A 144,179-nucleotide genomic window follows, 5' to 3' on the forward strand; every position below is an offset into this window, starting at 1 on the left:
TTCTCTCTTTGTCTTTAAACTTTGCCATTTTAATTACAATGTCTCTTGATGTGGATCTCTTTGGATTTCTCTTGATTGGGACTCACTGTACTTCCTGAACTTGTGTTACATTTTCCTTCACAGGCTCAAGAATTTTTCTGTTGTTATTTCTTTAAACAGATTTTCTGTCCTTTGCTTACTTCTTTCTCTTTCAGAAGGTATCCCTATAATACAGATATTATTACATTACATATTGTCCCAAAGTTCCCTCAAACCATCCTCATTCTTTTTGTCTTTTTTATTTTTGTCACTCTGATTGTGTGTTTTTTCCTACCTTTCCTTCAAAGTCACTTTTTTGATCCTCTGCTTCATCTAGACTGTTTTTTAATTCCTTCTAGTGTATTCTTCATTTCGGACATTGCATTCTTCAGTTCCACCTAGTTCTTATTCAATGTTTTTATGTCCTTTTTCATGCAGATGTAGTTCCTGCTAAGTTCCTTGTAGTTGTCAGAGTTCCTTGAGCATCCTTAAAACCATTGCATTGAACTCTGTGACTGATAATTTTTGCCTCAATTTCAAATCGTTCCTTTTCTGTGGAATCATCCTTTTCTTTCATTTGGGTGTTCTTTGTCTCCCCATTTTAGCAGATTCTTTTCATTTGTTCATAAGTATTAAATAGATCTGGTATGACTCCCTGTGTCTGTGGGGTGGCCTTATACAGTAGGAATCCTGCGAGATCAGTGGTGTAGCCTTCTTGATCTCCCAAGATGGATGTTCTAGGAATGTTACTTGTACAGTTTATGTGAGCTCTCCAGTTGTATTTTAGTCTTGATTGTTGTTGGCCTGTTCATTGGTGGGTTCTCCCCTCTGACTGGCTGACTGAGATGCTCAGCCATCAGCATGTCTTGTACATTGTTGTACCAGTGCTGACAAAACAAATCAAAACCACACAGAAAACAAAACCCACACAAGCAAAAAAAGAAAAACAGCAAAACCAGCAAAATCAATGATAAAAGAGCAAAGAATAATAAAAGTGGAAAGAGAAATAGGATTTTATAAGAAAAACAAGAACACGATAAGACCATCCAAAAGAAAAATGATTATGAGGTGACAGAGGGAGGAAAAACAATAAGAGTAAGGAATAGAAAGGAATTGCCACAGAGAAATGAAGAAAGGAAAAAAATAAAATTTAAAAAAGAAGGAACAAACTGGAGTAAGAAAAGGGAAGAGAATACAAGATTTAAAAAAAAAATAAGAAAAAATTGAAGAAAAAAAATGCCATAAAGCTATGTAAAGGAAAATATACAGAGATCATGAAAAAGAACAAAGTGGAATTTATTTCAGCAGAGCTTAGTGCTTGCCTGCTGGGTTTTCCCTCTGGATATAACTCTGATGTTTTCTGCAGCAGGTGCAAGCCAGTGCCAGATGCTGTCTGGTCTAGCTCTAGGCAGCCTGTTTGAAACTGAAAGAGATCCAGTTTGTGGATGTCTCCTTGTCTTGGCTGTGTCCAGGATGAGCCTTGCTGCTTTGTAAGTCTGGCTTTTTATCTACACAGGGCTCAGGGGTGGGTCAACTAATGACAAAAGATACTGCCAGAACCACCTCCACCTGCTTCTGCCTGTGGTCCTGCCATTAGTTTTCTAGCTGCTGACCTGTTTCTGAGAGGGCTTCTAGTGGGATTTGGAGGATGGGATCCCTAGATCTCCTATGACAGGTGCTGTTCAGACTTCAAGGAAGATGGTGGGTGTGTTCACATGTCTGAGCCTGTCCCAGATTATTTCCCTGAATTTTGCAGGAAGAAGCAGCTAGTAGGATAGCAGTTGGGGCCTCCAGAGCCCAGACTTTGGATGTGCCTGAAACTGGGATGATCATATTCATAGGCTCTCCAGTGAGGGAGGGAAGTGCCAGTCTGGATCCTTAGAAACTATATGGAATGGCCATGCCCTAAATCCAGTTTCTAACACCCGTGAATCCGCCTATGTTGCTGTCTTCTCAGCAGGGGATAAGATGAAGATTGGGGGAAATTAAGAAAGAAAAAAAATTTTAAAGGATGCAGGGTGGTGTGAGCAGGATTCCGAAGGATATGGCAAGTAGGATTCCAAAGGATGGGGCTAGGAGGCTTCGAGTCTGGGGTGAGTGGTTTCCTATAGGGCAAGGTAATTGTTTTTTCCCTGGGAGGGACTTGCTTTTCCTCAAGACAAATGACTGCTGTGGTATGGGGTTATATATCCTAGCACCAGGAACCCAGCAGCTGTTCTCCCACACCTCTCCCCCAAGCCTCCCACTCCAGACTCTCCTCACCTGACTCTTGACCATGCCCTTCACCTGAGTCAAAAGTGAGTGGCTGGGAGCACAAAACCTATACATTGACCTTTTAGAGCAAAAGAAGGAAAGAAAAAAGATAAACGTGTTTTTGACGAACAGTCTCTAACTTTCCCCATCAGGCAAAAAACCCGTGGCCTTTCACTACTCATACTACATGGGCAGGTGATCCCAACACTGGTGCCCTCTTCTTGGAAGACCAGTCCGAGGTCTAGGCTTTACTCCTTTTTGGGGGAAGCTCGCATAGCTGTGTGGCTGCCTCAGCCCAACACGCACAAAAGTGCTGCCAGCCCCTTTTACACCCCTACCCCTTCTACATGTCTCAAGGTGTTTTCCATAATCTTGGTTAGGTATCTCCTGTTCAGGTGGTCTTCAGTTGTTTATTTTGGATGGATGTTCCCCTCTTTAATTTTTAGCTCGATTTGGGGAAGTCATGCAAGATAAATTCCCCTACTCCACCACCATCTTGCCGCTCCTCCACATTGTATTAGTTTTAAATGTGCAACATAATGATTTGTTATATGTATGTACTGTGAGAGGATTACTAGAAAAAGTTAATACCCATCACCACACATCAATTTTTTTATAATAACATTTAAGATCTACTCTCTAAGCAACTTTAAAATATACAAGACAGATTGTTAACTTAGTCACCATGCATCTTACAGGATTACATCTGCAGGACTTATTTATTAAAATATAAAACACAGTATTGTTAACTTACTCACCATGCGTCTGACAGGATTACATCTGCAGCATTTATTTATTTCATAACTGGAAGTTTGGACCTTTGAACCACCTTCACCCATTTCAACCCTCCCCACTCCACCCTCATCCCCATCTGCCCACTGCCACTGGCAACCATCAATCACTCCTTAGTAGCTATGAGTGCCATTTTTTATTTTGGTATTCAAATTGCCCCAGATTGGGCGAGGGAACCAAATATCGTAGATTCATTTTCTATTTCCTTGCACTATCCTCAGAGTCAACCCTTTCTGAAAAAAAGTCCTAGATCCTTTTAGTGGGAAATGATATGAAGAAACTAAGGTCTGAGCTCTAAATTTTTTCCTGCTGCCTCAGTATCATTACCTCTAGGATTTTTCAATGGACAGAGCTAAAAAATGTTGAATGTTTCTATTTTTAATAAATAAAAGTTTTAATGTCATATATGATCCAAATCCACCTATATTTATACATTTCAAAATTGAGTTCATACTGATTTCTCTAATTTCTTTTTTTAAATTTTTATTAAATTTCTTAGAGTGACATTGGTTAATAAAATTATATAGGCCTCAAGTGTACAATTTTTGGGTTTTTTTTATTTATTTACTTTTTAAATACATTTGTCTCTGCCTCCCCCCCCCCCACTTCTTTCCCTTGCCCCCTCCCTTCTTCCCTCCCTCAGCTCTTCCCCTTTGGTTATGTCCATGAGTCATTGCTATATGTTCCTTGACTTTCCCCTTCCCTTCCCTTTCCCTGCCCCCCCTTCCCTCTTGTCTCTGTTGATTTCTATTCCTTTCAGTGTTGCTGGTCATATTTTCCTTGCATCTTTGCATTGTTGGTTAGGTTCAGCTTATAGGTGAGATCATATGGTATTTGTCTTCCGCCCCCTGGCTTATTTCGCTTAGCATGATGCTGTCCAGTTCCATCCATGCTGTCGCAAAGTTTAGTAGTTCATTTTCTCTTTCTGCTGCGTAGTATTCCATTGTGTATATGTACCATTATTTTTAATCCAATCATCTACTGATGGGCATTTAGATTGCTTCCAACACTTGGCTATTGTAAATTGTGCTGCTATGAACATTGGGGTGCATAGGATCTTTTGTATTGCCGTTTTGGTGTTCTCAGGGTATAGTTCCAGCAGGGGAATCACTGGATCAAAAGGCAGTTCCATTTTCAGCTTTCTGAGGAAATTCCACACTGCTTTCCATAGTTGCTGCACCAGTCTGCATTCCCACCAACAGTGGACTAGGGTTCCCTTTTCTCCACAGCCTCACCAGCACCTGTTTTTTGTGGATTTGTTTATGATGGCCCTTCTGACTGGTGTGAGGTGGTACCTCACGGTGGTTTTGATCTGCATTTCTCTGATGGCTAGTGATGCTGAGCATCCTTTCAAATGCCTCTGAGCCCTCTGTCTCTCCTCCTTAGAAAAGCATCTGCCCAGGTCCTTTGCCCATTTTTTGATTGGATCGTTTGTCTTATTGGAGTAAAGGCGAGTGAGTTCATTGTATATCTTGGAGATCAAACCTCTATCTGATGTATGATTAGCGAATATATTTTCCCATACGGTTGGCTCCCTTTTCATTTTGCTGACGTTTTCTTTCACCATGCAGAAGCTTCTTATTTTGATGAGGTCCCACTTGTTTATTCTTTCCTTTATGTCCCTTGCTTTAGGAGACATATCAGTGAAAAAACTGCTGCGAGGGATATCTGAGAGTTTCCTGCCAATGTTCTCCTCGAGGACTTTGATGGTGTTGCGACTTATATTTAAGTCTTTTATCCATGTTGAGTTTATTTTTGTGTATGGTGTCAGCTGATGATCCAATTTCAATTTTTTGCATGTAGCCGTCCAGCTCTCCCAACACCATTAGTTGAAGAGGCTGTTATGGCTCCATGCTATGCTTCTGCCCCCTTTGTCAAATATTAGATGTCCATAGAGACCTGGGCTTATTTCTGGGCTTTCTATTCTGTTCCACTGGTCTATGGGTCTGTTCTTGTGCCAGTACCAGATTGCTTTGAGTATAGTGGCTTTGTAGTAGAGTTTGATGTCCGGTATTGTGATCCCTCCTACTTTGTGTTTCTTTTTCAAAATTGTTGCGGCTATTCAGGGTCGTTTATAGTTCCATATAAATTTTTGAAAGGTCTGTTCTATTTCTGTGAAATACGTCATTGGTATCTTAATAGGGATTGCGTTGAATCTATAAATTGCTTTGGGTAGTATGGACATTTTGAGGACATTAATTCTTCCAATCCATGAGCACGGTATATGCTTCCATTTATTTGTGTCTTCCTTAATTTCTTTTTTCAATGTTATATAGTTTTCTGCATACAGGTCTTTTACGTCTTTGGTTAAATTTATCCCTAGGTACTTTATCTTTTTTCTTGCTATATCGAATGGTATTTTTTTTCTGATTTCTTATTCTTCTATTGCATTGCTGGTGTACAAAAACGCCTTTGATTTCTGAATGTTGACTTTGTATCCTGCTGTTTGCCAAATTCACTTATTAGGTTGAGAGGTTTTTTGGTAGAGTCTACAGGGTTCTCTATGTACACTATCATGTCATCTGCAAACAATGATAGTTTTACTTCCTCCTTTCCTATTTGGATGCCTTTTATCTCTTTCTCTTGTCTGACCGCTGTGGCTAGGACTTCCAATACGATGTTGAAAAGAAGCGGTGAGAGCGGACATCCTTGTCATGTTCCCGATCTTAGTGGGAAAGCTTTCAGTTTTTGCCCGTTGAGTATGATATTAGAGTAGGTTTTTCATATATGGCTTTTATTATATTGAGGAATGCCCCATTTAATCCCATTTTGCTGAGTGTTTTCATCATAAATAGGTGCTGTACCTTCTCAAATGCTTTTTCTGCATCTATCGAGATGATCATGTGGTTTTTGTCTTTTCTTTTATTTATGTGATGTATCACGTTTACTGATTTGCGTATATTGAACCATCCCTGCATCCCTGGGATGAATCCCACTTGATTGTGGTGGATAATCTTTTGAATGTATTGCTGGATGCGGTTTGCCAATATTTTGTTGAGGATTTTAGCATCGATGTTCATCAGCGAAATTGGCCTGTAGTTTTCTTTCTTTGTAGGGTCTTTATCTGGTTTTGGGATCAGGGTGATGCTGGCCTCATAGAAGGAGTCTGGGAGTCTTCCGTCCCCCTGGGTTTTTTGGAATAGTCTGAGAAGGACAGGGGTTAGCTCTTCCTTAAATGTTTTGTAAAATTCTCCTGGGAAACCGTCCAGCATGGGCTTTTGTGTGCTGGGAGTTTCTTGATGACTGCTTCAATTTCCCCAGCTGTTATCGGTCTGTTCAAGCTTTCTGTTTCTTCCTCCTTCAGTGTTGGAAGAGTATACTTTTCTAAAAATGTGTCCATTTCATCAAGATTTTCAAATTTCTTGGCATATGATTGTTCATAATAGTTTCTGATGATCCTTTGTATTTCTGTGGTATCAGTTGTTATTTCTCCTCTTTCATTTCTGATATTATTAATTTGGGTCCTCTCCCTTTTTTTCTTGAGGAGTCTGCTTAAAGGCTTGTCAATTTTATTTATCTTTTCAGAGAACCAGCTTCTGGATTGGTTGATCCTCTTAATTGTTCTTTTTGTCTCTATGTCATTCAGTTCTGCTCTAATCTTGACTATTTCCTTCCTTCTACTTGCTCTGGGATTTATTTGTTCTTGCTTCTCCAGTTCTTGAAGTTGTAGTGTTAGGTCTTTTATATGAAATGTTTCTATCTTTTTCAGGTAAGCCTGTATTGCTATGAACTTCCCTCTCAGGACCGCCTTTGCTGTGTCCCATAGGTTTTGGACAGTTGTCTGTTCATTTTCATTTGTTTCCAGAAATTTCTTGATTTCTTCTCTTATCTCATTATTGACCCATTCATTGTTTAATAGTGTACTGTTCAGTCTCCATGAGTTTGCAAGTTTTTGAAGTTTCTCTTTGAGGTTGATTTCGAGTTTCAAGGCCTTGTGGTCTGAGAAAAAGTTTGGTATTATTTCAATATTCCTGAATTTGCTGAGGCTTGCTTTGTGTCCTATCATGTGGTCTATCTTTGAAAAACTGCCATGAGCATTTGAAAAGAATGTGTATTTTTCTTCTTTGGGATGTAAGGTTCTATATATGTCAGTTAAGTCTCTTTGATTCAGTGTTTCATTCAGCACCACGATATGTTTATTAATGTTTTGTTTGGAAGATCTGTCCATTTTTGACAGTGGGGTGTTGAAATCCCCTACTATCAGTGTGTTGCTGTCTATATCTTTTTTGAAGTCATCCAGCAATTTCCTTATAAACTTGGGGGCTCCTATATTGGGAGCATATAAGTTTACAATGTTGATGTCTTCTTGATAGATTCTTCCTTTAAGTATGATAAAGTGCCCCTCTGGGTCTCTCTTTATGGCCTTTGTTTTGAAATCTACTTTGTCTGATACAAGTATGGCAACGCCAGCCTTTTTCTCATGCCCATTTGCTTGGAATATTATTTGCCAATCCTTTAGTTTCAATCTGTGTACGTCTCTTGCTCTGAGATGGGTCTCTTGTAGGCAGCATGTGTGTGTGTCATGTTTTCTTATCCATTCAGCTACTGTGTGTTTTGATTGGGGCATTTAGTCCATTTACATTGAGAGATATTTCTGATAGAAACTTACTCATCTTTTCTCTTTGTACTTGTGTTCCTCTCTGTCTCATTCTTTTCCTTCATCTGCTTAAACCAGTCCCCTTAGCATATCTTGGAGTGCTGGTTTGGTAGAGATGTATTCTTTTAGCTTTCTTTTGTCTGGGAAACTCCGTATTTCCCCTTCTATTTTAATGGAGAGCCTAGCTGGGTAGAGCAGCCTTGGCTGTAGGCCCTTGCTTTTCATGGCTTGGAATATTTGTTGCCATTCCCTTCTGGCTTGTAGTGTTTCTGTTGGGAAGTCAGCTCCTAGGCGTATCGGGGCCCCCTTGTATGTTACCTTCTCCCTTGCTGCCTTGAGGATTCTCTCTTTGTCTTTGACATTTGCCATTTTAATGATGATGTGCCTTGGAGTGGACCTCCTTGGGTCCCTCTTGAGTGGGGTCCTCTGTGCCTCCTGGATCCATGAGAGCCTTTCTCTCCTCAAATTAGGGATATTTTCCATCATTACTTTTTCGAGGAGGTTCTCTATTCCTTGCTCCTCTTCTTCTCCTTCTGGGGTCCCTATTATATGGATATTATTGCGTTTCAGGTTGTCCTGCATTTCCCTAAATGCCTCTTCATTCTTTTTGAGCCATTTTTCCATTTCTTGTTCTTTCTGGGAGCTTTTTTCTACCTTGTCCTCCATCTCACTGATTCAGTCCTCGGCTTCATCCAGCCTGCTTTGGATTCCTTCTACTGTGTTCTTCAATTCAGAAATGGTATTCTTCATATCCTCTTGTGTCTTCTTGATAGTTTCTATGTCCTTTTCCAGGCTGATATAGTTTGCTGTAAGATCCTGATAGTTTCTCTGCAGTTTCTCATAGTTCTCTTTGAGCTGGCTGAGCTCATTGAGCTTCCTTAGAGCCATTGTTTTGAATTCAGTATCTGATAGTTCCCTTGCCTCTATTTCATTGAGCTCTCTCTGTGGGGAGTCCCCTTTTCCACTCATTTGAGGGGAACTTCTTTTTCTTCCCATTTTTGTGAGAGTCTGTTAAGGATTTTTGTCCTTTACTTTTTCATTCTGCACTTGCCTCTGATGATGTCAGTTGTTGACCCTATAGGGCCTTGGGTTGCTTGTTTGAGCCTTTCAGGAGTCTAATGCCTGTGTCTGACTCCTGCCTGGAGCAGCTCTGTGACCCCTTCTGTCAGGGATGGGCTATTTTCTGGGATCTCTCTGCGCTCACGCAGGCTGCTTGAGCGTGTTCCCAGCGCCGCAGGGTCCCCCACCTGCCTGAGCTCGCATGTGCTTGCCCCAGATCAGGGGGCTTATTCGCGACCTCGCGTACTCATCTGGCCCCCTTGGCACGCGAGCTTCGCGGCACTGGTCAGTTTAGGGTCTTCTATTGTGTGTTTTCCCCGCTTTTGGCTCTTTGGGTGTGTTGCTTGCCCTCACCAAATGGGGACTACGGAAATGGGAGGAAATCAGCTCTAGGACTCTCCGGTTAATCCTGTTTCTGGTCTCTCCTCCAGGGACTCTGGGCAGCTCTACTTATTTTGTGGGCCGCTCCGCAATCATGGCGGGCAGGTCAATTTACGCCTGCCCTTGCTGCTCTGTGCACTTCCTCGCAGGCCATATGGGTGCCAGTCTGTGTGAGGCCTTGCCGGCAGGTGCAAGCGTTCACCAGCCCACGCGGGTTACACACAGGCTCGCCAACCCTCGCCGGTCACTCGGCCCAAGTGCTTGTGCCTGCTCTGGGTGTTTTGGGGGTGTCTATGTTTGCTTTTCAGGTTTTGGCTCCTTGGGGGTGTGGCCTCTTCCCGCGCAATGGAGACTACGGCAAGGAGAAGGAGTCGGGACTCCCCGGTTCCTCCTCCCGTTCTTTCCCCAATGCCTCCGTTTCTAGTCTCCCCTTATGGGCTTCTGGGCAGTTCTGTGACCCCTTCGGCCAAGGATCCAACCCCTGTGCAGACTGCGTTTCAATCGCAGGCCGTCTGGTTAATGCGCGCCCCGCTTCTGTCTCTTTGGGGTTGCGCCTTTCCAGCCCACAATGAGAGTACAGGACGGGGAGGGAGTTGGGACTCCCCTGTTCCTCCTCGCGTTCTTTCCCCAACGCCTCCATCTCCAGTCTCTCTTCAAGGCTCTGCCAGCCAGTCTGCACTCAGCCCCGTAGCTCACACACGTACAAGCTGTGTGTGGAGCGCACAAAAGGCAGGTTAATTGATTCCCTTATGCCTGAGCGAGATGGTAGCTGCAGAGTGGGAAGTGCGTTATCACCCAGGCTCCACTGGCTGCCCTGTCAGTTCTCTTCACAAAGTTTTCCTCACCAATCTTTTCCCAGGCACCAGCCCACCTTGCTGCCGCCTCTACCCAGCGATCAAGGAGGGTGGCTGCCGCTGCAACTTTTGCGTTTGCCCTTTAAATGTCTCTTTGCATCCCCAGCCACCTGTCTCTGGCAGAGAGCGCCCCTAAGCTTTTTGGGGTTGCGTTTTGTCTGTATTTTGTCGGCCTTAGCTGCTGTAGTTTAGGGGTTCCTGTTTATGATTCAGACCCCGTTCTTCTCAGGGGGAGCTAACTGGCCGTTTCAATGTCCCTCTGGTGCCAGTGCCTGTGGGCACCCAGCCCACCCTCTCGAGCCTCCACCACAATTCTCACCCGTTGGGATGTGTGAGAGTAGAATCTTCTGTCCGCAGCACCAAGGTTCCTCTCCCACTATCGCTCCACTGCTTTCCAGGTGATTACTCCATTATTTAGTTGCAATTCGTTTGGTTTTGGGAGGAGATCAGCGTGACTCCCATTCACTCCTCCGCCATCTTTCCAACTCCTCAAGTGTACACTTTTATAATACATCATCCGTATACTGTATTCTGTGCTCACTACCCTAAGTCAAGTTTTATTCCATCACCATTTATCCCCCTTTTACCATTTTCTACCTCTTCTCACCCCCCCCCTTCCCTCTGGTAATCATCACTATACTCCTGTTTGTGTCTCTGGGTTGGTTGGTTTGTTTCTTGCTTAATCCCCTCACATTTTTCACCTAGGACCCCCAAACTCCGTCCCTTCTAACAGCTGTCAGTGTCTTTTGCATATTAATGAGTCAGTTTCCATTGTTTGGTAGTTTATTTTGTTCATTAGTTTCCACATTAAGTAAAATCATTTGGTACTTATTATACTTGCCTTTCTCTGACTGGCTTATTTCACTTAGCATAATGCTCTTTAGGTCCACCCATGTTGTCACAAAAAGTTAAGATTTCCTTTGTTTTATGGCCGGATAGTATTCTATTGTGTAAAGGTAATGTAGCTGTTTTATCCACTCATCTATTGATGGGCACTTTGGGCTGCTTTCAAATCTTGGCTATTGTGAATAATTCTGAAGGGGACATGAGGATACATACAGGGTCCAGCAAAAGTAACACCTGCTTGGGTATGGTTGGTGTGGTAATAACATGGGTGTAATAATTCATAGTTTTAATTTGAACATTTCACCTAAAATGTCACATGGTATTCTTGAGTGTTATATTATTATGTTACAAAATTACATGTTTATGATTATGTAATAAAAAGGCACATTACTTGTGCCAGACCCTGTATATTCTTTTGAATTAGTGTTGTTGGTTTCTTTGGATACATACCCAGAACTAGAATCACTGGGACATAGGCAGTTCCATTTTTAATTTTTTTAGGTAACTCCATAATGTTTTTACAGTGGCTGCACAAATCTGCATTCCCAACAGTGCTTGGGAGTTCCCTTTTCTCTGAATCCTCTCCAACACTTGTTGTTTGTTGATTTATTGATGATAGACATTTGACAGGTATAAGGTTTTAATTTGCTTTTCTCTGATGATAAGTAACATTGAGTATCTTTTTATATGTTTGTTGACCATCTGTGTGTTCTCTTTGGAAAAGTGCCTATTTAGGTCCTTTGCCTATTTTTAATTGGACTGTTGGGTTTTTTGGTGTTAAATTGTATAAATTCTTTATAAATTTTAGGTATTACTCCCTTATCAGATATATCATTGGAGAATATGTTCTCTTATTTAGTGGGTTGCCTTTTTATTTTATTGATGGTTTCCTTTGTTGTATAAATCTTTTTAGTTTGATATAGTCCCATTTGTTTATTTTTCTTTTTTTTCCTTTGCTCAAGGAGACATATCAGGAAAAAAAATGCTGCTATGAGAAATGTCTGAGATTTTACTACCTATATTTTCTTCCAGGATTATTACAGTTTTGAGTCTAATATTTAAGTCTTTAATCCATTTTGAGTTTATTCTTGTGTGTGGTATAAGAGGATGGTCTAATTTTATTTTTTGCCCATATCTATCCAATTTTCCCAGCACCATTTACTGAACAGAGTATCTTTACCCATTGTGTATTCTTCCCTTCTTTGTAAAATATTAAGTGACCATAAAAGCATGGATTTATTTCTGGGCTCTCTATTCCGCTCCATTGATCTATATGCCTGTTCTTACACCAGTACCATGCAGTTTTGATTACTATGGCCTTGTAGTTTGATATCAGGTATCTGTGAATCCTCCAACTTTGTTCTTCTTTTTCAAGATTACTGTGGCTATTCAGGGTCTTTTGTGGTTTCATATACCTTTTTAGAATATTTGTTCTAGTACTGCAAATTACACCATTGGTATCTTGATAGGCATTGCTTTAAATCTATAGCTCACTTTGGGTAATACAGATATTTTAGTGATGTTAATTCTTCCTAACCATGAACACAGTGTATACTTCCAGTTATTTGTATTTCACTTTTTTCCTCAGTGTTATAGTTTTCTGATTACAAGTATTTTACATTGATACCTCTAATTCAATCCAACTCTACAGGGTCCTTTGTTGCCTTCTTCTCATCCATAATTGTATCTTCATTCTCCCAGTGGGAGCCCTGCTTCCCAACAATATAAAATACCTCTTATTTGCTCAACATGATAATATACACCAAAATGTTTTGGAATTGCTGGACTCCTAGCACTGTAATAAGCAAATATACCAAGTAGAATTCAAATTAATTTACTTATTTGTATTTTAGACTAAGCTGTATTCAAAAGTTACTTCAATTGATCATTTTCCTCCTTCAGAATAGTTATGTCATTTTATTTTTATTTTTATTTTTTGTTGTTGTTGCTTTTCCTTTCTATATACAGGGTGGGCAAAAGTAGGTTTTCAGTTTTTATTTATTTATTTATTTTGATTTATTTTTTCAAATACATTTGTCTCTGCCTACCCCCCACCACTTTCCCTTGCCCCCTCCCTCCTTCCCTCCCTCAGCTCTTCCCCTTTGGTTTTGTCCATGAGTCCTTGCTATATGTTCCTTGGCTTTCCCTTTCCCTTCCTTTTCCCCACCCACCCTCCTTCTTTCCCTCTTGTCTCTGTTGGTTTCTTTTCCTTTCAGTGTTGCTGGTCTTATTTTCCTTGCATCTATGTATTGTTGGTTAGGTTCCACTTATAGGTGAGATCAGCAAGGGGGCAAAAGACAAGTTATGTCATTTTAAATACAGTTGGATTCATTTATTTCCTTTTGCATTAAACTTTAGGATTTTTTCCCATTCTTTTTGATTTTTTGAATATGTAATACACTAACATGGTAAAGTAAAACCTACATTAAATGATATATTTGGAGATGTGTCTCTCCTTCCAATCCCTTTTACTCTGCTCTCACTCATTTCATGTGGATAACCATTTTCATTAGTTCCTAGTTTATTTTCAATTTGTTTCTTTATGCAAAATTAGTAGACCTATGTATATTTTATCTTTCCTCCCCACTCACACAAAAGGTAGCATATCATCCTATTCTTTTACACTTTCTTTTCACTTAACAATACATGCAAGCAAACAGTACATGCAAAATTATGAACAGCTGCATAATACTCCATTTTATGTTGTACCACAGTTTTTCAACCAATATCATACATATGTGTATTTAAATAGCTTCAATATTTTGCAATTAAAAGTAATGCTAAAATAAATAATCTGACGTATTTAGAGATATACATTTTCAGGGTAAATTTTTAGAAGTGGGATTAATGGATCAAAGTGAAAGGAATACAGTTGTGTTAGGCCTTTCCCTATTGGTGAATTTATATTCACACCAACAATATAATAAGAATGTCTTTTTACTTGTATATTTCTAAAAAGTTTATCATCAAACTTGAATTTTTGCCAACCTAGTATGTTAGAAATGGTTTCTAATGGGAGTTTTGAGTTTTACTAGTCATAAATGAAGTTAAGTATCTTTTATATTTGAAGTGTATATCGTTTAAAAATACGATATTTAAATAACATTTTGGTGAACTCCCTGCTCATGTCTTTTGTCTATTATTTCTATCTTATGTTTGGTCTTTTTTTTTTTTTTTTTTGCAATTTTTAAGAGTTCTTTGTGTATTAATATCAGTCCTTTATTTAAGATATATTTTCTGCCACTTTATCACTTGTTTCAAAATTTTGCTTTTAGTGTTTTTTATCATAAGGGTTTTTAAAAAAGTACTTGTGTTTATCAATATTTGACCTTATTTTACTGGATTTTGAATTATAGTTAGTAAGCTTTTCTCAAAACCCAACTTATAGAGAAATTCTGACACTTTTCTAATATTTATTTATTTTTACATATAGATGATTCATTTGTTACTTATTCTTGTGTGTGGTAGGAAATATACTTACAATTTCATATTTTCCCAAATGGTTATCCAACTCTATTTATTATAAAGTCCATCACTTTCAGTAAGTTGAGATTTCATTGTAATAATGTACTATTTTTTCTTTATTTTTATTGTTGTCACTATCACAGATGTCTTCATGCTGCCTCCACCCAGCCCCCTGCAACTCTCTTCCCTCTGGCCATCACCACACTGTTGTCTGTGTCTGCGGGTTATGCATATACATTCTTTGGCTAATCCTTTCATCTTCTTTACTAATTTTCATTACATTTGTCTTTCAATTCTCATCCAAGTGTCTGTCAATTAATGTAACAGGACACATTTATTTATAAAGAGTTAATCAAATATTTTAAAATCTATTCTCTTATTTAGACTTTTCATCGCCACATACTAAATACTGTGAAATTTAGTATAAAACTACAGAGAAAAAAAACAATATTTCTATTTGGATTGCAGTTAATTTAGGGAAAACTAACATCATTGTAATATTGACTCATCGTATTCATGTACAAGGAATGCGTTTCCATTGTTCAAATATACTTCTGTATCTTTCAGGGATATTTTAAGTTTTCTATTTGTTTTGCTCATTTAATGTTGATTTTATTTTTGACGATTTTATCCTTTTATTAGACTTATTGGCAAAACATTGGTTAATATTATATAAATTTCATATATACAATTTTATGGTATGACATTTGTATACTCAATTGCATACTCACCAGCTGAAGTCTAGTTGCCTTTGATTACCATATATTTGACCCCCTTTATCCTATTCATCCTTTCCCAATCCCTGTCCCCACTGGTAACTCTCATTCTATTGTCTGTGTCTTTGGGAGGTTTTGTTTGTTTGTTTGCTGTTGCTTTCTGTTTTATATTCCATAGATGTGTGAAATCATACAGTTCTTGTACTTTATTTATTTCATTTAGTTATCACATCCAAGTTATCACAAATGGCAATATTTCATATATGCCACATCTTCTTATCCAATCATTTGTCAAAGAACATTTAGGTTGTTTACAAATCTTGGCTACCGTAAATGATGCTGCAATGAACATAGAGGTACCTATAACTTTATAAATGAGTGTTTTCAAATTTTGGGGGTAGATACCCAGAAGTATTGCTGGCTCTATTCTTAATTTTTTGAGGAACTTCCATATTGTTTTCCATGGTGGCTATGCTGATTCACATTCCCACCGGCAGTGCACAAGTGTTCCCCTTTCTCCACATCCTCTCAATACTTATTTCTTGTCTTATTCATGGTTTTAATTTGCATTTTTCTAATAACTAGTTATATTGAACATCTCTTTATATATCTATTGGATGCCTGTATGTCTTCTTTGGAAAGCTGTCTTCTCAGGTCTTCTCCCATTTTTTAGTCAGATTTTTTTTGTTGTTGAGTGTGCGAGTTCTATATATATATTGTGCATATTAGCTCTTTATTGGAGACATTGCTTGCAAATATATTCTCCCATTCAATTGTTTCCCTTTTTGTTTTGTCGATGGCTTCTTTTGATGTGCAGATTTTTAGTTTGATGTAGTCCCATTCATTTATTTTTTGCTTTTGTTTCCCTTGTCTTTGGGGTGAAGTTCACAAGGTCTGTAAGTTTAGTGTCTATGTTTTCCTCTATGTATTTTATTGTTTCAGGTCTTACATTTCTCTTTAATCTATTTTGAGTTAATTTTTGTATATGATGTAAGATAGTAATCTAGTTTCATTCTTTTACATGTGGCTGTCCAGTTTTTCCAACACCATTTATTAGAGAGAGACCCATTTCTCCATTGCATGTTCTTGGTTCATCAAAAATTAGTTGTTCATATATATGTAGGTTTATTTCTGGGCTCTGAATTCTGTTCCTTTTTTCTGTGTGTTTTTCTGCCAATACCTGTACTGTTTGGATTATTATAGCTTTGTAATGTAGTTTGAAGTCCAGGGTGTAAGATCTCTGGGTTTATTCTTTTTTTCTCAGAATTGCTTTAACTTTTCAGGGTCTTTGGGGGCTCTACATAAAGTTGAGTATTTTTGTACTATTTCTGTGAAATATTCCAGTGGAATTTTTATTAAGGGTTACATTAAATCTGTATATTGCTTTAGCTAATATTGACATTTTAACAATGTTAATTCTTCCTCATGTAGGGTATTTACCCATTCCTCATCTCTGCCCCTCCTGCCAGTCCCGAAATGTCTTCTGTATACTTTTACTTATAGGACTTCTGTCCAGCTAGACTTCAGGAAGTTTTCAATGATGATTGTTCTTTAGTTGTAATTCTGATATGGTTGTGGGAGAATACAAGTACTGTGTTTATCTATGCTGCCATATTGAAGGGGTGCTTCAAGGACTCCTTTGATTTCTTCTTTGGTCCCACTCATTGCTTTAGTAACATGTTGCTTAGCTTTTATGTGTTTGTGTTTTTCAGTTTTTTTCTTGTAATTGATTTCTAGTTTTATACCAGTGTGGTCAGAGAAGATGCTTGATATGATTTCAATCTTCTTAAATTTTTTGAGACTTCTTTAGTATCCTAACATGTGGTCTATCCTGGAAAATGTTCCATGTGTGCTTGGAAACAATGTATATTCTGCTGCTTTGGCATGAAATACTCTGAAGATATAACTTAATTCACTTTTTCTAATGTGTCATTTAAGACCAATGTTCCATTGTTGATTTTCTGTCTGGAAGATCTATCCATTGATATCAGTGCATGTTAAAATCTCCTGCTATGTATTACTGTCAATCTCTCCCTTTATGTTCATCAATATTTTCTTTGTACATTTAGGCACTCCTATGTTTGGTGCATATTTACAGGGTTATATCTTCTAGTTGGATTAATCTCTTCATCATTATGTAATATCCTTGTCTCATATTATAGCCTTTGTTTTAAAGTCTGTTTTGTCTGATATAAGTATTGCTACTCCCCTGGGGATGTTTGACTATTCCATCTGTTAATGTGTATTTTATAAAAGGGTGAATATCCGTATCTTCGTCCAGATGTTCAGATTCTTAACGCTGGGTGAGAGCCTTAGACACCACAGATCCACTGACTTTATTAGTTTTATTTTTTTACCCACCTAGAAATTCCTAAGACCTGAACTTTACCTTTGAATTCTCAAATGGAAAAGCAGTGTGGGGAGGGTCACTTCCTAAATTATATACCAGCTCTGTGCATGTGAAGGGTAGGAGTTTAGATGTTTGAGGCCACCTATTCCCAGTCCTTGGACACAAGAGGTTGGTCCTATCCTGATTTTACCTCTGTGAGTATCTGGTCTTGAGTTTGTACAGGAAAGTGGCAGATAATAATGAATCCAAGGGAAAGCTAGAGTAGGAGGTTTAGGAGGGTGGGAAGTGTGGCATGGTTGGAACAGCTCTTCTTGAACAGCCTACCAAAAGCTGTATCAGCCACAAACTCCCCATACACACCACTTCAAAAAACTTTGTCTTCCCAGAGATTTTTCATGCTTGTGTTATTTCCAAAATGCCATACTCCCATTTTTAGTTCTCCAGGGTTGATTTTGGAGGAAGAATGCATGTTAACTTGACATGTTGGCCCAAAATATTTTAAACATGGAGTTGATGGATGCAGAGCAGTCATATTAAAGATTTTGGGTTTTGCCCTAAAAGCAATGAGAAGCCATTGAGGATTTGAAGATGGGTAATGACTGAAGATTTTATTTTGAGAAGACTGTTCTGGCTATAAAATGGGAACCAGATTAAAGGAAAGCTAGAGTCAATACAAAGATGTTAAGAAGGCTCTTACAGTTTTCCAGGTGAAATATAATGGTGGTCTACACTAAGGTGATGGTGGAGATAAAGTGGATGAATTCAAGAGATACTTATGAAGCTAAATTCCTGGATCTTAATGATAGATTGAATTCATGGGGGGATGAGAAAAATATCAAAGACAACTTTTAAACTGTAGGCTTGCATAATAACTAAGTGAATATATTTATTTCACCTTAGAGAATGGGGAGTGATGTTAACTCGGTTTTGGGTTTGTAAACTTGTGGTTTGAAATGTTCAGAAGCAATGTCTATGAGGCAGCTTATTATATAGGCTAGGAGTTCAGAGAAGACAGGTGAGATAGAGATATGAGGAAAAAATGACTTACACATTTATAAATTAATGCAGTAACCTTGAGAGAAGAGTTTAGAATGGAAGAAGGGGACACCTGGGCATGAGCCTTGATGAATAGCAGTATTTTTTTTTATATTTTATTTATTTTTAGAGAGAGGGGAAGAGAGGGAGAAACATCGATGTGAGGAACATTGATTGGTTGCCTACTACACATGCTCCACTCAGGGACCAAACCCACAACCCAGGCATGTGCCCTGACTAGGAATCAAACCAGTGACCTTACACTTTGCACAATGACACTCAATCAATTGAGCCACAGTGGTCAGGGGAGGAACAGCAATGTTTAGTGGTTTGGTATTATGGGCAGAATTGTGATCTCCAAAATTCATGTTGAAGCTTTGATGCCCAGTACCCCAGAGTGTGACCACATTTATAGATACTGCCTTTAAAGAGTTAAATAAAGTGACGCTGTTCAGGTGGGGTCTAATCCAATCTGAGAGGAAATTTGGAGACAGAGATACCAGGGATATGTGTGCACAGAGGAAAGACCATGTGAGGATATAGGGAAAAGGTAGCCATCTACAAGCCAAGGACAGAGGCCTCAGGAAAAAAAAAAATAAATCAAACTTGTTATCTTGACTGTGAACTTCAAGTCTCCAGAACTGTGAGAAAATACATTTGTGTTTTTGAAGCTGCTCATTCTGCAATATTTTGTTATGGCAGCCCTACCAAACTAATATACTGCATAAGAATTATGGGAAAAATTGTGTAAAGTAGAAGATAGAAGATAAACTCCTGGAGATTATGCTGTAGGAGTGTCTTGTCACAAAAGCTAAGACAAGAGTTTCAAGAGACAGGTAGTCAACAGTGTTGAACTCTGCAGAGGGTAAAATGAAAACTGAAAAATGTTCACTGGACTTAGTGACTTGAAGGTCATTGGTAGTCTTAACACAGATTCTTGGTGGGGCAATAGTGCATAAAGTCAGAATGGTGTGCGTTTAAGAGTGAGTAAGAGGTGAAAAAGTGGAAACAGTGATTATGGACAACTCTTCTGATCTTTGGCTGTCACGAGAGAGAATCGGGAATTAAGGGACTTTTTTTAATGGGAGAGACTTGACTTTGCTTATAAATCAATGGAAATGTTCTAATTTAAAGGAAGAAATTGAACACATAAGAGGAGGAGTAATTGGTAGAATAGCATTTTATTGTTCCAATACATTTGTCTTCATTTACCCACCACCACTCTCCCCTGTCCCACACTCCCTCTTCTCCCCCTCCCCAATCCTTCCCTACCTTGGCTTTGTCCATGTGTCATTCACACCTGTTCCTTGATCTGACCTTTCCCCTTCCCGCTACCCACCTCCCTCCTTCCCTCCTGTCCCTGTCGGTTTCTTCTTTCTTTCAATGTTGCTAGTCATATTTTCCTTGCCTGCTTGCTTTGGATTAGGTTCCACTTATAGGTGAGATCACATGGTATTTGTCTTTCACCCCCTGGATTATTTCACTTAGCCTAATGCTCTCCAGTTCCATCCATGGCATCGTGAAGGGTAGTAACTCTTTCTTTCTTTCTGCTGCATAGTATTCCATTGTGTAAATGTACCATAGTTTTTGATCCACTCATTTACCAATGGGCACTTAAGTTGCTTCCAGCACTTGGCTATTGTAAACTGTGCTATGAACATTGGAGTGCATAGGTTCTTTTGAACTGGTGTTTCGGGATTCTTAGGGTATAATCCCAGCAGTGGAATTGCTGGGTCAAAAGGCAGTTACATTTTTCGCTCTTTGAGGAAATTCCACAGTTTTCCACAGCTGCTGCACTAGTCTGCACTCCCACCAACAGCGTACTAGGGTTCCCTTTTCTCCACAACCTCCCCAGCACCCACTGTTTGTTGATTTATGATGGCCATCCTGATTGGTGTGAAGTGGTATCTCATTGTGGTTTTAATGTGCATTTCTCTGATGGCTAGTGATGATGAACATCCTTTCATATGTCTGGACCAGAGTAACATTCTTGAGAAGGCTAGAGGGGATGGAGTTCACAGTAGTGGTTGAGGGGTGGAGTTTGACATTTTTGCTAACATAGGGAAAGTATAGACAAATGGTTGCTCATTTTCTGGCTGATTAATGTCCAAAGTTTTAAAGCAATCTTTGCTTCCTAAAGTGAAATCTCAGTCCAACTCTGCCTTGTAACATTTCCTCTCATATTCTGATGGTTGGTTGTCTATTTCCAGTGTGGTTGTGAGTTTTCATCTTAATGCCAACTGAGTATGTTAGTAAGCGGCTTCAAAGGGCAGTTGCTAGTCAGACCATAAAAATGACAAGTTTCTTTCTGTACTCTCAAGTTTTACATTTAAATACTTAAGCCATCTGCAATTTATGATATAAACAGGAAGTCAAACACTTTCCCCAAATTGCTAGCCAGTTATTCTCATACCATTTCAATATTTGAGTACATACTAATTGCTTTGTGTTATATATGAAAATTAAAAAAGAAATCATCTTTCTCAAACACCTTAGTATTTACGCAAGGGTTAATATACCAATGAGTATAATAGGAAATGTAAAAATTTTTTTAAAATTTTTATTATTCTATTACAGTTGCCCCATTCCCCCCCCCCCCCCGGCCCTTTGCCCTCCTCAACCCAGCTCACACCCTGCTCCCACAATCCCCAGACTTTTGTCCATGTCCACGGGTCATTCACACATGTTCTTTGACTAGACCCCTACTCTTCTTTCCACCATTGTCCCCCTCCCCTGCACCTCTGGTCTCTGTCAGTCTGTTCCATGCCAGATATCCAATTACCATTAATAGTCCAAACACAGAGAGATTACATTTTTCTGGATTCTTAAAGAAACACCAGATTTGATGGAGGAATTAGGGTGTTGGAGATAGGTGAAGGTGTTGAGAGGAGTAAGGCAGTTCAGAGAGAGGCACCAGCAGGAGCATAGGCCCGAGTGAAAAGCTACAGGATGTCTTTGGGAAATAAGGTAGGCATGGATGGTAACTAATGTTGGAGTGAGTTTATACTTCAGTTAGTAGAGAGGAAAACAGAACACATTGCTCTAGAGATGGTTTGGGGCTCAAAAACAGCTGATTCAAGCACCACTTGGAGTTAATGAACAATGTAGTTTATGTTGATGGAACAAAAAATTAAACAAGTTATGGGCATGTTTCAAAGTAAGTTTATGAAAAATCAAGAAAATGTAGTATTTCACATGTGGAAAAATTTCCATATAGTTTAAGTTCCTCACTATCTCAACAAGCAGAGTTTTTATATTGATGTTTAGGGCACAAACTTCTCTACAGAAGCTCATTAGTGAATAAACTCTTGTACTCCTCTTAGCCTTGACTTAGCATCCTCAGAAGGGAGGGTAAGATGGCATCAAAGATATATGTGGAAAAAAATTACAAAACCCTTGGGATAAATAGAATAGGTAGTTTCTCTCATTCTTCCTTCCCAGAGAATGACACCATTTTGACAGGAAGAGTACAGAGATTATAGAAGATAGCAAAGACAGCGATATAGTAGGGCAGTGTTTTTGACTCTGAAGAGCTCAGCAAGGCAGACAAGAAAAGCAGGTGGCTGCCCCTGAAGGGTAACCCCACACCTAAGAGGAAATGTGCTACATATTTTCTGACCTCCTTCTGTGTTGTTTTGCTCAGCTTACCAGGAAACAGTGGTTCAGGGCCTAGGGCCTCCATCCAGAGACAAAGACTCTATGGCTGAAGCATGGGGGACAGAGTGTAGGGTGAAAAAGAAGCCACTCTCTCAACAAACAAACAAAAAAAACCCTGAAAGGGTCAGCTAAGCTCCCTTTGGAAGTGAGTTCCCTGCTCTGATGCGTCTCTCAAATGTTCAGAACCTATTACAGCCATCCCTACATACTATGCCCTCATAAGCAAGTGCAGCTTTTCAGGAAGATAAACAGCTTTTGGAAAACCAAGTCGTTTTTTTTATCTAATACCCCCACCAATTTGGACTTTGGCTACTCTTGAAGGCATGGCAACTTACCTGTTCATGAGGTTAGGTTTCACTACAGTCTCCCTTTTTAGATTAAGTCCAATACTGCCTCTAGTTGTAGGAGAGACTTAAGATGCTAGTCAAGAGGTTAAAGTCCTTATAATAACCTATGTGTCAGGGGCTAGTAGTAGAGTAGTAGGCAGGAGGCAGTAAAAATGAAAGAACTTTCAGGAGTAAATAAATAAAGGAATCATAGATTTAGAGTCTAACAGGTCTTCAACACAGATGCTAGATTGTTGAAGGGTGAAAAGTGCCAACGAAAGAGTCAAACCGAACAGCATAACCCAGGTACTAAAGGCACCACTTTCTTTTAAAACATCATGGTCCTGGCTCTGAGTCATCCATAGGCAGAGTTCCCTGAATCAAGGGCCCAAGGGAGAGGCTTCTGAAGAAGGCTTTGCAGCACTCTAGGTGTTTATGGCCTCAGGGGAGTAGAAATCAGGCTGGTTGAGGATAGTCAACCAAGACTGAGACTTCATTTACAAAAGAGTGAAAAGCCACAGCTTAAACTTAAAACTTAAAAAGAAAAAGGAAACAGAGGAAAAATGTATATAATGCCACCAAACAAAAACAGACAGAAACACAAAGAAGAATCAATTAAGGCACAAAGCTACCAGAAAACAAAGGATAAAAATGGCTATAGAAAATCCTCATACATCAATAATTACCCTAAATGTAAATAGACTGAATTCACCAATAAAGAGGGAGGGAGTAGCAGACTGGATCAAAAAGATCCCAACCATATGCTGCCTTTAAGAGGCACATCGCAGCTGCAAAGACAAAGATAGATTCAAAGTGAAAGGGTGAAAAATAACTCTCCAAGCAAACATCACCCATAGAAAAGCAGGTGTAGCCATACTTATATCTTACCAAATAGATTTCAAGATTAAAAAAGGTAGTAAGAGAGAAAGATGGACATTTTATGATTAAGTGAACCCTGTCAAGGAGACTTCCCTCTATATATACACCCAATCAGAGAGTACCAAAGTATATAAAGCAACTAGAAACTAAGAGAAACTAAAGGGAGAAACTGACAAAAACACAATCATAGTTAGGGACCTAAATACCCCATAGACAGCTATAGATAGATCAAACAGAAAATCAATAGAGAAATATCAGACATAATTGACATTTACAGAGCCTTTCATCCCAGAACACCAAATTACACATTCTTCTCCAGTGCACACAGAATATTCTCAAAAGTAGACCATATGTTGGGAAACAAAACTATCCCCCCAAAATTTAAGAAGACCGAAATCATACCAAGTATATTCTCTGGCCATGATGCTTTGAAATTAAAAATCAACTGCAAAAAAGGAATTTAAACTCCCCAAAAATATGTGAAGATTAAACAACATGGCAATGAAAAAATGACTGGCTAAAAGAAATAAATGGTGAGATCAAATAATATATAGAAATAAAAAAATGACATATCAAAACTTCTCAGCGAAAGCAGTAATAAGAGGTAAGTTTTTATCATTACAGGCCTATCTCAAGAAACAAGAAAAATCTCAAGTAAACAACCTAACATTATACTTTAAAGAACTAGAAATATAACAACAAAAGTAACCCAAAGTTGGCAGAAGAAAGGAAATAATAAAAAAGGAGAATTAAATGAAATAGAGAACAAAAAGACTATACAAAAAACTTTAATGTACTAAAAAGCTGGATCTTTTAAAAGATTAATGAGGAAAGATGGCGGAGTAGTGAATGGGAGTCACGCTAACCTCCTCCTCCCAAGACCAAACAGGAATTGCGTCTAAATAGTGGAGTAATCACCTGGAAAACAATGGAAGGATAGTGGGAGAGGAGCCTTGGAGCCACGGACAGTGGATTCAACTCTCACACACCCCAAAGGGTGAGAAGTGTGATGGAGGCTCGAGAGGGTGGGCTGGGAGCCCAGAGGCACTAGCAAGAAAGGGACATTGACATGGCCAGTTAGCTCCCCCCAAGAAGAACGGGGTCTGAATCATAAACAGGGAACTCTGAGCTACAGCAGCTAAAACCAGGAAAATACAGACAAAACGCAACCTGAAAAGCTTAGGGGCGCTCTCTGCCAGAGACAGGTTGCTGAGGATGCAAAGAGACATTTTAAAGGGCCAACGCAAAAATTGCAGTGGCAGCCACCCTCCTTGATCTCTGGGCAGAGGCGGCAGCAGGGTGGGCTGGTGCCTGGGAAAAGATTGGTGAGGAAAACTTTGTGAAGAGAACTGACACCACGGCCGGTGGAGCCCCGGTGATAACGCACCTCCCACTCTGCAGCTACCATCTCGCTCAGGCATAAGGGAATCAATTAACCTGCCTTTTGTGCGCTCCACACACAACTGGTGCGCATGTGAGCTGGGGGGGCTAAGTGCAGACTGGTTGGGAGACGCTTGAGGAGAGACTGGGGATAGAGGCGTTGGGGGAAAGAACGGGAAGAGGAACCGGGGAGTCCCGACTCCCTCCCTGTTACGTAGTCTCCATTCTGGGCAGGCAAAGCGCACCCCCAAAGAGGCAGAAGTGGAGCGCGCACGAATCAGACTGCCCGTGATTGAAACGCAGTCTGCACAGGTGGTGGATCCTTGGCCGATGGGTCACAGAACTGCCCAGAGACTCCTGAGGAGAGACTGAAAACGGGGGTGTTGGGGAAAGAACGGGAGGAGGAACTGGGGAGTTCCGACTCGTTCTTCTTTCCCTAGTCTCCATTGTGTGGGAAAAGGACACACCCACAAAGAGCCAAAAGCGAAAAAGCACACAATAGAGAACCCAAAACCACCCAGTGGAGGCACGCACACTTGCGCCGAATGGCCGGCGAGGTTTGGCGAGTGTGTGTGTGGACCTGCGCAGGCTGGCAAGGCCTCCCTCAGGTTGGCGCTGATGGGGCTGGCGAGGGAGTGCACAGATCGGTGAGGGCAGTTGTAAATGGACCCGAGCAGGCCCGCTAGTGCAGAGCAGTCCGCAGAAAGAGTGGATCCCGGGCCGAAGGGGTCACAGAGCTGCCCAGAGTCCCTGGAGGAGAGACTGGAGACAGGATTAACCAGAGAGTCCTGGAGCTGACTTCCTCCCATTTCTGTAGTCTCCACTTGGCGAGGGCAAGCAATGCACCCAAAGAGCCAAAAGCAGGGAAAACACACAATAGAAGACGCTAAACTGACCAGTGCCGGGGGTGCCCGCCAGCCTGGGGGGCCAGACAAGTATGCGAGGTCGGAAGAAGCCCCCTGGTCCGGGGAAAGCACGCGCGAGCCCAGGCGGGTGGGGGGTCCTGCCACACTGGGAAGTGCAATCAAAGAGCCCGCGTGAGAGTGCAGAGCTATCAACAGAATTAGTAGATCCCTGGCTGAAGGGGTCACAGAGCTGCCCAAAGCAGGAGTCAGACACAGACAGTAGACTCCTGGAAGGCTCAAACAACCCAAGGCCATGTATGGTCAACACTTGCATCATCAGAGGCAGGTCCAGAAAGAAACGTAAAGGAAAAATAAATAAATAAATAAAAGACCCGCCTACTACCATAGAAGTTTAATCCACAAAGTCAGGAAATCTAGACGGCCCAGTTGAAGCAGAAGCCTAAATAAATAAATAAATAAATAAATAAATAACTTAACAGACTATCACAAAAATGGGAAGAAAAAGAAGTCCCCCCCCCAAATGAGTGCAAAAGGGGACTCCCCACACAGAGAGCTAAATGAAATAGAGGCATGGGAACTATCAGATACTGAATTCAAAACAATGGTTCTAAGGAAGCTCAATGAGCTCAGCCAGCTCAAAGAGAACTATGAGAAACTGCAGGGAAACTATCAGGATCTTACAGCAAACTATAGCAACCTGGAAAAGGACACAGAAACGATCAAGAAGACACAAGAGGATATGAAGAATACCATTTCTGAATTGAAGAACACAGTAGAAGGAATCCAAAGCAGGTTGGATGAAGCTGAGGATCGAATCAGTGAGATGGAGGATAAGATAGAAAAAAGCTCCCAGAAAGAAGAAGAAATGGAAACGATCCAATCAAAAAATGGGCCAAGGACTTGGGCAGACGCTTTTCCAAGGAGGAGATACAAGGGGCCCAGAGACATCTGAAAGGATGCTCAGCATCACTAGCCATCAGAGAAATGCAGATCAAAACCACCATGAGGTGCCACCTCACACCGGTCAGAATGGCCATCAGAAACAGATCAACAAACAACAGGTGCTGGCAAGGCTGTGGAGAAAAGGGAACCCTAGTACACTGTTGGTGGGAATGCAGACTGGTGCAGCCATTGTGGAAAGCAGTGTCGTATTTCCTCAAAAAGCTGAAAATGGAACTGCCTTTTGATCCAGTGATTCCCCTTCTGGGACTATACCCTAAGAATCCCAAAACGCCAATACAAAAGAACCTATGCACCCCAATGTTCATAACAGCACAATTTACAATAGCCAAGTGTTGGAAACAACCTAAATGCCCATCAGTAGATGACTGGATCAAAAAATTATGGTACATTTACACAATGGAATACTACACAGCAGAAAGAAAAAAAGAACTACTAAACTTCGCGACAGCATGGATGGAACTCGAGAGCATTATATTATGCGAAATAAGCCAGGGGGCGAAAAACAAATACCATATGATCTCACCTATAAGTGGATCCTAACCAACAATAAAAAGATGCAAGGAAAATAAGACCAGCAACACTGAAAGGAAAAGAAACCAACAGAGACAAGAGGGAAGGCAGGGGGGCGGGAGAAAAGGAAGGGAAGGGAAAGTCAAGGAACATATAGCAAGGACTCATGGACAAAACCAAAGGGGAAGAGTTGAGGGAGGGAGGGAGGGAGGAAGGGAGGGGGCAAGGGAAAGTGGTGAGGGTTAGGCAGAGACAAATGTATTTGAAAAAATAAATTAATTAAAAAAAGATTAATGAATCTGACAAAACTCTGACTAGACTCACTAAAAAAAAAGACTCAAACAAAATAAGAAATGAAAGTGAAGTTACCACAGAAACACAACAGTTCATAAAAGAATACTATGAAAGACATGCCACCAAATTCAATAACCTAAAAGAACCACTTCTAGGTTCCTAGAAATATATAATTTTCCTAGACTAAATCATGAAGACATAGAAAATCTAAATAGACCTATAAGCAGTGAAGAAATTGAAACAACCATCAAACCCGACCCCCAAAAAAAACCAAAGTTCAGGACCAGATGGCTTTAGTAGTGAGTTCTACCAAACATTCAAGGAACATCTGAAACCTATCCTTCTCAAACTCTGAACAAGAGGCAGTATTTCCTAACACATTTCAAAGGACTAACATAATCCTGACACCAAAGTCTGGCAAGAATCACACACACACAGCAGAACAAAATCTGTGATGGGTACGGATGCAAAATCCTAAACAAAATGCTATCTAGTCAAATACAACAATACATTAAAAAAAAAAAATACATCACAGTCAAATGGGTTTCATTCCAGGGGCACAAGGATGGTTCAACACATATATAGCGATCAATGTAATACATTACATTAACAAAACAAACGATAAAAAATCATATGGTCATATCAATAGATGCAGAAAAAGCATTTAAGATACAACATACATGTATGATTAAAACAATCAATGGGTATAGAAAGTACTTCAACATAATAAACACCATATGGCAAACCCTCAGCCAATATCGTGCTCAATGGCAAAAAAACTGAAAGCTTTTCCTTTAAGATCAGAAACAAGAGAAGGATGTACACTCTCACCACTCTTATTCAACCTAATACTGGAAATCCTTGAAATCAGGCAAAAGAAAGAAATAAAAGGCCTCTAAATTTGGAATGAAGAAGTAAAAGTGTAACTTTTGGCAGATGATACAATTCTTTATACAGAAAACCCTAAAGACTCCACCAAAAAACTATTAGAAACCATAAACAAATACAGTAAAGTTGTAGGATACAAAATCAATATACTAAAATCCACTACATTCTTATATAGTAACAATGAAATTACAGGGAAAAAAATGAAAAAAAATTCCTTTTGCAATTGCACCAAAAAGAATAAAATACCTAGAAATAAGCTTAACAAAGCATGTGAAAGACCTATACACTGAAAATTACAAAGCATTATTTAAAGAGATTGAAAAAGAATCAACATAGTTAAATGTCCATATTATCCAAAGCAATATACAGATTTAACGCAATCCCTATGTCATTTTTAGAGAAATAGAACAAAAAACCATCAGATTTCTATGGAACCACAAAAAGACCCCAAATAGTCAAAGCAATCCCGAGAAGGAAGAAAGAAGCTGAAGGTGTCACACTCCGATGTCAAATTATACTACAGGGCTATGATAATCAAAGCAGCATGGTACTGGCAGAAAAACAGATACACAGACCCATGGAACAGAATTGAGAGCCCAGAAATAAACTGACATGTATATGAGCAAATCGTTTTTTAAGAAAGGAACCAAAAATATGCAATGGAGAAAAGAAAGCATCTTCAGTAAGTGATGCTGGGAAAATAGAAAATCACATGCAAAGAACTAGACTACTGTGCTTCCCCATATAGAAAAATTAACTAAAAGTGCATAAAAAACCTAAATATAAGAACTGAAACAGTATATTACATGGAAGAAAACTTATGGACCTTGGTTTTAAAGAGAATTTTATGAATTTGACCGCAAAGACAAAGGAAATAAAGGCACACACAAAAAAAATCAATGGGACTGTATCAAACTAAAAAGCCTCTGCACAGCAGAAGTAACCACCACCAAGAAAGCAACCAACCAAATGGGAGAAGATATTTGCAAACAACTGTTCTGACAAAGGGATGATATCCAAAATATATAAAGAACTCATACAAGTTAACACCAAACAATCAAATTAAAAAATGGGCAAAGGACTTGAAGAGACACCTCTCCAAAGAAGACATCCAAAGGGCCAAAAGATACATGAATAGATGTTCAACTTGATTAGCTTTAAGGGAAATGCAAATCAAAACTACAATGAGATACCACCTCACAAGTGTTACAATGGCTTTTATCAACAAGATAGGTAGTAAGGTTGGAGAGATTATGGAGTAAAAGAAACCCTCATTCACTGCTGGTGGGACTATAAACCGGTATATACACTATGGTAAACACTATAGAGGCACCTCAAAAAATTAAGAGTAGTTACTGTATGACTCAGCAGCCCCCCTTCTGGGTATTTACCCCCAAAATTTGAAAACATTTAATCGCAAAGATATATATGCACCACTATGTTCACTGCAGCATCATACATGGTGGTCAAGACATGGAAACAACCCAAATGTCTTTTGATGGATGACTGTATAAAGATGTGGCACATATATACAATAGAATACAGACTACTACTCAGCCCTAAGAAAAGATGCAATACCATTTGTGACAACATGAATGGGTGTTTTTATAAAAAAATTCATTAGGTATTGGTTTTGGGTGTACAGCTTAGTGGTTAGACAATTATATAGTCTATGTAGCATTACCCTGATATTTCCAGTACCCCAACAGGAACCGTGCACTTACCACAATATTGTTGGAATCTTAAAAATATTGTGCTAATCAAAATAAGTCAGACTGAAAAAGTTAGGAACCATGTGATTTCACTCATTTGTGGAATATAAAAACCGAATGCAACAAATGAACAATCAAGAAAAACAAAAAAACCAAAAACACACACAGACAACAGTGTGGTAGTTACCAAAGGAAATGGGGGTCAGGGGTAGTAAAAGGGTAAAGAGGGTCAAACATACAGTGACAGAGAATATTTTGCTTTAGGTGGTGGGCATACAATGTAATATACAGATGATGCATTACAAAATTGTACACTTGAAACCTGTATAAAATCTTACTAATGTAGATTCAAGATGGGGGAGTGAGTGGAAGTCACACTGACTTCCTCCCAGGACCAATCAGGAATTACAACTGAATTGTGGTGAAATCACCTGGAAAACAACTGACAATAGTGAGAGAGGAGCCTTAAAACTTTGGACAGAGGAATCAGCTTTAGCACAACCTAACTGGTAAGCAGTGTGGTTGAGGCTCGGGAAGGTCGGCTAGGCGCCCATGGGCAGCAGTGCCAGAGGGATATTGAAATGGCCACTTAGAACCCCCTGAGAAGAGCACTGTCTAAACAATAGGCAGAGATCTCCAGCCTACAGCACCAGAGCCCAGGCAGCACACAAAGAGCCAGCTGCGAAAAGCAGCAGGGTGCTCTCTGCCAGAGACGCATGGCTGGGGACACAGGAGCCCTTTAAAGAGCCAGTGCAAAAAATTTGTAGTGGCAGCCACTTACCCTGGGCTCCGGCAGGGGCGGGAGCAGAGTGGGCTGTAGCAGCCTGAGGAGAGACTAGGGTAAGAGGCTTTGGGGAGAGGACTGAGAAAATGGCTGACCGGGACCTGATGCTGACTCACCCCATCATTATGCAGCTGACATCTTGCTTGGGCAGACCACTTCCCTAAGCGGCAAGAGCATGAAGGACACAGTAACCCTACCCCAGCATTGCACAGGCCTGGGTGCCGAGTACAGAGTGGCAATTACAGATAGTAGATCCTAGGCTAAAGGGGACAGAGTGGTCTGGAGTCGCTTGAGGAGAGTCTGGATACGGAGGCAATGGGGAGAGAACTGAGAGAGTAGCCAGGGAGGTCCTAGTGCTCACTCCTCCCCCATACAGCAGCAGCCATCTTGCTCAGGCAGAACATTCCCAAGCATCAACAGCATGAAAGGACATAATAGCCAAGCCCCTAGGAGGCTCGACTCTGGCCCAGTATTGTGCAGGCCCGTGTACTGAGTACAGAGCAGCAGTTACAGATAGTAGATACCTGGCTAATGGGTACATGGAGTAGTCTAGAGATGCTTGAGGAAAGTCTGGAGATGGAGGCGTTGAGAAGAGAAGTGAGGGGTACGTGTGGGGATCCTGGTGCTCACTGCTAACCCACACAGCTGTAGCCGTCTTGCTCAGTCAGACCACTGTCCTGAGTGGCAACAGTGTGTAGGGACACAATAACCTCCCCCGGGCCCAGTGTTGGGCAAGCCTGACTGCTGAGTACAGCAAGCAGTTACAGATGGTAGATACATTGCTAAAGAGGATGCAGAGTGGGCTAGAGATGTTTGAGGAAAGCCTGCAGATGGAGATACTGGGGAGAGAACTGACGGAGTAGCCAGGCAATCCAGGTGCTGACTCCTCCCCCATACAACAGCAGCAATCTTGCTCAAGCAGACAGCTCCCCGGAGTGGGGGCAGCATCAAAAGACACAACAGCCCCACCCCCAGGAGGGACTCTGCCTAGCCCTGACTGCTGAGGGCAGAGAGATGACACTAACAACTGGAGGAGACATACACAGACAGCAGATTCCTGGAAGTCTCTTAAAAACTGCTTAAGGCCAGATGGGGCCAGCGGTTGACATGGTCAGAGGCTGATCCAGAAAGAAATAAAATGAAAATACTCGGTCCCCTACCATAAAATTTCATACCACAAAGTGAACAACTCAAGACAGGTCAATTTAAGAAGCAGAAGCAAAAAAAATAAGTTTCACAACTAATGGGAAGAAAAAGAAACACCCCACAATATAAGGGAAAGGAGGAATCCCCACAAAGAGAACTAAATGACATAGAGCCAAGAAAACTATCAGATATTGAGTTCAAAACAACGGTTCTAAGGAAGCTCAACGAGCTCAGTAAGCTCAAAGAGAATTACCAATAACTAAAGGGAAACTACGAGGAACTTATTATAAATTATATCAGCATGAAAAAGGACATAGAAACTAGCAATAATAGGCAGGAGGAAATGAAGAATACAATATCTAAATTGAAGAACACAGTAGAAGGAATAAAGAGCAGGCTTGATGAAGCACAGGATCAAATGAGTGAGCTGGAGGATAAGGTAGAAAAAATCCCCTAAAGAGCAAGAAAATGAAAAAAGACTCAATAAGAAGGAAGAGGCATTGAGAGAAATGCAGGACAACCTGAAACGTAATAATATCTGTATAATAGAGATACCAGAAGGAGAAGAGGCACAAGGGAGAGAGGACCTGTTTGAAAAAGTAATGATGGAAAACTTCCCTAACTGGAGGAGAGAAAAAGCCATACAATTCCAGAAGCACAAGGGTCCCATTCAAGAAGAACCCAATGAGGCACACTCCAAGACCCATCATTAAAATGGCAAGTATCAAACACAATAAGAGAATTCTAAAGGCAACAAGGGAGAAACTGGTAATAATATACAAGACAGCCCCATTATGGCTAGCAGCTGACTTCTCAACAGAAACACTGCAAGCCAGAAGGGAATGGCAAGAAATATTTCAAGTCATGAAAAGCAAGGGCCTGCAGCCAACACTACTCTATCCAGCAAGACTCTCAATTAAAATGGAAGGCGAAGTAAGGAGTTTCACAGACAAAAACAGAAGTCTAAAAGAATTCACCTCCACCAAACCAGCACTATAAGATATGCTAAAGGGACTGGTTTAAGAAGATGAAGAAAAAGGGTGAGAAAGAGAAGAACAGAGGTACAAAGGGAAAAAAATGAATAAGTACCTATCAATAATAACTTTAAATATCAATGGATTAAATGTCCCAATCATAAGACATATGATAGCTGAATGGGTAAGAAAAAATAACCCTCACATATGCTGCCTATAAGAGACCCACCTCAGAACAAAAGACCTACACAGATTGAAAGTAAAGGGATGGGAAAAAATATTCCAAGCAAATAGACAGGGGAAAAACAGCAGGGGAGGCAATACTTATATCAGACAAAACAATTTTCAAAAGAAAGGCCAAAAAAAGAGACCCAGAAGGACACTTTATAATACTCAAAGGAAGAATCCATGTAGAAGACATAAACATTGTAAACATATATAAACCCAACAGAGGAGCACCCAAATATATAAGGAAAATCTTGGGGACTTCAAGAAAGATAAAGACAGGAACACCTTGAGAGTAGGGGATTTTAACACCCCACCGTCAAAAATGGACAGATCTTCCAAACAAAACATAAACAAGGATATGGTGGAACCGAAAGACGCATTAGATCAAATGCATTTAACTGACATACATAGAACCTTTCATCCCCAAAAAGCAAAATATGCATTCTTTCCAAATGCACACAGAATATTTTCAAAGAGAAACCACATGATAGGACACAAAACAAGCCTCAACAAACTCAGGAAAATCGAAATAATAACAAGCAGTTTTTTGGACTACAAGGGCTTGAAACTAGCACCCAATCTCAAGTAAAAACTCAAAAACATTCAAACTCATAGAGACTGAATGGCATGCTATTAAACAATGAGTGGGTCAATAATGAGATCAAAGAAGAAATCAAAAAGTTTCTAGAAACAAATGAAAATGAACACAAAACACTCCAAAACCTATGGGACACAGCAAAGGCAGTCCTGAGAGGGGAGTTCATAGCAATACAGGCTTACCTAAAAAAGACAGAAACATTTCAAAAAATGACCTGACCCTCCAGCTTCAAGAACTGGAGAAACAGCAACAAATAAAGCCCAGAACAAATAGAAAAGGAAATAATCAACATCAGAGCAGAACTGAATGACACAGAGATGAAAAGAACAACTCAAAGGATCAACAAATCCAGGAGCTGGTTCTTTGAAAAGATAAAATAAATAAACCTTTAAGCAGACTCATCAAGAAAAAAAGGGACAGGACACAAATAAATAATATCGAAATGAAAGAGGAGAAATAACAGCTGATATCACAGAAATACAAAAAATTGTAAGAAATTACTATGAACAATTATATGCCAAGAAATGTGAAAACCTCCATGAAATGGACAAATTTCTTGAAAAATATAACCTTCCAACACTGAATGAAGAAGAAGCAGAAAGCCTGAACAGACTGGTAACAGCTGGTGAAATTGAAGTAGTCATCAAAAAACTCCCGGCACACAAAAGCCCTGGACGGGACCATTTCACAGGAGAATGTTACAAAACTTTAAGGAAGAACTAACCCCTGTCCTTCTCAGACTATTCCAAAAAACCCAAGGAAGAGGGAAAACTCCTAAACTCTTTTTATGAGGCCACGATCATCCTAATCCCAAAACCAGATAAAGACACAACAAAGAAAGCAAGCTACAGGCCAATATCGCTGATAAGCATAGACACTAAAATCCTCAAAAAATATTGGCAAACCTCACCCAACAATACATTAAAAAGATTTTCCACCACGATCAAGTGGGATTCATCCCAGGGATGCAAGGATGGTTCAATATTCGCAAATCAATAAATGGGATACATCACAGAAACAAAAGGAAAGATAAAAATCAGATGATCATACCAATAGATGAGGAAAAGGCATTTGATAAAGTACAGCACCCATTTATGATAAAAACACTCAAAAGAGTGGGAATAAAGGGAGCATACCTCAACATAAGATAGGCTATATATGAAAAACCTACACCCAACATCATACTCAATGGGCAAAAACTAAAAGCTTTCCCACTAAGATCAGGACAAAGACAAGGATGTCCGCTTTCACCACTTCTAGTCAACATAGTATTGGAAGTTCCGCCACAGTGATCAGAGAATAAAAAGAAATAAAAGGCATCCAAATTGGAAAGGAGGAAGTAAAACTCTCGCTGTTTGCAGATGACATGATAGTGCACACAGAAAACCCCATAGACGCCACCAAAACACTACTCAATCTATTAAGTGAATTGGCAAAACAGCAGGATATAAAATCAATATTCAGAAATTGAAGGCAGTTTTGTACATCAACAGTGAAGTATCAGAAGCAGAAATCAGGGAAAAAATCCCCTTTGCTATAGCAACAAGAAAAATAAAGTACCTAGGAAGAAACTTAACCAAGGAGGTAAAAGACCTGTAGACAGAAAACTACACAACACTGAAGAAAGAAACTAAGAAAGACACAAATTAATGGAAGCATATACCCTGTACATGGACTGCAAGAATTATCATTATCAAAATGTCCATACTACCCCAAGCAATTTAGAGATTCAACACAATCCCTATTAAAACAATGACTTATAACACAGATATAGAACAAACATTTCAAAAATTTATATGGAACCATAAATGACTCCAAGTGGCTGCAGCATTTTTGAGAAAGAAAACAAAGCAGGAGGGATCACAATACCTGACATTAAACTATATTACAAGACCACTGTAATCAAAACAGCCTGGCACTGGCTTAAGAACAAACACATAGATCCATGGAACAGAACAGAGAGCCCAGAAATAAACCAACATCTCTCTGGTCAATTTATATTTGACAAAGGGTGCAGAAGCATAAAATGGAGTAAAAGTGGCCTCTTCAACAAATGGTGCTGGGAGAGCTGGACAACTACATGCAAAAACCTGAAATTCGACCACCATCTTACAACATATAAAAAAATAAACTCAAGATGGATAAAAGACTTAAATATAAGTCGCAACATCATAAAAGTCCTAGAGGAGAACATAGGCAGGAAATGTTCAGATATCCCACACAGCAATATTTTCACTGATATGTCTCGTGTAGCAAGGGACATAAAGAAAAGAATAAACTGGGACTTCACCATAACAAGAAGCCTCTGCATGGCTAAAGAAAACATCAGCAAAATGAAAAGGGAGCCAACCATATTGGAAAATACATTTGCCAATGATACCTCAGACGGAGGTTTGATCTCCATAATATATAAAGAACTCACATGCCTCTACTCCAGGAAGACAAACAATCCAATTAACAAATAGGCAAAGGACCTGAACAGACACTTCAAGGAGGACATACACAGGGCCCAGAGACATATGAAAGGATGCTCTTCATCACTAGCCATCAGAGAAATTCAAATTAAAACCACTTCACACCAATCAGAATGGCCATCATAAATAAATCAACAAACAACAGGTGTCAGTGAGGTTGTGGAGAAAAGGGAACCCTAATACAGTGTTGGTGGGAATACAGACTGATGCAGCCACAAAACTGAAGAATTTCCTCAAAAAGCTAAAAATGCAACTGCCTTTTGACCCAGCAATTCCACTGCTGGGATTATACCCTAAGAATCCCAAAACATCAATTCAAAGGAATCTATGCACCCCAATGTTCGTAGCAGCACAATTTACAATAGTCAAGTGCTGGAAGCAACTTAAGTGCCTGTCAGTAAATGAGTGGATCAAAAACTATGGTACATCTACACAATGGAATACTATGCAGCAGAAAAAAAGAAAGAGCTACTACCCTTCGCAATGGCATGGATGGAACTGAAGAGCATTATGCTAAGTGAAGTAATCCAGGGGGGTGAAAGACAAATACCATATGATCTCATCTGGAAGTGGAACCTAATCAGCAAAGCAAGCTGGTAAGGAAAATATGACCAGCAACATTGAAAGAAAGAAGAAACCAACAGAGACAGGAGGGAAGGAAGGAGGGGGATAGCAGGGAGGGGAAGGGGAAGGGTCATATCAAGGAACAGGTGTGAAGGACACATGGACGAAGCCAAGTTGGGGAAGGATTGGTGGGGGGGAAGTATGGGTGGGTGTGGCAGGGGAGGGTAAAGTGGTGGCGGGTAAATGGAAATAAATGTATTGGAACAATAAAAAAGTTCAAAAAAATATTACTAATGTCACCTTAATAAATTGTTGATAATAAATTATCAACAGGAACAAAAAAGCTACAGTTTATATGGTGTCTCCCCCATGATTCCCACTCTAGTGGTCTCACCCCTTGCCCCTCCCCATTCAGACATTCTGTGTCAACTTTTGGCACTTACACGATTCCCCTTTTTTCTTGAAGCTGAGGTAAATTTGAAGGAAAGGGGGATGGAGATCCTCTTGGTTTTTTTTTTAGTCACATGTGAAGTGTCCCTAGGCCAATGTGTATTCTTAATTTATTCATTTTTTAATCCTCATCCAAGGACATTGTTTTCATTGCTTCGAGAGAGAGAGAGAGGGATAGAGGAACATCAATGTGAAAGAACAAATATCGACTAGTTGCCTCCTGCACGCACCCCAACTAGAGCACAAACCCAGAACCTAGGTATGTACTCTGACCAGGGATTGAACCCGCAACTTTTGGTTTACAGGATGATGCTCCAACCAACTAAGCCACACTGGCCAGGGCCAATGTGTATTCTTTTAGCTCTGCAGGATGAGGAGAGTGAAAAGAAGGGCAGGAGAGTCTCCCCTTGTCTGGATCAGGAACTTCATTTCTCAGACTCTGCCCCTCAATCCAATCTTTCCAAGGTATGAATTGGCTGAGGGTGTTTGCTTCTCTCAATGCAACCCTGCTCTATTACCTTTCATTAATCCCTAATTCATATGGCCTTTCCCTCAATAAAGAAATCAGTCTGATGGAATAAAGGAAAACTAGATAGGGAGAAAGAAAGCAATAAAGCCATTAGAAATAGAAAATTTATTGTAATTCATATAGCTATGCAAACTGGGGCCCCAAGAAGCTGACAAAGGACTTTGGCAACAAAGTTGTATATGCCTATGTTATTGGTACCAAACCAGAAGAACAAAATTAGAATTCAGAAAAAGGAGTATCTCAGAGGCCCACCAGATCCCAATTCCTTTTTGAAATACTCAATTACAGTAGTTCTGGCAAAAATCTTATCTGGTTGCTGCAGCCTGGATCTGAGGTGGGGCCAACTGAATGTTAAGGCACCAGCTGCCCTGAGGAGGAAGACAAGTACTATGAATGAGGGATGGCAGCCTTGTTTCTAGGAAAGTAATATCTGATAAGGATAGTCAAGGAAACTACATTTCATCACTTTAAAATCAACTTTACTAAAACTACTAGTTACCTAGTTTAGTAATTGTCGTAGTAACCACTTCAGAAATAGTATGCCTTTAATTCCCTTTCACCGCATCATAAATCCTTCAGAGGCTGTTAGTAATTGTTGCTATTGTTGATGTGCTAAAACATTTTTGATACTGGATGAATTGTGCACAGGTGTAAGACATAATTTCTCTGCTGAGTTTTTATAATGATTTAAATACCTTGAAAACCACCACTGAGTAAATTAATTCCAGTTAAGTAAAAATATAGAGTTTTCTATATAACATTTATGTGTCACTTCTGCTCCTTCTAGTGATTTTGGACTGAGTGTAATAATTCACACAATTCTCACTTACACAGTAAAGAGGTCATTATAAGAAAATACTAGCCTAGCAAAACTAGATTACATCCTAATGGTCAAAATGAATTTCACAGTGCTCCTCAAGAATACATTTAATACAGAATAAAGTAGTTTATGTGTCTGTTCTAGTGAACTGAGTGAAGTTTCCAGTTGTCTCAAAGTGTTCCAGAGAAGCAATGTGAAAAAGAGTCAATGTTACCAAATGGCAATTGTTCAAATGACACCCTTTCATGTATCTTTTAATCTAGCTGTTGGCATCCAGGAAGGCTTGGATGTATTGGTTTCCTTCCATAGATACAAGTTAGAAAGTGCTTCCTAGAATTTCTCTCACTGAAGACTGGAAGAATGGAAAGTGTGGCTAGGAAGACTTGGTATGGATTAAATAGTGATACCAGAATATGTAAGACATTTCCCTTTTGAGCTGGGAGGGGACACTATAAGAGCAACAGAAGGATACATGTAAGTTGGGATGCCTTTTGCAGCCAAGTACTTCCGTATAAGTCGCTCAGTGCCATACCAGTTAAAACCTTTCGTGGCATGTCCAATGCGTGGAAGATGGACACTTGCTGTTGAAAAGAAAAAGGATAGATTATGATGTTTTCCTTCATCAAAAAATGATTGATGGATAGAATATATACGTAGGAGAAAATAATCTTTACTCTTACTTTGTGGTTTCCAATGAACCAAATGTATATAATCATGGAGTGTCCCACTCAAAGCATACAATTATAATGTCATAAATAATCTGGGAAAGGACTGTAATAGGGAAAAATAATTCTACTCAACATAAGGACCTACAGGCCTACAACGTGCAGTGGAAACAGAACATGATTGATGGTTGAGATGTAATTAAAATAAGCAAAGATTCTTTAAAAAGTCAATCAGTTCAACAAACTCTGAGATACACCAGGTTTGGAAACAACACTAAACTATGGTTTTTGAAAGATAATTGTCTGCTTCTGTGGACTGTAATAGACAAGCATTTTCCAACTGCATATGACCAGTTCACCTCTGGTGCTCTGCCTCCTAATCCATAAAATCATGATATAAATACCCCAGTGACCTGGAAAGGAAAAAGGGCTTTACAAATATAAGATGACAAGTTGGTTACTTCTGTTGCCTCTCATATTGGGACTTACTTTTACACTTCAACTACTGTCACTTCCATGATTCCCCTTTTTTATTGAAGCTGAAGTAAATTTGAAGGAAAGGGGGCTAGAAATACTCTTGTTTTTTTGTAGTCACATGTGAAGTGTCCCTAGGCCAATGTGTATTGTTAACTTATTCATTTGTTTATCCTCATCCAAGGACAATGTAGATTGAACAGGTTCTTGACTCTTAACCTCCCCTTAAAAAATCACACCACATGCTTGTAACCAGAAATCCATCTGTTCCTGAGTACAAATTGAAGAGCTTACCTTTCTTTTTCTTTGCTGCTAAAAGTATCTTCTTCAGACCCTTTTCCAGGGCTGCCATCTTGATGCCAGACAGGACATTGGAGGAATCACGGTGCTGAGCCACAATCAAGGCCAACTAGAAGAAACCATCATTAATAGCTGACATGGCATGAGATGGCTACACAGCCAACTAAGTGACCTGCCCTTGGAGGGGGTGTGAGCAGTCCCCAAATAGGTATAGCCCTTTATGAATCGCCTGGGTTTTAGCTCAATCTCTTTTGAATGCTCTGCCTGAACAGCCCTGCATTACCAAATCTATGATTTCAAACCCCATCATAATTGTTTTATATCTTATTTTGTGGCAACTTTATATAAGCTTCTTTCAACCACTGTCCTCTTTCCCCCTCCCTTCTGGTTACTTTCAGTCAGCTCCATGTTTCTATGTCTGTGGTTTATTTTGTTTGTTAGTTTATTCTGTTGAACAGAGTCCACTTATAGGTGAGATCATATGGTAACTGTCTTTCATCAACTGGCTTATTTCACTTAGCTTAATATTCTCCAGTTCCATCCATGTTGTCACAAAAGGTAGGAGTTCCATCTCTCTCTCTCTCTCCTTCTTTCTTTTCTTCTTTCTTTCTTTCATGCAGATTGAGTTTATTTACTTTTTTAAATGTCAAAGTTAATCATAAAATATTAAAAAATTTAAAACCATTATAAAGTGTCAGCAATTAAACCATCGTGACACTAAAACAGAAATAATCAAGTAGATCAATGAAATATAATGAGCATTCTAGAGACAAACATATGTATCTGTCTAACAATGTAATATATGATTAAGTTGATATTTCAAATCAGTAGGTAAAATAAGGCTTATTCCACCAATAAGGTGCATGGACCACTGTTACTTGAAATAAAACAAATATAGAACCCTATTTCACATATTATACAAGAAATATCCAGGTGAGTTAAAAATCAATATGTAGAATCTAAAGAGTTTTAGGAAAAAATACAAACTAGTATTTTTCTTACCCTGAAATAAAATATTCAAACCCAGAAGCTGTAAAATATTGACAATATACCTGTATTAACATTTAAGACTGTACAGTAATATACATATAAAAAAAGTTACAGGACAAGTAATAGGAAAGTATTTGCAACACATTTAAAAAAGGGTTAATGGTTTGTGTTTTGTATTTTTTTAGGGAAAAAATTCTATAAACATTTAATCAAAAAAATGGGTAAAGAATACCAAAAAGTCCTTTAAAGCTTTTTAAAATAGAGATAAGCAAGAAAGTTACAAAAACGGGTTTAGTTTCAACAAATAATAAAGGAACAATTAAAATAACACATTATTGTCACAATCAGATTAATACGTATTAAAAACATTGGTAATATCAAGTATTGGTGACTGTGAAAGGAAATGGGTGTTCATAGACTCTTTTTTTTCATACTAAAGCAGTCCCTTTAGCATATTTTGCAGTGCTGGGTTGGTGGAGGTATACTCTTTTAGCCGTCTTTTGTCTGGGAAACTCCTTATTTTGCCTTCCATTTTAATGGAGAGCCTTACTGGGTAAAGCAGTCTTGGTTGCAGGCCTTTGCTTTTCATGACTTGGAATATTTCTGGCCACTCCTTTCTGGCTTGCAGTGTCTGTTAAGAAGTCAGATGCTAGCCATATTGGAGCTCCCTTATATGTTACCACCTCTTTCTCCCTTAATGCCTCTAGGATTCTGTTTGTCTTTTGATATTTACCATTTTAATGATGATGTGTCTTGGAGTGGGCCTCTTTGAGTTTCTCTTGAATGGGACCCTCTGTGCTTCCTGGATTTGTGTGACTTTTTCTCTCCTCAAGTTAGGGAAGCTTTCCATCATTACTTTTTCAAACAGGTTCTCTATCCCTTCCTCATCTTCTCCTCCTTCTGGTATCCCTATCACACAGACATTATTTCGCTTCAGATTGTCCTGCATTTCCCTAAATGCTTTTTCATTCTTTTTGAGTCTTTTTTTATTTCCTTGCTCTTTCTGGGAGCTTTTCTCTACCTTGTCGTCCAGCTCACTGATTCGATCCTCAACTTCATCTAGCCAGCTTTTGATTCCTTCTACTGTGTTCTCCAATTCAGAAATTGTATGCTTCATTTCCTCTTGTCTCATTGCTAATTTCTATGTCCTTTTTCATGCTGATTTAGTTTGCAGCAAGTTCCTTGTAGTTTCCTTGTAGGTTTTGGTAATTCTCTCTGAGCTCACTGAGCTCATTAAGCTTCCTTAGAACCTACATTTGGAACTTAATATCTGATAGTTGACTTGCCTCTCTTTCATTTAGTTCTCTTTCTGGGGATTCTTCCTTTCCCTTCGAGTGGGGGGTATTTCTTTTTCTTCCTGTTATTTGTGAGACTCTTCTTTTTTGCTTCTGCTTCTTAAATTGATCTGTCTTGATTTCCTGAATTTGTGGTGTGAACTTTTATGGTAGGAGACCAGTTTTTTATTTTCTGGATCTGCCTCTGAGGAGTCTGACATTAGGCAATCTGTTCGAGGCTTCCAGGAGTCTACAGTCTGTAGCTGTCTCTTTCAGCTGTTAATCTAGTCACTCTGCACTCAGCAGGCCGCCTTAGCTCGGGGCTGTGCAGAGTCCCTCCTGGAGCAGGGTTATATAGTCCTCTCAGGCTGCTGCTGCTGTATGGGGGAGGAGTCAGCACTGGGATCCTGCCAGCTACCTTCTCTGTTCTCTCCCCAAAGTCTCTGTTCCCAGAAAAGCGTTTTGAGATCATTGTACTCTTAACCACTAACTGATGCTCAAGTAAGCTCTGCAAACACCAAGATAAAACAATTATTCTCTGTCAAAATGCCAAATATCCCCCACCCTCCTAACCTAAGTGGAGCAGAGTTGGAGAGAATGTCAGGAGCATCTGGGGCTGACATCACTAGTCACATCATAGTCTTGGTGTTCTACCCATTGTAGTTTTCTTGAGTCACTGGGTTCTGAATTGTTTATGCACAGCCACTGTTTCATTCTCTCTTTTTTTTTTAGAATTTTTAAATGAGTAAATGTATGACTGAAAAAGCAGAAACCATGTCAAGAAAACATGCCTCTCAGTTTCTAAATGTCTGTTCTAAGTCAGTAAAGTTTGTTTAGAAATTTGGATATGAATTCAGGCACTGGAGAAAGTAGGTAGGGGAGGGAAATAAAACATCTTACAAGAATTCCAAATGACAGACAAGTGAGAGTCACTTAAGATGCAAAAGAAGAATTTTAATGCAGACAGTGGAAATACAGATTGGTTCTTCTTTGCTAGAAAACAAGAATTTTTATAGAACTTGTGATGTAACCAATGATGTAACCCTAAGAGTTTTTAGTTATGTTTTCTTATTCATTCAGAAAATGTTTATTAAGCATTTCCTATGAGCCATACCTCATGAGGTATTGAGGCTACAAAGACAAAATTAAACTCTCTGCATTTAGGAGGGGCTTGCCCTCTAGGTAAGTGGAGGGTACAAGGAAGTAGGGGACAGTGTTCCAGAAGCTGTGATGAACAGAAGCATGGGAAATGGGGGAGAGAAATGGAAGGCAAGGCTCCACCTGTTTATTATGGGCTGAATTATGTCCCCCAGATTTCATGTGTTGAAGCCCTAACCCCTCAGTATTTCAGAAAGTGATTATATATGGAGATAAGACCTTTAAAAAGGCAATTAAATTAAGAAGGCCTTCAGGGTGGGTCCTAATTCAATCTGACTGGTGTCCTCATAGGAAGAAGAAATTTCCCATGGACAGAGGAAAGATCATGTAAGGACACAGCCTGAAGCCAGCTACCTGCAAGGAAAGAGGCCTCAGAGAAAACTAATCTTGCCAGCACCTTAATCTTGGACTTGTGGCCTCCAGAACTGTGAGAAGTATATTTCAGTTTTTTAAGCCACCCATTCTGTGGTAGTTTATGGCAGCCTTAGTGAACTGATATACAGCTAGAGGTCAGTGCAAGCAGGAACAGTTTCAAGGGGAGGTGACAGGAGCCATATTCAGTTCTTGTAAGAGAAGTGGGTTTTTTTTCACTTACCAAATCTTGCCCTTTGTTTCTTGACTCTTTATCATCAATAGGAAATAAGAGGACACCTCCCAAATTCAAGTCTGAGGTAAAATAAAAAGGGGCAACAGAAAGAACGTTAAGTTCACTACAGACTGAATCCAGCCAGGTTTCAAACCTGCCTTTTCTCTCTCTCCTGGAATCATGCACTGTCTTAGCCAGGTACTAAATTTTTTTTCTACTTCATTTTATAACAGTTTACTATTTACATTATTGACCACCCTACAATTCCAGGCATTGTGCTCTAACCCCGGGGATCCAATGATGAATATGACAACATTCTCTGTTAAGTACCCCAGCTTCTGTGTCTTTAAAGAGCTCAGTCCTTGGAGTAGCTTCCTGCAGTCAATTCAGTATCACCTGGGCCACGTGCAAGCTGCGTCACTTTTGCCTGATATTTATATTTACCAGTGTCATGAAGGTAGGTCGTACTTCCCCAAAAAGCTCAATTTTGACAAAAATATGCCTCCAGAGCCTGGCACAGTACTTTATATACAGAAAATAATATTTTTTGAATATAAATTACTTGGCTAAGGTAGATTAACATATATCTTTCCTGCCTGATGTACAAGGTTTAATAGTATAAAAATGTTCCTCTATATTCAGAAATAAAAATGGAATCACTAAAGACTGAAAGAAAAACGTCTGTTAAATCTGTTCAAATGATATCTGATAAGTTTAAGTTCTCAAGGTAAAGTCCACAATTGTAATAATTCACCTAAACAAACTGGCAATTCAATTTTTTGTTTGTCTATAGGAAAATAAAACCAAGGAGATGAGAGTGTTACCATTTAAAATTCTCTGCAAGCAATTAAAATGGTGCTTTTAAATAAGGAAGATTCAGAACAAGTCATCTGTTTCTTGGGCCAGGACTAACACTCTTGTTTGGCTGCAGAGGGCCGGACCATATTCTGGAACTCACATTAAGCATTAGGTTATAAAGGTATTTTTACATGTCTGTTTTTGTTTTTGTTTTTGTTTTCCCTACTCTGTGGCCAGAATGTTGAAGTGAGGAATACTGTTAGAAGCATTTTAAATTTTTTTTTTTTTATTCCCATCCTCTTACCTCCCTCTACCCCTTTGGCAACCATCAACTTATTCTCTATATCTATGGTAGTGTTTCTATTTTGTTTGTTTATTCATTTGTTTTGCATTGCTTTTAGATTCCATATATGAGTGTAATCATAGAGTATTTGCCTTTCTTTGACTTATTTCACTTAGCATAATACCCTCTAGGTCCATCCATGCTGTCACAAATGGAAAAATTTCATTCTTTTTTTATTACTGAGTAATACATATACACGTACACCATCTTTATCCATTCATCTACTAGTGGACATCTGGGTTGTTTCCATATCTTGGCTATTGCTAGTAATTCTTCAATAAACATAGGAGTGCATATCTCTTTTTGAATTAGTGTTTTTGTTTTCTTCGGATAAATGCCCAGAGGTGGAACTGCTGGACCATGTGGTAGCTCTATTTTTACTTTTTGAGGACTTTCCATACTGTTCTCCATAATGGCTACACTAATTTACAATTCCACCAACAATGCACAAGAGTTCCTTTTCCTCTATATCTTCACCACCACTTGTTATTTGTTTATTTACTGCTAGCTATTCTGACAGGTGTGAGGTGATATCTTATTGTGGTTTAATTTACATTTCCCTGATGATTAGTGATAGTGAGCATCTATTCATGTTTGCCAGCCCTCTGTATGTCCTCTTTGGAGAAATGTATATTGAGGTCCTCTGCCCATTTTTTAATTGGATTGTCTAGAATTTTTCTGGTGCTAAGGTGTGTGAGTTCCTTATATATTTTGCATATTAACTGTTTATCTGGAGTATCATCTGCAAATTTATTCTTCCAGTCAGTTTTCTTTTGTTTTATTAATGGTCTCCTTTGCTGTGCAAAAACTTTTTAGTTTGCTATAATCTCATTTATTTTTCCTTTTGTTTCCCTTGCCAAGAAAACATATCCGAAAAGATATTACTAAGAGCAATATCAAAGAGTTTACTGCCTGTTTTCTTCTAGGAGTTTTATGGTTTCAGGTCTTATATTTAAGTCATTATTTAATCCATTTTGAGTTTCTTTTTATATGTAGTGTAGGAAAGTGGTCCAATTTCCAATGTCATTCTTTTGCCCATATATTTCCAGTTTTCCCACCACCACTTATTGAAGAGATTCTACAAACGTATCCCTTATAACCCTAAGTATTTTTGTAGGTTCAGTTATAATTTCTCCTCTTTTATTTCTGATTTGAGTTTATTTCTTTGTCTCATTAAAGGTTTGTCAATTTTATTTATCTTTCTGAAAAGAGCAGCTCTTAATTTTGTTGATTTTTTTCTCTTTTTTTCTGGTATCTAATTTCCTTCCATCCTAATTTTCGCTATTTTCTTCCTTCTGCTAATTTTGGGCTTAAATTTGTTTTTCTTTTCTACATCCTTGAGTTATATGTAACATTAAGTTGATCATCTGCAATCTTTCTAATTTTTCAATATGTTCATTTTTCACTACAAACTTCCCTCTCAGACTGCTTTGGCAGCATCCCATAGGTTTTGGTATGCTGTGTTTCACTTTTTCAAGATATCCTTTGGTTTTCCTTTTGATTTCTTCTTTGACCCCACTGGTTGTTCAGGAGTGTAATTGTTTAGTTTTCACGTAATTTTCCAGCTTTCCTCATGCTGTTGATCTCTACTTTCATACCTTGAGGTCAGAAAAGACACTGAATATGATTTCAATTTTATTTTGCTAAGACTTGTATTCTCTCATATGATCTATCCTGGAAAATGCTCCATATGCACTTGAGAGAATATTCTGCTGCTATTGGAGAGAATGTTCGATAGGTATCTGTTAAGTCTATTTGGTCTAATGTTTGGTTCAAGCCATTATTTCCCTGTTGACTTTTTTCATGTGGATGCTCTATCCATGGCTAAAAGAGGGATGCTGAAGTCCCCTACTATTCTGAATTGCTGTCTATTTCTCCCTTCATATCTGTTAATATTTGCTTAACATAAGTATGCCAATGTTGGATACTTATATATTTATGACCCTTGTATTTTCTTGATGAAACGATCCCTTTATCATTATATTATGACATTTCTCGTCTTATTACCATTCTTGGCTTAAAGTCTATTTTGTCGGATATAAGTATACCTAACTCCTCTTTCTTTTGGTTTCTACTTACATGGAATCTTTTCCCATCACTTTACTTCAAGTCTGTCTTGAAGTGTTTTTAAGGCTCAAGTGGGTCTCTTGCAAGAAGCACACAGTTGGGTCTTGTTTCTTTTTTAATCCATAGCCATTCTGTGCCTTTTGATTAATGAATTCAATATATTTACATTTAGAGTAATTACTGATATGTAAAAAGAACTTATTAATGCCATTTTGTTAACTGCTTTCTAGTTATCTTCCATTTCCATTGTTTCTTCTTTCCCCTGTCTCTGCCTACCTTGCTAAATTGATTATTGTTTATGGTGATATGCTCTTTCCCCTTTATTTGTCTTTTCTGCATATGCTCTAAGTTTCTCCTATATGGTTACAATGGGGTTTACATAAAACTTCTTCTAAATAGAACAGTGAATTTTAGGCTGTTAAGATACGCATTCTGTCCTATCTCCATTGTGTCTCCCTCATGGTTTCAAACAAGGATCCAAACAGGGTCCCCAGTCTACCCTCTGGCTCTGACCTCTCCTGGATTCTCTATTTTTTCAAACTGCCCAATCATATCTAGACCTGGGTTAATTATTTCATCACATGTTAAAAGCCTTCTTCCAGTAACTTGTTTTAGTAGAAAGAGTACTCTATTCATTCTAAGTCTTTAATGACTTTCCACCCTGGAGAACTGAGCAGAAGACTTAGGAAAAACCAATCTCTGAGAAATGTAAAGGGCCCTTCTCTATTAGACAAGGTCCTTTTGCATCTCAAGTTCCCTGGGAAATAATCACAATAATAATTTTACTCCTTTCGCCACTTTGTGATTTCTGCTCACAAAAGAAGGTGCATTTACCCCTTCTCTGTGCCAAGGGAGAATACTGTTGAGACTTCCAAGTGCCCTTAGTGCCAAACAGCTTTATCCCAGCCTGTGTTACCTTTATAATACAGCCTCCTGCCCTCAGCACCCAGCTCTTGTTAACACTTCAATGGTATGTCTGATTTTTCTCTCACAGGCTCTCCCATTTTCATGAGAGAGTCCCTCAAAAAGATGGGGACAGTTGAATAAGTGATGAAATGCTAACCTTCAACATGCATGCAGGGATCACCATTTATCAAAATACTTGCATATTTATTATCCTCACTATAGGTCCATGAGGTAGGTGGAATAAGTATTATTCACAAATTACAAATAAGAAAAGAGGCACAGGGAGGGTAAAGGACTGCCTCAAAGTCACATTACAATGAGCTAATTGGTGACAGAATTTCACTCTAAACAGCATTTTTGACGCCTTATCTACTGCTTTTTAAACCCATATGACACCTATCCTAAGCGTCCTCTCTTACTCCACCCCTAAGTGTTCTTTCTTTGTGCTCCTTACCTTTCATTTTTCCAGCCAGCTCATATATTCTTCTTGGCTCAGTGGATCGTTTTTCCAGAGCTGTGAATAAGCCACCTCTGCCCCAGTGGCCAGAGTCATCTGAGAAAAGAAAGAGAAAATTTTCTTCTGTAGGAGACAAAGTCCAGTCCATAATTTAAAAAACAACAAAAAATAAAGGTACACCAAATAACTTGTAGAAGACAGTTTTTTTCTTCCCTTTGAAAAATCAACCTAATTTCCTAGAAATATCATAGGTTGGACTTCTCAAACAGGTTTAGGTTTTCTATAATAAAGCTGGCCATCATAACAAGAAAGTAATGAAAGCAATGAAAAAATTAATGTACTGAAAGAGCAAAATCTCTGTGGTACTTCTGTAATTCCTAAGAGATGACTGAGGAAGGATGGAGAGTAATTATAATGTAACAAAAGAGCATCGAAGCACTGGTACTACAATACATGACTCCCATTTTACAGGTAAGAAGAGGAAAGGTTAAATGACTTATTCAAGCTGGTGCTAACACAGCTGGTTAGTATCTTGCATTCAGAGTCATTCATTCATACTACTGAAAGTAGTTAGCATGTACTGCATGTAAAGCATTGTTCTAAGCACTAGGGTGATAGCAGTGGACAACAGAAAACCCTGCTCCCATGAAGCTTACTTTCTAGTGCCACGAAACAGTCAAATAAGCAAATACATATGTAATATGTCAGATGGTTATATGTGTCAGCAAGTTAAATAAGGTAGAAAAGGGGACAGAGAAAAATGGAGGGAGGAGGATGGGGTCTGTTCTATACGAGGCAGTCAGAGAGGTCTCTCTGAAACACAGACATTTAAACACCACTTCTTGGGTTCCAGGCAGAGAAAGTAAAAAATAAAAAGTGCAAAGACTGTAAGGAGGATATGTGCTTGGAATTTTGCTTTGTCTGAAAGAATTCGTTTGTCTTACACATGTTGCCTCCTTTTACCCTCTTAAAAACCTTGTGAAGAGAATAATGTAGATATTATCCCAATATATGGATAAGGAAGTTGAGGCCCAGGAATATTGGGTTACTCAAGGAGGGAAACAAGAAATAAGAGTCAAATCCAAGTCTCTTGATTTTAAAATTCATACTTTTTTTGACCACACAAGACTATACTGGGGCCATCAATCACCACTAGGTGAGTATTCTGCTTCATCCTCCCCAGATCTTGGCACCATAAAGATTGAGGCCCCACCATGGGCCCATATTTCTTCTTACCGACGCACTGCACAATCACAGCATCCTCTGCCCCAGCCTGTGGGTGGGTGACATCACCACTGACATACATGATGGAGGTCGAGTTTGAATCTTCGTAATCCAGTTGAGCTGAGCTCTCATCTTCCCCACCCTCTAGGTCCTCTGGTTCACTCTCCTCCGAAGGCAGGCAGAAGGACTGATAATTGTTAGACTCCCACCAGGCCATTCTTTAACCGGCCAGAGAGAAAAGGAAATTAACTGGGAAAATCACACTTTCTCTTGGAGCATGGTTTGTATTGCTATTCACAAACAGTAAGTGCCAAGTGGAAATGCAATTAGAAACTCACCCCAATTGAGTTTTCTGCCTATTTACAAACAAACAAAAAGGCTTACCAATTAGCCTAATGCTTCCTGACTATACTTCAATAGTGAGCAGCCAGCAGATATCCCTGTTTTTAAGAACATGACTAAAAGAGACTGCGAGTCAACTACTTTTTGTTAGCTACATTAAAATCTTAAATTTTCTTGCCTCAACTGCATACATCGTCTCTGCCTTAGGCACTCGGACTTTTCACTTAAGTAAATTGTTTAGGTTAAAGTTTAGTCTTTAAAAAAATATTCTATTACCAACAGGAGTTACCAGCTTTACAGAAGTTTTCTGCAATTTTAAAGTGATGTTCAAGCCCTGGCTGGGTAGCTCAGCTGGTCAGAGCATCATCCCGACATGCCGAGGCTGCAGCATGTGCCAGTCAAGACACATACAAGAATCAATCAATGAATGCATAAATAAGTGGAATACAAATTGATGGTTTTTTTCTATCTTTCTAAAACCAATAAATAATTTTTAAAAAGCAATGTTCAACTGTGGACTCACTATACAGTAGTGATTCCTTTACCAACTGTACTCTCAGCTTTATTAATAATAAAGTCAAATAACAGACACATACTTTTTTTTATGTTCCACTTCTTCCTTTTTCCTCTTCTTCTCCTCCATTAGTCTCTTTCTCTTCACTAATGCTTCTTCTCTTTTCTGCCTTCTGTCCTCCAGCTCTTCTGGACTTAGAATCCTCTTCCTCTTGGTAGACCCTTCCACAAGCCCTGGGATGAGAACCTGTAGAAGAACAAGATCACAAGCAAGAAGTTTGGGGGCTGTCTCTTCCTTCATGAGCTTCACTCATCCCTAGAACACACTGTATGGAGGCAACATGCTTAAAATTTCACAGAACACTGCATCTCCATGCCACCTGGTATGGTAGGAAGGCACTTCAATTTACACTTCCATCACCTATCTCCACACAGGCATGGCAACCAGGACATGGTGCTCTAAACTCAACCAAAGCACTGGCATGGTTGGTACAGCAATATATCATTTTGGTTAATGTCATTAGGAATAAGGGAATTCAAAAACAGTAACTTTTAAAACATTGAAAGTTTACTTTGCAGGACGCCATTTCAGGTTTAACCCCTTTTAATGGGAATTTTCCTACAATGTATATTTCTTAAACAGAATATTTCAGTATCATGATTATCTTAATGATAGCTAGTATTCAATGACCACACACTAAGTGCCAAATAATGTGGACATCAGAGATACTGATTGCTTCCATCTCTTAATAACATGGGGTCATGATTATGAAGAGCAGGGTATGTAATAAAGTTATCCCAGGGCTGGCTTAGATGGACAGAGGTGCTTTTACCTGCATTAAATGGCAAAATACTTTCGCCTGGATAATGTTTTTTATGCCAATTTTCTAAATAGTTTTTAAACTGCAGTAAAGTTAATTATACTTATATTTCTTGTTTTTAGTGATTATATCTATTATTGCTACCTTAGAAATTAAAATAAACTGCGAGAAGCTTCAAAAGCAAGTCACTTCATGAAGATTATGAAGCAATGACAACTAGCTTACGCATAAGGGCTGTAAGGACTACACACACAAAGGTCATCAACAGTGAGGCTGGCGGCAGCATCTGCCAGTGCAATTTATGCACAAATGGAGTTTAAAAAATGTATGTAAAGGAACACTGTTCATCCCTGATCTGTCAGCCAGGGAGTATGGGTAAGAAGACATCAGAAAAGGCCTAAAATCTCTACAACACAAAGGTTTATGAAAAACTAGCTCAAACACATATTTGTTCTTGGGAGAAGTTCTTCATTTTATGATGTTTGAACACGCTCTTTCTCCTGCTGGATAGTTTCCTTTGTGGGGAGAACAGTTTTTCCTTCAGTATGAGTTTTATTCAGTTTTGATTTGTCAAACTTGACTTCAAGTGACAAGTCTGGCTTATCACTCCTCTTGACAAAAGAAAGGCAGAAGGCTGGAAGACTGGAGAAAGGCAGAGAGCTGGGGGAAGACTGCTCCACACACTAGCTGAGGTAATTATATTTCAACAAATACAAGTTCTTTCTTAATAAATCACAACCAGCATCATTTTTTATTCTCTTAGAATGAGAATTTGGAAGAATTTATTATTTTACATAAATTAATAGTTCTTACACTGCCTTTATTTCGGAGTAACCGGCCCTCTTGACTAGTTTTCTCCAAAAGGGTTTTCTGAAGATTCACCAGTTGCTCAAATGATTTTCTGTCTTCTTTACTGGGCTCCCTAGAATAGTCTTTCCCTTCAAATAAGTACATATGATGTTCTAAGAATATAAAACACAGAAAAAGAAATGTTAGATACTAAAGAAAAACGAATTAGTTGTATTCAAAGCAATACCCAGGGTGAACAAAAGAACAGCCTGGGCCTGACCAGGTGGCTCAGTTGGTTGGAGCATCATCCCCTGCACCAAGCGGTTGCAGATTCAATCCCCAGTCAATGTACACACCTAGGCTGCTGGTTGATTTTTAGTTGGGGTGTGCATGGGAGGCAACCAATCAATGTTTCTCTCTCACACTGACATTTCTCTCTCTCTCTATTCCCCCTCTCTCCCTCTCTCCCTTCCTCTCTAAAATTAATAAACATGTCCTCAGGTGAGTATTACCCCCCACAAATAACCCCAAAACAGTCTATAGTTCTAAACGGGCTAAGACTAGCCTGTGATGAAGGTATTGCATTTCCAATGCCATTGGCATGATGGATTTGGGATCCGCACAGAGGTCTCACACATTTGCTTTTCAAAGGAGGGCATGGCTAAAGCCCTTTTTGTCATCTCTAGATGGTCCGTGATACCTCCACCCTATTGAGTCTTGTATCACTCATCACTTATCATGCCACACTATTCCTCAGCATAAATCTCCTGACATTAAGGTAACTAACTTAGAACATATTCTAAACACACATTTAATACTCAACTCTTTCCTCCCTCTTTTCTAAAATATTTTTTTAAAAAGTGACAAATTGATAGGAAAAATGAAGAATCAAAAATACAATCCCTTAGATTTACAATAGTTTTTCCAGATCTCATTAAACATTTTCATGAGCCTTACCACGATCCTGGCATAACCAATCCCACTTAAGAAAGGGAAACCTGAGACTGAGATAGGGATTAAGGGACTCCCCAATTCTTACTGCTAATACATAAAGAATCCAGAATTTTCTGACTCTAAGGCCCATGTGCTCTTTTCAGTATACTGTTGTCCACAGAAAGAGGGAGAGATAACAGGCCAGCAAATAATTACTACAGCAATAACAATAACAAGAATGTAATCTGGAATAGGACTGTATGCTATCAGGGCAGTATCACATTAGAATCCTGCAACTGTTTAAAACAGAGATGCAGACATTAACAGCACCATTTTAGAGATTGGGACACAAAGGTTCAAACAGGTTGCATGATCTGCCAATGTCATGAATCACTGACAAAAGAAACTCATGACAAAACAAAACTAACAACCACAGAGATGTGAGATAATGATTCTAAGTGAAATGTATTTAACAGCATGTTACCAAAGAATGTATTTTCACAGCATTATGAAATCAGCTATAACTATGTTTTCTCTAGAGAGTACAAGAGCAAGATATTTTCATTCTCCAGAGATAAAGTGCTTCACACCTGTACTCAAATACAACCAGCTTTAATTCTAATAGCATTTGCTAATTAATCAGCAGTGGGCTTTCAACAAGGTACTCTATCAACATGTGGAGAAAATAAAGAGCTGAAAAGTGCCAAATAAGATCAACATATGTAGCTACCTATTGCGTGAATTCTCAACTCACAAACATGCTGCACTGCCTGAAAAAATCATTGTTTTTTGGCAGGTGGACTGTGTGAGAAATATAATTATTTTTCTGAAAAACAATGAAGTGTTATTTTGTTCTAGTAAACATTAGAAAAAAAAGCTGAAATTAATCTAGATTGAGTGCAGAAATGGGTCAAAGCTTCAGTATCTAATGTAATCAAAATGCAACCTAAAAATAGTACCACACGCATCTATTTCTTCTCCCATCTAAAACCACTAAGTGCAGTAAAGGGATTTTTAAAAGATATATGTGGCAACAATAAATGTAAACTTCAATAACTCATCGGAAAATGGAAGTTGACTCAAGGGCAATAACAGGTTAAGGACAGTGGAAGCAAAACACAGATGCCTAGTCAAGGTGTGATTATGAGAACAGAAACACTTTGAATCCTCTAAAAGCTAAAGACATTACAAGGACAAGGTAACCCAGGGCAGGGGAACAGAGAGAAATTCTGCACACCAAAAATGGGAGTACCATGAACCTCTGACTCATACTGTCTCTTCAACTTGAGAAAACAGATTTAGTTCAACCCCTATCCCACATCTTCCAAGAAAGAAAACAAGTTGTCCAGTGAAAACACTTCACATGCAGACATGTGGGAAGGACTCCTCAATGCAAAAGCCTACCTCACCAGCCAGTAATGCTGGAATAAGGACCAAGGGCCCATATACCTGTTCAGGCCAGAGCTGCCTGTCAGCTATAGCATTTCACCGGTACATGTGATCAGATGGCCAGAGTATACCAGATATTTCAAGAAAACTAACAATAAGAACATGATTCCCAAACAAATTTTGAAAAAAATAGTAGCAGCAATAACTGGAGGAAAGAGAGACAATGCAGGGGGCAGAGGTATACTTTTTTAAAAAGATAAAGCTTTTAAAAAGTATTCCAGGGAGAATATTATAATAAATGTCCTCGGATTACATCTCTGAAACAAAACAGGGTACAATTATGATAAGCAGAGAACAAAAATCCTTGAAGAATAAAAATAGGATTCTAATATTAAAAAATGTAAAAGACAGCTTGTTCGATCACGTTGGGGCCTGTGGAGGCTGCTGGGAACAGAACTTCAAAATGACAAATAAATGTGGAAGGCTGTGGTCCAAGGTCATTTCTATTGGCTGTTAATGTGGTCTCTGGAACAGGAGGGACCACAAAGCTCTTCTTAAAATTGAAGGTGTTTATGCTGGAGATGAAACTGAGTTCTATCTATGCAAGAGACGTGCTTATGTGTACAAAGCAAAGAACAACACAGCGACTCTTCTCATGGCAAACTGAACAAAACCAGAGTCATCTGGGGAAAGGTAACTTCTGCTCATGGCATGGTTCATACTAAATTTTGAAACAAACTTCCTGCAAAGGCCATTGAACACAGAGTCCATGTAATGCTGTACCCCTCAAGGATTTAAACTTATTGAAAGGTAAACTAAAAATGTAAAAAAGAACCACAAGAAAAGTCCGAGTGGCGCCCTATAGAAGAGTGCCGGCTGCTCGCATGCCGATCTCCCCACATCCTGTCACAACCATCCAGATCAAAAAAAGATAAAACCACCCGAATCCATGCTGACTACAAAATTAAGAGTCAGAGAGCACTACAAACTTCAATCTGCAGGTACAGAAATGAATATTCAAAACCAGCTGGACCAGCTCCCACACCCACACTAGAGTGGAGAGTCAGGAGAAGCTGCACAGAAAGAGGAGAGGGTTGCACCGCAAATCCCAAAATGATGAGAATAGGTCTGAGACCTGGTAGATCACAGCAGTGGCTACCAAGAAATTGAAAGGAAGAAACTAGAAAGTACATGCAGCCAGCAATTTGGGAAAACACTCCTTCTGAGGAAGAGGGAAAGACAACTTAGAAGGGGGAGACATGCCCTGGCAGCTTTATGACAAAGGATAAGAAGGAAGCAAGAGATGGAAATTCTGAGTCCTACAAAAACAAAAGAGAACACAAAACCAGAAGTCAAACCAACGCTACTCCTCACCAAAAAAAGGGAAGCACTATCTAGTAAAGACTCAGTACTTCTCTGTACACACGGAATAAGGTTCTCTTGAATTAAGACACCTAGTAAGACTCTCAAACCACACACCTGAGTCCATATGGAATCCTTGCTGCCACTAGTATAGAAAAATAAAGTCATTTCAAAACAACCATATATATCAGGGAACAGCCTTACAAAGCTATCATTTGAAAAAAAAAAAAAACTCTTCAAACAAGAAATTCAAATATTCAAAACAGAAATAGACAAATGTTAACTAAACTCAGAAAAATTAAGAGAAAGACAAAATCATCTCATGATTTACATGTATTGCTCCACTAAAAAATTAAAATTAATGGAACCTAAACCTCACGGGGTATTGTGAAGATTAAGTGAAAAAATAGATATACAGCATGTGTCAGTACACACTTTTGATTGAGCAGAGAATAATCAGTGTTAACTATAATTTAAAAAACAAATCACTACATGGAAAGCACCATACTAAGGACAGTAGGATTTACTAAAAAAGGAGATGTTTGTAAGCAAGGGAGGAAAAGTACAAATTAAAATCTTTGAGATTGATACTGCTATAGCATCAATATCATCAATTTGGTTGAAAGTTCAGCTGTAAGGGAACAGCCAGACAACATCCTGTCAATCTATAAAGAGTTCTTGGATTAAGTAAATCTTAAACAGCATACAAAATGAGAACAGGGCTGGGTAGGAAAAAATGTCCCAGGGAGCAGCACTGAGGACTTTCCATGGGAACTCATTTCATGTTCTAGCTTAGGGTGCCTGTGCCCTTTGTGCTGCTCTCCCCGGCTACTTACTTCCTTCCTCTCTGCTTCCTTCTTCTCCTGGAGGCAAGGCACGAGAGACCCACTGGCTATCTTCGGTTTCTCCTAGGATAGACTCCAGGTCTATTTCATCAATGGTGCTCCCCTCAGAGGACAACAGTTTATCCAAACCAAATTTGAGTATCTCGCCCAACTTGAATGGAGAAAACAAATTCCAGTCAGTTCCCATGAAAACAAACACTGGGTATCAGAGATTTGCTACATGGCTTAAGGACACCAGGCACATTCTTTCCCTGATGCTGGTTTTTCTTCTCTTCCCGTAAGAAATAAACAGGCCATTTAGTAGTTGGATGATGGGTAAACAGAAAGGTGATAAATGATGATCAGAGATGTTGACCGACAATTCTCATTAACAAAAAAACAATTTGAGCCTCCAATCTTTTTTTGTTTAAGAATAACAGTAATTTCTTGCATTACCTTAGCACTTCTGACTGAGTCTTTTTCATAAGCATTCCCAAGAGCCACATGAGAAATCAGAGATGCTATTAGCTACTCTCCCACCTCTCCTACTACCAAACTTCTTGGAAAGAGAAGGCAACACAAGGTACTTAACATCTGCCATTAACTGGGTTTTTTCCTTTGGTAATTTGGTTTCCTACCACAGTGCTCTATGGAAATCACCTTCGCAAAGACCCGTTACAACTCCTGATTGCTGGACCTGAGGGCCATTTCTCATTTTCCTGGTTGTTCCTCTGGTGCTGCGCTATCCTCTTCCCTCTTGCTAGTACCCTCAGCATGTTCCCTTGGGCTGTAGAAACCACCCCAAGAGTTCAGATCATTTTTCCCGACTTAAGCATCCTACTTCCAAACATGCACTAACTCTGAGATCCTAAGTCAAGCTGGAATCACATCTTGGCTCCTCATTCACATACTGTCCTTTTAGACTGGGTCAATTATTTCTAGATGATCTATTTTGTGAGTTAACTTGGAAATCTTAAGGCTTTCTGTAATATCTTGGAAAAAACTATGCTCTAAGCATGAACACACCCGGCTATACAGACATTGAGCCTTGGTCCCTACAACATAGAGACTGGCTTTGTCAACTGGCATCAAAAACAGAAGAACACCCACTATTTATGATAAGGATCGGTGCACCTTGTATTTACACTTTCACTTGTGAGGTGTCTCGGTCATTAAGGGGGCTCCATCTATTTTCAGAAAAGCAACATATTGCAGTAATTAAGGGCATTTGTTTAGAGGTTAGAGAATGCTTGCAATGGAGTCCTAAGTGTGAATGTCCTTGGGCAAATTACTTAATACGGGAATAAAGATAGTGCCTATCTCATTCTGCTGTTGTTCATATTCGGAAAAAACAACTGGGAAGAAGCATTTCATGTAATACGTAGCACACAATAAGTATTCAATAAGTGTTCACTATATTCTTCATCTGTCTCTTAGTTTCTACTGTGTTCTCCTTGTAGGACAATGAACCTCTTTTGAGGAGTTCAGAATCCTAAACAGCTTAGAATTATTAAACCACTCACTTTGTATACTATTGGATTATTTTTGTTTTACAAACAAAACAAAACAAACAAAAAAACCACAAAAACAAAACTGCTTTCTTCTGAGACAAGGACGATGGTTGTCACCTTTGTTTTTAGCAACCAGAGATAACTAGTACAGCCTTCAGAGAGGAAGAGATCAATCAGACATTAGAGCCAAAACGTAGCCTTCCAGTAACCATGAGCTGGGCAAGATTCTGACAGAGCCCCTCTCAAATGGCCAGTGGCCTATGATCCCACTGGTGTTCAGCTGTCACACGGAGGAATATCTGCACAATTTACACTGATGTGCCCAGCAGCCTGCTTCACAGGGACACCCTGACGGAATCCCCTAAGCTCTGCCCCCACTGGGAGAGAGCTCAAAAATCTTACTGACGACTCTTCCTCCTCCAACACTTGGAACAGGAGGCACTCTTGAGGCTGTCATTTACCCCCTCACCACACCAATGCTAAACTTGTCACTGTCAAGCTCCTGTGGAGAACTGGTATATGGAGAACTGTATCTAAGAGTTTCTACATTTTACCTAGTCAAGTTTTCATGCTACATTTGTAATTACCTCTTAAACAATGTGAAAACAAAGTGTACAGCTTGCCCTGACACGACCATGGTTAAACATGTACATACTAGCTGGGAACAAAAGGAAATATAGAAAAAGAGAAAAACACACTTTACTCTTTAAGATAAACAAAAGCCAAATGAGTGAACACATAAAATCCAGGGTAACTCTTTCTAGGGCTACTCCCAAAATAAATGAAACCTTGAGCCCTTCCTGTGAGTAAACTGACTCTTTAATAAAACCACAGTGAACCCTGTCCTTTGCAGAGCTAATGTGTAAAGATATGTACTAGCTTTTCTCATATAACCATGCTCAGTCTAATTCTAAACCTGGTAACTCTGCTTATAATATTGTGTAATTTTTTTTCTTATAAATACTTGTAATTTGTTTGATAAATTAGTCCTTTTAAAGCTGTTCTCACGAACTTCTGCAAATAAAACCCATTTCTTGAGCTTTCCTCTAACAAGTGTGTTCATATTTTATCTTTTACAGAAAACTGCTGACTAAAGTCTAAATGATCTCCATCTTCCTCAAACTTTGCCCTACCTTCTCTCTCCCTCATTCCTATCCTCATCATCCATGCTTAAACCCTAGAGCCAGCTTTGAGTTCCCATCTCCCGTTATCCACCTCTCAACAGTGATGCCTGTCACTTCTTCTTTTGCAATGTTTCTCACTCAGACCCTCCCACTGCTACTGCCCCTGTCAGAGATTCACAGCTCACTTCATGCCTGGATCTTTCAGGTATCCTAGGAGCTGGTCATCTGCTTCCAGGTCCTCATCCCTGGGTCATAATACAGATTCTGATTTTAACCCAAGGGCTGCAACAGAGTAGTGTGAAGCCCTCTTCCAGAAGAGAGTTTTCTCTAGAGTCTTCCAAGCTTGCAGTTGTTTCCAATCCAGCATCCCCTTCAGGCAATTAACTCTAGTTCTTTCATCCATTTTCCTATGGCATAATTTTGAATTCCCAACCTCACTCATCATCCTCTGAATATAAATAAAGTAATGTAAATCTCTGATCAAAGGGTGTGGGGTTAGGATGGAGGCATGAGATTAATCATTATTTAGTATGTGCAATTCTTTATTTTACCTAATTCTCTTAACATCCCACTGAGGTAACTTGCAGTACCCTAATTTTCAAAAAAAAGTCAACAGATTAGATCTGGGAAGTTAAGACATCTGTTCAAAGCCACAGTCAGTAAGTGACAAGGCTTCAATTTAAATCCAAGTCAGATGGATCCAAAGTGCATTGCTGTTCTATATTCTGCTGCCTTTTAACATCTTACTCATGTCTATCTCATACAGCAGCCTGCATGCAGTAGGTATTTTTGGAGAGAGAGTCTGGCCAGGGAACAAATGTGTAGTTGAGGAGAGTAGGTGGTTAGTGCTAGTTCTTTTCGTTTACTTTCTCAACCACAGAGAGCACTGACTATAAATCCTAACATATTCTGAAGTGAGGAACAATCTCTTATACCTGGAGGTCAGCATCAGCTGCAGGCTTCTGGGCTCCCAAAGTAAAATGGCCCCCCTCTATTATCGTGCTGGTGAGCTGCAGCTTGGAGGCGGCCTTCCTACAGATTATTTCTTCCACAGTGTCTCTGCCAATCAGCCGAATAACTTTAACAGACCTACACAGAAGTCAAAGGAGAGGAGGTAGTATCAGAGTCTGCAAAGATGGGTGGAAGCACACAAGGCTGATGCACCTAAAAGGAAATAAACCCAAAATGCCATGTTTGGTGCACCGCCAAAGAAACTGTAATCTGTAGACTGAGCATTTGTTAGAGAGATCTGGCCTCACAAAGGTTCTCACCGAACCTTCCCAAAAGAGTTAAGGAAGGGATGATGAGGTATCCAAAGTTGGGATTATCTGTGGCAGAAGAAAAAACCTCTGTTATATCTAAATTATCCTCAGGTCAAAAGGTAAGACCTATCTTTTTAGCTAGTTCCATAATACCGTAATTTCATATTTTAACTGAATTAGACATTAACTCAGGAAGGATGAGTTAAATAACTTCTGAAGGTTCCTCCTAGTCCTTTCACAATTTGTTTTACTCTTTTGAACAAAGTAAGTCTGGAGTGAGAATGTGCCCTGCCCAGTGAGTAGCAAACCTGGGCTCACACCAACCTAGTGGTCTCTCGGCCTGCAGTCCGGGGCTGTCACCAGGACTGTGCTCTTCACCTTCCTCCCCAACCCAGACCTGCTAAGGAGCCAAGAGGTGGAGAAGTGCTGAGGCTTAAGTCTCTTACTTGTTCTGGCCAATTCGGTGAGCCCTGGAGGCTGCTTGCAAGTCATTCTGAGGATTGAAATCACTATCAACAAAAATAACAGTATCGGCTGCTGTTAAGTTCATGCCAACTCCACCTGAAAACAAAGCACAAAGGAATGAGATCAACAGTACATGAACTGGAGACTAGAAAAGAAAGACACAGGCTACAGAGGTCAGACTGATAACCTGGAATTGTCAAAATAACCGGCTCTGTCCTTCAAACTCACCCCCATCTCCAACTCCAGAAGTTTTAGTGGTTAAAAGTGCTCCCTGACCTCATATTGCCTGACCTGGAAAATTCAACTATTGAAAATAACAGAATGAGGGGAACAGGGATAAACAGAAAAAGTGGATACTTAAGTTAATGCCATGAAGCCATTTTAAATCTCTTCCGTCTAAAATCTTGATTGATTCACTTAGAACAGTCTGCGGAAAAGGAAACATGCCCTTTCAGAAAAGTTTAAACATGAGAGAGCTCTTCCGCTGTGGGTGCTGTTAAGAGAAGAGTTCTTAACATTCATTGCAAATTTCAACTAAGTACGAAGATCCCTGATACAAGCTAATGAGAAGAAGAGAGGACATTTATTACAATCCTAAGCAGAGTAAGAAATACCTCCTTCTGTACTTGCTTCCACACTAATCAAAGAGAAAAAAACAAAACTAACCTCTGGACAAGAATATTCCATGGGATAGCTTTCTGGTCTGCCTTCAGAGCTGCTGGAAAGGGCTGAAGAGGCTACTTATGAAAATTAATTAAGAAGACAAATTACAGCTTTCTCTTTGACTAATATGAAAACTAGTACAAAAGGGACTCTGCTGGCCAGGGCTGTTATAGCCAGCTCACTGCTGTAATAAGCAAGCCTAAGGAGGCTTGTTCCAAGAGACTGAACTGACGACTAACTTTTGAGACAAGCTATGAACTCCATGCTGGATCTCAAAACAAGTCAGGCAGGAACATTCTAATTAAAGCCTTCACATAAAATTAAAGTTGGAATAAAGAGATAATAAAAACTGATTACTGAGAAATGTTAAATTATACCTTATCACTTTACATATATTAACTCCTTTAATCCTTACAAACACCCTATGGGTAGTTATTATTATTATCCTCATTATATAGATGTTGAAATGGAAGCACAGAAAAGTTAAGGGACTTATCAGAGGTTGGAGAGCAAGAAAGAGCGAGCCAGGATTCAATCCCGCATCATCTGGCTCCAGAATCTATGCTTTTACCCACTATACCATATTTCCCTGGCTCTTACTTCATTAAAGTGTTCATCATAAAAATAACCTTATTCTAGGGTTAATGTTGTCTAAGTTCAGCTCTTCTTCAATAAAAGGTCTTACATATTTGATAAATAAGCTTATTTCCATATTTGTTAGGGATATGTTCGTGAGCTATCTGTCATCTGGTGGCAAAATGATGCAATCACAGAAATATTTGAAAGTTGAAGGAAAACCTGCTAAATAAATGACAGTACTGCAAATCTACAATTAGAAAGTGATAGCAACCATGACAGTATTTGGAAATGGCACATACCCGGGGAATGTTTGTAAGCTCCTGAGTACTCTGTTTTGACTGATTATGAGTACTTTAAGATTAATTGAAAAAAAGAGGTCTCCAGCAACACTGAAAGGAAAAGAAACCAACAGAGACAAGAGGGAATGAGGGGGGTGGGGCAGGGGAAAAGGAAGGGAAGGCGAAAGTCAAGGAATATATAGCAAGGACTCATGGACAAAACCAAAGGGGAAGAGTTGAGGGAGGGAGCAAGGCAAAGTGGTGGGGGGAAGGCAGAGACAAATGTATTTGAATAAATAAATAAAGAAAGAAAGAAAGAAGAAAAAGTAATTCAAAGTTAATATTTTCCTTCATTAGTAAAATGAAATAATTTCGCATGCTTCCTATCATTTTAAATCTATGTTTGATAATTGTTTTATGTTTTAATTGAGAAGGTACTTGGAGACAAAGGAAGAGAAAAAAGAAAAGCTATGACATTCTTATATGTGTTTCACTGTAGATATATGGAATAAATAGACTGCCTATACTAATTATGGAGCATGTATGGGGGGGGTAGTTTCCTCCTACTGTTTCTATGTAGGAATTACTCTGCATTTTTAAGGTTAGGAAAATTCTAAATGTCACTATTTTCAAAATCCATTAAATGTCCTATTCCTAGGATATTATAAGAAAGTATATTTTAATACTGTCTTTGTCTTAATTTTGATACTTAATTTATCATGCCAGTGTTTCAGGTATTGGAAGGAAGACTGAGATTACAGGTGAAAATAGTAACCAAAAACCTCTATTTTTAATATTTTACTAAATAATAAAAAGTGTTTATAGTATATGGGACCAAACCATTCTGAGAAAGAGGGAATTTTAATACAGATTACTGAATATTAGAATTGTTTTAAAATAAATTATTTAAACTATAAAAAGCTTCTGTATATGAAGTACATTTCATATACACTGCATTTTCATATGTATAGTATTTAATTTATCTATTAATTGACTATAATATTAAATATTAAGGCTTCTCTAGGTAATATTTAATTTCTTGGACAAGTAATAGATTTTACAAACTATTTGTTATTTATTAAACAAATATTTACTGATTCAATACTACATTCTAGGCAAGATGTTAAGTCCAGCATATGCAATAGTAATATTTTCCAGTTTTATTGAAATGTACAAATATAAACTGCATATATATATTAAGATGTGCATGTGATAATTGATATATGTATATACTGTAAAATAATTATCACAATCTAGCTAATAAAGACATTCATTATCTCAAAAAAAGAGGTCTCTTTAATTTTACACATTTCAAACATAATGCTCCTCATAAAGATAAATAAAACTGGTAAGGCATAAATAGAGCTGTTTTTCCAACAATGAAGATGTTTTCTCCATGACTGATCCTTACAGTTTTGTCTAAGACTATGCCTGAGACAACTGATGACATGAATAAGCAGTTAAGACTTAAAACACAATCTATTATTTTGGTAGAGTGAGACAAAATAAATCTGATTATATCTTTTGAAATACAGAGAAAAGACTTAAACAGGTGAAACAATCTCCTTATAGTCAAGGATTATATCTAACACTTCTTTTATACACCCGTAAAATACTAGACGCTTGATAAATGCTTTCTAATTAAGACCAAACTCCCTTTTTATAAAGATAGACATTGATTTCTTTCTATAATAGAAGATACATGTTGCTTTAATTTTTCCTGCATCTACTGCATCAAGATTTAGGCCTACAAAAAATAAGAGATAATGAAACTAAGATTCTATCAGTTCAAAAATGATTTAAGGTCTATTTGCTCCATGTTGTAAGAATAATTTCCAGGAACAAATTTCAAATGATTTAACAGTATAATGAAAGCACTCTGTAATTGGTGAAGTACTACGTATGCCATATGTAACCTCAATGACTTTGGTTATAAAAATACTTTTATTAATAATTCTAAAGAGCTGGCAATTTCATTATAAACATTTAAATTTTTTAAAATTTTATTTCATTAAAATATTCTGTTTATGCTATTAAGAGTTGTCACAGTTTTTCCTCCTTTGCCCCCCTCCACACAACACCCCCTCAACCCCCACAACCTTATCCCTGTCCATGGGTCCTTAATACATGAACTTTGACTAATCCCTTCACATTGTTTCAATCAGTCGCCACCTTCCCTCTCTCCGCTGACAGCTGTCAGTTACATAATTCTATGCCTCTGATTTTATTTTGCTTATTAGTTTATTTTGTTTGTTATATTCCTCTTATAAGTGAGATCATATGGTATATGTCTTTCACCGACTGGCTTATTTCACTTAGCATAATAGTCACCAGTTCCATCCACATGGTTGGAAAAGGTAGGAATTCCTTCTCTCTTTCTGCTGCGTAGTATTCCACTGTGTAGATTTACCACAGTTTTAGTCTACTGAAGAGCACTTACGCTGTTTCCAAATTCTGGTTATTGCAAATAGCACTGCTATGAACATGGGGATTCATAAATTCTTCTGAGTTGGTGTTTCGGGATTCTTTAAGTATATTCCTAGCAATGGAATTGCTGGATCAAAAGGCAGTTCCGTTTTCAGTTTTTTGAGAAAATTCATACTGTTTTTCCACAGTGGCTATACTGGTCTGCATTCCCATCTTCTCTCCACATCTTCACCAGCATTTGTTTGTTAATTTATTAATGACAGCCATTTTGACAGGTGTGAGGTATATCACTGTAGTTTTAATTTGCACTTCTCTGATGGCTAGTGATGTTGAGCATTTTTTCATGTCTATGAGCCATCTGTAGGTCCTCCTTGGAGGTGTGTCTATTCAGGTTCTTTGCACATTTGTTAATTGGATTGTTCATATTTCTGGTGTTGAGTTGTATAAGCTCTTCATATATTTTGGAGATTAAATCCTTGTCTGATGCATCACTGGCAAGTTCCCTATTCATTTTGATGTTGGTCTCTTTAGCTATACAGATGGTTTTTAATTTAATGTAGTCCCATTTGTTTACTTTTCTTTTATTTCCCTTGGCCTAGGGAATACATTGGCAAAAATACTGCTACTCAAGATATCTGAAATTTTGCTGCCTGTGTTTTCCTCTAGGACTTTAATGGTATCACAACTTATATTTAAGTCTTTTATCCATTTTGAGTTTATTCTTGTATATGATATAAGATGGTGGTCTAGTTTTGCATGTATCAGTCCAATTCTCCCAACACCATTTATTGAAGAGGCTATCTTTACTCCACTCTATGCTCTTGCCTCTTTTGTCAAATATTAGTTGACCATAAAGACATGGGTTTATTTCTGGGCTCTCTCTTCTGTTCCACTGATTTATTTTTCTGTTCTTATGCCAGCACCACACTGTTTTGATTACAGTGGTCTTGTAGTATAGTTTGGTACTAGGTACTGTGATCTTTCCTACTTTGTTCTTCTGTATCAATATTGTTAAGGCTGTTAGGGGCCTTTTTGATTCTGTATAAATTCTTGGAATATTTGTTCTAGTTCTGTGAAATTTAACATTGATATCTTAATAGAAATTGCATTGAATCTACAGATTGTTCTTTGTAATATGGGTATTTTAATGATGTTAATTCTTCCAACCCATGAACACGGTGTATTTTTCTACTTTTATGTGTCTCCCTCATTTCTTTCTTCAGTGTCCTAAAGTTTTATGAGTACAGGTCTTTTACCTCCTTGGTTAAATTTATTCCTAGGTACTTTATTATCTTTGTTGCAGTAGTAAATGGGATTGCTTTCTTAATTTCTCTGTTAGATCATTATTGGTGTATAAAAATGCCACCAATTTCTGAATATTGACTTTGTATCCCGCTACTTTACCAAATTCATTTATCTGGTGGAGTAGTTTTTTGGTGGAGCCTATATGGTTTTCTAAGTACAATATCATGTTGACTGCAAATAATGAGTTTTAATTCCTCCTTTCAAATTTGGATGTTTTTTATTTCTTCTTATCTGATTGCTTTGGCTAGGACTTCCAGTACTATGCTGAAAAAGAGTGATATAAGTGGACATCCCTGTCTTGCTCCTGAGTAAAGTAAATACTTTTAGTATTTGTCCATTGAGTATGATGTTGGCCTTCATTATGTTGAGGTTTGCTCCTTCTATTCCCACTTTGTTGAGTACTATTTATCATAAATGGTGCTGGATTTTATCAAATGCTTTTTCTGCATCTAATTGATACAATTATGTGATTTTTATCTTTCATCTTATGTGATGTATCACATTTATTGATTTGCAGGTATTGTACCATCCTTGCATCCCTGGAATAAATCCCTCTTGATCAGGGTGTAGGATCCTTTTGATGTATTGTTGGATCTGGTTTGGTAATATTTTGTTGAGGATTTTTGCATCTATGCTCAAGAGAGATGTTAGCCTGCAATTTTCTTTCTTTCCTGTGTCTTTGCCTGGTTTTGGAATTAGGACACTATGGCCTTGTAAAAAGAGTTGGGGAATCTTCCCTCTTCTTGAACTCTTTGTAATAATTTGAGGATAGGTGCTAGCTCTTCATTGAATGAAGGGTAAAAATTTGCCTGTGAAGCAATCTGGTCCATGGCTTTTGTGTGCTGTGGGGTGTTTTTATTATTGCTTAAACTTCATTAGTTATCATCATCTATTCAGGTCTCCTGCTTCTTCCTGATTCTGTTTTGGAAGATTCTTTGTTTCTAGAAATATATCCTTTTTTGCCCGGGTCATCCAATTCCCAGGCATTTAGTTGTTCATAGTAATTTCTTACAATCCTTGAATTTCTATGGTATCATTTCTTACTTCTCCTCTTTCATTTCTGATTTTATTTATGGGTCCTCTTTTTTTCTTGGTGATTCTGGTTAGTTTGTCTATTTTGTTTATCTTTTCCAAAAAACAAGTGGCTGGATATGTTGATTTTTTAATTTTATTTTTAGTCTCCATATCACTTATTTTTGCTGTGATCTTATTTCCTTTCTTCTACTCACTCTGGGCTTTGTTGTTTATTTAATCCTTGAGGTATAGGGTTAGATTGTTTACTTGAGGTTTTTTCTGTCTTCCTTAGGTACGCCTGTAATGCTATAAACTTCCATCAATACTGCTTTCATTGTGTCCCATAAGTTTTCGGTTGTTGTGTGTTCACTCTCATTTGTTTCCAGATGCTTTTTGATTTCTTCCTTGATCATATTGTTAACCCATTCATTATTTAATAACATGTTACTTAATGTCCACGCATTTGAATGTCGGGTTTTTTTCTTCAGGTTGACTTGTAGTTTCAGGCCATTGTGATCCAAGAAAACGTTTGATACGATTTTAATTTACTTGAATTTCTTAAGGCTTATTTTGTATCCTACCATGTGGTCCACCTTTGAGAATGATGTACATTTGAGAAGAATGTGTGTTTTGCTTCTTTGGAATGAAATGTTCCTATAGATATCAATCAAATCCATTTGCTGTAGTGTGTAGTTTAATACCACTATATTGTTGTATTTTTTGTCTGTAATATCTGTGCATTGTTGGCAGTGGGGAGCTAAAATCCTCTACTGTGACTGGATTACGGTCAATATCTTTCTTAAAGTCCTCCAGATTTCCTTTATATATTTAGGTGACCCTATATTGGGTGCATGTATGTCTACAAGGGTTATATCCTCTTTTTGGGCTGAACCCTTAAGTATTATGTAGTGATCTTTGTCTTTATTATGACCTTTGTTTTGAAGTCTATTTTGTCAGACAGAAGTATTGCTACCCCAGCTTTTCGCGTCTCCATTTTCATGAAATATTTTTTCCATCCTTCAATTTCAGCTTGTGTACATCTTTTGTTCCGAAGTGGGTCTCTTTACAGACGGCATATATGTGGACTGTGTTTTTGTATCTATTCAGGTACTCTATGTCTTTTATTGGAGCATTTAATATTTACAATTAAGGTTATTACTGATAGGTTCTTATTCGTTGCCATTTTTTTCCCTTTGTACCTGTGTTCCTCTATTTCTACTTCGTATTAAAGCAGTCCCTTTAGCATCTCTTGCAATGCTTAAGTGTTAATGTACTCCTTTAGCCTTATTATTTTCTTTTGGGAGGAGGTGGGTAGCTCTTTATTTCACCTTCCATTTTAAAATAAGAGCCTTGCTGGATAGAGAAATCTTAGTTGCATGTCTTCCCTTTTCATTAATTGGAATATTTTATGCAATTTCTTCTGGCCTTTAGTGTTTCTGTTGAAAACTCAGTTAACACCCTTATCAGAGCACCCTTGTAGGTAACCAACTGTTTCTGTCTTGCTGTTTTTAAGATTATCTCTTTATATTAAAACCATGCCATTTTAGTTGTGATATGCCCTGATATATGACTCCTTGGGTTCATCTTGCTTGGGAGACTCTATGCTTCCTGAACTTGCATGACTTTTTCTGTCACCAAGTTAGGGAGGAGGGGTTTATCATTATTTCTTCAAACAGGTTTTCTATCCCTTGCTTCCTTTCCTCTCCTTTGTTATCCCTATGAACTCGTATTGATATATTTCATGCTGTCCCAAAGCTTCCTTAAACTCATTATTTTCAAGTCTTTTTTGTTGCTCTGACTGGGTGGTGGGGTTTTTTTTTCTACCCTGTCTTCCAAATCACTAATTCTATCCTTGGCTTCCTCTAGCCTGCTTTACTGTACTCCTCATTTCAGATATTGTATTCTTAATTTACAAATGGTTCTTATTCATACGTACTATGTCCTTTTTCATGCTGATATGTTCCATTGAAGTTCTTTGAGCATCCTTACCACCATTACTTTGAACTCCGTGCCTGATAATTTCCCTCAATTTCATTGGGCTCTTTTTCTGGGAATTCCTCCTTTTCTTTCTTTTGGAGGTCGTTTCTTTGTCTCCCCATTTTAGCCATTTCCTTTTCTTTGTTTCTATGTATCAGACAGATCTGCTTTGACTCTTTGTCACGTGTGGTAGCCTTATGTGGCAGGAATCCTGTGGTACCCAGCGGTGCAGTCTCATTGATCTCTTGATCTAGATATTCTAGGAATGCTCTTTGTGTGGGTTATGTCAACTCTCCTGTTATACTTAGGCCCTGATTGTAGCTGGCCCACTCACTGGTTGTATCTTCCCTCTGGCTGGCTGGCTATGAGGTTCTATCCCCACCACATCTTGTATGCTGTTGTGCAGGTACTGACAAAATAAAGCAAAACATCACAAAAACAGAAGCCAAACAAGCAACTCCCATCCCACCTACAACAGCAATATCAATGACAGAAGAGCAAAGAATGATAAAAGTGGGAAAAGAAATGGAATAATGGAGAAAGGGAAGAAAAAAAAAGAAACAAAATAAGGAAAAACCAAAGGAAAGACAAATGATTATTAAGTGGAGAAAAGGGATGAGAACTAATACAACTAATAAACTGAAAGAGAAAAACAGGACAAAGGGACATAGAAAAAGAATAACAAAAATAAGAAAAGGAAAGCAGAAGGGAAAAAATGGGGTAACCAAAGGTAAAGGTAAAATAAGGATAGGAAAGAAAAAATAGAACACCAAAAATAGAAAAAAAAGAAAAAAAAATAAGACTGTGAAAAAGAAAAACAATGATAATGATTAAAAGAACTAAGTTGAGATTCGCCTCAGCAGAGTTCAGGGCTTGCCTGCTGGACTCTCCCTCTGGATATAGCTCCGATGTGCCTGAAACTGGTATAAGACAGTGTCAGGTGCTGTCCAAGTCTAGCCCTCAGCAACTTGTTCAAAGCTCCAAGTGATCCATAGTTTGTGGCTGATTATTCCTGGCTTGAATGTGCCCAGGAGGAGCCAAGCTGCTCAGTAAAGCTGCGTTTTATCACCACTGGGTCCAGGTATGTGTCAACAAACCATCTAAGTCACCACCAAATCTGCCTCTGTCTGTCTCTGTCTGCCTTCCTGTTGTCAGCCTCAGACTAGCTGTAGACCAAACTGTTTGTAAGAGGGCTTCTGGTGGGATTGAGGGGGAGGGACTACTGGATCTTCTCTGGCCTTTCAGGCATCAGAGAAAGTGGTATGTGATCTCTACTACTGAACCACTAGTCTGAGTCTGTCCAGGATTATTTCCCTGTACTCAGCAGGGTGGGGACCCTAGTAGGCTAATGGGTGAGGCCTCCAGAGTCCAGGTTTTGGGTCTTCTGGAAACCAGGAGAGTGTTTCTATGGCTCTCCAATGAGGGGAAAGCACCAGTCTATATCCCAGGAGAGTGTATGGTATGGCTGCACCCTACAGCTAGTATCTGACACCCTGAGTTTGAGGATATTGCTGTCTCTTCAGCAGGTGTTAAACTGTAGGATGAGAGAAAACAAATAAAGAAAACCCACACAAAACTAAACAAAAAACCGAACAATCCAAATAAAATGGGAAAAAAAAGATGAAGGATTTTAGAGAGAGGGGGGAAGTGATATCCCACAGCGTATGATAACTACCTTCCCCCTAGGAGGGGCTTGCTCTTTTCAAGAAATATGGCTGCTGTAGAATCCAGGTATACCCCAGCACTGACAGCCCCACAGCTGATCCCCCATATCTCTCCTCAGAGCCTCTCACTCTAGACTCTCCTCACACAACTGCAGTCCTTGCTCCCTTCCCTTCGCTGGTACCCAAGGTGACTGGTTACAAACACAAAACCTATGTTTTAGCCCCTCTACAAGTTAAAGGAAAAAAAAAATAGCTTTGTCTCCAGTGGGCTTCTTCTTTCCACAGCAGAGAAAAACCCTGCGGCCTTTCACTGCTGGATGCTGGGTGGTCAGTTGATCCTTGCTCTGTCACACTCCATGCCTGGTGGCCCCATTTGTGGATCTGGTTTCTGTCCTCTCAAGGAGAGGCACCCACAGCCTTGCCACCACCTCTGTCCACCATCCGTACGCATGGAGCTGGACTCTTAATTGAACCCACCCTTCCTACTGGTCTCTAGGTGGTTAAGTCTCTTTTCAGGTGATCTTCAGTTTATTTTGGGTGAGTACTCCCCTCCTTAGTTTTACTTCCAGGTTGGTTCTGGAGGAGGTGTGCAACCTATCCTCCCTCTCCACCATCTTGGCCTCTCTATAGTCTAAAGCTTTTTAAAATCACAGTTTACATTCAACATTATTCTGTATTAGTTTCAGATGCATAGCACAGTGGTTAGAAGATCTTGTACTTTACGGAGTGGTCTCCCCAATGTTTCAAGTATCCAACTGGTACCATAAACACTACAATATTATCGACTACATTCCCTATGCTGTAATCTATATATGAGTGACTGGTAACTACAAATTTGTACTTAATGCCTTAGTCTCTTTCACCCAAACTCCCAAGACCCCTCCCCTCTGACAACTGTCATTCTGTCTATTGTATCTATGAGTTCTTTTCTATTTTTGTTTGTCTATCAATTTAGTTCATTAGATTCCATATAGAAGTGAAATCATATGGTATGTCTTTCTCTGTCTGACTTATTTCACTTAGCATAATACCATCTACACCCGTCCATGCTGTTGCAAATATAAGATTTCATCCTTTTTATTGGCTAAATACTATTCCACTGTGTAAATGTACCACAGCTTTTAAATCTACTCATGTATTGTTGGGTACTTAAGACTGCTTCCAGATTTCGCTGCTGGAGAATCAAGATGGTGGAGGAGAGAGTGGAAGTCACTCTTCCTCCCAGGACTAACCTGGAATTACAACTAAATTAGGGAAAAATCACCTGGAACAAACAACTAAACATTAGCAAGAGGAGCCTTATACCTCAGAGACAGAAGAATTGGCTTTAGCACAATCTTACTGGTGAGGAGTGTGATACAGACCTGAAAAGGTGGACAAGGGGCCCACGGGCGGCAGCACCAGAAGGGTATTGAAACGGCCAGCTGGGTCCCTCTGAAAAGAGCGGGATCTAAACCAAAAGTGGGGATCTCTAGATCCCCCTGAGCGGCACCAGTGTCAAAGGACCCAATAGCCCCGCCCCCAGGTGGGATTCCACCCCTCCCTGTGCTGTCTAAGCTGCCTGCTGAGTGCAGAGTGGCAGCCACAGACAGTAGATTCCTGGCTAAAGGGGGCGCAGAGAGGTCTGGAGACACTTGAGGAGAGACTGGGGACAGAGGCTATGAGGAGAGAACAGAGAGAGTAGCTAGCAGGATCCCAGTGCAGACTCCTCCCTCATATAAGAGCAGCGTGAAAACACCCAATAACCCCGTGCCCAGGGGGGACTCCACCCCACCCTGAGCTGTCCATGGTGCCCAGCTGAGAGTGGAGTGAATAGATTAACAGCTGAAGAAGACAGCCATGAACAGCAGATTCCTGGAAGTCTAGAACAGACTGCCTAAGGTTAGACAGGGTCAACATCTGACATCATCAGAGGCAGATCCAGAAAGTAAAAACAGCAGTCTCCAATCATAGAGGTTTACACCACAAAGTCGGGAAATCAAGACAGATCAATTTAAGAAGTAGAAGCAAAAGAGAAGAGTCTCACAAATAACAGGAAGACAAAGAAATACCCCCTACTTGAAGGGAGAGGAATCCCCAGAAAGAGAAATAAATGAAAAAGAGGCAAGTAAACTATCAGATACTGAGTTCAAAACAACAGTTCTAAGGAAGCTCAATAAGCTCAGACAGAATTACCAAAACCTACAAGGAAACTACAAGGAACTTACTGCAAACTACATCAGCATGAAAAGGGATATAGAAACTATCAATAAGAGACAAGAGGAAATGAAGAATACAACTTCTGAATTGAAGAACACAGTAGAAGGGATCGAAAGCAGCCTAAATGAAGCTGAGGACTGAATCAGCAAGCTGGAGGACAAGGTACAAAAAAACTCCCAGAAAGAGCAAGAAAATGAAAAAAGACTCAAAAAGAATGAAGAGGCATTTAGGGAAATGCAGGACAACCTGAAATGTAATAATATCCATATAATAGGGATACCAGAAGGAGAAAAGGATGAGGAAGGGATAGAGAATCTATGTGAAAAAGTCATAATGGAAAACTTCCCTAAATGGAGGAGAGAAAAAGTAACACAAGTCCAGGAAAAACAGAGGGTCCCATACAAGAGGAATCCAATGAGGCCCACTCCACCACATATCATCATTAGAATGGCAAATATCAAAGACAAACAGAGAATCCTAAAGCAAGCAACGGGGAAAGAGGTAGTAACATATAAGGGAGCCCCAATACGGCTAGCAGCTGACTTCTCAACAGAAACACTGCAAGCCAGAAGGGAATCGCAAGAAGTATTCCAAGTCATGAAAAGCAAAGGCCTGCAACCAAGACTGCTCTACCCAGCAAGGCTCTCAATTAAAATGGTAGGCAAAATAAGAAGCTTCCCAGACAAAAGAAGGTTAAAAGAATACACCTCCACCAAACCAGCACGGCAAAATATGCTAACGTGACTGCTTTAAGATGAAAACAAAAAAATTCTATGAATATCCAGTTCCTTTCAGAGTTGCAAATACTTGATATTACCAATATTTTTAATACTCATTAATCTGATTGTGACAATGATGTTATATTAATTGTTCCTTTACTATTTGTTGAACCTAAACCTGTTTTAGTATATTTCTTGCCTAGTTCTATTTTTTTTAAAAAAGCTTTAAGTGACTTTTTTGTATTCTTTATCCATTTATTGATTAAAGATTTGTAGAACTTTTTTCCCTAAAAAAAAACAAAAACAAAGAAACAAAAACAACCTATTAACCATGTTTTAGATGTGTTGCAAATACTTTTCTATTCTATTTCTTGTCCTTTAACTTTTTTTATATGTATATTACTATATAGTTAAATGTTTAATATAGTCATATTGTCAATATTTACTTTATAGCTTCTGGGGTTGAATGTTTTACTTCAGGTCATGAAACATATTAGTTCTATTTTCTTTTAAAATGCCTTAGATTCTACATATTGATTTTTAACTCATCTCAGTATTACTTGTACAATGTGTGAAATAGGGCTCTTTATTTGTTTTATTTCAAGTAATAGTGGTCCACACACCTTATTTATTGAATAATCCTTATTTTATCCATTGATTTGAAATATCAACTTAATCATATATTATACTGTTAGATATATACGTTTGTCTCTAGAATGTTCATTAATATTTCATTGATCTACTTGATTATTTCTGTGCTGGTGTGCTATTTAATTGCTGAGACTTTATAATGGTTTTAAATTTTTTAAAATATTTTATAATTAACTTTGACATTAAAAAAATAAAATCAATCTGCATTTAAGAAAGATAGAAAGAAAAGAAAGGAAGGAAGGAAGGAAGGAAGGAAGGAAGGAAGGAAGGAAGGAAGGAAGGAAGGAAGGAAGGAAGGAAGGAAGGGAGGGAGGAAGGAAGGAAGGAGCAGGGAGAGAGAGAGAGAGAGAGATGGAACTCCTACCTTTTGTGACAGCATGGCTGTAACTGGAGAATATTAAACTAAGTGAAATAAGCCAGTTGATGAAAGACAAATACCATATGATCTCACCTATAAGTGGACTCTATTCAACAAAATAAACTAATGAACAAAAGAAACCACAGGCACAGAAACACGGAGCAGACTGAAAGTGACCAGAGGGGAGGGGGAAAGAGGACAGTGGTGGAAAGAAGGGGAAGGGACTAGACAAAGAACATGTATGAATGATCCATGGACATGGACAACAGAGTGGGAATTGACTTTAGGAGTGGGGGTAGGGTGGGGTGGGGTGGGTGGAGGGAGGCAATGGGGGAAAAATTGAGACAAGTGTAATAGAATAAACATGATTTATAAATTAAAAAAAAATAAAAACGCATGCAAAAAAATACAATAAAATGGAAGGCAAAAAAAAAAAAAAAAAGATTGCTTCCAAATACTGGCTATTATAAATAATGCTGCAATGAACATAGGGATGTATATATATTTTTTGAGAGTTTCAGATTTCTTCAGTTATATTCCTGGAGTTTAATCACTGGATCATAAGGCAGTTCTATTTTTAATTTTGGGAGATAACTCCACACTGTTTTCCACAGTAGCTGCACCAATCTATATTCCCACCAAGAGTTCATAAAGTTTCCCTTTTCTCCACATCTTTAAGGACACTTGTTTGTTGATTTATTGGTGACAGCCATTCTGAGAGATTCGAGGTGGTATCTCATTGTGATTTTTATTTGCATTTCTCTAACGATTAGTGAAAATTGAGCAACTTTTCATGTCTATTGGCCATCCATATGTCTTACTTGGAGAAGTGTCTATTCAGGCTTTCTCCCCTCTTTTAGTTGGGTTTATTGTCTGTTGTTAAGTTCCCTGAGTTCTTTATAAATTCTGGATATGAACCCCTTATTAGATGTATCTTTGGAGAATATCTTCTCCCATCTCCATACACAGTCTTTTAGTTTTCTTGATGGTTTCCTTTGCTCTGCAAAATACTTTTAGTTTGGTGTAATCCCATTTGTTTATTTTTTTTCCTTGAGTTTCCCTTGTGCGAGTAGATATATCAGATAAAATATTGCTATGAGCAATGTCCAATATCTTACTGCCAATGTTTTCTTCAAGGAATAGTATGGTTTCAAGTCTTACATTTAAGTCTTTAACCCATTTTGAGTTTATTCTTGTACATGGTATAAGAAGGTGGACTAGTTCATTTTTTTTTTCTGCATTTCTCCCTTCAATTTTCCCAGCACCATTTTTTGAATACACTATCTATACCCCATTGCAAGTTCTTGCCTCCTTTGTCAAATATTAATTGGCCAAAAAGGCATGGATTGTTTATGGGCTCTCTATTCTGTTCTGTTGGTTTATATCTTTTATGCCACTCTCATGCTGTTTTGATTACTGTGGCCTTGTAATATAGTTTGATATCAGGTAACGTGATACTTCCAATGCTGTTCTTCTTTCTCAAGATTTCTATGGCTATTCAGGGTTGCTTTGTTGTTTTTTGGTTGGTGGTTGGTTTGGTTTTTTTTTTGTTCCACAAAAAATTTTGGATTACTCAATTCATTTGGTAAAGTACACTATTGGTATATTGATAAAATTTGCACTGAATCTATAAATTGCTTTGCATAGTATGAACATTTTAATTATGTTAATTCTTCCTGTCCATGAACACAGCATATGCTTCCACTTATTTGTATCTTGTTCAATTACTTTCTTCAGGATGTTATAATTTTCTAAGTACAGATCTTTTACCTCCTGGATTAAATTTATTCCTAGGCACTTAATTTTTTGATACAAAAATAAATGGGATTGTTTTCTTAATTTCCCTTTCTGATAATTCATTATTGGTATAGAAAATGAACCAATTTCTGAATATTTTGTATACTGCTACCTTATTGATTTATAAGTTCTGGTAGATTCTGGTGAGATATTTAGGTTTTTCTATATACAGTATCATTTCATCTGCAAATAATGAGTTTTACTTCATCCTTTCCAATTTGGATGTCTTTATTTCTCTTTGTCTAATTCCTGTGGCTAAGACTTCCAGTACTATGTTGAATAAGAATGGTGAAAGTGGACATCCCTGTCTTGCTCCTGACTTAAAGAAATAGTTTATTCTGCAATGAATATGATGTTGGTTGTGGGTTTATCATTCACGGCCTTTATTATGTTGAGGTATATTCCCTCTATTCCCACATTACTTATAAGTTTTTATCATAAATCGGTGATTTTTGTAAAATGTTTTTCCTGCATGTATTGATATGATTATATGATTTTTATCCTTCATTTTGTTTATGTGGTATATAATATAAACTGCTTTGTAGATATTGTAGAAATCCTGCATCCCCGAAATAAATCCCACTTGATCATGGTGTATGTTTTTGATGTTCTGCTGAATTCAATGTTAGTATTTTGAGAATTTTTGCATCTATATGTCCATCAGGGATGTGGGCCTATAATATTCTTTCTTTGTTATGTCTTGGTCTGGTTTTGGAATTACGATAATGCTAGCCTTGTAAAATGAGTTTGGGAGTCTTCCCGCCTATAGAATTTTTTGAAATAGTTTCAGAAGGATAGGTGTTAGTTCTTCTTGAAATATTTGGTAAAATTCACCTGTGAAGCCAGCCCAGGTCTTTTTATTTTTTGAGTCTGTTTGTTTTTCCACAGCTTTGATTTTATTAGTTGTAATCAGTCTGTTCAGGTTTCCTGTACCTTCTTGATTCACTTTTGGATGACTGAATGTTTCTAGTAATTTATTTATTTATTTCAGTTTGTCCAGATTTCGCATAGAGTTGTTCATCATATTTTCCTATAATTCTTTGTATTTCTGTGGTGTCAGTTATTACTTCTCACTTTCAGTTCCAGTTTTATTTGGGTTGTCTTATTCTGTTTCTTGATGGGTTGGTTAAAAGTTTATCAATCTTGTTTATCCTTTCAAAGAACCAAGTCTTGATTTCATTGATATTTAGAATTATTGTTTTGGATTGTATTTTATTTCTTTTTTTTTTTAATTCTTCATAGGAGAGTTAAATATATCTTTTTTTTATTTACTTTTTAAATACATTTGTCTCTGCCTCCCCCCCACCACATTCCCTTGCCCCCTCCCTCCTTCCCTCCCTCAGCTCTTCCCCTTTGGTTTTGTCCATGAGTCCTTGCTATATGTTCCTTGACTTTCCCCTTCCTTTCCCTTTCCCTGCCCCCGTCCTTCCCTCTTGTCTCTGTTGATTTCTTTTCCTTTCAGTGTAGCTGGTCATATTTTCCTTTTGTTTATTTCTTAGGATATTTATTATTTCATTCCTTCTATTCAACTTGGACTTTGTTGTTCTTTTTCTAGTTCATTTAGGTGTAAGGTTAGATTGTTTGAGACTTTTCTTGCTTCTTGACGTGGGTGAGTATTGGAATAAATTTCCCTCTTTGGACTGCTTTCATTGTGTCCCATAGAATTCTGGGTGTTGTGTTGGTTTTTTCCTTTTTCATTTGTCTCAAAGTAACTTCTGATATTTTCCTGGATCTCATTTTTAATCCATTCATTGCTTAGTGATATGTTATTCAGCCTCCATATGTATGTATGTTTGTTCATTTCTTCCCTGTATTTGATTTCTTGTTTCATAGCATTGTGGTCTGAGAAAATACTTGACATTTCAATCTTCTGAAATTTACTGAGACTTGTTTCATGCCCAAACACGTTGTCTGCACCAGAAAATGTTCCACATGCACTTGAACAGAATGTATATTCTGCTGCTTTGGGGTGAAATGCTCTAAAAATATCAATTAAATTCATCTTGTCTCATGTCATTTATGGTCAGTGTTCCCTGTTAGTATTTTTTTTCAGGAAGATCTATCCATTAATGTCAGTGGAGAGTTAAAATCTCCTACTATGATTGTGTTACTGTCAGTTTCTCCCTTTATGCCCATCAAAGTTTGATTTATATATTTAGGTGCTCCTATGTTGAGTGAATAAAATGTTTGCAAGGGTTATATCCTCTTGTTGGATTGATCCCTTTATCATTATGTAATGCCCTTTCTTGTCACATATCATAGACTTTCTTCTGAAATCTATTCTATGTGTTGCAACCCCAGTTTTTTTCCTTTCCATTTGTATGAAGTATCTTTTTCTATCCCTTTACATTCAGTCTGTATCTTTCGTTTTGAGGTGGATCTCTTGCAGACAGCATATTTGTGGGTCTTGTTTTCTTATCCATTCAGCTATCCCATGTCTTTTGATTGGAACTTTAAGCTATTTAAGTCAAAGTGATTATTGATAGGTATGTATTTATTCCCATTTTATTCTTTATAACTATTTTTCTTTTTCTGTCCCCTAAAAGAAGACCCTTTAACATTTACTGTAATACTAGTTTGCTGGTGTGAGCTCCTTTAGCTTTTTCTTGTTGGGAAGCTCTTTATTTCCTCTTCAATTTTAAGTGACAGCCTTGCAGTAGTTTTGCTGCAGGTCCTTTCTTTTCATCACTGAGAATATTTTACACCAATCTTTTCCACTCTGTAGTGGTCTACTGAGAAAACAGTTGAGTATTATGGGTGCTCCCTTGCAGGTTATTAACTGCTTTTTGTTTCCTTGCTGCTCTTAAGACTCTCTCTTTGTGTTTTATCTTTGCCATTTTAATTATGATGTATTTTGAGGGGGTTTTGGGGGGTTTATCTTGCTTGGGACTCTGTTCTTCCTGGACAGGTGTGACTTTTTCCTTCACCTAGTTAGAGGTGTTTCAGCCATTATTTCTGCAAATAGGTTTGGATCCTTTGCTTTCTCTTGTCTCCTTCTGGTACCCCAATGACACAGATGTTGTTACACTGGATGTTGTCCCAGAGTTCCCTTAGACTTTCCTCATTTAAAAAAAAAATTTCTTTTTTTGGCTGCTATGTATAGGTGTTTTCTGTTACCTTGTCCTCTAAATTGCTGATTTAATCCTCTGTTTCAGCTAACCTGCTATTTATTCCTTTTAGTGTATTCTTCATGTCAGATATTGTATTCTTAATTTATGATTCTTTTTCATGCTTTGTGTCCTTTTAATGTTTATTATTTCTTTGTCTAAGCTCTCACTGAGTTCATCCATTGTTTCCCTAAGTTCCCTGAGCATCCTTACAACATGTGTTTTACACTCTGCATCTGGTAGCATGGCTGCCTCCATTTCATTTAGTTTTCTCTGGGTATGTCTCCTCTTCTTTCATTTGAGTCCTATTTCTGTGTCTCCCATTTTATCTGCCTTTTTGTTTTTAACTCTGTGTATTAGGTAGATCTTCTATGTCTCACAATCTTGGTATGGTGGTCTTATGTAGTAGTTGTCTTGTGGGGCTCAGTGGTACAATCTTCCTGATCACCTGACCTAGGTGCTCCAGGAATGTCTATTATGAGGGTAATGTGAGTTCTCCAATTATAGTTGAGTCTTTAACTAACTGCTGTTGACCTGCCCATGTGTGGGGTTGACACCCAGGCTGTCAGACTACAAGGACTGACCCCGACCACAGTTATGAGTCACTGTGCAGATGCTCTACTTCCCCGACCCCATAGCAGAATTGGCATCAGCAGGATCTGGTGCCTGCCAGGATCTTCCTTGGGGTGTGCCACTTTTGTGGCCAGTTAGGTCATGCTCTTGTGTGGTCCAAAGCCCACCACCTGTTGTGTTGGTTTTGGGTCCCCTTAGGAGGGACTCCAGGATAGGTCAATGCCAGATACTACCTGTAACTGGCCTTGGGCTACCTGTCTGGAGCTACCAAGCAATTCGCAGTTTGTGGCTGCCTGTGCTAGGCCTGGGTACATGTGAGAGACCAAGCTGTATATCAATGTCTGCTTCCACCAGCTCTAAGCTCTGGAGTAGGTCAATAAAAGATCCAAGTTACCCTGAGATCTGCCTCCGCCTGTTGGCTGCTATGCTGCCCTGCGGCTGTCTGGACTTCCTCAAAAGCCTTCTGAACAAAGTCTGTAGGGTGGGCCCAGGCTGGCCACAGCCCACAGTCTCTTCCCCAAGATGCAAGTTCAGCAGGGTGGAGAAACCAGGTCTAGCAGCTCTCCAGTTTAGGGACAGCTCTGGTCAGTCACTGGAGGGTAGGGGGCAGAGAGTATGGTGGGAGTAGCATTTACTCTAGATCCACACAACTCAGGCTCTGCCCAAGCCTCTGACCAGAGCTCCCCAACAAAGAGTGCATGCAGACCCAGGCTGGGTGCATCCAGCAGACTTTTCTACAGGATGTAAACTCAGTAGGGCAGGGCTACCAGTGGTTAGGAGGCCAGGGCTAGTGGGTCTCCTATTAAGGTACAGTGCCAATGATGTGTGTGCAGGGAATAGCCCCCACTCTGAAACCACATAATTCAGTGTCTGACCAAGTCTCCAACAGAGGTTCCCCCCAAAAAAGCGTACCACAGATCCAAGCTGGGTGCAGCCAGCAGACTTTTCTGCAGAACATGAACTCAGCAGTACAGGCCACCAGGAGTTGGGTGGATGGAGCTGGCAGCATGTGTGTGGGGGGTAATGGCCCCTGCTCTAGAGCCATACAACTCAGTGTCTATCCAAATCTGCAATAAGAGCTTCTCAAGAAAAAAAGCACACCAAGTTTCCTGGCTGGATGCAGCCAGCAGACATTTCTGCAGGATGCAAACATGGTAGGATGATTAACACTGGGAGTTAGGAGGACAGAGTTAGCAGGTCTCCTCTTGGGGGACCAGCACCAGTGGCACATAGGGAGTAGAGAAATGGCTCCACTTGAAAGCTACAAAATTCAGTGACTGCCCAAGTCTCTGACACTTCCTGGGTTTGCCTGAATATCCTTAATTGTTACCCAAGACAAAGCACACTGTACCCAAGCTGTAGCAGATTTTTCTGCAGGGCATGAGCTCAATAGGGTGGAGCCACTAGAAGTCAGGGGGAGTGGGTTAGTGCACTCTACAGGCTGATGCTATATGGATAGTGGTGCTCAATCCAGGTAAGATGGCATAGACACAGCACAGGGACTTGGTGGCTGACTCTCCCGTCTCTCCTTATGGTCACACAACTCAGTTCTCTCTCTGACTCCAGTTTGCTCTGAATCACCTTCCCTTCACTGGAACACTGGGTAAGTAGCTGAGAATGAGATTTTTGAGTCCTTGCTCCTGAGAGAGTACCTGAGTTTCTATCAGACTCCCATCTCTCCCTGAAAGACAGAATCCCCAATGATTTTCACAGCCAGGTGTTATATGGGCTCCTCTTCCTGGCTTTGACGCTCTAGGTTAGGGATCCCAGCATGGGGCTGAGACCCCTCCTTTCCCACGGGGTACCTTTGCAGCTGAGATATCCCTCCAGATTCTCAACTGCCACACACAGGTTTGGGACCAGCCCTTTCTGCATCTCTGTCCTTCCTACCAGTCTCTAGGTGGCTTCTTTTGTAAATCCTTGGTTATAAGATTTTGGTTCAGCCAGTCTTCAGTTGGTTATTCAGGTTGGTTGATCTATAATTTAGTTGTAAGTCTGGTTTCGCATTGAGAGGAGGTGAGTGTAGCTTCCACCTACTCTACAGCCATCCTGAATCCCCATAATCCCAGTTTTTTAAAACAACTAGATTTTTATTAACCTGTTACACTATTTCAGAGCTACTTATGGAGAAGGGGTATAAGTAGTAGACAGGCTATTATCTCATTTTGCAAATTCATGGCTGAGAAAGAGAGCTGCCTCTACCGAATTATGAATAAAACTTTCCACAAAATTATTGAAATCTGGGGCAATTCCAGGTCAATGGTTAAAGCAGATTAGAATTATTCCTCAACGACCCCAGATTTCAGCCTTACTTCTTTGGTGAGATGAGAGCTTAGGTAGGCTGAATAGAAAAGAAACACCATGCCAGATTCAGTATTTTGATAAATTTATGGCAACTACATAAATGTTCCTTTTTTTTATACTTCTCAGTAGTGACCTCAACTTTTAGAGAAATAAGGAAAAATGGATACCAAGTGTTGGGATGTCAAAGCCCTGTATCACCCTTTATTTGTCTGCTTTTGTCAATGTCTATGTGGCTTACCTGCCCTGGTACTCAGAAGAAATATAAAAATGGGCTGCTGTCCAAAGTTCTTAATGGCCAGGTGCCTCTCTTCTCCTCTCACAGAACCATCCACACGCTCGTAGCTGTAACCTTCACACACAGGAAGAAAACAAATATTAACCCTTTTCAAATACTCTGTGCAGAATAAAACACTGTCAGATCAAAATCAAATGCTAATTTTGTCCCTATCCACATACAGGCATGCTCCTACTTTAAGCAATCCCATGGACAAAATCTAAATCTAAGGGTCATTTTGTTATTTTACCAAAGAACTTACCATAATGTTCTCTCATAATGTTTTTTAAAAACCTGCAGTTGATATACTTGCTATTTCCTGGACTTAATATTCAATTCTAACTATCTCAAGCAATGCTGAAGCACACTGTGGAACTTGCCGTAAGGCAGTTTCCCATTTTGGTAAGACACAAATCTTAGTCACATAAGTAGTTAGACAAACACTTGGGAGATGGTGAGTGGGCCTGCTTGATGGCCCAGCAGCTGCCTTTCAATAAAGCTTCAGGTTCCACTACAGATCCACAATGAGAAGGGGATTTATATGCTCAAGTCACATTTGTAAATCTGGGGATTCCTCAATGTGCCAATGGCTTTTCCTGCAAGTGTCCACTGAACTAGGTGTCCACTGGCAGGGCATCAAGTGGCTCTGAGAGGCCAACTATGAGTTCATTTTTTAATCATTTTTAATTTTTCAATTACAGTTGACATAAAATATTATATTAGTTTCAGATTTGTTTGTATGTATTAAGTAGAGTTGCTATGTCACCCAGTGATTAGACATTATATATCTTACTAAGTGACCACCCTGATAAATCTTTTACCCAACTAACACCATACATAGTTATTAGAATATTATTGACTTATGTTCTTTATGCTGTATTTTATATCCCCATGACTATTCTATAACAACCAACTTATACTTCTCAATCCCTTCACCTTTTTGACCCATCCCCTCACTCCCTCTATTTGTCAACTGTCAAAATGTTGTATGAACCTATGAGTCTGTTTCTGTATTGCTTGTTCACTTGTTTTTTAGATTCAATTATTGATATGTACTAATTGCAACTTTAATGTTCATATTTTTTATCTTTTTTTCCTTTGTCTTAAAGAAGACCCATTAACATTTATGTAATACTGGTTTGGGGTGACGAACTCCTTTAGCTTTTTCTTGTCTCCTAAGCTCTTTATCTGTCCTTCAATTCTAAATGATAGCCTTGCTGGGTAGAAACATCTTGGTCATAGGTTCTTGCTTTTCATCATTTTGAATATTTCTTGCCACTCCCTTCCAGCCTGCAAAGTTTCCATTGAGAAATCAGCTAGAAGCCTTACCCTTGTAAGAAACTAACTGCTTTCCTCTTGCTGCTTTTAAGATTTTGTCTTTAACCTTTAACATGTTAATCATGATGTGTCTTGGTGTGGGACTATCTGTGCTCCCTGGACTTGTATGTTTATTTCCTTCACCAGGTTAAAGAATTTTTTAGTCCTTATTTTTTTTAATATGTTTTCAATTTCTTGCTTATCTCCTTTCCTTCCAGCATCCATGACACAAATGCTGGTAAGCTTTAAGTTGTCCCAGAGGCTCCTTACACTACTTTTGTTTTTTTAATTCTTTTTTTCGTTTTGCTGTTCTGATTCGGTGTTTTCTGCTTCCTTACACTCCAAATCGCTGTTTGATTTGTGGCTTCATCTACTCTACTGTTAATTTACTGTAAATTATTCCTAATTTTAGTGTAGCCTTCATTTCAGACTGGTTCTTTTTTATGGTTTTTATGCCCTTTTTCATGCTGTTGAAGTTCTCACTAAGTTTCTTGAATACCCTTACAACCATTTTTTTGAACTTTGTATCTGGTAGGTTGCCTCTGTTTCATTTATTTATTTTTCTAGAGATTTCTCCTGTTCTTTCATTAGTAACCTCTTTCTGTCTCCTCATTTTGCCTGCTTCCCAAATGAATGGTGTTTGTTTATATGTATTAGGTAGAGATGCTACATCTCCAGACTTGGCCTTGTGTAGTAGGTATCCTGTAGGGCCCAATGGCACAGCCTCCCCAGTCACCTGAGGTGGGTGCTCCGGGGATACCTGGGCGGGCAGTGTGCACTGTTCTGTTGCAGTTGAGCTTTGATTACTGTTGGCATCACCAGGAGGAATCAACCCCTAGGCCAGTCAGCTGCAAGGACTGGCTGCAACAACCATGGAGGAGCTGCACACAACGGAAGTCAGCCCTACGAAGCAGAACTTGCTTCAGTGGGGCTTTGGTACTCACCAAGTCTGCCCCTTAAGTATGTTGCTTGTGGAGGTGGTAGGTTGTAATTGGCATGATCTAAAGCCGTATACCAGGTGCACTGGCTCTGGGGCTTACCGGGAGGTGCAAGATTAGCTACTGTCTGTACCCTGCCTGAAGCCACCAAGCACAAACTACAGAGTGATCTGCAGATGGCTGCTACTTGTGCTGGGCTTGGATGTACCCAGGAGAGGCCAAACTGCAAACCAAGGTCAGTTGCTGCTACTGGCAGGCCTGAGGCCACTTAGCAAGAGGTATGGAGTATTCTGAGGCCAGATGCTAGTTGTTTGAGAGATTTTAGGAAAGTCCAAAGCACAAGGCGAGAGAGGCCATTTACATGGTAAAGTCACTGGGAACAGCTTACGTGGGCCCACAAGTTGGGCAGGGCAGACCCTGAGCCAGGTTGAGAGAGACCCAGACATGGCATCTGCCTGTGGAGATGGTCTCAGAAAAGGAACAATGGCCTCTGCCAGTCCTCTTATTTGGCATAAAGCTGCCCCTCACATCTTGCCCTAATGCCAGAACAATTCAGTTCCTCCCCATAAATCCCTGGTTCTTTTCAAGCTGCTGCCCCAGTGCTCAGAAAGAGTGAATCTGACTAAGTACATGCACAGGCCCTTTACGAAGAACTCCTGGGACTTCAGAAGTTTCCAATCCCTGCTAATTTTTACAGCCAATAGTTATAAGGACGTCCTTCTGACTCTGGAATCCTGGGTTGGGTGGCCTGGTATGCGGCTATGACCCCTTGTTCCTCAGGAGGGTACCCCTGCAGCTGATACAGCCCTCTTGCTTTTAAACTACCACACATGGGTATGGGACTGGCCCACCTGGGTCTCCACCCCTCCTACCTATTTCAATGTGGCTTCTTCAAGTCTCTACTTGTACGACTTCCATTCAGGTAGATTTAAGGCCGTTCTGAATCATGGTTATTCTGTAGTTTAGTTATAATTTTGATGTAGTTCTGGAAGGATTTGAGTACCCCATTTATGTATGCTGCCATCTTGACCGGAGTCTCAAGTTTATTTCTTATATAGGAAGGTCTAGAGCTGCTACTTCCTTACCACTGATCTCAAAATCAACCAATATTACAGCCTCTTCCTATCATCCCATGCAAATTTTATTACATATTAAATAAAGTCTTTGGTAATAATTTTTATTCCTTATTGTCTTTCTAGAATAACAATTTCCTTTACCTTTTTCTTGGTTGAAAAGTGGGATCTCTATAATTTCAGTATTCATCTTTTGTGCTGATCCTGAACAGGTACTCAACTGTTGAGATAAATGTTGCAGGACACTGACAGCAACTTCCACTGAAACTGTTTGTCATACAGTTTAAATATTCTCAACATTTCTGTTCTCCAGTACTCATATTTTTAAATCGCATCACCAATGGGGATATGTGTTTATTTCTGCCAACATGTCTCCACCCTAATGTCAATCCTGTGTCACATACTTCTTACTTTCAATCTTCCTTTGGTTCTGAGTAACAGTCTTTTACTGCTTTCCTCTGTAACATCCTCACACCCTAGACTACTCTTCATGGACCTATCTGAACTGTTAAGTCTAAAAAAGGCTTGAATAATGTAGGAGCCAAGAAATGTCACCTCTATAATCCATGTAGTCTTGGAGAATGTCCAACATCTGGGTCATTTGGGAGTAAAGTAAAATTCGATGGCCCCTGGCAAGAAAAAGAAAAGTGTCAGGTGAAACTTACCAAAGAACACAAGTTTATAAGTAAATGAAATACTAAAGCATAAATATAAATGTCACAATAATTTACAGAGGCTTTCTCAGAAATGCTAAACGCCTTATGTAAGGACATAGGTCCAAATGTAACCATATCCTTCAGAGCAGTAGTTCTCAAACCAGAGTAGGGATATTCCCAGAGGCATGTGTCAATGCACCAGGGAGTGTACAAAAGCCCTATAGTAACCAAGTTGCCTCTTCCTAAAATATCAATTTACAAAATACACTTTTAACAGCAAATTAAAATGTGTAAAGAGTAAAATGCAAAATTCAAATGCACAAAAACAAACAAAAAAACTAAATACTGGAAACACTGAAGAGCTTGTGGCCAGCCATCTACAGCTATTCCCTACTTGGATGTGTAAAGTCACTATCCTCTTCTCTATAGCTATGGTGGTTGAAATGTCTGTGAAGCACTACTTTAGACAAGCAAAAGGCAGTTTATATCCCATATGATACATGAGAAAACACATATAGGGAGGAGAGAAGAGAGAAGGAGGCAAAATGGATTAAGTCAATAATGAAGTCAAACCTAGGGCCCCATGTTATCATCTGTTATTTTAAGTTTGCATAAACAAAGTACGGCACTGTCAAATAAATATTCTCATTAGGAAAGCTAATTTAATCTGAGCTTACAGAGGGTGTAAGAGGAAGAATTATGAATTCTTTCAAGACTCTAGCCCAAAATAGGAAACAGCATTAAACTTAAAAGCTGAGGACCACAATTCTAATCCCATCTCTGCCAACTGCTGGCTATATGACCTTAGACAAGTCACACAACCCGTGGGCCTATTTAAACACTTATGAAATAAAATGATTAGAGAGAAGACATTTATAGGTCCTTTTCCAACTCTAACACTCTCACAGTAGATACATCAAAGCCAATAAAATATAGTAAAACATGCAGTTATTTGACGGGCACATTCCTAATGTTGGGTGCTTTTGTCAAATCTGAGGTTTTAGGTTGGCTGAGGCCCACTTGGGGCAATAGCTCCAAGTGAAGACTTTGAAATTCTTTGGAAGCTGGGACTTGTCTGGCGCTCCTCTGGGGACTAGGAGGATCAGATGCAGGCTGGATACCAGGCTACTGAACACTTAGCTGAACCTTCAGAGGATCCAGAAATGACTTGGTCTCCCAATGCCCAACTCATGTCTCAGATCAAGTCTCCCAAGTTCTAAGTTAAAACCAAAACATCTCTCTGACCAGTGTCGCTCAGTTGGTTGGGTGTCATTCTGCAGAGCGAAAGGCTACCAGTTTGAAATAAATAAAATCTTCAAAAAAAAAAAATCACACGTTAACAAAAGTGAATATTTACCTAGCCCTTACTATGTATCAATTCAATACAGGTAGCAGAAGTAAACTGAAAAAGAAATGCTTGATGTTATCTCTGTCCCTGCGGAACTGAACAACACAGCTGGAGTCAAACAGTTTATATACACCAATTAACTAGCTAGCAGATTAAGGCAGTGCATGGCCAAGTGCTGTATTAGGATCCTAAGTGCATAGTAATTCAGGAAAGGAAAAGATGATTATGGAAGGGATGGAGTGGGATGAGAAGAAATGGGGTAGGAGGTATAGTTGTACAGGTAGAACCTGAATCGGAGTCTTAAAAAAAGGAAAACCGGAATTAGTCTCAAGAAATTAGTGAGTTGCTGATGATACTGGTTTTAACAGTTACCACCTCAGAACAGAAAACATGAGCCTACTTCCTACCTGGAATACAGGTATGCCAGCAGCTTATCCAGCAGATGAAGTTTCCCACTGGCCTCAATCAGGTGTTCTCCAATTTCAAAAGGTTCTGGTTCCACACCTGGAAAATAAAGAACCCACTCCCAATAGTGTGTCCTTAGGTTAGATTCTGTGAATGGTGAAGCCAATGGCCCAGCTCCTTCTAATTGATACATAAAGGGCCCAAGTCTCATCTCTCTTTGAGGCAATTTATAATTGTTTGCATAATAATCGTAGTACCGCTTAACATCAATCACAGAGCCTAGTACACCCAATATGCCTAATAAATGTTCATCCAAGGAACGAACCAACTCTAGGAAACTGGGGTACAGGGAGACTGAAGAGACCCAAAATTGAAATCTTGAGTCTTTCACTCTAGAAAACAAATCAAAGAATAGGCTTAGCTGTATATAAACTAATAATTCTCAACGTGGAGTCAAAAAATCCTGGAGGGCTTCTTTCAAAATGTGCATGTTCCCAACATCCCCCTCCCTGGAAAAAAAATCCCAATATGCACCTAATTAAGATGCTGTGACATTTTAAAACAATCTTTCATGCTACTTGGCAATGACACTCTTCAAATGACTGCAGCAAACCTTGTGCATTGGTCTTGTCCATACTAGAGACCCCACCACCACAGAAGTCCTGGAACTTTCCCAAAGGCTACCAAACAGAGTGAATAAAAAACAAACAAACAAATAAACAAAAAAAAAAAAACAAAGAAAAAAATAGTGTGACTGACAGTGACCAGAGGAGTGGGTGGAAGGAAATAACGGGAAAGGAGAAGGGGCAAGCAAAGAAACACAAACAGAGGGCTCATGGGCACAGACAATGGAGGAGGATTGACTGTTGGAGTGGGGTCGAGGGGTGGGGTTAAGGTGAGCGATGGGGGGAAAAGGGACAACTATAGCTGAACAACAATAAATTTTTTTAAAAAGGAAAAAAACAGATTGAATGAAAATGAAAACTTTACATATCAGAATATATAGAATGTAGCTAAAGCAGCACTTAGAGGGAATGTACAGACATCTATAAAAGGAAGGGGAAGCAGCAAAGGCGGCTGAGAAGGAGCAGATGAAACATACGCAGAGATGAGGAAGTGCTGTCCCAAAAGCCAAGAAAAAGAAGTAATCAACTGTGTCAAAGGTTTTGAGACATCAATTAAAATGTAAACTGACAACCACTGGTTGAGCAACATGGATAACACTGGTTAACTAAGAATATTAGTGATAAAAGGCTGAGTGGGTTCAAGACAAAGGGACATCTTATTATATAAAAACGATCAGATAAATCCAGATTATAAGACATTCCCTAAAATAAACAGCCTTGATTCTTTCAAACTGATGATTTCATGAAAGGCAAAAAGGGCAAAACAAGGTGAGAGGTGTTTCTAAATTACAGTAAAATAAACAGACATGACAAATGCAAGCTGGATTTATGAATGGACCTTGAATTTATAAAGAAAAAGGTGAAAGTCTTAGGGATATTATGAGGGACAACTGAAAAAATCTGAATATGACCAATATATTAGATAATGTCAACATAAAGTATTAATAAAGTGGGGGGAAATTCACAGCAAATATAGGCATTTCTTTGAAAAAATCTGTTATCATGTTGACCACAGAAATGTTAACAAAAAGTAATGTACGAGAAGGGGAACTGCCTTACCATCAAATAAATATGGGTGATCTACACACTTTCGAAGCTGGGACAAGACATTCTGAAGTTTCACTTTCTTTGCCATCTCATTTTCAAATGCATCTGAAATTAAAATATATATATATGAAAGAGGGATGGACTACTGGCCAAAAAAAAACCCTCTAGGTTTCCATAAATAATCTTACTCATTTTAATATACCTTTTAAACCTATATTAACCTCCCAAATTTCACTGAATTACATTAAGAATTAACAGCATGTCCACACAAAGTTTCCTTAACCATCACTTTGTTTTAAGAAGGACACTAACTATAAATTAAACTCAGGTGTACTTTGTTGCTCTTTTGTAGATTCTAAATTTCTTTAAATGCTGCTCTGGGGCCTAGGGAAGAAAAATATTGAGAGACTGTTCCACTCCTACTTCTCCTTTTCACTCTCAATTCCTCCCAGTAAATCTGATTCAACAAAAATATTTTAAAATTTAAGTCTCTAACAGGGTGGGAAAATGAAAGGCATGACTGCAGTACCTGTTAAGTGTTTGCTAACCACAGGCAATAACAAAAAATGAGCAGGGAGTCGGGGACAGAGAGGAAATTTCACAACTGCAGCAAATAAAGTGTGAGTTATATTAAAAATACCAGCCAGTTTCACAGCAGCTGACCTGAATATATGCAGAACCAAAATTCCATCCCATGGTCTTCCTATACAAAGTGACTGTGATTATAAAATATTTCCCTACATGAAGACCACATCCTCACTTAGTTTCCAAACAGTAAAGTGCCCTCTGAGTACCTAGATCTTTCATCAAAATGGCCTTGTAGTATTTTTTCTGCAGTGCTGACATGCCATGGTATAGCACTACTTCTGTCTTCTTGGGAAGCTCTGTAGCTACCTCAGCTTTCACTCGCCTCAGCAGAAAGGGCTGTAAAACTTTATGTAGTTCACTTGCTGTGTAAGGGAAAAAAGAAAAAAAACAAGAAGTGTGAAATGGAAGTAGGACGAACTACTAGAGAACGTACAGCAATTTATTTTTATTTCTTATTTTCATGCCGATTCTGCATTCTAGGCCAATATGGTGATTTTTCACTGTTTCTTCCTTCAATGAGTTCTTTCCAATCTTTCAGAAATCATTACTACATCTTAACTCAAGAACTAGGAACACTCAAAGAACTTGGTTTTTACTAATAATCTTACTGATCAGCATAGCATCTTAGAAATGTAGGGCAAGTAAGTAATCTTGTCCCCATTTCTAGAACTAAGTGAGGCTCACAAAAATGAAGCATCTTATCCAAAGTCACACAGCTTGATGATAATGTTGTTAGCATTCAAACGTAGTTCTTCTGACTTGAACTCCCTTGTTCATCCCCCAAGTGTGATAAACTTCAAAAACTAGCCAAAATGGAATTACACTATATATACAGTTGCCAGACACAGCAAGTAAAAATACAAGAGCCCAGTTAAATTTGAATTTCAGGTAAACAACAAATAATTTTAATACGAGTATGTCCCATGTATTATTTGACTAGGTATCATATATTTTTATCTGGCAACCCTAAACATGTGGGCAATCAGAGCAGGTTCCCCAGAGAATCTTCAGCCTGAGGTGTGGGGATCTTTGTGTGAGAAGCCTTTCCAACTCATACTCAGTGAGTACATTCATACCCACTAAGTAGAATGCCTACCATTTGTTTTGAATAAACAGACTGGGATAATATTATGGGGATGTATAGATAATTCTATGAAGCAGAGATGTACAGATGCAAGAGGAAGAAGCCTGCAACTGGCAGATGTATGAATGAGGAAGGCTTCCCTCCTTCACTCCCACCATCCATGCACCCCAGACTTTTGGGTTTGGTGCCACGTTAAAAGCGCCAGTCCTGTGGAATGCTGCACACCTACATACTTTTCTGCTTCAGGAGTAAGTATAGAAAGTTAACAAACTCCTCACAGAAATTACTTGTTGGAAAAAATAGTCTTAAAATCAGCAGACACCTTTTATTTCTTCCAAAAATGACCCAAAGAAACCCAATAGTAGGCTCGTGTAACAAGAGAATCATGAATAACAGACAACTGGGAACAATATAAGAAATCTGCCATCATCTGATGTTTATGTGGCTCTTTATCTTCCTAGAAGGTGTCCTCTGGAAGTTGATTCTTTTCTATCTGGAATCATTATCTATTTTGCACTAGGGCAATTTCTGGGCCCAGACTTCTTGAGAACAATTTGTCAGAAGGGCACTTGCCTGACTCAGACTCTTTCTCAATATCCTGGTAACGCTGAACAAAATCTTCTATCTGCTCCTTGGAAAAGACATCAGGCTCTACAAAACTGAGGAGGGAGTAGAGCTCTTGGAGGCTGTTCTGGATAGGAGTTCCGGTCAGCAGGAGACTGAAGACTACTGAGAACTCAAATACATTAAAAAAATAAAGTAAAAAATATGTAACATTGGAAAGCCACACCAAGTTCCCTTCATAACCTCTGCCCATACAAAGAGAAGCATGACTTAATGGAATGACCACAGGGACATGAAATCAAAAGGCTCAGGTTCAAGTTGTATATTATTTGTTTGATGTAGGAAATAACACCTTTTCAGTTTCAGCTCTAAGAAGGGGATAATAATCCTGCAATGGAGATATTATTATAAGGATGTAAGTAAAATCATTTTGTGAACTCTGAACTACTACATGAGTATTCAATATGGTCACTATTATTTCATCTATGTGGGGATTCAAGCTATCTTATCACCTACATGGGGGAGTGTGCTGAGGCATCAGAGCTACATACCATATACTCATGCAGTTTGAGAAGCCCAATGTTATAGCAGCAGGCCCCACCACCACAAACACAAACAAGAATATCTATGCTAACTTTATAGTTCATCACATGTAACACATCAAGACTTCCTGATATTTCCAGACATAGGGCCATATACAATCCAAAGTGGGAAGAATTTCTTTGCATTTGAGCAACAGATGACAACACCAAGAATAAGTGACTAATGAAGGAAAAGGTTAAGAAAAATGGTAACAACAGACATTTGGTCAGGCAAAGAACCTCTGAGCTGCCATTAACAAGAATTTACACCATTTGAATTAAATAGTACAGCAAAATGGGAAAGCCATATCCTATGTATGTATGTATATTATCTAGATCCTCACCAGAGGATTATGTTTGCTGACTTTAGAGAAAGGAAGAAAGAGAGAAACATTGATGTGAGGGAGAAACATGGATCAGTTGCCTACTGCACACGCCCTGAATGAGGATCAAACCTGCAACCTAGCAAATGTGCTTGGACTGGGAATTTAACCTGCAACCTTCTCGTGCATGGAAAGAGGTTCCAACCAACTGAAGCACTCAGCCAGGGCTATGTATTATTTTAAATACCAAAACACAGTATGTATCTATCTATCTATCTGTGTGTGTGTGTGTGTGTGTGTGTGTATTCATACTGCATTTTGGTGTGTGTGTATGTGTGTGTGTGTGTGTGTATTCATACTGCATTTTGGTTTTAAAATAACTTATTTTAATTTTAAAAATAATAAACATGCAAATTTATATGTCTGGGTGTAAACATGCACAGCAAAGGACAGGGTTGTAGAGACACCAAATGTTAATATATTCAGAAAGATAGAATAGAGGTTTTTACTTTCATCTTGTTATTAAATTTGTAATTTGGGAGAAAATCATAGGAAATACTGTTTTTGTCATAAGATAACAGATGAAATAACACAATGAATTAAAACTGAATTGAATATGTTTTCAGTTTTTTGGTAATCTTTTTTGTTTCTTTTTAAAAAAATATTTTTCTTTTATTGATTCTAGAGAGAGGGGAAGGGAAGGAGAAAGAGAGGGAGAGAAACATCAACGTGAGAGAGAATTATCAGTTTCCTGTGGCAGGCACCCCGACCTGCCGCAGGGACCTAACCCACAACCCAGGCATGTACCTTGACCAGGAACTGAATTTTTCGATTTGTAGAGCAAAACCCAACCAACTAAGCAACATCAGCCAGGGCTGTTTCTTTTTAAAATATCTAATTAATGTCTACTCATTCATACCTGATCCACTTTGAGGGCAAAGCTTTCATAGTGTCTCAAGTATGGAAACTGGTCAAAAATAAATTTCCAAAAACCAAATCACATTTTTGCAAGGTGTGTTCACCAAGCAAAGAGATAAAATGACCAAAGAACATGAGGTCACAAAGAGAACAAAGGCTGCTGGTCACTATAATCAACTCATAATATATCACAAGTTAACATTTTTATTCAAAGCAGTGTCTGTTTTGACATCAAAACTTTTAATTGGGTTAAAAAAATCCAGAGACAATTCTAGTTTCTACATAATATTTTGTAAACTTTTTTGTATAAAATATTTCACAAATATTTTCCCTGTTCTTAAATATTCTTCTACATAAGTTTTCAGTATCATCTTACCTTGTAAATGTAGTGTATGAATGTAGCATAAATTGTATAACCAATTCCCCATGTTTTACATTTAGGCTGCTTCCAGCATTTACAAACAAGCTGAAAACAATATTAGGTAGAGGAGAAAAGGCACCTCTCAGCCTAAGCAGTAAATCTATTTTTTCCAATCAATTGGTTGTCTGCAATTTAAACCTCACCTAAAAAGGATGCTTAGACGACACAGAACAATTTCCTCACTGAGTCCCTCTAAGCTTCAGTTTTCTTGTGAATAATAAGAAAAGGCTCTGAGGCAGCCATAGAACTTTGTTTCCCCACTCAAAACCTAGCGTTCTTTTACTATACCTACTTCTCCCCTTGTAAATTAGTAAACTAACTTGGTTGTTTATGAAGCAGTCTCTTATAAAGTTAAGCACCAGCATATATAAACCTCATGGGGAAGAGACACTGTTACAAGTCCCTAAAAAGAAGGCAAAGGACCACAGAACAGATGGGAACTCACTAGGGTAAAGCAATCTTTAAGGCTAGTTTAATAATAGTGGCCATCTCTGCATTAAAATGCTAAAAACTGCAACTTTCAGGCAGTAAATATAAAATCCAGATCGAAGACTTCTCTCCAAATGATCTCTGAATTTATTAACTGTTTATAGGACAGGGACCAAACTTCAACGATGGTCACAGAAATTCGCACATGTGGTCTCATGAGTGAACAAGCCTTTAATTTACTTGGTCAAGGAGAAGCGCACTTCATATGCACAAGCCGTTCCACTGGCTCCTCAGAAAAGATGGCAAACCTTGGGCTACAATGACTTTTTTCATGTACTTTGCCAGAATGATGCCAGAGATCAAGAAAAGGAAATGAGATCAAGGGTGTCATACTCAAAAGTATGAGAAAGACAAGAAATACTGAAGGTAATATTCAATGGCATGAAATCAGTTGCTTTGTGACTCTATGTAAACCATCAAAATTTTTAAACAGGTAAATGGGGAGGCAGGTACAGTATATCAACTATTTCTGTTATTGCAGACAGAAGAATGATTAAAAAATTATTTTTTTACAGAAATTTCCCCTTTACAGAGAGTTGAAATATTTCCAAAAATACAACATATTTTATTGGAGTAGACACCTATTCACGGATAACAATATTTTAGTGAACATCATCTCCTGTGCAAAAGACAGAGGAAGAAGTTAAGCTATTAAGTGCCTCTGCTGTCACCCACAAAATGTTCATACAGCCCTTGAAGAAATGTGACTGAAAAAAACTGTTTCAACTTAACTGGCTCTATACAGGCCTAAACTAATATATTTTAAAAGGGAGTTGTATAAAAACTAAGACTATCCTGTGAGTTTACCTCTGAAAGTGTCTTATGCAGCAAGGAGCTTTGGTTTTTCAACCTGTGAGCTTCATCCACAACAAGAACACTCCAATGGAAGCTATAAGAGAAAAATCCAAGCTTTCAGTTTTGTGTAATTCAAACACATATCTCATATCCAAAAGTCTTAATACAAAACTGTGACTACTGTTGGGAAGACAAACATTAAGTCCATTCTATCAGAAACACACTCAAATCTGACAGCCTATCATGTACATAAGACAATATCCAGTTAAGGTACTAAAATTAAAGGAATGTTTTCCAAGATAGGAAAGACCTAAGCACTGAAGGCAGAAAGGAAGGAGCCAAAAAGGGAAAGCAAAAGTAAACATTTATGACCATCTACTGTGTACCACACCTGAGCTTGGCTCTTATGTTATTTAATATAAAAGAATACGATAGGTAGACCTTACTATGCTCATTTTACCAACAAGGAGACTAAAGCTCAGGAAGGATAAGTGATTTGGTCAAGCTCATAAAGGTATTATGAGGCAGAGCTGAGATTCAGACTGAGAAGTCAGGAGACAATGGTGTCACGATAGTTTAAAAAGTATGATTTAAAAATGAGGAAGTGGTGAATAGGACCGAATGTTGTAGATGTCAGGGAGGATACATCCATTTGATTTGTTAAAGTCAATGGCTGCCAGAGCACATTTTTGTAGCACAGTACGTTAAAACAACAATTTCTTAAGAGGTTTCAGGCAAACACTCTCGGGAAGCTATTCACCTAAAAAACAATTCCAAATATTTTTTAAATGTATGTTTGCATATGCTCCCAGCTGCACTTTTTAAAATAGCAAAAAAACCCTAAAACTAATAATAGGTCCAATTATAGGTGATAAAATATTCTATAGAGTTTTAAATAATAAAGATTATGTTGCAATAAGATATGATAACTAAGAAAGATATAAATATTATATAGTCTTTTTCCCAAATGTGTAATCCATGCAAATGATGATGGAAAAGGTGGAAGTTATAGGACTTTTTAACTTTTTATTTTGTTTGTAAACATTCTGTAATCTGATTACATCAATTTACATTTAAAAAGCTAACTGTATATACAAGTAAAACAGAATATTGGGCAGGGAAATAAAAATCCCTCAAAAATTAGAGAAAGATGTTGATCAGAGGTTGGTCTTACAAGGAGGAAGTCCTCTTCATCTGAGGCTAAAGAGAAAATCCAGAAAACAGTTACAGAAACAGATATCTAATATCATTCACCTACTAAGACTGGTGAGACTGGTGTAGATGGAGGGAGACTGGGGGTCCAAAGAGTACATAAAAACTAGGATCATTACCAGTGGAAGGCATAACCAGGAGAGGCATTTAAGAATTTAAAAAAACATGAGGTTTTGGAGAGACATCAAGATGGTGGAGGAGTGAATGGAAGTCACACTAACCTCCTCCCAGGACCAATCTGGAATTACAATTAAATGGTGGATATCACCTGGAAAACAAGTGAATAGTGAGAGAGTAGCCTTAAAAACTCCAACAGACAGAAGAATCAGCTCTAGCACAACTGAACTGATAAGGAGTGCAGTAGAAAATCAAGAAGGTGGGCTAGGCGCCCACAGGCCTGTTGGATACTACTGAGAAAAGTCGGATCGGAACCACAGGCAGGGATCTTTAGCCTACAGCACCTGAGCCCAAAAAGTACAGAGATAACAGCCAGCTGCAAAAAGTGGCAGGATTGCTCTCTGCCAGAGATGGGCGGCTGGAGACCCAAAGAGCCATTTAAAGTGCTAACGCATAAATTTTCATTTGCACCTACTTGTCTTGCCCTGGGCTCCAGCAAAGGCAAGGGTAGAGTAGACAGGAGATGTCAGAGAAGAGGCTGGGGAAGGAGGCCTTGGGAAGAGAGCTGAGGGAATGGCTGGTGGGATCCCTGTGCTGACTCCCCCATACAGCAGCAGCCATTTGCTCAGAGAGGCCACTCCCCTGAGCGGCAACAACATGACACCAGCCCCGCCCCCAGGAGGGACTCGGCCCTGGCTGACTAGTGCTAAACCCTGACTACTGAGTACAGAGCGGCAGCCACAGATAATAGATCCCTGGCTAACGGGGGTGCAGACTGGTCTAGAGACACTTGAGTCTGGAGACAGAGGCTTTCAGGAGAGAACTGAGAAAACAAGCGGCAGGATCCCGGTGCTGACTCCTCCTCCATATGGAAGCAGCCATCATGATCAAGCAGACCACTCTCCTGAGGGGCACGACTGAGAAATGACACAATAACCCTGCCACCAGGGGGGACTCTGTCCCACCCTGTGGAGTCTACTCTGAATGCTGAGTGCAGAGTGGCTACATTAACAACTGAGGAAGACAGCCACAAAGAGTAGATTCCTGAAAGTCTCGAACAGACTGCCAAAGGTCAGATGGGGTCAACACCTGACATCATCAGAGGGAGGTCCAAAAGAAAATACAGGGGTCTCCTATCATAGAAGTTTACACCACAAAGTCAAGAAGTCAAGAAAGGTCAACTTAAGAACAAGAAGCAAAAAAGAAGAGTCTCACAAATAATAGGAAGACAAAGAAACATGCCCCAATTGAAAGGAAATGAGGAATCCCCAGAAAGAGAACTGAATGAAATAGAGGCAAGTAAATTATCAGAAATGGAGTTCAAAACAATGGTTATAAGGAAGCTCAGTGAGCTCAGAGAAAATTACAAAAAAAAAAAAAAAAAAAACAGGGAAACTATGAGGTACTTACTGCAAACTATATCAGCATGAAAAAGGACACAGAAACTATCAATAACAGACAAGAGGAAATGAAAAACACAATTTCTGAATGGAAGAACAAAGTAGAAGAAATAAAGGGAAGGCTAGATGAAGCCAAGGATCGATCAGTGAGCTGGAGGACAAGGTAGAAAACAGCTCCCAGAAAGAGCAAGAAATGAAAAAAGATTCAAAAAGAATGAACAGGCATTTAGGGAAATGCAGGACAACCTGAAACGTAATAATATCCATATAATAGGGATGCCAGAAGGAGAAGAGGAGGAGGAAGGGATAGAGAACCTGTTTGAAAAAGTAATGATGGGAAACTTCCCTCATTTGAGAAGAGAAAAAGTCACACAAGTCCAGGAAGCACAGAGGGTCCCATTCAAGAGGAATCCAATGAGGCCCACTCCAAGACAAAGCATAATTAAAATGGCAAATGTCAAAGACGAAAAGAGAATCTTAAAGACAGCAAGACAGAAACAGGAAGTAACATACAAGGGAACCCCAATACAACCAGCAGCTGACTTCTCAACAGAAACCCTGCAAGCCAGAAGTGACTGGCAAGAAATATTCCAATTAATGAAACACAAAGCCTACAACCAAGACAACTCTACCCAGCCAGGCTCTCAATTAAAATGGATGGTGAAGTCAGGAGTTTCTGAGACAAAAGAAGGCTAAAAGAATACACCTCCACAAAACCAACACTGTAAAATATGATAGAGGCACTGCTTTAAGAAGATGAAGAAAAAGAGTGGGAAAGAGAAGAACACAGGTACAAAGTGAAAAAAAAAATAAGTACCAATCAATAAAAACTTTAATGTAAATGGATTAAATACCCCAATCATAAGACATGGGGTGGCTGAACAGATTAGAAAACATGAGCCGCATATATGTTGCCTACAACAGACCCACCTCAGAACAAAGAACCTACACAGACAGAAAGTAAAGGGATGGAAAAAAATATTCCAAGCAAATGAACAGGGAAAAAAAGCAGCAGAAGCAATACTTATATTAGAAAAATAGATATTATACCATGGGCCATAAAAAAAGACACAGGAGGACACTTCATAATACTCCACAAAAGAATCGATCAAGAAAATATAAACACTGTAAACATATATGCACCCAACATAGGAGCACCCAAATATATAAGGAAAATCTTGGAGGACTTGAGGAAGGATATACACAGCAATACAATGATAGTAGGGAATTCTAACACCCCACTGTCAACAATGGATAGATCTTCCAAACAAAATATCAAAGGTATTGTGGAACTGAATGACCCATTAGATCAAATGGACTTAAAAGACATATACAGAACCTTCTATCCCAAAGAAGCAAAATACTCATTCTTTTCAAATGCACACAGAACATTTTCAAAGACAGACCAAAAGACAGGACATAAAACAAGCCTCAATAAATTCAAGAAAACTGAAATCATAACAAGCATTCTCTCAGACCACAAGGTCTTGAAACTGGAAATCAACCATAAGAAAAAAACTCAAAAATATTCAAACTGAATAGAGATGGAAAAGCATGCTATGAAACAATGAATGGGTCAACAATGAGATCAGAGAAGAAATCAAGTTTCTGGAAACAAATGAAAATGAACAAACAACAGTCCAAAACCAATGGGACACAGCAAAAGCAGTCCTGAGAGAGAAGTTCATAGCAATAGAGGCCTACCTGAAAAAAAGAGAAACATTTCCAATAAAAGATCTAACCCTACGGCTTCAAAAACTGGAGAAACAACAAAAAAAGCACAGAGCAAGAAGAAGGAAGGAAATAATCAAGATCAGAGTAAAACTGAATAACATAGAGACTAAAAGAACAATTCATAGGATCAATCAATCCAGGAGCTGGTTCTTTGAAAAGATAAATAAAATTGACAAGACTTTAAGCAGGCTCAGCAAGAAAAAAAGGGAGAGGACCCAAATAAATAATATCAGAAATGAAAGAGGAGAAATAACAACTGAAACCACAGAACTACAAAGGATTGTAAGAAACTACTATGAACAATTATACACCAAGAAATTTGAAAACTTCCATGAAATGGACAAATTTCTAGGAAAATATAACACTGAATGAAGAAGCAGAAAGCCTGAACAGACTGATAACAGCTGGGATTGAAGCAGTCATCAAAAAACTCCTGGCACAAAAAAGCCCTGGACTGGATGGTTTCACAGGAGAATTTTGCAAAATTCTAAGGAAGGGCTAAACACTGTCCTTCTCAGACTATTCCAAAAATTCCAAGAGGGAAGACTCCCAAACTCTTTTTATGAGGTCAGCATCACCCTCATCCCAAAACCAGATAAAGACACAAGAAAGAAAGCAAGCTACAGGCCAATTCCGCTGATGAACATAGACACTAAAATCCTCAATAAAATATTGGCAAACCGCATCCAGCAACACATTAAAAAGATCATCCACCACGATCAACAGGATTCATCCCAGGGATACAAGGATGGTTCAGTACTCGAAAATCAATAAGCATGAAACATCACAGAAACAAAAGTAAAGACAAAAACCATATGATCTTATCAATAGATGTGGAAAAAGCATTTGATAAGGTACAGCACCCATTTATGATAAAAATACTCAGCAAAGTGGGAGTAAAGGGCACATACCTCAACATAAATAAAGGCCATATATGAAAAACCTACAGCCAACATTATACTCAACAGGCAAAAACTGAAAGCTTTCCCACTAAGATAAGGAACAAGACAGGGTGTCCACTTTCACCACTTCTATTCAACATAGTATGGGAAGTACTAGCCACACAGATCAGACAAGAAAAAGAAATTAAAGGCATCCAAATTGAAAAGGAGGAAGTAAAACTGCCATTGTTTGCAGATGAGATAGATGGTACTGTACCTAGAAAACCCTATAGACTCCACTAAAAAAACACTTGACCTCATAAGTGAATTTGGCAAAACAGCGGGACACAAAGTCAATATTCAGAAGTCAAAGGCATTTTTGTACACCAACAATGAAATATCAGACACAGAAATCAGGAAAAAAAATCCCCTCTGCAATAGAAAAAAGAAAAATAAAGTACCTAGGTATAAACTTAACGAAGGAGGTAAAAGACCTATACTCAGAAAACTACACAACACTGAAGAAAGAAATTAAGGAAGACAAAAATAAATGGTAGCCTATACTGTGTTCATGGATTGGAAGAATTAACATCATCAAATGTCCATACTACTCAAAGCAATTTATAGATTCAATGCAATCCCTATTAAAATACCAATAAAGTATTTCACAGCATAGAAGAAACATTTCAAAAATATATATGGAAACATAAACGACCCCGAATAGCTGCAGCATTTTGAGAAAGAAGAATAAAATAGGAGGGATCATACCTGACATTAAACTATATTACAAGGCCACTGTAATCAGAACAGTCTGATACTAGCATTAGAACAGACACATAGATCAATGGAACAGAATAGAGAGCCCAGAAATAAACCCATGTCTCTATGGTCAATTAATATTTGACAGGGTGCAGAAGCATAAAATGAAATAAAAATAGCCTCTTCAGCAAATGGTGTTGGGAGAGCTAGACAGCTACATGCAAAAAATTGAAACTCGACCACCAACTTACAACATACACAAAAATAAACTCAAGATGGATTAAATACTTCAATATAAGTCACTACATCATAAAAGTCCTAGAGGGGAACATAGGCAGGAAACTCTCAGATATTCCACACTCCACACACCAATATTTTCACCAATATGTCCTCTGGAGCAAGGGACATAAAAAAAAAAAAAAAAAAAGAATAAACAAATGGGACTTCATAAAATAAGAAGCTTCTGCATGGCTAAAGAAAATGCATCAGCAAAATGAAGAGGGAGCCAACCATATGGGAAAATATATTTGCCAATGATACCTCAGACAGGGGTTTGTTCTCCAAAATTATATATAAAGAACTCACACAACTCCACTCCAGGAAGACAAACAATCCAATTAAAAAATGGGCAAAGGGCCTGAACAGACACTCCTCCAAGGAGGACATACACAGGGCCCAGGGATGCTGAGCATTACTAACTGTAAGAGAAATGCAAATTAAAACCACAATGAGCTACCACTTCACACCAGTCAGAATAACCATCATAAACAATCAACAAACAATGGGTGGGCGAGGTTGTGGAGAAAAGGGAATTCTAGTCCACTGTTGGTGGGAAGGCAGACTGGTGCAACCACTCTAGAAAGCAGTTTGGAATTTCCTCAAAAAGCTAAATATGCAACTGCCTTTTAACCCAGCAATTCCACTGCTGGGATTATACCCTAAGAATCTCAAAACAGCAATTCAAAAGAACCTATGCACCCCAATGTTCATAGCAGCACAATTTACAACAGCCAAGTGCTAGAGGCAACCTAAGTTCCCATCAATAAATGAGTGGATCTAAAAACTATGGTACATTTACACAATGGAATACTATGCAGCAGAAAGAAAGAACGAACTACCCTTCACGACAGCATGGATGGAACTGGAGAGCATTATGCTAAGTGTAATCAACCAGGGAGTAAAAGACAAATACCATATGATCTCACCTATAAGTAGAACCCAATGAACAAAACAAACAAGTGAAGAAAATATAACCAGCATCATTGAAAGAAAAAACAACCCAACAGTAACAAGAGGGAAGGATGGAGAGAGGTAACAGGGGGTGGAGGGGGGGGGGGAGGGTCAAATCAAGGAACATGTATAAAGGACCCATGGACAAAGCCAGAGTGGGGAAGGACTGAGGATGGGAGATGGGGGTGGGTAGGGCAGGGTAAAGTGGTGGTAAGAAAATGGAGACAAATATATTTGAACAAAAAATTTTTTTTAAATATAGAATTTCTTCCTATATTCAACTATTAATGGTAAAAACTCTTAAGAAGAAGAACCATAAGTGCAGTATTAAAAAGAATGGAAATGGAAATCTCACATTAATTGTTAAAATAGGAGACTCCAAAAGAAAAAAGAAAAAACAATTACAAGGAGCAAAGATCCAGATGAAGTTGGACACTAGTCATAGATAAGGTCTAAAAATAGCAGCAGTATAATGCTTTGCGCCTGACTAAATTAGCATTCAAAAGAGGTTAGGTCCTGTTCCCTTGTGAAGAACCAGATATTTAGGTTTTTACACACAGCAAGCATCCAGTAAAAGCTTGTTCAATGGAACAGGATACAGGGAAGTCAATTTTGGCTTAGTGAGGTAGGTCAAAGCACTGATCAAAGCACATTCTAAGGATGCTCCGTGGAATGAAAGAGGTAGAGGAAATTCTAGCACTAAATAGAAGTGGGATGAGGTAATATCTAACTTTCTTGATCCAAAGACTGTATAAGCCTATTGTCTATTATCAAAAAAAAAGTCCTATTTTTCATATTGTTACATGCACAGTCTTAACTCTCCAAAATAATCTTCTTTAGGGTAAAAATTACATTACACTTCCCAAGCTGTTCTCAGAGTATGCTATACAGTCATACACAGTGTAACCTTGCCAAAGGGTAGGGTAAAGTAGGTTTACAGTGTTGGTATGAAAAATAATACAGTAATTAATAAGTGATAATATAAGAATAAACTGTTTCATGTACTCACAGCTGTAAACCTACCTTTGCCAACCTCTGTATATCAAAAGAATATATCTGTGTTTTGGGAATTCATACTATGAGTCAACATTATAAATGTCTCTTCATTACTTAGGTTGTTAAATTCACCTAGAATAGATTCCAAACACATAGTATGACATAGAAAGATTGTATTTCTGCTGAACAATGTGTAACTCCACCGTACCTAGATCCTCTGAGAAGCTCTCTTAAAAAAAGGCTACACAGCACTAGTGCTGGGTTTGGATGTCCAGTCTGCAATTTTCTAGTGGGATGAGTTACCTAATCTCTTACTTTCCTCAGCTATAAAATGGACGATAAAACCCACATACTGAGGTTTTCATGAAGACTAAATAAGATAATTCACATAAAGTACCAAATAACATTTATGTCCCAATCTTCTCATTCTTTGAGACTTCTCATATATTACCTTGTATTATGGATAGCTCTATATTTTTTATCCCCCTCGTGGAGTTTCTGTCCTCTCAAGAGTAGCTCTATGGTTTACCTTCCTGGGTACTTCTGATGACTCCCAGAACAGTGCCTTTCCAGAAGAGAGTTCTTTAACAAATATTAAGTTGGACATTAACTTAAGAAGAGAGAGACAGAGGTAAAGCATATCCTCTTCTAAAAAAAGTAAGATCATATGCTGATTTAAGTGAAAAGTCAAACAAAATACTGGATGGAAGTCACAGACTCAATGACTGAGCCTTTAGTATTTCAAAATAAGATGAAGAAAGAAATCCAACTGAAAAGAACCTGAATGAGAAATAACATTTAAAATATTGATAAGCACTTTGAAAACAAAAGTTTAATATTAAAGATGCAAATCCCCACCTAACCATGTCACAACTACACATGCAACAGAGAGAATGAAAGTAACATATCTTATTTACCTGTTGTCTAGCTCTGTTTTAATCTACATTGTAACTGTTATCTTGACCATACACTACACAACATGTCATCCCTATTATCAGGTGGTACTAAGAGTTAAATCTAAGTTTCCTGTACTTCATGAGCTCATATGAAGGCTGAAAACTTATTAATTAAAAGTCTACTTAAAACTCCCTTTCTAAAATGTTACTTTTGTAGTACTGGTGGCTACTTTAGTATATTTCCAGGAAAAGGTTCAAATCAGTCACCTCCTATACTAAGGTCAAATCTCCAAACAGCAGTCCTGAAGCTGCAATTTAAAGAATCTAATGTCTGTTAACCACCCACCATGCACACCTTATTTTATTTAATCCTCACAAGAACCATCCAAGGTAAGAGATTTAATTGTCCCTGAGGTTCATGGAGGTTAAGTAACTAACCCAAGGACCTGCAGGTAGTAAGTAGGGGACTAGACTGTAGGACTCCTGTCATGCCGCCTATTTGTAAATAAGACTAATGGAAGACAGACATACCACCAGGGAAGCAAAGTACTAAAATGTGACTTTCATGATATATTCAACACAATTTCTGAAGACGTGCAACATACTCACGATTTTAGAAATGATGCATCTTTCAAACAAATCTGAAAAATTAAGGAAAATACATTATAAAGGCTGGTACTGGTATTCTTCTGATATTAATAAGCTGGTTTCTAGCTAACACTCCTAAACTACAGGGGTTAGCTAAGTCCTATTCATTCACTAAGTAAAAAAAAAAGTTATGAGCATAATTTCTAAACAGCACTACCTTACAGATAAGCAAAAGGGAGGCATGAGTAAGTCCTGCTTACAATGACCCTGTCTTAGCATGAAGAACAAGGACTTATGAGAATGGAACTAAGTGTCCTCCATTTTCATCCTCTGGTATAGAGACAATGCCTCAACCCACAAGATTCTTTCCTTTTATTCACTGACCAAGAAGCAGCTTAAATGCCACTTCCCTGGAAAGCCTCCCCCTTTGATCCACCAGAAAAGAGGAGAGATCTAACTAATATGGAACACCACGGTGCTTCACTTCCTTTGGTCACAGCCCCATTTCGAGAATCTAAATGAAGTAGACTTCCCAGAAAAATGTTTGCTCAATAAATATTAATTCCAGTGGATTCTACAACTTCTAAGTGGTCTTGCTACAGAGAAACAAATGGATACCTCATAGGTAGTTAGCAACACATGAAAATGTGGCTTCTGTTTTAGGTCTTGCTGTAGGTGGGCTCTCTCCTGTTTGTCACCTGCATATGTTACACAGGAAAGACCTGGAGCAAATCTGAATCCAAAAATAAAGGTTGATGAACACAAACACAGAGGCATGGAAAAGGGCATACATATCGGGAAAACTATACTTCATGGGAGGATTGCAGATGCGCAGGCCTCAGAGTGCCCGGCAATCAGTCTTGGGATGCCACAACCCTGTGTGAAGAGGTGAAAAAAAAGGGCCTCATGCTAACTCTACAAACAAAACAATTTTTTCCATGTTGGTTACTCTCCATGTCTCTATGAAAAAGACGGTTTCTCCATTAGCTCAGCAAAATTAAATAAAAATGAGGACTGATCTTCAGATTTCCAAATAGTATCAATAACAGCCATTGGACCCTCCCCCCATCAGATCCTCTTTATCTACATTACCTCAGGTCAGAGTTTTCTGGAAGAAAAAAAACTGTTTAAGACAATATGTTGTTTTACCGTATTTCACATATCATTCAGAAAAAAAATCTTAATGTAAAAAATAAAATTTCAGCTACATCTATTCTGTACCTCTCCATCTCTTCTTTCCAGTTGCTCAAAACAGACAAGGGACAAAGAATCAAAAATGGTCCTTCATCATTTAATCTTCCTGCCAAGTAAATGAAGAGAGCAATAGTCTGAAACACAGAAAAAGAAGGCAGTTTTGATCACATTTCCACATGAGAAACAACCACAAATGTCCCACAACCTTGTAGAGAACACAAACTTTTACATAAGGCTTAGTTTACAAAAAAAATAGCATATACTTGAAGAGAGTCATCCATTCCTAGAGTGGTACCATGGAAGCTTCAATGTAATTGCCAAAGAAATCTATGGCACTCAAATTATATCAGTAGTTAACAAGCAATGGTGCTCAATATTTATGCACTTGAACCCCTAATGCAAAGAAAAAAAAATCAGGAAAGGCAATAGAAATCAATGAAAGCAATGCGAATAATGCACAAGAGATCAGGAATACTATGAAAAATAGTGTCAAGATATGACTATAAAAATGACCAACGACATGGTGGCTGGCCTCCACTGCTTGCCAGGCTCTCTTTCCTTGCTAATGTCCTCCCTCCTATGTGCATTCACAGAGCACCTTCTATTTGCTAGGTGCTGAGCTCTGGTATATAACAGTGAACAAAACAGATAAAACTACTAGCTCTCCTGGAATAGACATTCCAGTGAGCAAAACAAACAGTAAATAAGGCCAAATAGGCCTACTGTAGGATATAGCTGTACACACTTTTGACTAAAAAGATTTCTTTAGAAGGCTGCTGTGATATACAGAGAAAATAGCTTATAAAACAAAAAGTCTGGATGCCCCCTTCCCCAAATGAACTGTTTCTGAGAAAATCTATTCTAAGGATATAATCCAAAATCCTGAGAAAGCAAATACCCAAAGGTATTCACATTCAGGTTCATTTAAGTAGTATAAAAAGAGGGGAATTCACCATCCCTCATCTGTAGGACATTTAAGTAAACTATAATCAATTCTCTTGGTAGAATATTAAGCAGCCAATAAAAAATAATGATTGTGAAGAATAGAATAAAATGGAAATTACAATGATAGTGTTAGGTTATGAAAATACAAACTGTAAGTGCACTATAATTTCAACTCTCATTAAACCACAGTACTACAGTGTTATAGTACTGTGGTTATGGGGTGGTAGTTATTTTTTAACTGAGATTATATTAATTTTATAGTGGAAATAATTTTCTTCTTTATCTATCACTTTCCAGCCCAGACTGTGCCCAGAATAATCACCCAATAATTAAGTGCTTACTGGATTAGAACCATTCTGCCTAACTTTTGCTGATGATACTATTTAGAAAATTATTTAGAAAACAAACATCTTTTATTACTCTAAACCAGATATATCTACAAAATTAATTTGGGTTGACTAAAGAATTCCGCCAAACATTTAAAGAAGAATCGATACCAATTCTGCAAAAAATCTTCAAAAAACTGAAGAGAATACTCAACTTATTTTATAAGTCCAGCTTTACCACAATACCAAAACCAGACAAAGACATTACAAAAGAAGGAAATTATAGACCCATATCCTTCGTGAACAAAGATACAAATATTCTAAACCAAATTTTAGCAAGATAAATTTGAAGGCATAATATCTTTAGGGCACTTAAAAGTAGAGCTACATGAACACACTGGGAAAAGGCAAAGGACAAGTGAAATTTTCTGGCTCTGAATTTGCAGGAGTTAGAGCAATACCAATGTCCAAGGCAAAGGAGGCTGCAGGGAAGGCCTCATACATGGTTCAAGAGTCTGTTAGCCTGGTTCCCAGAAATATCGGGCAACCTACCTTTGTTCTAGTTCCACAGCTTTCAGTTCAGGAATGTAGTAGAACCAGACTGACTTGCCTGAGAAATATCCTCATATGACCATACTTGCAGATCACACTGTATTCGGAGTAATCCCAAAATTAATGAGGTATACCTGCCTTAGGCTCCAACACATGGTCAGACTAGCCTACCTGCAGAACTGCTTCAGCTTCACGCTTGTGTATGTGAGGTTAGAGTTGGAGGGAGCACCTGAGCTTCTAAAAGAACTAGCGAGACCTTCACTCATTCTGTGTGATCTCTGGTGCATCCTTTTTGATATTAAGAAACATACATCCACAGTTTTTGATCAAATCACCTCTGCTGTGTTTCCTGACTGCACGGACTTTCTCTGGTATCTTGTAGACAAGTAAACCTTCTATGACTAATCCAAGGGTTTTGAGTGTCTGTGCTTTCCATCAGTCCAAGGCTACTACTAACATATATCAACACAGGGCTATACTGGTGATCATCCTACCAAAAAGCATCCATCTCAACACACCATTGTTTATCAATGCCTAAAAAGGCCATGTCTGATTCTCCATGTCCCAGGCATTTTGGAAAACAGAGTTCTTCCTCTGCACTTCTCTAGCATGCCAGAAAAATGGGAAGTAGCCCTACTACTGATTGAAAAAGGGAGATTAATACTCTAAGAGATCGGCTAACTTTACTAGGTAAAATATTGCTAATATTGCTAAGGAGGACAGAAACAATTTGATCCCTGGGACAGGTATATTTGATTTACAAGAGAAAAACCCTACCCAGTAACTAAAATCCTGCACATCAAGGGCTAAGATAAGGGTAATGATACAGTTCAAAACTGTCCCCATGACTAGAAACATCAGCTCCAAGGTCATGATCTCTAAATAACGGTTCTGGCATTTCACCACCTAATATAAAAATATATACTAGTAGCTAAAGATAATAATGAGTTGTAAGAAGGTATTTCAGTGATGGTGAACAGTGGTCACTCCACAGTAACATACCTGGCAGGTCTTACCCAAGCCCATCTCATCTCCCAGGATGCAGCCATTCTGACGACAGAAGCGCTGGGCTAGCCAGTTGACTCCCTCCAGTTGATAAGAGCGTAGGTGAATCCCTAGAAATAAAAAATACAGCAAGTCCAAAGAGCAGACATTGCAGCATACACACAGACCATGTTCTAAGATTTCACCTGAAGAATATGGCCTAAATCCCCATACTCCCAATCTTACTAGCCCTATCCTCTGCTGGCAAGTTACTGATGCAAACATTTGCTGACTTCCAAACTACTTTTTCAGCACACTTAGTTACCATTATATTCAAAGCCCTAACATAGCCTGTCAGTGTTACGGGATCCACATGACAGATAAGAAAGTTAGGTTGGGAGTTGGCCTCTTTACTACCCGAGACTCATGCCAGTGTCCATTCTAGGGAATGAGGCATTACCGACACAACATAACCACCACCAACAACACATGGATTGTACATGTCTGCCTAATTGCAACCATTTAAATTTTGCAAAAAAATTGAGAAAAGACTAGATTAAATTATGTTTCAACAGAGGTGCAGTGCTGTGAAGACTAAAATGATGTTGCACAGAGGGTGTTTTAACAGTGCACAAGAACAGCAGGAAGGATCTGCAAACCACATGGAGCCTGTACTGCCTCTCTTCTCTCCCCCTTGAGGCAAGAAAATCCAATTTCAGAGAACAGCCACATCTTGGGGGAAGGGCAGACCTCAAGCATAGAATTAACTATTAAAAATGTAATTTTCTGGTTTGAACTCATGGTCTTCAAAAAGAAACTAGGCCATATATAATAACTGTAAAACATTAAAAGAAAGTAAGTTTTTATTGAGCACTTACTAAATACCAGGGAGAGTAGTAAACACTTTACATAAGTTACCTCATACAATACTTATAACAATGCCAAGCACTAGGCATTATCTCCATTTTGTAGGTTAGAAAATTCAACTAATCAAAGAAGATTAGAATGTGAAACTGGCTTCTGGGAAGATGGAGATTTTCTTTTCCCCATTCTTCTTGCTAATACAACTAAAATTCCTGAATGTTACAAAGAAAACAAACGTAAGTTAACTCTGAAAAAGTGGAGAGAAGAGGAAGCCCAGCTAGTGACCTCAGGACCCAAGGAACAAGGTGAGGAGTTCCAGGTTTCTTTTTGCCTCATATATCCCAGATTGGAGGTGAAAAATTAACAACCCGGAAATGCCTAGAATTCTGCCCCTATAGAACATAATGACCCTCCTCCGCTACAATCCCCATAAGTGGTGTCAGAGGTGGCCTAGTGGAAACTCAGGACTTTTATCATTGCCCAAAGGTCATAATGCCATCCTACAGCGTCAGTGGAGACCAAGTGAGGAGCCACTACTCTCACTCTCAACCAGAGGTAAGGAGGAGCCCCTCCCTACACCCAGGTGTCAACAGAGACTGAAAGGGGGAGCCTGAATTTGTTTCCACCTGGTAATAACAAAGCAACAACCCCTCTCCCCCAGTCAGAGAAACATTAAAAAAAAAAAAAAAAAAAAAAAGGACAGTTAAACAGACTTAAATAAGATCTGGTGTCTCATAACATAATTTACCAATATCCAGGTTTCAATCAAAAATCACTCATATAAGGAACCAGGAAGATTTCAAGCTTAATGAAAAAAGATAATCAACAGATGCCAATAGCCAGATAACACAGATGTTAGAATTATCTGATAGATGTTAGAGCAGCAATGATTTAAAATGCTTCAACAAGTAATTATGAATTTGAAACAACTGAAAAAATAGAAAGCTTTAGAAAAGAAACAAAAGACCTAAAACAGAACTACATGGAAGTTTTATAACTGAAAAATGCAAACCAAAATAAAACCTCAGTTACCCTAGCCAGGTGGCTCAGCTGGCTGAAGCATCATCCCATACACCAAAAGGTGGCACGTTTGATTCCCGGTCAATGCACATACCTAGCTTGCAAGTTCAATTCTCAGCCAAGGGACATACCTAGGTTGCAAGTTCAATTATCAGTCAGGACATGTATGGGAGGCAATGGATTGATGTTTCTCTCTCACATAGATTTTTTTTTTCTCTCTCCCTTCCTCTCTCTCTAAAATCAATAAACATATCCTCAGGTGAAGACTGATTAAATGAGTAAATAAACATCAGTGGATCAAATAAATAAATAAATAGACAAACCTCAGTGGATCAGCTCAACAGCAGAATGGAGAGAAGAGAGGAAAGAATCAATGGACAATAAAACAGAACCATGGAAATTACTTAATCTGAACAACAGAGAGAAAAGATTGACAACACACAGGAGAGCTCCCCACAACAAAGGATTACCCTGCTACAAAGAGACACGGCCTTCTACCTGATAATCACCAGTCCCTGAGGCAGCAGAAGATAGTAGCTGAGACCTAATAGTCATGTTAAAGAAAACACCTTGATCTATGTTATATTTAAATTCCTGAGCCCTAAGGTAGAATGACTCCTTGGCTACTTTCCCACAAGACAGGACAAAGAGATGCTGGAAAAGACATCAGAATTATCCTCAAAACCTAAAGAAATGTACAGGAAATGGAGAAGCCAAAGAACTTATATGTATGACCCATGAACTAAGGGTGAGGGGGATGCTGGTGGGAGAGGGGTGCAGGACGGAGGGGAATAAAGGGGAGAAATAAACAGGACAACTATAATAGCATAATCAATAAAACAAACTTAAAAGAAAGAAAAAGAAATGATCCCCACAATAAGTCTAGTTACCATCTATCACCAAAAAATAGATAAATAATAATAAATAAATAAATAAACCTAAAGAAATGAATTATTACCCTTACTTCACCTCTAACCAATCAGCCCCCAGCATGACCTCAAAACCCTAACTCATGGTATCTTGCGGTATTGCCTTACATAATCTGTAACCATCAAGGAGTTGGGGGCTTTTTAGAACTCAAGCTTCCTGTTCTATATTGGCCAATTAAATATTAAACTATTTTTTTCTTTCTAAAAAGAAAACAATAAGGACTTGCCCTGGTCAGTGTGGCTCAGTTGGATTGTCGTCCATAACCAAAGATTGTGGGTTCAATTCCCAGTCAGGGCAAATACCTAGGCTGTAGGTCCCCGAACAGGGCACAGAAGATCCTGAGACCAGGTACATACAATCCACTGTAGAGGCGCGTATGGGAGGTGACCAATTAATGCTTCTCTCGCACATCAGTGTTGTCCTCTGATGAGGATAAAACTAATTCATAAATACATACATATGTATGAGAGAGGACCCCAAAAAATGAAATTATCTTCTGGGGGGTGGGCCCCTTGTGATACAGGTTTCACCCACTAAGTGAGTGTTCTAGACACCCATCTGTATTAGTGCACCAGCTGGCGGTGTTGTCAGAGGCTGTGTTAGGCATCAATGAATTTTTTTCTGAAGACTCTCTCAACACATTTGCCCCTTTGATGATGGATGATTTACAAGCACACCTGCCTACACTGCACTCAGTGTTGACCAAAAACAGCAGGACCCCTGTGCCCTACTCTCCCTATTCACCCTAACTTCCCTCCAGTGACTTATTTTTTGTGTGTCCTGGATGAAAAAAGTCCTCAAAGGGAAACGCTCTGCCAAAGTGGAAGAGGTGAAACAAAGAAATGGTACAAGCACTAGAAGGCATCAAAATCAGCGAGTTCAAAAGCTGTTTTGAGCAATGGAAACAATGGAAAAAATAGGTATATTGCATCAAATGAATACTACTTCGAAGGTGACTGAAGTTTAAATGTGTAAGAATACACAATTTTGTATAAATAAATTCCAGGTTTTTTGGGTCCCCTCTCAAACACGCACGCACGCGCGCGCGCGCGCACACACACACACACACACACACACACACACACACACAGACACAGCCTCAGGGAACTGCAGGACTCTAACAAAAGATCCACATTCATTCCTTGGCATCTCAGCAAGAGGTGAGAAAAAGGCTGGGGCTGAAAAGTATTCAAAGAAATGATGGCTGAAAACTCGCCAATTTTGGCAAAAAACCTACAGATTCAAGAAGCTGAGCAAACTTTGAACAGAATAAACCTGACACATCATAATTAAGCTACTAAAAACTAGAGACAAAACATCTTGAAAGTAGCCAGAGAAACATGACAAGTTACTTAGAGGGGGGGAAACCCGGGAGGCCATTACTCCAACTCTCAGCTCTAAGAACCCCCCGCTCAGCCACAACCCACACCAGCTAAATGGACACCCAATGGACACCTAACCACCTTAAAGTTAGGACTAGTCCTGAAGAGAAATGCAGAAAACCCAAATCCCTCCAAGACTGTAGCCTCTCCTTCAATATTCCCTTACAACCTCCCTAGTTACCTGTTTGGTAGAAACCAAGTCACATCCACGACAGAACTACACGGGAGACTGGGAAATCTAGTCTTTTTGTTTCTAGCCTCTAAAATGCAGTAACACAGGCACAGGGGATGAGAAGAAACAAATTTGAGGGTGTCCATCTGCAATAGCCATCAGAATTGTTTGAATTCTCTAGATCACCTTTCAGGTGAATGACAAGTAATGAAAAGCAAGCAAAAACAGCAATAAGTAATAGGTCTGCATATTCCAAAAATAAAGCAGCCCTAACATATCATTATGATCATTTTGGATTTCTGAAGTTCACTGGTATGTATGGAATATACCTATAACACTATTAAGGAGAAGAAGACCTACTAGAAAGTTTTTGACTCACTGGGAAAAATAGTGCAGAACAAAATACTTATTTAAGTCATCCTACAGTGAGTAATTTGTTACATATTCGATGGAAAAAATAGAATTTGTTTCTAATAAATTTTGGGGGAAGTAACATTTAAAATATAAAGAAATCATAATTATGCTAGAAGAAAAATATTAGGTCAATAATTACAAATTCAGAGTAACAAAGTCTCTTCTATGCAGAACACTGACAGCAAAATCATCTAGGAAAAGGCTGAAAGATTTGACAGCAAAGGATTCTTAACCTTTAAGGACTCAAATTTACCACTACAATGCAAACATACACCAAAATCAAATGGCAAATAAAAAGCTAGAAACCATATTCCCAATACACATAACAAATATTTAATACCCTCAAGAAAGATCCTACAAAGCAACAAATACCTCAATTTAAAAAAAATAAAAATAGGTAAAGTGCATAAACAAAGAAGGAACAAAAGACAAAAATATCAAAGTGTCAATACTAGTAAACAAATATTAAACAATAAAACAGCATTTTTAACTTCTCAAATTAGAAAACATCAGTGTTGGTCAGAGTATGGAGAAATGAGCATAAATTTCACATACTCCTTCTTCTACAAATGCTGACTTTGAGGAACTGAAATTCATAACTCCACAAGGTATTTCGTTATACTGATATTTATTAGTATTATTTATAACAGCAAAAATGTAAGAAGTTAAATATCTAAGTGGAGAGGATGACTAAATTATGGCATATCCATACAGTGAAATACTCTGTACCCACTTAAGTGACATTAGAGAAAACTAAATGGTAATTTTTTTAAATTAAGTTTCAAAATAAAAGTATGTACATGAAACTGTTCTTGTACTTCTCCATGGCTCCCCACTCTGACTCAGAAAAAAAGAAAAAGATATACGACACATATCTAGAACAGGGACTGGCAGGACACATAATAACAGTTAACAGTAAGAGAAATATGGAGATTAAACTATTTTTCATGAACAGAATATTACCCTAAATGTTCTACAGAGAACATGTACGACTTCTTAATAAGAAGGAAGAAAAATCAGTATTTTTAAAGAAATTTTAGATTTTTTTTTTTTGAAAGAATGGAAGGGAGGAAGAAAAAGAAGGAGAGAAACATTGATGTGAGAAAGAAACACCTATCAGCCTCCTTTCACTGGTGCCCCTACCTGGGACGCATCTGAAACCCAGGCATGAGCCCTGACCAGAATTGAACCAGTGGCTCTCCCTCTGCTGAAGGACACCCAACCAGCTAAGCCACGCCGTTGAGGGCTCAGTAAGCATTTTTAACCAACTTAAAGAAGAGTTTATCAGAATATTAATTTATTCTGGTAAACAGAAACAGGAATTTCAGGTTACAATATTCCTTTGGTATACCCGTTTTCTATTTTTTCTTTCTCTCCGCTACCAATTTATCCATTCCCAACACCAAGTTTCCACATCTATGTATTTACTTTCTCATGTACTTCATCTCACTCATGCAAATTTGCAACCTCTTATTTACCTTCTCATTTACACTAAATCAGCCCACATCCACGTGTACATTTCTGAGTATATTGCCTACAGTGTTAACATGCACACTTTATCCCCCTAGCACATGTTCTCAAAGTATCATATCTAAAAAAATGGAAATAAGCAAACACACAAACATATAAACTTTCATTAAGATACATCAAACAGGCCTTGGCTAGGTAGCTCAATTGGCTACGATATTCCATGGTTGCAGGTTCAATCCCCAGTTAGGGGACATTCAAGAATCAACCAATGAATACATACGTAAGTGCAGTAACACATCGATATTTCCCTCTCTGTCTTAAGGTACACCAGACATAAATATCAAGTCCATAAATTCACATTTAATTTGGATACACACTCCTTACAGACACAGCGAAATATATTCTTAAACTCTTAGACACTCAAGAAGGGCTCTCCTTCTTTCTTTCTTTTTTTTTTCTTTCTTTTTCACTTCTGTATCCTATCCATTCGTCTTTATCCTTTATCCATCCCTCTCCTAAGCTGGACATATAACTGCACCTTTTGTTTCATTCTGAGAATAACAAAACTTCACACCTCCTTTGACATAGAGCACATAGTATGAGTTCAATAAATACTTTTTTGTACTCTTTTGAAAGCACAAATTCTAGGAGGGCAGTGCATATTTGCTATGCTCACCTCTGTACTAACACCTTATAGTATGTGGTTCTCCGCAGCACACAGTAAGTAATGAATTAACCACTACGCTCTTTATTATTGATCTAAGGTTCTGTCACACTGTTAAAGTATGCACAGTGTTCCCCATTTTTTAAATAAAGAAAACGAGAGTAGCAGAGGTTAGGTCGAGCGCAGGCCAGAAAATAGGAACTGGCTCTCCATTCGCAGGAGATACATCAACCTCGCTGCCCGCAGACCTCGGGGAATGAATGTTGGCTCTTTGGAAACCTTAAGGAAGGAAGGACTAATATAAGAAAGATGGGCAGTTACGTGCGAAGATGAACTGATAAACCTGGTTCAGCAGCTTACTTTAAAATACAGCATGGGGGCGCTGGATTAGCCAGTGGGGGAAGAATTCTCCGAGAACTGTGCATGCACAGAAAACGAAGAAACCTGGAGCTGGGAGCCGAGTTGTGGTAGCTTCACAGAACAGTTCAAACACCCAAGCCAGGCCTGCAAACCCACCAGCACAGAAACTGTATACCCAAGCCCAGCGGCACTTCTCTTCTTCAAAGGAAGGCTTCCCTGTAGGGCAGGCTTCATCAAGCTCAACCTCCCATAGGCAGACAGCCAGGTACTAGGAACCCTTGAATCCTATATCCGCAGCGTCCTCCATCCCCCGCCCCACGTGCAGCCGCGGGCAAAGGCCACCTGGCTCCAGGCGGGGCTCCTCCTCCGCCAAGCGCCAACGCAGGGGCGTGAAGGGAAGGCCAGACCGTGTGGTCCGCAGGAAAAGAGCCGACAGAACGGTCCACTAGCGATGCCCAGTACCATTCTTGGCGCGGGGTCCGGGCCTGAAGAGGCGAGTCCCAGCGAGTTGGCCGGCCAGGCGGAAGTTCGCCCGGGGCAACTGACCTGTAAGGCCCCACTGCCTTAAGTCCTGCTCCTGCACGCGTGCCCCGGTCCCCGCCACCTCTGCTTGACTCTCGGTCCTGAAGGGCAGTAAGAAGCCGGGCACCTCGCGCCGGCAGGTCCGGGCATCTGCGCACTCCATTCAGCCAGGATAGGCTCCGCCCCTCGTCGCCTAGCCGGCTTCCTTCCCGACGTGCTCCGCCTACGTGGGAGCGTGTCCTGGGCTGAGTTCAGGATGCGAGCGGATGTTGACTTACCATTCAGACTCCTCCAAGATTTCCCGCAGCTCGGTGCACGCAGGGCTGCTGGATTCTCACCCCTGTGCCTCTGGTGGTGCTTCTGAGTGCTCTAAGCGTTTGGCGGAGGGATACACTGGTCCGTCACTTAACGAAATTGATTGTCCCGCGCTAGGTGCTCTGCTAGGCCCTGGGGCTATAGAATTCAATAAGATATCATCCCTCCCCCGCAGCGATTGACAGGGAGATTGCAAAGGGTAGGTTGATTTCAGTTTACACTAAAAATAAATTGGTTTCAGCTCTGAAATTTTATTTACTCCCTGTTGACTGTAGGCCACAGGTAGAAACCTCTCAATCGTAGTACATTAAAATCACAAAGATATCATTGCCACAATGGATTTCTCAAGTTAATTATGGGGAGCAAACTAAAGCAATGTGTTAGATTAGGGGTCACCATGACAACATTAACTTTGAATGCATTTATGATGTAGTAATTTACATTTAGTAGGGTACTACCAATACAAATAATATGATAACAACTGAAAGGTAAGTGGAGGCAGTGTGGCTTCCTCACCCAGGTGTTTGGGTAACTAGGTGGAGCAGCTCTTCATACCCTTGAGTCTGATAAAGCAGTGGTCTCACAGCCTTGAGCCTGGGTGTGATAAACTGCCCCTTAGCCTTGAACAGGCTCACATGCACAGCTCATGCTAGGTTACCTCACCTTCTGGCTGGGAGCTTTGTTTGGGCTAGTACTTAAGGAGGTAGGGGCTTCTCACACAGAGAGAGAGAGGGAGGGAAGGGCGAGGGAGAGAGAGAGTGAGTTAGTTGCAGCGCCTTCGTAGACACAGGCTTGTGGCCTGTATGACTCCCAAAGAGGGGGGGGAGTGACACAGACATTGACACGGGTTTGTGGCCTGTGTGACTCTTCCTGAATAAAGGCATGTCAAGCATCCCCACAGCTGCACGCATCTTCTTCCGTCTACCTGGGTCTCAAGTGGACCTGCCCAGCCTAGGGAAGCTACAACACAACAACCAAATAGCTGCGTTTATTGGTACAGTTAGGTGCTGCCCTGAGGCCTTAACATGTATTTATTTTCTCATTTAACACTCACGATAACCACATAAAAATACTGTAATTATCCCCACATTACAGATGAGGAAATTGCAAATGGTAATTGGCAAAGCTAGAACAGAAACCATGTTATCTCTGGGTAATGTCATCAGAATACCATTCTCACTTAGGTTAATCTTGGTGCTTGCATCTTCAGTAAACTCAGATTAGAGGTGCACTTCAGCCCTGGCCTGGTAGCTCAGTTGCTTAAAGCACCTTCCCCTGCACCAAAAGATTTCAGGTTTGTGGCTGTCTGGGTTCCTAGGAGAGGCAACAGATCGATTCCCTGTCTTTCTCTATCCTTCTTCCCCTTTGCCCTGCTCCTGTCCTCTCTCAAATCAGTGAACATTTCCTTGGATGAGGATTAAAAAGATAATAATAATAAAGTTGCACTTCACCACATCCTCACTTACCTTAAAATAAAACAGGGAAATTAGTTGTGAGCTACAAAAGAAATTACTTTGGGGTTAATTCATAAAAACTCAAAAACAAAGTACTGTTTTATGAAGCTAATTTTGTGTCTTGAGTCATTCTGTAAATACTGATTGAGTACCTACTACACACGACACACTCCTTAGGCACTGGAGACAGAAGCCGCTAATCACAAACAATTTAAGTAAATTAAGTTTATATTTTAAAGGAGGAGACAGGCAACATGAAAATAAAAACCAGGTAGTGATCAATGTTAAGAAGAAATAGAAACAGGGCTACATTGATTTCCCACTTGGGTGTTTTCTCAAAATCTTAAGATAGATTTGTATCCACTGCTTGCTTCTCTGGAGGGGTTTCTGTCCTGTGTGGCTGCTGTACATGGATTTCATGCCATGGTTTCTGTGTTCAACTTACTACCTCCCCTATAGACTTATCCACTAAAGCACTAATATTAACCACCTGCCACTCACACAAAACGATGTTTTCAACTTAAACTACATTTGCTTTAGCGTTATACCAGAGATGGGGTCTTAGGTATAAGCTAAGTGCTCTGTTGGTGCATTAAGTCTGGTATCTATCATAAAACAGAGCTAAGAAAGGTAGCTGAGAGGCTGTTAAGTCAGCCAGTGAGATGATGCCTATAAAAGTTTTACTTTGTATCCTGTATGAAAAGAGTCTATAGAAAGAGGCAAGATAGAAGCAGGGAACCCCATTTTAGGAACTACTTTTGGAGTCTGGGCAAGAAATGATAGTTGGCAGGCCAGCATGGTGGCAGTGGAGAGGTGAGTAATCATCAGATACTATCATTGGATACACTGAAAAGGAAGAGCCTATGAGATACCCTGATTGAGCATCTGAGAGAAGTACAGAAATAAAGGATGGTTTTCAGGGATTTGGCCTGAGCAAATAGTAGAATAGAGTTGCTGTCTATGGAGGGGTGGGGAAGAGAATGAAAATGAGTTTTGAGAAACATCAATAAATCACTTTGGACAGAGTAGCATAAAACAGTTATTAGACATTCCAGTACAAATGGTGAATAGATAATCAAATAGATTACTCTGAAGTTCATGGGAAAGAATATATAAATATAGAAGTCATGGTCATAGGATGGACCTTAAACCTTCGTGCTAGATGGGATGACCTAAGGGATCTGAAACTATAAAAGAGACAAAGCCTTGGACAACTAAACCAGTATTTAGAAGTCAAGATGAGAAAGAACCAGCAGAAGAGAATAAGAAGAGCAGCTTGCGAGATTGTATGAGAAGAGTGTGATGTCCCTGAAGACAAGTGATGAGGAGTTATGAAACAAAGGAAGTGTGCTGTCCATATCAAATGTAGAGTAAAGATCATTCAGAGAAATAATCACTGGATTGGGCAATGTGGTGGTCACTGATGACCTTGACAAGAACAATTTCTGTATATTGTAGAATAAAAAGCCTGACTGGAATGGATTTAAAAAGAGAGAATAGGAGGAGAGAAAGAGGCGACAGAATGTCTCACACCTCTTTCAAATAGTTTTGTTGTAAAAGGGAAAAGAATTACTGGGACCAGTAACTGAAAGGGGATATAGAGTTAATGGGAGGTATGAAGGAGGAGAGACTATTCCATCACATAACCACCCCCAGACCTGTAAGCTGGACCCAGGCCAAAACAGGTTACTTACCACAAACCCTGTTTACAGACTGTCAGACCATAATTGATGCTCATTCTGAGATAAATCAGCACCCCTCCCCTGCCTTGTACTATGTGCTGGTCCTTGGACATTGTCCTCATCTGATCAAGCATGTAAAGTAACTTCCCATACCTGGCAGCATTCATGTATTAGTATCCATTACTATTCACCCCTTTTACCTTATGTAATTCTTTGGCACCTGTCAAATGGTGTGGAGATCCATTTTGTCTTGCAGATCACCCAAGACATATCCCATATGTAAGTTTGCCTTAATAAACTCTACTACTTACCAAACTTAAATTGGGAACGAGTCTGGTGATCAACCAAGTATCTACATCTCACCTGGGGAGACACAAGAAATTGGGAGATATCCCTCCTGCTGAGGTTCCACATAACCTCATTTTCTTTGTACGTGCACACACAAATGCTTCACAGTGTTTTTTCCTCACATGCACGAGTCATAGACACAGGTTCTAAAAGTCAACAGAAACCACACGCACACGCACACACACACACGCGCACACGCACACACACACACACACACAGTGGAAAACCTACTCAATGGCACATCATAGACAGATTGTATTACTTTTCCTACCATTCACTTTCTCCCTAGTCAGATGTTTGTACATCAATGCCCTTCACCATGTGACTAAAGTGCCTCCTAATAGGCAGAATCCATATGATTTGTTTTGGTCAGTGCAATTCAAATGGATGTGATGTTCTCTAATGTATGAATTAGAACCGGAAATGTGTTTGCTTCTATTGTTTCTACCCTTTGCCATGAGAACTATACAAACCAAATAGGGGCCATGCTGGTTAAAACCTTTCCCAGTTCATGTCAGGACAAAATCATATCACTGAAAATAAACTTTTAAAAAAATATATGAGTCCATAGTATGTTGTCTCATTATATAATCCTTCCCCATTTTGATGAACATTTATGAAATTATTTCAAAATCTTCACTATTAATGCTAGCTAACACTTGTTGAACTCTATGTATTGTACCAGGACATGTGGTGAACAACTTACATGTATTATCTTTGTTGCTCACAACAACCTTATAGTTTCTCATTTTATATGGGAAGACCGACACAAAAATGTTAACTTGCCTTTGGTTAGAAAACTAGTTGATGGTAGAATCCACAAAGTCTGGCTCTATCACTTAAGTTATACCCCAAACAATGCTGAAATAAACATTTTTGTTTTTACATATGTGCAACTATTTCTGCAGGAAATCCTGCAAGAGAATTCATAGGTAAAAGGAACATAGAATTTTGATAAAACTGTTCCACAGTGGAAGGTTCATTTCCATCACTTCTCCAAAACTGAATATGATGAATCTTTTTGTTCTGTTGTGTTTTTAGAGTCTGCAAACAGATATCTCATTGTGAAAAATTTCTTTAGTTGCACATTTGAGTGAAGATCTTTTCATAAAATTATAGGTCATTTTCAATTTCTTCCTTATTGGTCTATTCATATCCTTTGCTTATTTTCTGTTGTATTGCTTCTCTCTTCTAATTCTGTGGAAGATTTTCACACATCTTAAATTTTAATCTTTTGTTAAATATGTTGCAAATATGTTCTCATGCTTATATTTTTCTTGTTTAGTATTATTTATGTACAAAAAAGTTTTGAATTTCCATGTGTAAAACGTTTCTTTCACTTTTCACGAATTTTGTCTGAGTTAGAAAGACCCTCCTTTTCTCCCAAATGATACAAATATTTTTCTATATTTTGTCCTAGTATTTTCCTAGTTTTGTTTTTTATATTTATCTTTGGAATTTGTTCTTCTATAAAGTGCAAAGCAGGACTTAACTTCAACTTTTTCCCTAGTAGGTAACAAACATCATCTATTAATAATTCATCTTTTCTTCCAATGATTTGAAATAGCATAAGGCTACCTTTTCCCACAACAATTACTACACTGTTCCAGTTATCATAACGTTAGTTTTTTTAAACATTTCTTTTTAATTTTTGTCTTTCTTTAATGTTTTATGTTTTTTTACATTATTAAATTTGTTGGGTTACATTTATTAACAGGGTCATATAGGTTTCAAGTGTACATTTTTATGATACCTGATCTGTTTTGCATTGTGTGCCCACCACCCAAAGTCAAATCATCTTTCTTTATCATATATTGACTCCTTTACCCTTTACTACACAACAAACCTCTTCCCTCTGGTAACCACCATACTGTTGTCTATGTCTGTGAGTTTCAGTTTTATATCCACATTTGTATGAAATCACATGGTTCTTAGCTTTTTCTGAAAGACTTATTTCACTTAGCATAACATTCTCAAGGTCCATCCATGTTGTCACAAATGGCAGTATTTCATCTTTTCTTATGGCTGAGTAATATTCCATAGTACATATGTATCACATCTTCTTTATCCAGTCCTCTATCGAAACACATTTTGGTTGTCTCCAGGTCTTGGCCACCATGAATAATGCCTCAATGAACATACAGGTGCATACATCTTTGCAAATAAATGTTTTCAAGTTTATCAGGTAGATACCCAGAAGGGGGATTGCTTGGTCATATGGTAACTTTATTTTTAGTTTTTTGAGGAAACATCATACTGTTTCCCATAGTGGCTATACCAGTTTCCATTTCCACCAGCACTGAATGAGGGTTCCATTTTCTCCACAATCTCTCCACCACTCGTTATCACCTATCTTGTTGACAATAGCCATTCTGACAGGTGTGAAGTGGTATCTCATTGTATTTTTAATGTGCATTTCTATAAAGGCTAGTGAAGTTCAGCATCTTTTCATATATTTATTGGCTATTTGCATGTCTTCTTGAGGAAAGTGTCTGTTCAGGTCCTCTGCTTATTTTTTAGTTGGACTTATTGTTTGTTTGTTGTTGAGTTTCATGAGTTCTTTATATATTTTGGATATCAACCCCTTGTCAGAGCTGTTTGCAAATATTTTCTCCCATTGGGTTTGGTTGTCTTTTTGCTTCACTCTTGGTTACTTTGCTGTGCAGAAGCTTTTTAGTTTGATATAATCCCATTGATTTATTTTTGCCTTTACTTCCCTTGCCTTTGGGGTTCAAATCCATAAAATCCTCTTTAAGACCAAGGTCCATGAGTTTTATTCTATGTACTTTATTGTTTTGGGTCTTATATTTAAGTATTTGATCCATTTTGAGTTAATTTTTGTACAAGCAGAAAAACTGTAATCTAGTTTCATTCTTTACATGTGGCTTTCCAATTCTCCCAGCACCATTTATTGAAGAGCCTTTCTTTTCTCCATTGTGTGTTTTTGGCTCCTTTCCCAAAAATTATTTGTCCATACACATGTGGGTTTATTTCTGGGCTCTCCATTTTGTTCCACTGCTCTGTGTATCTGTTTTTCTGCCAATACCATGCTGTTTTGATTATCATAGCTCTGTGTTATAATTTGAAGTCAGGGATTGTGACACAAGATTCATTCTTACTTCTCAGGATTGTTTTAGCTATTTGGTGTCTTGTTGTTCCATACAAATCTGATGATTCTTGTTCTACTTATTTAAAAAATGACTGGAATTTTGAGGGGCATTGAATTAAATCTGTACATTGCTTTGGGTAATATGGATATTTTAACTATATCAGTTCTTCCAATCTATGAACATGGAATATCTTTTTATTTCATTGTGTATTTTTCAATCTCTTTTAACACTCTTTTGTAGTTTTCAGTATATAGGTCTTTCACCATCCTATGTTAAGGTTATTCCTAGGTATTCTATTCTTTTGGTTGCAATCAAAAAAGGATTGCATTTTCCATTTCTCTTTCTGAAGTTTCACTGTTAGTATATAGGAATGCAGTGAATTTTTGTACATTGATTTTGTATCCTACAACATCAGTGTATTTGTTTATTGTTTCTAATAGTTTATTTTTCTGAAGCCTTTAGGGTTTTCAATATAAGAAATCGTGTCATCTGCAAAAAGTGACAGTTTACTTCATTCCAAATTTGGATGCCTTTTACTGATTACTCTGGCTAGGACTTTCAGAACTAAGTTAAATAAGAGTGGTGAGAAGGGGCATCCTTGTCTTGTTCCTGATCTTAAAGGAAAAGCTTTCAATTTTTCACCATTGAGTATGACATTGGCTGAGGGTTTGTCATATATGGCCTTTATTATTTTGGGGTACTTACCTTCTATATTCATCTTGTTGAGTGTTTTAATCATAAAGGGATGTTGTATCTTCTCAAATACCTTTACTGCATCTATTGAAAAGATTGCATAATTTTTATCCTTTGTTCTGTTAAAGCAATGTATCACATTAATTTGTGAAGGTTGAACCATCCTTGTCCCCTGGAATGAAACCCACTTGATTGCAATGTATTATTTTCTTCATGTATTGTTTTATTTGATTTGCTAGAATTTTGTTTAGGATTTTAGCATCTGTATCCATTGGATATATTGGTCTGTAGTTTGTGTGTGTATGTGTGTGTAATACCCTTACCAGGTTTTGGTATGAGGATATGTTGGCCTCATAAAATGTATTAGGAAGTATTGCCTCTTCTTCAATTTTTGGAAGAGTTTGAGAAGGATAAGTATCAAATGTTCTTTGAAAGTTTGGTAGAATTCACTAGTGAAGCCATCTGGTCCTGGACTTTTATTTTTTGGGAGGTTTTTGATGGTTGTTTCAATTTCTTCACTGTTTATCAGTCTATTTAGATTTTCCATTTCTTCATGATTCAGTCTAGGAAGGTTATATATTTCTAGGAACTTATCCATTTCTTCTAGGTTATTGAATTTGGTGGCATGTAGTCTTTCACAGTATTCTTTAATGAGCCTTTGTATTTCTGTGAGGTCTATGGTAACTTCTCTTTCATTTTTTAATTTTGTTTGAGCCTTTTCTCTTTTTTTAGTAAGTCTATCCAGAGTTTTGTTGATTTTATTAACCTTTTCAAAAAACCAGCTATTTTATTAATTTTGTATAGTCTTTCTGTTCTTTATTTCATTTAATTCTGCTCTAATTTTAATTATTTCCTTTCTTCTGCTGATTTTTGCTTGCTTTTGTCGTTCTTTTTCTAGTTCTTTAATATGTAATGTTAGATCATTTACTTGAGGGTTTTCTTGTTTCTTGAGAAAGGCCTGTAATAATCTTTATTACTACTGCTTTCACTGCACCCCAGAAGTTTAGATATGTCATATTGTCATTCTCATTTGCCCCTACACGTCTTTTGATCTCATCATTTATTTCTTCTTTGACTCAGTCATTTTTAGTAATATGTTGTTTAATTTTCACATATTTTGGGTTTCTTTACTTCGTTTTTACAGTTGATTTCTGATTTCAAAGCATTGTGATCAGAGAATATGCTCGGTATACTTTCAATCTTCTTGAGTTTGTAAAAGGTAGTTTTGTGACCCAACATATGGCCTGTCTTTGAGGATATTCTCCATGTGAACATATACTCTGATGTTCTGGAATGAAAGGCTCTGTAACTGTCAACTATGTTTATTTGGTCTAATGTGTCACTTAAGGCCAATGTTTCTTTGTTGATTTTCTATTTGAACGATCCATCTATAGCTGTCAATGGAGGTTCCCAACTATAGTGTGTGTTTTTTTTTTTTTTTTTTTTTGTCTGTTTCTCACATTAGTTCCATTGGTAGTTGCTTTAAATATTTCAGTGTTCCCTGACTGGGTGCATATATTAAGAAGTGTTATGTTTTCTTGATGTAATGCCCACTTTATCAATATGAAGTGTCCATCTTTGTCTCTTGTTATCTTTGTTATTTTTAAATCTATTTTGTCAGATATAATATGGCTACACTAGCTTTTTCTGTGGATGTTATTTGCTTGGAGAATCATCTTTTACCCTTTCACTTTGAATATACCTTTGTATTTGAAGCTTAGATGTGTTTCTTGAAGGCAGCATATATGGTTGTATTTTGTTTTTGATCGAATCTGTTACTCTGTGCCACTTTATTGGTGAATTCAGTCCATTTACATTTAGGGTAATTACTGAGGTATGAGATTTCCTATAGCCATTTTATCTTTTTTTTCTTTTTCACTACTTTTTAAAAAAATTTAAATTATATTTTGTTGATTATGCTATTACAGTTTTCACAATTTTACCCCTTTGCCCTTCATCCAGCACCCCCAACTCCCTCAGGCAATGCCCACACCATTATCCATGTCCATTGATCATGAATATAATTTCTTTGGCTACTCCTTTCCTATACTGTACTTTATAACCCCATGGGTATTCTGTAACTCCCTATTTGTACTTCTTAATCCCCTCACCTCTTCACCCATTCCCTGACACCTCCCTCCCATCTGGCAACCATTGAAACACTCTCTGTATTCATGATTCTGTCTCTATTCTTCTTTCTTAATTTGTTTTTTAGATTTAGTTGTTGATAGATATGTATTTATTGCCATTTTATTATTCATAGTTTTTACCGTCTTCTTTTTCTTGAATAAATCCCTTTCACATTTCATATAATAATGGTTCAGTGATGATGAACTCTTTTAGTTATTCCTTGTCTGGGAAGCTCTTTATCTGCCCTTTGATTCTAAATGATATCTTTGCTGGGTAGAGCAAGCTTGGTTGTAGGTCCCTGCCCTTCATGACTTCGAATATTTCTTGCCAGGCTCCTCTAGCCTCCAAGGTTTCTTTTGAGAAATCCACTGACAGTCTTATGGGAACTTCCCTGTAGGTAACTAACCACTTTTCTCCTGCTGCTTTTAATATTCTCTTTATCTCTAATGTTCGGCATTTGGATTATGATGTGCCTTGGAGTGGGCTTCTTTGCATCCATCTTGTTTGGAACTCTCTGTGCTTCCTGGACTTGCATGTCTCTTTCCTTCACCAAATTAGGTAAGTTTTCTTTCATTATTTTTTCAAATAGAATTCCAATTTCTTGTTTTATCTTCTCCTTCTGGCATCCCTATGATGTGAACGTCAGATTGCTTGAAGTTGTCCCATAGGCTGCTAACACTATCCTCATTATTTTTTGGGTTATTTTTTCTTCGTCTTGTTCTGATTGGTTGTTTTTTGTTTCCTTATGTCCCAAATTATTGATTTGAATCTCAGCTTCTCCCACTCTATTGCTGTTTCCCTAAAAATTGTTCTTTATTTAAATTAGTGTATCCTTCATTTCTAAGTGGGTCTTTTTTATGCTATTGAGGTACATATTAAGTTCCTTGAGCAGCCTTATAATCAGTGTTTTGAACTCAGTATCTGATAGATTGCTTATCTCCATTTTGATTAGTTCCTTTTCTAGAGTTTTGATGTGTTCTTTCATTTGGACCATGTTTCTTCATCCCTTCATTTTGGCAGCCTCCCTGTGTTTGTTTCTTACTCTCCTGGTAATGTGGCCTAATGTACTAGGTGTCCTGGAGGGTCCAGTGGCACAGCCTCCCCTGTCACCCAGTCTGGGTATTCAAGGTGTGCCCTTTGTGAAAGCCAAGTACACCCTCCTCTTGTAGTTGAGCTTTCATTGCTGATGGCAAGTCATTGGAAGGGATTTACCCAGGCCAGTCAGCTTCAGGGATTGGCTGTGACCACTAACCACCAGGCTCCCTTCTCTGAGAAAGATCAACTGTGCAGGGGCAGAATGGTAGTGCTCCAATATGGTCTGTAGTTGTCCACTGGGTTCACAGGCCCTGGGTCTTCCCAGGTGATATAGGCCAAGTTCAGGCCCCACCCATGTTTTGCCTGAGGCCACCCTCTCTGAGCTATAAAGCAATCTGAGATGGCTGCTACTTGTGCTGGGCTTGGAGATTCCCAGGCAAGCCAAGCTGTGCAAAGTGTACGTTGGGCACAGTGCTAAGTGCATTTGGTAAGAGCTGCTTGAGATATCATTTGGTGGGCCACCCATGCTGTTCTGGCTGCAGGTCATGTGGCAGCTGTGCCATGTGGCGTGTATCACATGAGTGCTCCCAGCTTCCCCCAGTTGAGTACTCTGTTAATAAAAACCTTTTTCCTCCTCTACCACTCCTTGTGTTATGCTTGTACATAACAGCATGCAGCTGAACCCCAGGCTAACTGGTTACATAACCACAACAAAACTGGAAGCAATAATATATCTAGAAAATCCCAAATTATTTTGAAACTAAATTACTCCTGAATAACCTATTCATCAAAGGTGGGATTATAATAAATATTAGAAAAATCTTTGAAAGTAACAGTAATGAAACAACAGCATATCTACATTTATGTAATGCAGCTACATGGTACTTGGAAGGATTTTGATTAATTTATTTACTTATCTCAACAATCAAGAGAAAAAGAGAAGGATAAAAGAAAGAAATAATAAACATGAAATCAGAAATTAATGAAGCAGAGGAGTTTTAAGATGGCGGAAGAGTGAAAGGCAGTCACGCTGACTTCCTTCAGGGCCAATCTGGAAATTACAACTAAATGGTGGAGAAATCACCTGGAACAAACAACTGAACAATAGCAAGAGAGAAGCCATATAACCTCAATCATACAGAAGAATCAGCTTAGCACAACCTGACTAGTAAGGAATGTGGTGGAGACTCAAGAAAGCTGGCTGGGAGCCCACGGGAAGCATTGACAGAGGGATATTTAAACAGCCAGTTCAATCTCCCTGAGAAGAGGGGAGTCTTAATCATAAGCAGGGACTCCCAACCTATAACACCAGAGCCCAAAATGTACACAGATAACAGCCAGTAAAGAAAAGTGGCAAGGTTACTCTCTGCCAGATGGGCAGCTGGAGACACAAACAGCCCTTTAAAGGGCCAACGCATAGATTTTTCTTTGCAGCCACCTACCCTGTCTCCAGCAAAGGCAAGGGCAGAGTGGGCTAGAGACACTTGAGGGGAGACTGGTGAAGGAGGCTTTGGGGAGAGAATAGAGAGAGTAGCAGGCACAATCCCAATGCTGACTCCTCCCACATACAGCAAAAGCCATCTTGCTCAGGCACATCATTCCCCTGCGCGGCAGCAGCGTGAGAAGAATCAATAGCCATGCCCCCAGGAGGGACTCTGCCCTGGCCCAGTGGTGCTTAAGCCTGACTGCTGAGTAAAGCGTGGCAGCCAGAGATAGCAGATCCCTGACTAAAGGGAGCACAGAGTAAACTACAGACATTTGAGGAGAGACTGGAGATGGAGGCTTTGGGGAAAGAACTGAGAGAGTAGCCAGAGGGAGCCCAGTGCTGAGTCATCCCCCCATACAGCAGCAGCCATCTTGTTCAGGGAGATCACTCCCCTGAGTGGCAGCAGCCTGAGAGGAAAAAATAGCCCTGCCCCCAGGAGGGACTCTGCCCTGACCTTGTGATGCCTAAACCTGACTGCTGAGTGCAGAGTGATTAGACTAACAACTGAACGAGACAGCCACAGACAGTAGATTCCTGGATCTGGAACAGACTGCTTAAGGTCAGACAGGGTCAACATCTGACATCATCAGAGGCAGATCCAGAAAGAAAAAACAGCAGAAAACACTAGAGGCTCCAGAGAGGAAATCCACTGGGTTCTTCTCCATGATTTGCTATATTTTCTTTACAGTGTAGCTTTTTAATGTCCATTTTGGATCCATCAAGTTTTTCCATATTAAGTCATTAGATTTTATACTGTTTATTTCTCTCCTTTCTTATAATAGTCTTAATCTCTGTACAGCCTTATTAACACTGATTCATTTGTTATTGATAGTGGTATTACACAGGAGAGTTATTTTTGTGGATGTGGGTTTTTTCCTAGACTTTGTGGCTTTATTCTGGCAGCACCTGCACCAACACACAAGACGTGGGGAGCTGAGTGACCCTTAGTTAACAGGCTGGAGGGTAAGACCCACCAAAGAATGACCAAACAAAAATCAAAACCCAAATGCTGCCACAGAGACAAGATAAATGACATAAAAGGCTTCCAAAGAGCAGCAAGTTGAGGAGATCAAGGAGACTACAAGCCTGAATCTCACAGGTCTCGTATCATTGAAGTTCACCAAACAAAGTCAGGATGTCAAGACACATCAATTTAAGAAGCAGAAGCAAATAAGAAGAGTATCATACATAGTGGGAAGACAAAAAAACACCCTCCAATCAAGGGAAAGGAGGAATCCCCCAGAAAGAGAACTAAATGAAACAGAGACAAATAAACTATCAGATATTGAGCTCAAAACAATTATTCAAAAAAAGCTCAATGACCTCAGAGAGAATTACCAAAAACTATAGGGAAACTACAAGGAATTTACTACAAACTATATCAGCATGAAAAAGAACAGAAAAACTATCAACAAGAGGCAGGAGAAAATGAAGAATACAATTACTGAATTGAAGAACAAAGTAGAAGAAATCAAGAGCAGGCCAGATGAAGCCGAGGATTGAATCAGCGAGCTGGAGGATAAGGTAGAAAAAAGCTCCCAGAAAGTGCAAAAAAATGAAAAAAGACTCAAAAAGAATGAAGGGGCATTGAGGGAAATGCAGGACAACATGACAAATAAAAACATGTGTATAATAGGGAAACCAAAAGGAGAAGAAAGGAAAAGCTGACAGAGATCCTGTTTGAAAAAGAAATGATGGAAAACTCCCCTAATTGGAGGAGAGAAAAGGTCACACAAGTCAAGGAAGCACCGAGGATCCCATTCAAGAGGAACCCGATGAGGCCCACTCCACCACACATCATCATTAAAATCGCAAATATCAAAGACAAACAGAGAATCCTAAAGGCAGCAAGGGAGAAAGAGGTAGTAGCATACAAGGGAGCCCCAATACAGCTAGCAGCTGACTTCTCAAAAGAAACACTGCAAGCCAGAAGGGAATGGCAAGAAGTATTCCAAGTCATGAAAAGCAAAGGCCTGCAACCAAGGCTGCTCTACCCAGCAAGTCTCTCAATTAAAATGGAAGGTGAAATAAGGAGTTTCCCAGACAAAAGAAGGCTAAAAGAATACACCTCCACCAACCCAGCACAGCAAAATATGCTAAAGGGACTGCTTAAAGATGAAGAAAAAGAGTCTATGAATACCCAGTTCCTTTCACAGTCACCAATACTTGATATTACCCACATTTTTTTAACATGTATTAATCTGATTGTGACAATGATGTGTTATTTTAATTGTTCCCTCATAATTTGTTTAAACTAAACTCATTTTCATATATTTCTTGCCTATTTCTATTATTTTAAAAAAGCTTTAAAGGACTTTTTGGTAGTCTTTATCCATTTTTTTTAATTAAATGTTTGTAGAATTTTTTTCCCTAAAAAACGTAAAAAAACAAACCATTAATCCTTTTTCAGATGTGTGGCATATACTTTCCTATTCTATTACTTGTCCTTTAACTTTTTTTATATGTATATTACTGTACAGTCTTAAATGTTTAATATAGGCATATTGTCAATATTTTACTTTATACCTTCTGGGTTTGAATATTTTACTTCATGGTAAGAAAAATATTAGTTTGTATTTTCTCCTAAAACTCCTAAGATTTTACATATTGATTTTTAACTCACATGAATATTTCTTATATAATGTGTGAAATAAGGCTCTATATTTGTTTTATTTCAAGTAATAGTGGTCCACGCACCTTATTGGTGGAATAAGCCTTATTTTACCCATTGATTTGAAATATCAACTTAATCATATATTACATTGTTAGACAGATATATACAGTTGTCTCTAGAATGCTCATTATATTTCATTGATATACTTGCTTATTTCTGTGCTGGTGTCATGTTGGTTTAATTGGTGAGACTTCATAATGGTTTTAAAATTTTTAATATTTCATAATTAACTTTGACATTTAAAAAGTAAAAGAAATCAATCTGTGTTCAAGAAAGAGAGAGAGAGGGGGAGAGAGAGAGAGAGAGAGAGGGAACTCCTACTTTTTGCAACAACATGGCTAGAACTGGAGAATATTAAGCTAAGTGAAATAAGCCAGCTGATGAAAGACAAATACCACATGATCTTACCTATAAGTGGAATCTATTCAACAAAATAAACTAATGAACAAAATAAACCACAGGCATGGAGCAGACTGAAAGTGACCAGAGGGGATGGGGAAACAGGACAATGGTGGAAAGAAGGGGAAGGTACTAGATAAAGAACATGTATGAATGATCCGTGGACATAGACAACAGAATGGGAATTGACTGTGGGCAAGAAGGTAGGGTGAGATGGGTGGAGGAGGGTAAAGGCAGAAAAATTGAGACAACTGTAATAGAATAAACATGATTTATAAATTTAAAAAATGTTTACACAAAGAAATGTCATTTTGAAAACAATACTTGAAAGAGAACTGCGTGTTTAGCCTTAATAAAACAATCAAAGCTTAAAAAAAAAGAAAAGAAATGAGACTACCAGCTTACAACTTATACCAGAATAAACTCAAAATAAATGATGGAGTTAAATGTAAGTCATGATACCATAAATATCTCAGTGGAAAATATAGGCAGTAAAATTGCAGATATCTCACGTTGTAATATTTTTTGCTGATATATCTCCTAGAGCAAGGAAAACAAACACACAAATAAATAAATAAATGGGAGTACATCTAATTAAAAAGCTTCTGCACAGCTAAAGAAACCATCATCAAAATAAAAAAGAAACCAAATGTATGGGAAAATACATTTGTCAATGGTACATCTAACCAGGGTTTTATTTCCAAAGTATATAAAAAAGATATGACTCAACACCAGGAAGACAAATAATCCAATTAAAAATGGGCAAAGGACCTGACTAGACACTTCTCCAAGGAGGACATACAGATGGCCTATAGATACATGAAAAAAATGCTCAACATCACTAGCCATCGGCAAGATGCAAGTTAAAACCACAGTGAGATACTACCTCATATCTGCCAAAAGCTGTCATTAATTAGTCAACAAACAAGTGCTGCCAAGGATATGGAGAAAAGGGAACCCTAGTGCACTGTTGGTTAGAATACAGACTGCTGCAGTCACTGTTGAAAAAAGTACAAATTTCCTGAAAAAAATTAAAATTGGAACTGCCATTTGACCCAGCAATTCCACTGCTAGGAGTATACCCAAGAATCCTGAAATACCAATTCAAAAGAATTTGTGCACCCCCATGTTCATAGCATTGCTATTTACAAGAGCTATGTTTTTGAAACAGCCTAAGTGCCCATCAATAGATGAATGGGTTAAAAATACTATGGTACATTTACATAATGGAATACTACACAGCAGAAAAAAGAAAGGAACTGCTACCTTTTGTGATGGCATGGATAGAACTGGAGACTATTATGCTAAGTGAAATAAGCCAGCTGGTGAAAGAGAAATATCTTATGATCTCATTTATCAATCTAATGAACAAAATAAACTAATAAACAAAATAAAACCAGAGACATAGTATCATGGAACAGACTGACAGCTATAAGAGCGGAGGAAGGAGGTGGAGACTATGAAAGAAAGTGAAGGGATTAGTCAAAGAACATATATGAGGGACCCATGGACATAAACGATGGTGTGGGGATTAACTATGGAAGTCGGGGGGACATGCTATGCTGGGTGGAGGGGGTAAGTGGGAAGTATTGGCACAACTGTAATAGCATAAACAGTAAAACGGTTTAAAAACCATCAAGCATGTTAAAAGAAAAAAATTGCAGAGCAGTATCCCTTAAGAATATATATGAAAAGTTTTCTAAACGAACTATTAACAAATCAAATGCAGTGTGTATATAAGAACTATGGTCATGGGAGTTTACTGTAGAAAAAAATAGTTGGCTTAACATTAACAAAAATCATTCAATATAATATTGACCCTCTGATCATCTTAAAAATTACAAAAGGCATTTATAAAATTCCCACTGCCCATTAATAATAAAAACTCTTAGTTGAATAAGAATATAAAGAAATTTCCTCCATTTCATAAATTTACCCAAAATCTATAAATAATATCACAATTAATGGTGAAATAGTGAAGCATCCTGGAAAACAAGGATGTCTGTTATCACTACTTCTATTCAGCATGTTGTGATAACAGATCTAGACAAAATATTCCAAAAATTTTATGGAACCAAAATGACCCCATATAGCCTCAGCAATCTTGAGAAAGAACAGAGATCACAATACCTGATAGTACACACACAATAGTACAAGGCCACTGTAATCAAACCAGTCTGGTACTGGCATAAGAAGAGATGCATAAATCAATGAAACTGAATAGAGAGCCCAGAAATAAACCCATGTCTTTATGTTCAACTAATATTGACAAAGGGAGCATGAACATACACTGGAATAAAGACAGTCTCTTCAATAAATAGTATTGGGGGAATTGGACTGATACATGCAAAAAAAAAGAAAAAGAAAAAGAAAAAGAAAAGAAACAAGACCACCGACTTATACCTTACACCAGAATAAACTCAAAATAAACAATACAGTTAATTGTAAGTCATGATACCATAAACATCCCAGTGGAAAACAGAGGCAGTAAAATTTCAGATATCTCATGTAGCAATATTTTTGCTGATATATCTCCTAGAGCAATGAAAATAGAGGAAAAAATAAACTATTGGAACTTCATGATTTGCAATATTTTCTTTCCTGCATAGCTTTTTAACATTCATTTCATGTAGTTCAAGTTTGTGCACATTAAGTAACTAGATTTTATATTATCATTTATCTCAGTTCTCATATTTTGCTTCTCCCTTCTCTTACCCCATTTAATCTTCTTCTTTCCTCTTATTTTCATTTTAAATTTTGCTTTCTCTCTTGCTACTACTTATTTCTGTTCTGCACCCTTACTATTTCTCCCCCGTTCAGCCTCTCAAAACCAATTTTCTTGTCAATGGTCATCTCACATTCTTTTTCCCGCTCTCAAAATATCTGTGTCTCTCTCCACCTTTAGCAATCTTTGCTCATTGGTTGTGGATAGGGTATATGTTGTTGCATTTTTTTCAGTTTAATCTCTAGGTCTTCACTATCTTTGTATTTCAAATCTCAAATTTTACCATTTCCCTCTCCTATTCCATTCTACCTTCATACGACCTGTCTTCTTTTTTTGTCTCAAATTTAAATTTTTTCCCTGTCTTAGCTTAGTTTTCACTTCTTACACTTAGTATTCCCTCTCGCTCATCATCTCAAAATCACTTTGCTTTCCTCTAGACATCTCTTAAGCATTTCTTTTTTCCCCCTCTTATTCCCACTGCGCCTATATTTTTAGCTCATTTGTTGTTTAAATGCTGAGATGGACCTTTTTCTCCAATTTGCTTCCTAACTTTTTTATTATTTCATTATTCTTTCCTTTTTCTTTCTCTCATTTTATTGTATTTTATTTTTTTAAATTTCTGTGTAGCCCTAATACTATACACTTCCCTTCTTTTAATCCACTCTGCCTTCTTCATCCCCCTTTTTATTTATGATATAAATAAATACATCCCAATACAAAACCCAATTACATCCAGAGAGCCAACATAAATGGCATAAAGGGCATCCCAAGAGCATTGGGTTCAGGAGATCACAGAGACTGCCCCAATGAATCACACAGTTCTCCTACCATAGAAGTTCACAGCACAAAGACAGGAAATCAAAGCAGGTCAATTTAAGAAGCAGAAGCAAACAAGAAGAGTCTCCCCTAAAATAGGGAGACAAAGAAACTACCTCCAATCAAAAGGAAAGGAGGAATCACCATAGAGAGTGCTTAGTGAAACAGATGGGTAAACTATCAAATATTGAGCTCAAAACAGTGGTTATAAGGAAGGTCAAAGGCCTCAGTGAGAATTACCAAAAACTACATGGAAGCTACAAGGAACTTACTGAAAGCTACATCAGTATGAAAATGGACATAGAAACTATCAGTAAGAACCAGGAGGACATTAAGAATACAATTTCTGAATTTTTAAACACAGTAGAAAGATTCAAAAGCAGGCTAGATGAAGCAGAGGATTGAATCAGAGAACTGGATGACATGGTAGAAAAAAATTCCCAGAAATAGCAAGAAAAGGAAAAAATATTAAAAAAGAACAAAGAGGACTTAAGGGAGCTGTTGGACTACATGAAACATAGTAATATTCAACATAATAGGGATACCAGAGGGAGAAGAAGAGGAGCAAGGGATAGTAAACCTATTTGAAAAAGTAATGATGGAAAATTTCCCTAATTTGATGATGGAAAAAGACACGCAAATCCAGGAAGCACAGAGGGTCCCAGTCAAGAGGAACCCAAAGAGGCCCACTCCAAGACACATCATAATTAAAATGGCAAAATTCAAAGACAAAGAGAGAATATTAAAGGCAGCAAGACAGACACAGGAAGAAACATACAAAGGAGCCCCGATAAGGGTAACAGCAGGCTTCTCAACAGAAACACTACAAGCTGGAGGGGAATGGCAAGAAATATTCCAAGTAATGAAAATCAAAGGCCTGAAACCAAGACTGTCATACACAACAAGGTTCTCATTTACAATGGAAGGCAAAATAAGGAGCTTCCCAGAAAACAGAAGGCTAAAAGACAAAACCACCATTGCAAGACATAATAAAGGGACTGCTATAAGAAGAGGAAAAAAAGAGAGAGAGAGAGGACTATAGGTGCAAAGGGAGAAAATGGCAATGAATAAGTAAGTATCATTAGTAACCTTAAATGTCAATGAATTACATACTCCAATTAAAAGACATAGGGTAGCTGAATGGATAAGAAAACATGACCTGCACATGTACTGCCTACAAAAGACCCACCTCAGAGCAAGAGACCTACACAGGATGAAAGTGAAGGGTTGGAAAAAACATCCCAAACATGTGGACAGGAAAAAAAGCCAGAATAGCATTGCTCATATCAGAAAAAAATAGACTTCAAAACAAAGACCATAAAAAGAGACCCAGAAGGACACTTCATAATACTCAAAGGAAGAATCCATCAAGAAGACATAAACAATATAAACCTATGTGTACCCAACATAGGAGCTCCCAAATATCTAAGGAAATCTTGGAGGACTTCAAAAAAGATATAGACAGCAAGAGACTTATAGTATGGGATTTTAACACCCCACTGTCAGCAATGGATAGATCTTCCAAACAAAGAATCAACACAGATATTGCGGCACTGAACAATGCACTAGATCAAATGGACTTAACTGATGTAAATATAGAACCTTTCATCCCCAAAAAGCAAAATACACATTCTCTTCAAATGCACAACCAACATTATCAGAGATAGACAACATTATAAGACACAAAACAAGTCCAAACAAATTCAAGAAAACTGAAATCATAAGAAGCATTTTCTTGGACCACAATGGCTTGAAACTAGAAAACAAACTTAAGGAAAAAACTCAAAGAAAGTCATATTCATGGAGACTGACTAACATGTTATTAAACAATGAATGGGTTAACAATGATATCAAGGAGGAAATCAAGAAGTTTCTGGAAACAAATGAAAAATACACAATAGCCCAAAACCTATGGGAGACAGCTAAGGCAGTACTGAGAGGGAAGTGCACAGCAATACAGGCCTACCTAAGAAAGACAGAAACATTTCAAATAAACAGCCTAACCTACCTGTACAAGAACTGGTAGAACACAACAAACAAAGCCAAGAGGGAGTAGAAGGAAGGAAATAATCAAGATCAGAGCATGGCAAACCGCATCCAGCAATACATTCAAAAGATTATCCACCACGATCAAGTGGGATTCATCCCAGGGATGCAGGGATGGTTCAATATACGCAAATCAGTAAACGTGATACATCACATAAAGAAAAGAAAAGACAAAAACCACATGATCATCTCGATAGATGCAGAAAAAGCATTTGATAAAATCTAGCACCCATTTATGATAACAACACTCACCAATGAGGGAACAAAGAGAGTATACCTCAACATAATAAAGGCCATATATGAAAAACCTACAGGTGATATCATACTCAACGGGCAAAAACTGAAAGCTTTCCCACTAAGATCGGGAACACGACAAGGATGTCCGCTCTCACCGCTTCTTTTCAACATCGTATTGGAAGTCCTAGCCACAGCAGTCAGACAAGAGAAAGAGATAAAAGGCATCCAAATAGGAAAGGAGGAAGTAAAACTATCATTGTTTGCAGATGACATGATAGTGTACATAGAGAACCCTGTAGACTCTACCAAAAAAATCCTCAACCTAATAAGTGAATTTGGCAAAACAGCAGGATACAAAGTCAACATTCAGAAATCAAAGGCGTTTTTGTACACCAGCAATGCAATAGAAGAAGAAGAAATCAGAAAAAATATACCATTCGATATAGCACGAAAAAAGATAAAGTACCTAGGGATAAATTTAACCAAAGACATAAAAGACCTGTATGCAGAAAACTATACAACATTGAAAAAAGAAATTAAGGAAGACACAAATAAATGGAAGCATATACCGTGCTCATGGATTGGAAGAATTAATATCCTCAAAATGTCGATACTACCCAAAGCAATTTATAGATTCAACGCAATCCCTATTAAGATACCAATGACGTATTTCACAGAAATAGAACAGACATTTCAAAAATTTATATGGAACCATAAACGACCCTGAATAGCTGCAACAATTTTGAGAAAGAAACACAAAGTAGGAGGGATCACAATACCGGACATCAAACTCTACTACAAAGCCACTATACTGAAAACAATCTGGTACTGGCACAAGAACAGACCCATAGACCAGTGGAACAGAATAGAAAGCCCAGAAATAAGCCCAGGTCTCTATGGACATCTAATATTCGACAAAGGGGGCAGAAGCATAAAATGGAGCAATAATAGCCTCTTCAACAAATGGTGTTGGGAAAGCTGACGGCTACATGCAAAAAATTGAAATTGGATCATCAGCTGACACCATATACAAAAATAAACTCAACATGGATAAAAGACTTAAATATAAGTCGCAACACCATCAAAGTCCTCGAGGAGAACATTGGCAGGAAACTCTCAGATATCCCACGCAGCAGTTTTTTCACTGATATGTCTCCTAAAGCAAGGGACATAAAGGAAAGAATAAACAAGTGGGACCTCATCAAAATAAGAAGCTTCTGCACGGCGAAAGAAAACATCAGCAAAATGAAAAGGGAGCCAACCGTATGGGAAAATATATTTGCTAATGGTACATCAGATAGAGGTTTGATCTCCAAGATATATAAAGAACTCACTCGACTCCACTCCAAGAAGACAAACGATCCAATCAAAAAATGGGCAAAGGACCTGGGCAGATGCTTTTCTAAGGAGGAGAGACAGAGGGCCCAGAGGCATTTGAAAGGATGCTCAGCATCACTAGCCATCAGAGAAATGCAGATCAAAACCACCATGAGGTACCACCTCACACCGGTCAGAATGGCCATCAGAAACAGATCCACAAACAACAGGTGCTGGCGAGGCTGTGGAGAAAAGGGATCCCTAGTCCACTGTTGGTGGGAACGCAGACTGGTGCAGCCACTATGGAAAGCAGCACGAAATTTCCTCAGAAAGCTGAAAATGGAACTGCCTTTTGACCCAGTGATTCCCCTGCTGGAACTATACCCTGAGAACACCAAAACGCCAATACAAAAGAACGTATGCACCCCAATGTTCATAGCAGCACAATTTACGATAGCCAAGTGTTGGAAGCAACCTAAATGCCCATTAGTAGATGATTGGATCAAAAAATTATGGTACATTTACACAATGGAATACTACGCAGCAGAAAGAAAAAAGAAGTACTAAACTTTGCGACAGCATGGATGGAACTGGAGAGCATCATGCTAAGCGAAATAAGCCAGGGGGCGAAAGACAAATACCATATGATCTCACCTATACGCGGAACCTAACCAACAATGCAAAGAAGCAAGGAAAATATGACCAGCAACACTGAAAGGAAAAGAAATCAACAGAGACAAGAGGGAAGGGGGGGCAGAGAAAGGGAAGGGAAGGGGAAAGTCAAGGAACATATAGCAAGGACTCATGGACAAAACCAAAGGGGAAGAGCTGAGGGAGGGAAGGTGGGAGGGGGCAAGGGAAAGAGGTAGGGGGGAGGCAGAGACAAATGTATTTAAAAAGTAAATAAATTAAAAAAAAAGATCAGAGCAGAGGTGAATGACATAGAGACTAAAAGAACAATTCAAAGGATCAATAAATGCAGGAGCTGGTTCTTTGAAAAGATAAACAAAATTGACAATCCTTCATCCAAAATCATCAAAAAGAGAGAGAGGATGCGAGAAAGAGAAAGAGATGACCCAAACAAATAAAATCTGAAATTAAAGAGGAGACATTACAACCAAGAGGAGACATTATACCACAGAAAAACAAAGGATTATAAGAAATTACTACAAACAACTATATGGCAAGAAATTTGAAAACTTGGGTGAAATGACAAATTTCTTGAAACATAATCCTCCAAAACTGAGCCAAGAAGAAGCAGAAAGCCTGAACAGACCAATACAGCCAGTGAAATTGAAGCAGGAATAAAAAAAAAAAAAAAAAGCAAAAAAATAAAAAAGCCTAGGCTGGACAGATTCACAGGAGAGTTTTACCATTACATTTAGAGAAGAGCTAACTAATCCCAATTCTTCTCAGACTATTCCAAAAAATCCAAGAGGGAACTCCCAAACTCTTTTTATGAGGCCAGTACTATACTAATTCCAAAACCAGATAAAGACACAATAAAGACAAAAAAAAATACAGGCCTATATCACTGATGAACATAGACGCTAAAATGCTCAAAAAATATTGGCAAACCAGATGTAGCAATATATTAAAAAGGTCATGCACAATAATAAATTGAGATTAATCCTACAGATAAAAGGATAGTACAATATACACATATCAATAATGTAATACACCACATAAACAATACAAAAGACAAAAACCAGATGATCACATCCATAGGCGCTGAAAAAGCATATGATGAACTGCAGCACCCATTTATGATAAAAACACTCAGCAAAGTGGGAGTAAAGGGGACATACCTCAATATGATAAAGGCCATACAGGGAAAGCCTACAGTCAACATCATACTCAACAGGCAAAAACTAAAAGCTTTCCCACTAAGTTCTGGAACAAGGCAAGGGTGTTCACTTTCACCACTTCTATTCAACATAGAATTGGAAGTTCAAGCCACACTGATCAAACAAGAAAAAAAAGTAAAAGGCACCGAAATTGGAAAGAAGGAAGTAAAATGCCATTGTTTGCAGATGACATGATAGTGTACATAGAAAGCCCTATGGACTCCATCAAAAAACTACTTGACCAAATAAGTGAATTTCACAAAACAGTAGGATACAAAGTCAATATTCAGAAATTGAAGGCATTTTTGTACACCAACAATGAAATATCAGAATCTGAAATTAAGGGGAGAAATCCCATTTACTATAACATCAAGAAAAATAAAGTACCAAGGAATAAACCTAACCAAGGAGGTAAAAGACCTGTATGCAGAAAACTACACCACACTGAAGAAAGAAATTGAGGAAGACACAAACAAATGGAAGCATATACCGTGTTCATGGATTGGAAGAATTGACATCATCAAAATGCCCATACTAACCAAAGCAATTTATAGATTCAACACAATCCCTATTAAAATACCAATGACATATTTCACAATTATAGAACAAACATTTCAAAAGTTTATATGGAACCATAAATGACCCCAAATAGCCTCAGCAATTTTGAGAAAGATGAACAAAGTAGGAGGGATCACAGGACCTGATATCAAACTACACTACAGGCCCACTGTAATCAACACAGTCTGATACTGGCACAAGAACAGACATCTAGATCAATGGAACAGAATAGAGAGCCCAGAAATAAACCCATATCTCTATGGTGAATTAATATTAGACAAAGAGGGCAGAAGCATAAAATGGAGTAAAAATAGTCCCTTCAACAAATGGTATTGGGAGATCTAGACAGATACATGCAAAAAAAAAAAAAAATCAAGTCAACCACAACTTACACTGTATACAAAAATAAACTCAAGAGATGTAAAAGATTTAACTATGTCATGACAACGTAAAAGTTGTAGAAGAGAACATAGGCAGGAAAATTTCAGATATTCCTTGCAGCAATATTTTCACCTATATGTCCGCTACAGCAAGGGATATAAAGGGAAGAATGAGCAAATGGGACTACATCAAATTAAAAAGCTTCTGCACAGCTAAAGAAAACATCATCAAAATGAAAGGAATGAACCATATGCAAAATATATATTTGCCAATGATATCTTGGACGAGGGTTTGATTTCCAAAACATGTAAATAACTCACAAGACTCCACACCAAGAAGACAAACAATCCACTTAAATGGGCAAAGGAGCTAAACAGACACTTCTCCAAGGAGGACATATAGAGGGCCCAGAGACATGTGAAAGGATGCTCAACATCACTAGCCTACAGAGAGATGCAAATTAAAACCACAATGAGATACCACTTCACGCTGGTCTAAATGGGCATCATAAATAAATCAACAAGTGCTGGCGACATTGTGGAAAAAAGGAAACCCTAGAACACAGTTGGTGGAGATGCAGACTGGTGCAGCCACTGTGGGCAACAGTTTAGAATTTTCTCAAAGACCTAAAGATGGAACTGCCTTTCGATCCAGTGATCCCACTGCTGGAATTATACCCTAAGAATCCTGAAACATCTACTCCAAAGAATATGTGCAAGAGCAGAAAAGCAGTTTCCATATTCTTAGTTCAAGCTTGCCTGAACTACAAATGGCAGCCGAGAAAGGCAGGTGAAACCAAAGAACTGGCATGTGTAACCACTTGTGGGAGGAGTTGAAATGGGGTTATGGAGGAAGATCTGTGCCAGAATTTAAACTCAAGCATGGGCCAGTCAAGTCCTGGCAATGTGGTTTGAAAGGATGCAGAAGGGCCCCCACAGACCTAGCTGAGCACAGACAACTGGGAGAAGCAGGAACATTAAAATGGAAATCTGCCTAATTAAGCTACAGACTTCTTTTTCCTGAGAGACAGTACCTCTGACTGACCTGGTTTGACAAGGGGAGGCAGGACTGTGCGTGTGTATGGGTGTTTAGTTTTTAGCGACTTTGGGACTTCAAAGCAGAATTCTGTCATTATTTTGAACCTGTCTAACTTTGGAATAAATAGTTCCTTTCCTTTTCATAAGACTCTGGCATTGGGAGGCAAGGGCTTTTTTGGCAGCAGGCAAGAGAACCCACTGGTTCTGTTACAATACCGGTTAAAAAAAGG

The 144,179-nt window shown here is 38.7% G+C and overlaps 2 protein-coding genes across 2 annotated transcripts; both read right to left on the reverse strand.

Annotated features, from left to right (window-relative positions):
• Positions 1 to 37,703: 37,703 nt before the first annotated feature.
• On the reverse strand, positions 37,704 to 117,835 carry CHD1L (chromodomain helicase DNA binding protein 1 like). Its single transcript, XM_054563282.1, has 23 exons — positions 117,684 to 117,835; positions 109,880 to 109,992; positions 107,082 to 107,188; positions 106,479 to 106,593; positions 105,882 to 105,913; positions 96,060 to 96,141; positions 92,530 to 92,692; positions 91,079 to 91,234; positions 90,297 to 90,389; positions 88,614 to 88,710; positions 86,758 to 86,831; positions 82,839 to 82,949; positions 60,967 to 61,081; positions 60,194 to 60,347; positions 56,636 to 56,795; positions 52,140 to 52,288; positions 50,589 to 50,752; positions 49,663 to 49,868; positions 48,424 to 48,522; positions 43,865 to 43,935; positions 39,842 to 39,956; positions 38,881 to 38,989; positions 37,704 to 38,018 (listed from the first exon to the last, which is right to left on the reverse strand). Exons 1-23 carry the CDS (start codon positions 117,820 to 117,822, stop codon positions 37,976 to 37,978), a joined length of 2,667 nt encoding a protein of 888 aa, XP_054419257.1. The 5' UTR covers positions 117,823 to 117,835; the 3' UTR covers positions 37,704 to 37,975.
• Positions 51,800 to 52,074, reverse strand: LOC129062042 (thymosin beta-15A-like). Its single transcript, XM_054562821.1, has 2 exons — positions 52,066 to 52,074; positions 51,800 to 51,937 (listed from the first exon to the last, which is right to left on the reverse strand). The coding sequence occupies exons 1-2, from the start codon at positions 52,072 to 52,074 to the stop codon at positions 51,800 to 51,802; spliced, it is 147 nt and encodes a 48-aa protein (XP_054418796.1).
• Positions 117,836 to 144,179: the final 26,344 nt, after the last annotated feature.

This window comes from Pteronotus mesoamericanus, unplaced genomic scaffold (assembly GCF_021234165.1).
Source record: "Pteronotus mesoamericanus isolate MK-2021 breed Mesoamerican mustached bat unplaced genomic scaffold, CSHL_Meso_final scaffold_705, whole genome shotgun sequence".
Lineage (NCBI taxonomy): Eukaryota > Metazoa > Chordata > Mammalia > Chiroptera > Mormoopidae > Pteronotus > Pteronotus mesoamericanus.

Coding starts and splice junctions, on each gene's coding strand:
- CHD1L (XM_054563282.1), bottom strand. CDS start 117,822: ATGGAGTGCGCAGATGCCCGGACCTGCCGGCGCGAGGTGCCCGGCTTC. Junction 105,914..106,478: donor TGTTGCTAACTACCTATGAG/GTATCCATTTGT, acceptor TTAATTTTTCAG/ATTTGTTTGAAAGATGCATC. Junction 56,796..60,193: donor CAGCTGATGCTGACCTCCAG/GTATAAGAGATT, acceptor TCTCCATTCAAG/TTGGGCGAGATACTCAAATT.